This window comes from Taudactylus pleione, unplaced genomic scaffold, assembly GCF_031769625.1.
Source record: "Taudactylus pleione unplaced genomic scaffold, aTauple2 ptg000434l, whole genome shotgun sequence".
In the NCBI taxonomy this organism is placed as follows: domain Eukaryota; kingdom Metazoa; phylum Chordata; class Amphibia; order Anura; family Myobatrachidae; genus Taudactylus; species Taudactylus pleione.
Window position 1 is genome coordinate 6,198,537 of NW_028284836.1, and position 144,179 is coordinate 6,342,715.

The 144,179-nt window shown below is 46.3% G+C and overlaps 1 protein-coding gene and 2 pseudogenes across 5 annotated transcripts; 2 read left to right on the forward strand and 1 right to left on the reverse strand.

Annotated features, from left to right (window-relative positions):
- Positions 1 to 14,745: 14,745 nt before the first annotated feature.
- Positions 14,746 to 64,639, reverse strand: DNAJC27 (DnaJ heat shock protein family (Hsp40) member C27). Of its 5 annotated transcripts, none has more exons than XM_088447578.1 (8): positions 64,522 to 64,639; positions 41,017 to 41,196; positions 33,954 to 34,036; positions 17,705 to 17,774; positions 17,143 to 17,307; positions 16,437 to 16,559; positions 16,182 to 16,342; positions 14,746 to 14,954 (listed from the first exon to the last, which is right to left on the reverse strand). In XM_088447578.1, the coding sequence occupies exons 2-8, from the start codon at positions 41,101 to 41,103 to the stop codon at positions 14,822 to 14,824; spliced, it is 822 nt and encodes a 273-aa protein (XP_088303704.1). In that variant the 5' UTR covers positions 41,104 to 41,196; positions 64,522 to 64,639; the 3' UTR covers positions 14,746 to 14,821. The 5 variants fall into 5 exon arrangements, with proteins under 5 accessions (XP_088303704.1, XP_088303703.1, XP_088303702.1 ...); XM_088447577.1 differs by having other exon boundaries at positions 41,017 to 41,242; XM_088447576.1 differs by having other exon boundaries at positions 64,489 to 64,639.
- Positions 64,640 to 73,348: 8,709 nt separating this feature from the next.
- Positions 73,349 to 73,560, forward strand: LOC148505939 (U2 spliceosomal RNA; annotated as a pseudogene).
- A 945-nt stretch (positions 73,561 to 74,505) lies between these two features.
- Positions 74,506 to 74,624, forward strand: LOC148505940 (5S ribosomal RNA; annotated as a pseudogene).
- The last annotated feature ends 69,555 nt before the right edge of the window (positions 74,625 to 144,179 follow it).

Here is a 144,179-nt window from a genome sequence, read left to right on the forward strand (position 1 = left end):
CTGTAACTGCGCTAGTCTCTGGCATAGCCACCTCCTGTAACTGCACTAGTCTCTGGCATAGCCGCCTCCTGTAACTGCACTAGTCTCTGGCATAGCCGCCTCCTGTAACTGCACTAGTCTCTGGCATAGCCGCCTCCTGTAACTGCGCTAGTCTCTGGCATAGCCGCCTCCTGTAACTGCACTAGTCTCTGGCATAGCTGCCTCCTGTAACTGCACTAGTCTCTGGCATAGCCGCCTCCTGTAACTAACTGCACTAGTCCCTGGCATAGCTGCCTCCTGTAACTGCACTAGTCTCTGGCATAGCTGCCTCCTGTAACTGCACTAGTCTCTGGCATAGCCGCCTCCTGTAACTGCAGTGTTTCCCTGATCGCATCTATCAGCAGAGAAACTCCTGAATCTGACAGGGAGTCATCCTCCCATTTTGTCATGTCCTCCCAGTCATAATTAAATTCCCCTTCTTCCTGTGAAGAAGTAGCTGAAGCCTCTTATCCAGGAATATCTATAGAAGAATGTGACCGCTTTTTAATGGCTGTGGCCCCTGCAGACGGTGCCATTTTATTTAGAGACTTCGCCACCTGAGTGAGACATCGTCCCATATTTTGGGCCCATCTGGGCTCTTCCAAAGGATCAGCCAAAGGAGGAGCTTGAGCACAGGGGATCATATAATTTTCCTGAAAGTGACGTAATTAACCTATGGTGTCCGCCATAGCGCTAGGCATCACCGACTGTTCAGCCGAACTTCCCGATAGTAAAACCCCAGCACAGAGCGGCCCTTGGTCTGTACCTTTTGGCGATTTTTTCTCACATTTTTTATCCATACTGAGAAAGAAAGACAAGTCTACTCCAAACAGATAGCTACCTAAATTCCCATAAAAAAAGTGTAGCCCTGAATGAATAGAAAAGACAGAGGTTAATGAAGACTTCTATTCACCCATATGTTTAAATGCAAAACCCCCCCCAAAAAACTGGCCCTTAAAGACCAAATTCTTGGCCAATAAACCAAATGTAAAATAAAATGTCACACAAACACACCCCTGTATGTTACTGCCTGACTATCAGCGGCAACAGTGCAGTAACGATACTTATAGTATAATATAAGCAGCCTTTATTTAAAACTAAATAACTGGGGGAGTGGCCGGCCGCAGGGTCCTTCTATGCGACTACACGGGCAGCGGCCTCTACTCACTTCTGTCTCCTGCCTGAAAACTACTTGTGGCCCCGCCTGATGACATCACCGCTGTGCGCCTGCACGTGCTGCGGTGTCCTGGAACCAGCAAGACCCCTCTCTCCTTTAAAAGCAGCAGGATTGAAGCAATGTTGTGCTGAACAGCCCATGGAGGTGTGAGACAAGCTGGCTCTACTGGAACTGTGAGTATTTACAAGCCTCGGCCAACCTGTTCAAAAGCAGTGTGCCGGGAAGCAGTATATGGGCAACAAGATTTTTATACTTTGTAATAAATCTTACCTTTTTGCCTGCTGCACCCTCAGATGTGTGTCTGGAATGGAGAGAGACCCAGGGACCTGGTAGTTTAGTGACTCTGTCAGGGGCCATCTTTAGAGGGGATACAGGTTCACACAAACCTCTAAACTATATAGCTCCCACTCTGTTGGTGCTTGTCGCCTGTCTCCAGAAACTAAGCACCCAAATCCAAAACATTAAAATAAAACCTAACTAAAAGCTAGGACCTATCTAGATAGTGCCTTACTCCAAAGGCATTAAAAACAAGACTGAGCTTACGGTGGAAGAGGAGGGGTTATATAGGGGGGTGGGAGACAGTTTTCAATTAGCTAGTGTCCGGCTTAACCACCACTATACATAACCCAGATGTAAGGCATCCCCCAGATGGATGATAAAGGAACAGCCAGCCATCGGATGGGCATCGGAAAACTGCATCCGATGGCTGGCAACTATCGAATTTCTGGTATTCCATAGAAAAAGTACTTGCATCGAATCGGAAACATCGATGGTTGCCAACCATCGTGCTTCCGATGTCCATTCCTAACAAACAAGCGTTACATCGGCGGCAAGCTGAAGAACACTTAAAGCGGATGGTGGACAGCAGAACACCGTGGCTCACTGCTGTCAGGCAAGAACAGGAAACTGGGGAGCAGATTCTGAGTAGGCCATAGACAAGGCCACGTCTGTCTTTGTGCTATTGCCGCTGCAAAGTCCTTCCCTGGTGTAGACCCATGCGTCCGAATATGCCAGGACGAAGACGCCCAATGTCAGCGTCCCTACACACTGGAATACAGCTTAATGCTTCTTTAGATGCACTATCAAAACTTGCACCTGTTCCATGGTAGGTGCAGTTTCTCCATCCTCCTCTGTAAGCGGCTGTGTGCCCCTGTCTGCAGTCGCTTTCCACGACATGCCGCCAACCCCCCATAAGACACAACACCTACGTGCATCTGTTTTGCTACTCTGTTACCTCTCAGTCACTGTCCAGGAAAGCCCCCTTACATTTCTGCTACTGTGCGTCTAAATGTGTACCACGACTCTGTATGTAAAAAATCGTGAGGCACGCACGGATGAAAAAACATCTGTCATTTGCGTTCGGCTCGGAATCCGGCCCTGAGACTACAGAGGGCACAGGGTCACCACCACCGAACAGATGAAGATTGGAAAGACATGGCCCAGTCTGACGAGTCTGCTGTTACATGCAGGCGGCAGGGTCAGAATTCGGCATATGCAACGCAAGTCCATGGGTCTTTCCTGCCTTGTGGCAATGGCTCTGGCTAGTGTTATTGAAAGAATGGTGTGGGGAACGTGTTCTTGGCACAAATTAAGGACCTTAATACAACTGAGCCTACCTGGGTATTGTTCAGCCCTGCCACAAAAGACCAGCTGACATAATGTCAGTCATTCTCTCGTTAACACAGCTGAGAGTGTTGACGAGGACAAGGCTGGAGATCACTCTGTCATGCTGATTGAGTTAAGCTGCCCACACACATAGCAATATTTTACCCGATCTGGCAGATTCCGACGCATTGGAATGACAGATCGTGTAAAATATGGCTAAATCATGAGTCCCCACTCACGATCACGATGCGTGTCCCCGCTGGTCGCACAGTGCATCTTCAGATCTGCCATGCAGTAGGGCAGATCTGACAATCTACGAGGTGATGCACTATGAAAGTCTGACTGCAGGAGAAATCGTTTGAAGATTGGACACCAAATTGTGTGGAGATCGTGTGCAGAGCTGCCGGGGAGAGTTTCAAGGGAAATCGTACACATCGGCTGATCATGTGCAGATCGCCATGTGTGTGGGCACCTAACAGCAGACTGGAAGCTTTAAAAGGAGGGAGGAGCTTGAAATCATTGTTCTTCCTCTGTTAACCATGGTTACCTGCAAGGAAACACGTGCAGTCAACATTGCTTTGCACAAAAAGGGCTTCACAAGCAAGGATATTGCTGCTAGTAAGATTGCACCTAAATCAACCATTTATCGGATCATCAAGAACTTCAAGGAGAGAGGTTCAATAGTTGTGAAGAAGGCCGCATCAGGGCACCCAAGAACATCCAGCAAGCGCCAGGACTGTCTCCTAAAGTTGATACAGCTGCGGGATTGGGGCATCACCAGTACAGAGCTTGCTCAGGAATGGCAGCAGGCAGGTGTGACTGCATCTTCACGCACAGTGAGGCGAAGACTTTTGGAGGATGGCCTGGTGTCAATAAGGGCAGCAAAGAAGCCTCTTCTCTCCAGGAAAAACATCAGGGACAGACTGATTCTGGAAAAGGTACAGGGATTGGACTGCTGAGGACTGGGGTAAAGTTATTTTCTCTGATGAATCCCCTAGATTGTTTGGGGCATCTGGAAAACGGCTTGTCCGGAGAAGGAAAGGTGAGCGCTACAATCAGTCCTGTGTCACGCTAACAGTAAAGCATCCTGAGAGCATTCATGTGTGGGGTTGCTTCTCAGCCAAGGGAGTGGGCTCACTCACAATTTTGCCTAAGAACACAGCCATGAATAAAGACTGGTACCAAAACACCCTCCAAGAGCAACTTCTCCCAACCATCCAAGAACGGATTGGTGAGGAACAATGCCTTTTCCCAGCATGATGGAGCACCTTGCCATAAGGCAAAAGTGATAACTAAGTGGCTTGGGGAACAGAACATTGAAATTATGGCATGGCCAGGAAACTCCTCAGACCTTAATCCCATTGAGAACTTATGGTCAGTCCTCAAGAGGCAGATGGACAAACAAAACCCACAAATTCTGACAAACTCCAAGCATTGATTAGGTAAGAATGGGCGGCCATCAGTCAGTATGTGGCCCAGAAGATGAGTGACAGCATGCCAGGGCGAATTGCAGAGGCCTTGAAAAAGAAAGGTCAACACTGCTACTATTGACTCTTTGCATAAACTTAATGTAATTGTCATTAAAAGCCTCTGACACTTATGAAATGCTGTAATGTTACCTCAGTATACCATAGTAACATCTGACAAATGGGTCTAATATCAATGAAGCAGCAAACTTTGTGCAAACCAATACTTGTGTCATTCTCAAAACTTTTGGCCATGGCTGTAGAGTCGCCCTACTCTCCCCCCTCTACTCTCTGCAGTCCTAATCCACCTTTCAGTCTCTTCCCATCTCACTTATCGTTCTAGCTCTCTACCTCCTTTTTTTTTTTTGTATCCCCCCCCATTCCTACACTTCTATTTCTCCTTCTCTCCTCTATCCCCCCCCCCATCACTGTCGCTCGACAGACAACTGCGACACTGAAAAATAAAACCTATTTACAGGTAAGTTTAGCCCGTCCCTGCATCAGAATTAGGCTACATGTGCTCTGGGAATTAGAGTAATAATCGTCCAGGTCACCAGCGCGCACTGAGGGCGAGCCTGCAGGAACACAGCGCACACTGAGGGCGAGCCTGCAGGAACACAGCGCACACCGAGGGCGAGCCTGCAGGAACACAGCGCACACTGAGGGCGAGCCTGCTAGAACACAGCGCACACTGAGGGCGAGCCTGCAGGAACACACATGGAACACGGTTTTCTTAGGCAAATAAGTAAATTATTTCAAAAGATTTGTGATCAGAAAACCAAAATGTTTTCAATCTCAGCCTCCTGGAATGTAATAATAAGCGTTAGGAATGTCCTCAGAGAATTCTCTCTGTGTTATAAGGATGGAAAGCGACATGAGCCCCCCACATAGGACAAACACGCATCTGGCGTTCATTAGAGCCCGCTGAATCCGCAGGTCTGAGCAAAGAGGCGTAAAACAGTGCACACAGCTCTAACCCGCCGCTTGCATAAACAGAAGATGCAGGATCAGCGAATCAGAGAGGCCTGCAATATTCTCACCGACCTTTCCTTGCATTGCGCTCTATCCAGAATGCCGCCTGATTGTGGCCCCTGTGTGCAAGAGCCCAGATTCTCCTGTGCCTGTAAATAAAGCAAAAATATTTACCGTATGCGTCATACCCGGGGACCCTGCTATGAAGTCATTTGTCTTTACAATGTTATACACACTTTTCCGTATATAAACAATTATGTTCGTAGTGCATGTCGTTGTAATTGTGTGTTAATGATATCGCCCCCCCCCCCCCCCCCCAAACAAGCAGCACTTCACAGGGGGCGACTCAGTTCTCTGTGACGGCTGCGATAATAGTTCCGGATCGGTATTTTGCTATCACTAATCAACGATTTCGCCTTGCACGTGCATCCTATACAGGCTCACAGGAAAACTTGGCAATGTTGGATTACAGAGATACACTGGATGGGGGTGTGTGTGTGTGTGACACCGCCCCCCTGCTTGTTACTAACCCAGCAGCTTGGCTCGTCCCACAGTCGTGTACTTTTTACAGCCCATTTCGGCTTTCCAGTGTATAAGTACAGGAATGTAATCAGTAGAGGGCCCAGCTGATGCAGCACACTATCTGAGAGAGTGGAACTTGGCCCATTGTAATGCAGATGGGGTGTTTGTGCACAGGGCCGGCTCCAGGGGTCGGAACACGAATGGGGTCCTGGACTAATTACCATAGGCCACGCCCATGTTACATTATTTGCTGGCACGCCTCCAAATAACATCAGGCTGGGGGGAGCCTCACTAGCTGGGCTTCCCCCAGCCCTTTCTCGTCACTTAATGGATGCTGCGCGCAGCATCCATTCAGACTCTGGCACCGCTGTGGGGGTCCCCAACCTCCCGATTTGACCACTTGCGTAGACTTCGGCCCACGGGTGGAACAGTGGGCCAGTACTGTCTTGCTGAAATCAGGATGTTGGGGAGGGGTGCGCCCTCTACGGGTGGTGCCCCTGTGTGACCGCACTGGTCGAACATCCCTAGAGCCAGTCCGGTTTGTGCCTCACATACTGCTGTGGACAGAACAGTGTATTGGACATGAATAGGGCCTTATATCAATGAGTCTGACCAGGTTGTGTTACTGTGTGTAATAGGTAATTCCCACTGTGGGAAATAGTCCCCTGCTGTATATACAAGTGTTTGTGCTCATCAGTGAATACTAGCTCTAAAACCTGATATGTTACTTACAGGATGCGTGATATGACATGTGTAATGTGTGGTAAGGATGCAGGGGGAAGACATCCCCGCTCCCACTGGAATGTACATGCAGCCACAGAACTGTGTTGCTGCTAATATTCCCCACAGAAAACCATAGTCAGCTGAATGGCATGTGACATTGGAAATTACTATAAAGGGTTAATAGTGACTGGTTTTATTGCCCTGATGTGCTAAATCCCCTTGTCAATGTGATGGAGTGGTCTTCGTTCCATAAGGGGTTTGGCTCCCAGATGGGTCCTTATACAGGTATAATCTTCATCTTCCTGAAATAAAACATCTTGTAAACAGATCAGAGGTGGATTTATTACTGGGGAAAGATCACTTCTGGGCCTTCGTTTTTTGTGGATGTATTTTTATTATTTTACAAAATTTTCTTTAGATGAACACAGATTGCAAAAGTTCAAAATACATTTATGAAAGTGTAGACCGGATGAATATACATATACTGATGATGTTGCATTCAAATGAATATTCTGCCCGTAACATGGTTTCACTGAATTCACAAACACATTGCTAATAACAAAATTAAATAAAATCCCAAAATTTACAGATGTGAACAAAATATTCTCTGTATAATGCTGTGTAATGTGTGCGCTATATAAATAACATAATAATAATTTACAGATGAGATCATGCAGAGACAGCGATCGCCTGACGCAGCACTATTACAGCCTGGACAAGTGCACAATTATCCTAGTTATTACTGCATTGAACGACTAGCAAACACATGCCTCCATTAACAAGGGAGAGCCGTTGTACCTCTATGCATTTTGGGAGAACCGCAGTGCCAGCATGCTGGGGCAGGCTTGCTAGTAGTTGCAGTCCGTCCATAAAGAACAATATTATCTGTCCTTTTACCATTAACCCCGCACCCAATCCCACCAGGGGTAGTTCTTCCAGAGGGAGAGGGGGGGGGAACATACAATTTTATTTATGGGGTCCCGACTTTGAGGATTGGCAGCCCTGGGCTGACCAGTTTGGGGCTGGTTAATGTTATGGTAGAGGGACCCTGTGCTCTAAGTGTCCCTGTTATGGTGTTATGCCCCCTGGCTGGTTTTATAGGAGAATGGGGGGTACCCTACGCAGATTTATCCCCCTCTTTTTTCCCATACCAGCAGAGTATTCTAAAGTTGATTTTCTTTAGTCACAGTCTGTTTGTAACACGGCCGGATTCAATGACCGGCAATGTTATTGCCGATATTTCGGTGATATTATTACACATGTGATATTTTAAAATCGCTGATTTTGAGAAATGGGGAAAAATGTGCAAAATCCCTATTTTTAGGTAACAATGTGGGGATTTCTTTCAGAACCCTTTGGACAGCCCCACTAATGATACTGTAGCAATTTTTTTTATAATTAAGTTGCGTACTTTGGTGAAAATCGACCACTGAAATTTCGGTCAAATTTTTTTTTTTTTTCCGTGACAAATGCATTTAATGTATTGGGTCTGGTATTTCGGCTGTAAGGATGCGTCAAGTGTTTTAAACATCGAATGTGGCTGGCGCAGGCGATTTTTTTTTTAGCGGTTTTGAATAACTACCAGCACCAGCCACGTGCGATAAATAAAACACCTGACGCATCCTTACAGCCCTCCGAAATACCAGACCCTATACTTTAAACGCATTTTTTCACAAAAAAATAATTTACCAAAATTTCAGCGGTCATTTTTCGCCAAAGTGCGCAGCTTACAATTTTTTTTCCCCCTAAAGTATCATTAGGGGAGCTGTCCAAAGGGTTCTGAAAGAAATCACACATTTTTAACCGCAAAATAGGGTTTTTTCACATTTTTCGCCACTTTTTTGGCAAAAATCGGCCGTTTTTTTTTCACAGTCGTTGGTGAAATAGGTCGATCAGTCGGCCGATTTCGCCAACGACGGCAAAATTGTCCGATTTCGCCTCTAATTCAATTCCCCCCAGTCGGAAAATCACCCAGAAAGCCAAAACAACCTTTAGTAAATGTACCAGTCTGTGTGGGATCACCTGGAATGATACAAGACGACGTGTAATGTTTTATCATATGCACAATTGTCACTTATCAGCAGTTCCTGTATTTATTGTACTTGGTAGCAGAACTCGCCATCGTTCTCCAGCCCACACTGCGCTACGTTGGATTAGCGCATTGGAAGGCTTATGTAGACCTAACTTTCCCTAGGACTCTTCTATAAAGTTTTTAGATCACCAAGGGGTCTATTTACTAAGCCTTGGAGGGAAATTAAGTGAACGGAGATAAAGTACCAACCAACCAGCTCCTGTCATTTTTCAAACACAGCCTGTGACATGGCAGTTAGGAGCCGATTGGCTGGTACTTTATCTCCATACAAGGCTTAGTAAATAGACCCCCAAATCACCAGTGCAGCCAGACACAGGCAGCTCTATGGGGTAGATTTATTTAACCTTCCAAAGAGGACAATTTGAGGTGTCGCCCCAGTTCAACCAATCAGATTCTAGTTATCATTTTACAAAACATACTAGATAGACGACAGCTATAATCTTATTGGTTGCCTTGGAAAACGCTGACAACTGTTCTCTTTAGAAGCTCTGATACATCTCCCCATATAGGTCAGACAAAGCCACTTGCTATTAATGGGTTATTGCAGCCGGTCAGCCATTGCCTCTTCATTAATACAGTAGCGCTGCTTAGGAGAGGTCTAAACATAGATCACATACATTTAAAAGGTAATAACATGAGACATTATACAAATATAAAAGTACAATATGGCCATTGCTTGTCATTTTAAGCATAAATAAACCCTCCTACAATATTGGTATTATAAAACTGCATTGTTTGACTACTGTAATTGGGTTAAAACATGGATACTCCTATCTCCGAGAGTTCCCCAATTTTGCATCATAATGAGCAGTGATAGATGAGCTATAAATAATTGTTTTTACTTAGGAAAATAAAGTCCAACTAAATTATTGCATAGAAACGTTCTTGTCTTCCATTTAAAAATCGGCATTTGCAGCAGCAGATACATACATGTAGAAATGACATTAAACTGCATTTGGTATGATATAGAATTGTTACTCGTGCACGCTATAATTGTAGCATGATTTGGTCTGTGTGTGTGTGTGTAAGGCTGAAGAACAGACATTTCAATATGACACCGGCAAAACCGCCAATCATAAAACAACGACATTGCATTATATAATATTTTATCTTAGAAATACGCAAGACTGGGAGGCTGTCATTCTGCGGCAGCACCAAAAGAGGGCGCCAGTGAGGTCACAGGTTCCCAGGGAATTAATGCATTCACATGGAGCAAACAGACAGCCACCTCTACGCAAAAACAAATTTGTTATTCTGCAATCTTGTTATCTATTAACTACCACTTTTACATATCACAGACACTGGTGCGGTAAATATAGCTACTGCGGGAAAACCAAACTGTGCGCACAATAGTAGTATCACAACAGTATAAAGCAATGCAAAAGGTAGATCAATGGGACATATCTACACACACCAATGCCTTGTTCATTCAGCTTATACTCATGTAGAACCAAATCAAATAATGAGTTACACACTAAAGCCCCCAACCCTAGTATATCATTATGTAGAAAAGATCACCTGAACGTGTATCAGGGGAGCTGCCGCTGTACCTCTGCATAACACTCAGGGACAAGATCTGACTGTATCAGGGGAGCTGCCGCTGTACCTCTGCATAACACTCAGGGACAAGATCTGACTGTATCAGGGGAGCTGCCGCTGTACCTCTGCATAACACTCAGGGACAAGATCTGACTGTGTATCAGGGGAGCTGCCACTGTACCTCTGCATAACACTCAGGGACAAGATCTGACTGTGTATCGGGAGCTGCCGCTGTACCTCTGCATAACACTCAGGGACAAGATCTGACCGTGTATCAAGGGAGCTGCCGCTGTACCTCTGCATAACACTCAGGGACAAGATCTGACCGTGTATCAGGGGAGCTGCCGCTGTACCTCTGCATAACACTCAGGGACAAGATCTGACCGTGTATCAAGGAAGCTGCCGCTGTACCTCTGCATAACACTCAGGGACAAGATCTGACCGTGTATCAGGGGAGCTGCCGCTGTACCTCTGCATAACACTCAGGGACAAGATTTGACCGTGTATCAAGGGAGCTGCCGCTGTACCTCTGCATAACATTCAGGGACAAGATCTGACCGTGTATCAAGGGAGCTGCCGCTGTACCTCTGCATAACACTCAGGGACAAGATCTGACTATCAGGGGAACTGCCGCTGTACCTCTACATAACACTCAGGAACAAGATCTGACTGTGTATCAGGGGAGCTGCCACTGTACCTCTGCATAACACTCAGGGACAAGATCTGACTGTGTATCGGGAGCTGCCGCTGTACCTCTGCATAACACTCAGGGACAAGATCTGACCGTGTATCAAGGGAGCTGCCGCTGTACCTCTGCATAACACTCAGGGACAAGATCTGACCGTGTATCAAGGGAGCTGCCGCTGTACCTCTGCATAACACTCAGGGACAAGATCTGACCGTGTATCAGGGGAGCTGCCGCTGTACCTCTGCATAACACTCAGGGACAAGATCTGACCGTGTATCAAGGGAGCTGCCACTGTACCTCTGCATAACACTCAGGGACAAGATCTGACCGTGTATCAAGGGAGCTGCCACTGTACCTCTGCATAACACTCAGGGACAAGATCTGATTGTGTATCAGGGGAGCTGCCGCTGTACCTCTGCATAGCACTCAGGGACAAGATCTGACTGTATCAGGGGAGCTGCCGCTGTACCTCTGCATAGCACTCAGGGACAAGATCTGACTGTATCAGGGGAGCTGCCGCTGTACCTCTGCATAACACTCAGGGACAAGATCTGATTGTGTATCAGGGGAGCTGCCGCTGTACCTCTGCATAGCACTCAGGGACAAGATCTGACTGTATCAGGGGAGCTGCCGCTGTACCTCTGCATAGCACTCAGGGACAAGATCTGACTGTATCAGGGGAGCTGCCGCTGTACCTCTGCATAACACTCAGGGACAAGATCTGACTGTGTATCAGAGGAGCTGCCGCTGTACCTCTGCATAACACTCAGGGACAAGATCTGACTATGTACAAAGCTGTCCGACAGGGGCGGTCGGCCCTGGGCCCCCACATACAGAGGGCCCCCACACAGGGTCGATGTGACAACAGGTGCCGGCGGCACATGTTTACCGGGAGGAGGGCGCTCTGCAGCTGCATCAGCTTGGGGCAGGGTGGTAGTGTGGATGGCACATAAGTGCTGTCCGCACTACACAGCACAAACACACAGCCGCCGGCAGCTGTGCGTTTGTTTTAGCAGCCGATGAGAGTCACACAGACTCTCATCGGCTGCTGCTCCCACTGCCGAAGCCTCCATCTTCCGGCTCTCGCAGTGGCTGATGGAAGATTTCCCATCATGCAGAGCGGGCCGGCCCGGGAGGACGCCAGACGGAAGAACAGACGACAGAGTGGAAGTTGTTTTTTTTTTTTTGTGTGTCTGGGGGGGTACTACTACTAGGGGCACTGCAGGGGGGGTACTACTTCTAGGGGCACTGCAGGGGGTACTACTACTAGGGGCACTGCAGGGGGTTCTACTACTAGGGGCACTGCAGGGGGTACTACTACTACTAGGGGCACTGCTAGGGGCGTACTACTACTAGGGGCACTGCAGTGGGTACTACTAGGGGCACTGCAGGGGGTACTACTACTACGGGCACTGCAGGGGGCGTACTACTACTAGGGGCACTGCAGGGGGTACTACTACTAGGGGCACTGCAGGGGGTACTACAAGGGGCACTGCAGAGGATACTACTACTACAAGGGGCACTGCAGGGGGTACTACTACTACTAGGGGCACTGCAGGGGGTACTACTACTAGGGGCACTGCAGGTGGTACTACAAGGGGCACTGCTGGGGGCGTACTACTACTGGGAGCACTGCAGGAGGTACTACTACTAGGGGCACTGCAGGAGGTACTACTAGGGGCACTGCTGGGGGCGTACTACTACTGGGAGCACTGCAGGAGGTACTACTACTAGGGGCACTGCAGGGGGTACTACTACTAGGGGCACTGCAGGGGGTACTACTACTAGGGGCACTGCAGGTGGTACTACAAGGGGCACTGCTGGGGGCGTACTACTACTGGGAGCACTGCAGGAGGTACTACTACTACTAGGGGCACTGCAGGGGGTACTACTACTACTAGGGGTACTACTAGGGGCACTGCAGGGGGTACTACTACTACTAGGGGTACTACAAGGGGCACTGCTGGGGGCGTACTACTACTAGGGGCACTGCAGGGGGTACTACTACTACTAGGGGTACTGCAGGGGGTACTACTACTACTAGGGGTACTGCAGGGGGTACTACAAGGGGCACTGCTGGGGGTGTACTACTACTAGGGGTACTGCAGGGGGTACTACTAGGGGCACTGCTGGGAGGACTACTACTGGGGGCACTGCACACTGCTGGGACTACTACTGTGTGCAGTATACAGCATAGTGTGGGGGACACAGCATAGAGGGGGATTACTACTAGGGGTACTCCTGGGGGGGACTAATGTTGAGTGGGGACTGCTACTGGGGGCACGGCTGGGCTGGGCTCGACTATGTGTGGCTTGAAGGGGCCCCCACAAACTTAGTTGCCCTGGGGACCCCACAAACCTTAATCCGGCCCTCCACAGGACTGACGGTATAGGAAACATTTACATGATAGCTGCTCATACCTGCCCCACAGACAGCCCGTGGCCCTCCTGCCCCACAGACAGCCCGTGGCCCTCCTGCCCCACAGACAGCCCGTGGCCCTCCTGCCCCACAGACAGCCCGTGGCCCTCCTGCCCCACAGACAGCCCGTGGCCCTCCTGCCCCACAGACAGCCCGTGGCCCTCCTGCCCCACAGACAGCCCATGGCCTCCTGACAGCTGCCTAGATGCCTGGGAAACCTTAAAGAGCAAAACTACATTTCCCTACTTCAGGCCAAAATTATAAAGGAGATAGAGCTTCTCCAACTTCTTTAATGAGCCGAAGCATTTTATTTATTTATTTATATTTTTATATATATACGCACACACACATTTTGTTGATAGGCTTCAGTCTCCTAGGTAACAGAGTAAAAGTATCACGTTATGTGGGTTTAGCTGCCCTTTAAGTCCATTACTACCGTAGGTGCCTGGGAAGATAGAATCTATAAACTTAATTCGCTACTTTGGCGATAGTCTGACGCAGATTCCTTTCATGAGTAAAGGTGTTAGAAACTCAACATTTTGGATTTAAATTAAGAGCAAAAAATAGAAAGTAACCAAAAGTCCGGGTCAAACTCTAAAACCCCAGCGTTTACAGCACAGGGGCGCAGGGCATTTCCGGAAGCCCAGTCCTCTGAACAGCAGCAGGAAGACCATGGGATCTCTCGCTCGCTCTTCTCATTAAATTAAGAAATATTCAGTTAACAAATAATTTAGGATATATATATATATATTTTTTTTAACAACAAACTTTTGTAATCCCTTTAAAAATCTACCTCTAGCCGTCATCTTTGTGTAAATCCCTAATTAAGCGCACGGACTCGCACACTGAGGGCTAACGGCCGTCTGGCCCTGATGTTGCTGCTCTCTGGATGTGCCCTTCCAATCTTCTACCATCTTACAGGGTTCCACCAACTCTCTTGAATCCGCTGTTATACTTCTACAGCAGAATGTCCTACAATGTACTATCACCATTATAGAATAATACCAGCAACGCACGGAGAGCCAGAGACAGAAACCTGAAGCGTCAGATGCGGAATAACGGTATCCATGGGCAACACAGGACCATTGGCGCAGTCTGGCGCGCTCACGGTAAGTGCGCTAGGTTTAATAAAGATCTATTCCTTCTAAAATCATCACTGCCTCTAAAGTTGTAGCGGAAAAAGGGAAATACAGGTATTAACTAGCCAATAACGTCACTTTTAGTGAAGTAGAAAATTGATTCCGCTTGCTATATGCTATATCGTATCGTATCGCCCCCGTCGCTCACAGACACAGAATGATGGATATGGCAGCGAGGAGTGGCGCAGAGAAGCAACTAAGACCAGTAACGTAACCGCCTGACCTACTGTTTGTGCTTATACCATGAGAACTACAGTAGGTACATACAGGAGCCAGGCCCCCTCTGTGCGTGATCCCCAGTCAGTGGGTGGGGGCGCCTAGGCTGTGTCTGCATGCAGTAAAACAGAGATCTCTTGCCGTGTTCTGTCCACAAGAGGGGTAAAGCCCTGGTTACAATCTTCTAGTGCTGGAAATGTCTGGTTGGATCACCTCGATGGCATCGGAAGACGGAAGCTGCGCCCGCTATTTTATGTTCTTCAGCAGGGCTGTGCGAGCGTTCACCACCGCCTTGAAAGCATCCTCGCTGCCCGGTGCCACACATTTGTCGGGGTGAAGGAGCACCGCCAGCTTGCGATAAGCTTTGTTCACCTCCTCCCTGAGAAGAACAAAAGATTTTTGTATTTTTTTTCTTAATTTTAAAACAGACTGACATCATGTAACGAGGTGACTGCACAAAGCATTTACTGGCAGATTACATCTGAGCACAGCCTTGGCTGAGGGGCTTGGGGCTGGTAGTGATGGCCACTTGGGGGCACTGGGCCCGATTCAGAGCCGCTCGTTCGCTCTGAGCGATGTTCGCACAACTGCACACGCGTATGGGTCGTAATGCGCATGCGCAAACCAGTCATTGCGGTCGGAAATCGTGCGCTCGCAAAACAGCGAGGGGCTGCTAATTTGATTGACAGAATGTACCGGTGCTTGAAAACGGGGGAGTGGAGATCCGAACACAGGCGTGCCAAACGGTCAAAAGGGCGTTTAATGGGAGTGCATAATTAGTAAAGGAGCGTCATCGACCACGTCACTTGGTTGTCTTTTAGCCTGAACTGCTCGCAGTGATAGCCTTTCGATGTACCCGATTAATGTAATAAATAGCGGAGATGACGTGTGATGCGAACGGCAAAGGGGCGTCTTTACAAAATAGAGAGCGGATTTTTCGTTCGGTCGCTCAGACATAGAGGCGTCAAAAAAACGCAAAGAGCGAGCGCTCAATTTAAATAGCCGGCCCCTTTTTTGCAACGACCGTCCGCAAATATCGTCTGGCTCTGAATCAGGCCCACTGTGACCCTTGTGGTAGGGTCTCGTCTGCCGCAAGCCCCAGAGAGCTTCCGGCTCTAACAGAGCCGGTTGCTCTCCCACTGACATCACTGGTGATGTCAGTGGGGCCGACCACAAACGGCAGGCATTCGTTTGGGAACGCCTCCGTTTGTGAAGCCAACCCCCTGCCACGCCTACAAAACGGGGCGAGCTGTCGATCACCATCGACAGCCGCCCCTTTTGTTGTGAGCCCCCGGAGCGAGAGAATTTCTCTCTCGCTCCGGGGCTTGCGCACGCGCAGTGCGGCCACTGCGCATGCGGGGAGCCCAACATCGACCCGCTTGCCAGCACTCAAGCGCTTGCGAGCGGGTCTGAATGAGACCCACAGTGGGAACTGTCAAAAGATGACGCCCCCCCCCCCCTTTATCTATCTGTGTCCAGCGTCCGTGCATCACCACACGCATTGTGCTCTCAGGATTAGATATGAGTGCATGTAACTAGCACACGCTGTGATTACATTACTCGCTGCATCCCCCCCATCAGACTGTACGGGAATAACACTGTGTACCTGGTGGCCCCCGGCTTTACCCCCAGCATGTCCCAGCTGTCCTTGCTGCTGCGAATCCGCCGTATGGTATCTGCCTGCTCTTTGGTGAAGCCGATATTAATGGCCGACATCGGCCTCTTCCCCCCGTTGTCACACAAGTCCACAATGGCGGAGTAAAAGGCCTTAGAGCAAGAGATACATTAATGGACCTCGTTACAAGAAAGCAGATCTTACACGTACGTAGCCGATGGGCTGAGAGGGATTACACAGCCTTACCTGGAACATCTCATTTATTCCTTCACCGCTCTGCGCCGAGGTTTCGAAATACAGAAATCCCCGGCTCTCTGCCCAGAGACGCCCCTCGCTCTCATCCACGCAGCGATGCTTGGTACAGTCAATCTGTAAGAGGACAGAGCACAATGTATGCACTAGGTTCTATGAAGGTAAAGCCAAGCTAATATGACCTGGGCACTGCTAGTTCTCAGACTGACACACACCAGCCAATCCTGCGTCATGACCCAGGAGGTGAAAGGACTGGATTGGCTTGTGGGAAAGCAGCTCTGATTGGCTGTTTGCATATTGACTGCACGTGGGCAGCGAGAAAACTTCATTGTATCGATCTAGTTAATTCATACACCAAGTTACAGTGCATCCGGAAAGTATTCACAGCGCTTCACTTTTTTCCACATGTTGTTATGTTACAGCCTTATTCCAAAATGAAATAAATTAATTTTTGTCCTCAAACTTCTACACACAATACCCCATAATGGGGTTATATATGTAATCCATTTGTTCTACTCCCCTATGAGGTTTTTTTTTTTTAATAAGATTATTCAATGTAAATGTGTAATGAATCTCTATAATTTGCACTGCTTTGTTTTATATATTTTTTTTTTATTGACTTTCCTGGCATTGCAGGAGCGCCCTCACACTAACGCTGCATTTTCCTTTTGTTTAAAGCTTGTCCCCGACCCTCGCGCACCTTGTTTGCGCAGACCACAAAGACCACGTTCTCGATGTTCCCCTGTGAACCCAGTTCCTGTTTCATCTCTGCTAACCAGGCATCGAGACTGTCAAAGGACTCCTTCAGGCCGACGTCGTACACCAGTATGACCCCCTGGGTGTCCTTGTAGAACTCGTTGCGGACCTTCAAAAACGGGACGTAAACCGGATTAGGAGCATAAAAATAGCACAATGGGTTGTTCCACAGGAATCTATAGCTGTTACTGTGGCTCTGGTCACGGTAAAGGGGAGTTGGGGACAGGACAGGACAGAGCGGGGGGGGGGGGGGACAGACAGATAATACTAGTAATGGCAATTAGTATAACAGTATAATCCCTCCACAAAGAACTGAAACTTCCCAAGAGGACACAGTATAAGGATGTCTCCCAGTTTTGATGAACCTCCGTGTGGCTGCATTACAGGGCGATCTGCAGACTAGGTCATTTCATAATGAGGATCTATTAAACATTAGACACTGTATCTGGGTACAGACTGCTCCATTCTCCTCATACATTCATTGAGATAACATGACTTTTCTGTACCTCGTAGAAGAACGCATGGCCCGCCATGTCAAATATATTAACTTTGATTTCTCGCTCTCTTATTTGTACTCTGAAAAGAGAAAAATGAGAAGATCATGGTTACGTTCATCAATGGTAACCGCACGTTTATAGCACCAGTGCTGCCGGTCACACGCTGATTAGTAATCTCCTGCACCCAGCATACGGTATGGCTGCAGTCCTCTGCTGTGTACAGAGGGCCTGATTCAGACCCGCTCGCGAGCGCTGAGCGCTCGCAAGCGGGTCGATGTTGGCCCAGTGCGCACGACGGAGGCGGCTCCGTCGAGCGCATGCGCGAGACCCGGATAGCGCTCTTTGGTGGGGTTGCCGGGGGCATGGCTGGCCAGACGGAGGCGTTCCCATGGGAACACCTACCGTCTGGGGCCGGCCCCACTGACATCACTAGTGGTGGGAGTGATAGAGCCAAAAGCACTCCAGGGCTTGCGGCAACGAGACCCTACCGCAAGGGTCTCGTCGCAAGCCCGATGGTCGCGATCAGGGCCGGTTCTAGACATTGTGGAGCTCAGGGCGAAAGTTCACAGTTGCGCCCCCCCCCCAAAAAAAACAACCACCAACAAACAACTTTTTGTAGATAACGTTCCTCTGCACACGCTGAAAGCACACGCGCTTCCGGAAAGGGGGCATGTCCTTGCGGAACACCCCCAATTCATCAAACTGTGGGCCGTGCCCAGCACTTATGAAGGTGCTAGGCTTCCCCCAAGCTCTCCCCTCGTGGTGAATAATTGCCATGTGCAGTAATGCAGTAGTGCTATCTGCTGCAGCGGCTCCACGGATCTATGGGAGAGATGTCATGATTTCAGGACGTCCCTCCCATAGTGCTCTATGCGGGAGCCGGAGCTCTGGAGTGAGCTTCGGCTGCCTTTGCAGGGAGGGAGCCAGGTGCCCACTGATAACAAACATCAAGGGGCGCCCGGCAATGCGGGGGGGACCGGCGCTGTTATTTTTTTTATTATGGGATTTTTTTTTTCACTTCAGGGGACTCAGTGGCGCCCTCTAGGGGCCGGCGCCCCGGGCGACTGCCCTGTTAGCCCACCCCTAGAACCGCCACTGGTCGCAATGGTCTTGACTATGGCGACCATCTTCCTGGCATCTCGCTATAGCTGTGGGTGGTCACCCACAGCTCTACGAGCTGCCAGGCGGCCGCTCTAAAAATTCAGAAGGACGGCCCTGATTCAGAGCGAGCGCTCTGTCACAGCGTCCGGCTCTGAATCAGGGCCAGAGTACAGTCACTCACGTCAGGGGAGAGCTCACCCATACATCCACTCTATCAGCTATAACTCCTACCAGCAAAAGGTTCAAATCTCAAAACTCCAAGAGAAATGGGCTCATTAGATTCCCAATGATTGCCCTCAGTTACAGCACCTTTTCCTCTGGGTCCCATCAATGCAGCAGGTGATGTATCAAGCAGTGATAAAGTGTGGTGAAGTGAGCCAGGGACTTCTGCCACACATGTAACATATGGCGGAGTGCGGCTTATACAGACACATGACAGGGGACTCCGCCATATGTTACATGTGTGTCAGTGTGGCAGGAGTGATGGAGGACGTGTGGCTTATACAGACACAAGACATGGGACTTCTGCCACACTGACATACATGTAACAAATGGACGTGCGGCTTATACAGACACATGACATGGGACTTCTGCCACAATGACACACATGTAACAAATGGCGGAGTGATGGAGGACGTACGACTTACACAGACACATAACATGGGAATACTGCCACACATGTAACACATAGCAGAGTGATTGAGGACATGCGGCTTATACAGACACATGACATGGGACTTCTGCCACACTGACACACATGTAACATATGGCGGAGTGACCCCGGACGTGTGGCTTATACAGACACATGACACGGGACTTCTGCCACACTGACACACATGTAACATATGGCGGAGTGACGGAGGACGTGTGGCTTATACAGACACATGACATGGGACTTCTGCCACACTGACACACATGTAACACATGGCGGAGTGACGGAGGACGTGTGGCTTATACAGACACATGACATGGGACTTCTGCCGCACATGTAACACATGGCGGAGTGACGGAGGACGTGCAGCTTATACAGACACATGACATGGGACTTCTGCCACACTGACACACATGTAGCACATGGCGGAGTGATGGAGGACGTGCCCCTTATACAGACACATGACATGGGACTTCTGCCACACTGACACACATGTAACATATGGCGGAGTGACGGAGGAAGTGCGGCTTATACAGACACATGACATGGGACTACTGCCACACTTGTAACATATGGCGGAGTGACCCCGGACGTGCGGCTTATACAGACACATGACACGGGACTTCTGCCACACTGACACACATGTAACATGGCGGAGTGATGGAGGACATGCGCCTTATACAGACACATGACACAGGACTTCTGCCACAATGACACACATGTAACAAATGGCGGAGTGGCGGAGGACGTGCGGCTTATACAGACACATGACATGGGACTTCTGCCACACTGACACACATGTAACACATAGCAGAGTGATTGAGGACATGCGGCTTATACAGACATGACATGGGACTTCTGCCACACTGACACACATGTAACATATGGCGGAGTGACGGAGGACGTGTGGCTTATACAGACACATGACACGGGACTTCTGCCACACATGTAACACATGGCGGAGTGACGGAGGACGTGCGGCTTATACAGACATATGACATGGGACTTCGCCATATGTTACATGTGTGTCAGTGTGGCAGAAGTCCCGTGTCATGTGTCTGTATAAGCGGCACGTCCTCCATCACTCCGCCATATGTTACATGTGTGTCAGTGTGGCAGAAGTCCCATGTCATGTGTCTGTATAAGCCGCACGTCCTCCGTCACTCAGCCATATGTTACATGTGTGTCAGTGTGGCAGAAGTCCCTTGTCATGTGTCTGTATAAGCCGCACGTCCTCAATCACTCCGCCATATGTTACATGTGTGGCAGAAGTCCCATGTCATGTGCCTGTATAAGCCACACGTCCGGGGTCACTCCGCCATATGTTACATGTGTGTCATTGTGGCAGAAGTCCCGTGTCATGTGTCTGTATAAGCCGCACGTCCTCCATCACTCCGCCATATGTTACATGTGTGTCAGTGTGGCAGGAGTGATGGAGGACGTGCGGCTTATACAGACACATGACACGGGACTTCTGCCACAATGACACACATGTAACATATGGCGGAGTGACCCCGGACGTGTGGCTTATACAGGCACATGACATGGGACTTCTGCCACACATGTAACACATGGCGGAGTGACGGAGGACGTGCGCCTTATACAGACATATGACATGGAACTTCTGCAACAATGACACACATGTAACACATGGCGGAGTGACCCCGGACGTGCGCCTTATACAGACACATGACAAGGGACTTCTGCCACACTGACACACATGTAACATATGGCGGAGTGACGGAGGACGTGTGGCTTATACAGACACATGACATGGGACTTCTGCCACACTGACACACATGTAACACATGGCGGAGTGACGGAGGACGTGTGGCTTATACAGACACATGACATGGGACTTCTGCCGCACATGTAACACATGGCGGAGTGATGGAGGACGTGCCCCTAATACAGACACATGACATGGGACTTCTGCCACACTGACACACATGTAACATATGGCGGAGTGACGGAGGAAGTGCGGCTTATACAGACACATGACATGGGACTACTGCCACACTTGTAACATATGGCGGAGTGACCCCGGACGTGCGGCTTATACAGACACATGACACGGGACTTCTGCCACACTGACACACATGTAACATGGCGGAGTGATGGAGGACATGCGCCTTATACAGACACATGACACAGGACTTCTGCCACAATGACACACATGTAACAAATGGCGGAGTGACCCCGGACGTGCAGCTTAAACAGACACATGACATGGGACTTCTGCCACAATGACACACATGTAACAAATGGCGGAGTGACCCCGGACGTGCAGCTTAAACAGACACATGACATGGGACTTCTGCCACACTGACACACATGTAACACATGGCGGAGTGATGGAGGACGTGCGCCTTATACAGACACATGACACAGGACTTCTGCCACAATGACACACATGTAACAAATGGCGGAGTGACCCCGGACGTGCGGCTTATACAGACACATGACATGGGACTTCTGCCACACTGACACACATGTAACATATGGCGGAGTGACGGAGGACGTGTGGCTTATACAGACACATGACATGGGACTTCTGCCACACTGATACACATGTAACACATGGCGGAGTGACGGAGGACGTGCGGCTTATACAGACACATGACATGGGACTTCTGCCACACATGTAACATATGGCGGAGTGACGGAGGACGTGCGGCTTATACAGACACATGACACGGGACTTCTGCCACACTGACACACATGTAACATATGGCGGAGTGACCCCGGACGTGTGGCTTATACAGACACATGACATGGGACTTCTGCCACACATGTAACACATGGCGGAGTGACGGAGGACATGCGCCTTATACAGACATATGACATGGGACTTCTGCCACAATGACACACATGTAACATATGGCGGAGTGACCCCGGACGTGTGGCTTATACAGGCACATGACATGGGACTTCTGCCACACATGTAACACATGGCGGAGAGACCCCGGACGTGCGCCTTATACAGACACATGACATGGGACTTCTGCCACACTGACACACATGTAACATATGGCGGAGTGACGGAGGACGTGTGGCTTATACAGACACATGACATGGGACTTCTGCCACACTGACACACATGTAACACATGGCGGAGTGACGGAGGACGTGCAGCTTATACAGACACATGACACGGGACTTCTGCCATACTGACACACATGTAACACATGGCGGAGTGACGGAGGAAGTGCGGCTTATACAGACACATGACATGGGACTTCTGCCACACATGTAACATATGGCGGAGTGACCCCGGACGTGCGGCTTATACAGACACATGACACGGGACTTCTGCCACAATGACACACATGTAACAAATGGCGGAGTGACCCCGGACGTGCGGCTTATACAGACACGACAGGGGACTTCTGCCACACTGATACACATGTAACACATGGCGGAGTGACGGAGGACGTGCGGCTTATACAGACACATGACATGGGACTTCTGCCACACATGTAACACATGGCGGAGTGACGGAGGACGTGCGGCTTATACAGACACATGACATGGGACTTCTGCCACACATGTAACATGGCGGAGTGATGGAGGACGAGCGCCTTATACAGACACATGACACGGGACTTCTGCCACACTGACACACATGTAACATATGGCGGAGTGACCCCGGACGTGCGGCTTATACAGACACATGACATGGGACTTCTGCCACAATGACACACATGTAACACATGGCGGAGTGACGGAGGACGTGCGGCTTATACAGACACATGCCATTGGACTTCTGCCACACTGACACACGTGACACATGGCGGAGTGATGGAGGACGTGCGGCTTATACAGACAAATGACACGGGACTTCTGCCACACTCACACACATGTAACACATGGCGGAGTGATTGAGGACGTGCAGCTTATACAGACACATGACACGGGACTTCTGCCACACTGACACACATGTAACATATGGCGGAGTGACCCCGGACGTGCGGCTTATACAGACACATGACATGGGACTTCTGCCACAATGACACAAATGTAACATGGCGGAGTGACGGAGGAAGTGCGGCATATACAGACACATGACATGGGACTTCTGCCACACATGTAACATATGGCGGAGTGACGGAGGACGTGCGGCTTATACAGACACATGACACGGGACTTCTGCCACACTGACACACATGTAACATATGGCGGAGTGACCCCGGACGTGTGGCTTATACAGACACATGACATGGGACTTCTGCCACACTGACACACATGTAACACATGGCGGAGTGACGGAGGACATGCGCCTTATACAGACATATGACATGGGACTTCTGCCACACTGACACACATGTAACACATGGCGGAGTGACCCCGGACGTGTGGCTTATACAGGCACATGATATGGGACTTCTGCCACACATGTAACACATGGCGGAGTGACCCCGGACGTGCGCCTTATACAGACACATGACATGGGACTTCTGCCACACTGACACACATGTAACATATGGCGGAGTGACGGAGGACGTGTGGCTTATACAGACACATGACATGGGACTTCTGCCACACTGACACACATGTAACACATGGCGGAGTGACGGAGGACGTGCGGCTTATACAGATACATGACAAGGGACTACTGCCACACTGACACACATGTAACATATGGCGGAGTGACCCCGGACGTGCGGCTTATACAGACACATGACACAGGACTTCTGCCACACTCACACACATGTAACAAATGGCGGAGTGACGGAGGACGTGCGGCTTATACAGACACATGACATGGGACTTCTGCCACACTGACACACATGTAACACATGTAACACATGGCGGAGTGATTGAGGACGTGCAGCTTATACAGACACATGACATGGGACTTCGGCCACACTGACACACATGTAACACATGGCGGAGTGATGGAGGACGTGCGGCTTATACAGATACATGACAAGGGACTACTGCCACACTGACACACATGTAACATATGGCGGAGTGACCCCGGACGTGCGGCTTATACAGACACATGACATGGGACTTCTGCCACACATGTAACACATGGCGGAGAGACCCCGGACGTGCGCCTTATACAGACACATGACATGGGACTTCTGCCACACTGACACACATGTAACATGGCAGAGTGATGGAGGACGTGCGCCTTATACAGACACATGACACGGGACTTCTGCCACACATGTAACATATGGCGGAGTGACCCCGAACGTGCGGCTTATACAGACACATGACATGGGACTTCTGCCACACTAACACACATGGCGGAGTGACGGAGGAAGTGCGGCTTATACAGACACATGACATGGGACTTCTGCCACACATGTAACATATGGCGGAGTGACGGAGGACGTGCGGCTTATACAGACACATGACATGGGACTTCTGCCACACTGACACACATGTAACATATGGCGGAGTGACGGAGGACGTGCGGTTTATACAGATACATGACATAGGACTTCTGCCACACTGACACACATGTAACATATGGCGGAGTGATGGAGAACGTGCACCTTATACAGACACATGACACGGGACTTCTGCCACAATGACACACATGTAACATATGGCGGAGTGACGGAGGAAGTGCGGCTTATACAAACAAATGACAAGGGACTACTGCCAGACTGACACACATGTAACATATGGCGGAGTGACCCTGGACGTGCGGCTTACACAGACACATGACATGGGACCTGCCACAATGACACACATGTAACATATGGCGGAGTGACCCCGGACGTGCGGCTTATACAGACATGACATGGGACTTCTGCCACACTGACACACATGGCGGAGTGACGGAGGACGTGCGGCTTATACAGACACATGACATGGGACTTCTGCCACACATGTAACACATGGCGGAGTGACGGAGGACGTGCGGCTTATATAGACACATGACATGGGACTTCTGCCACACTGACACACATGTAACATGGCGGAGTGATGGAGGACGAGCGCCTTATACAGACACATGACACGGGACTTCTGCCACACTGACACACATGTAACATATGGCGGAGTGACCCCGGACGTGCGGCTTATACAGACACATGACATGGGACTTCTGCCACAATGACACACATGTAACAAATGGCGGAGTGACCCCGGACGTGCGGCTTATACAGACACATGACATGGGACTTCTGCCACACTGACACACATGTAACACATGGCGGAGTGACGGAGGACGTGCGGCTTATACAGACACATGCCATTGGACTTCTGCCACACTGACACACGTGACACATGGCGGAGTGATGGAGGACGTGCGGCTTATACAGACAAATGACATGGGACTTCTGCCACACTCACACACATGTAACACATGGCGGAGTGATTGAGGACGTGCAGCTTATACAGACACATGACACGGGACTTCTGCCACACTGACACAAATGTAACATGGCGGAGTGACGGAGGAAGTGCGGCATATACAGACACATGACATGGGACTTCTGCCACACATGTAACATATGGCGGAGTGACGGAGGACGTGCGGCTTATACAGACACATGACACGGGACTTCTGCAACACTGATACACATGTAACATATGGCGGAGTGACCCCGGACGTGCGGCTTATACAGACACATGACATGGGACTTCTGCCACACATGTAACACATGGCGGAGTGACGGAGGACATGCGCCTTATACAGACATATGACATGGGACTTCAGCCACAATGACACACATGTAACATATGGCGGAGTGACCCCGGACGTGCGCCTTATACAGACACATGACATGGGACTTCTGCCACACTGACACACATGTAACACATGGCGGAGTGACGGAGGACGTGCGGCTTATACAGACACATGACACGGGACTTCTGCCACACTGCCACACGTGACACATGGCGGAGTGATGGAGGACGTGCGGCTTATACAGACAAATGACACAGGACTTCTGCCACACTCACACACATGTAACACATGGCGGAGTGATTGAGGACGTGCAGCTTATACAGATACATGACATGGGACTTCTGCCACACTGACACACATGTAACACATGGCGGAGTGATGGAGGACGTGCGGCTCATACAGATACATGACAAGGGACTACTGCCACACTGACACACATGTAACATATGGCGGAGTGACCCCGGACGTGCGGCTTATACAGACACATGACATGGGACTTCTGCCACACTGACACACATGTAACATGGCAGAGTGATGGAGGACGTGCGCCTTATACAGACACATGACACGGGACTTCTGCCACACTGACACACATGTAACATATGGCGGAGTGACCCCGAAGGTGCGGCTTATACAGACACATGACATGGGACTTCTGCCACACTGACACACATGGCGGAGTGACGGAGGAAGTGCCGCTTATACAGACACATGACATGGGACTTCTGCCACATATGTAACATATGGCGGAGTGACGGAGGACGTGCGGCTTATACAGACACATGACATGGGACTTCTGCCACACTGACACACATGTAACATATGGCGGAGTGACGGAGGACGTGCGGTTTATACAGATACATGACATAGGACTTCTGCCACACTGACACACATGTAACATATGGCGGAGTGATGGAGAACGTGCACCTTATACAGACACATGACACGGGACTTCTGCCACAATGACACACATGTAACATATGGCGGAGTGACGGAGGAAGTGCGGCTTATACAAACAAATGACAAGGGACTACTGCCAGACTGACACACATGTAACATATGGCGGAGTGACCCCGGACGTGCGGCTTACACAGACACATGACATGGGACCTGCCACAATGACACACATGTAACAAATGGCGGAGTGACCCCGGACGTGCGGCTTATACAGACACATGACACGGGACTTCTGCCACACTGACACACATGTAACATATGGCAGAGTGACCCCGTACTTGTGGCTTATACAGACACATGACATGGGACTACTGCCACACTGACACACATGTAACATATGGCGGAGTGATGGAGGACGTGCGGCTTATACAGGCACATGACATGGGACTACTGCCACACATGTAACATATGGCAGAGTGACCCCGGACGTGTGGCTTATACAGACACATGACATGGGGCTTCTGCCACACTGACACACATGTAACACATGGCGGAGTGACGGAGGACGTGCGGCTTATACAGACACATGACATGGGGCTTCTGCCTCACTGACACACATGTAACACATGGCGGAGTGACGGAGGACGTGCGGCTTATACAGACACATGACATGGGACTTCTGCCACACTGACACACATGTAACACATGGCGGAGTGATTGAGGACGTGCAGCTTATAAAGACACATGACATGGGACTTCTGCCACACTGACACACATGTAACATGGCGGAGTGATGGAGGACGTGCGCCTTATACAGACACATGACACGGGACTTCTGCCACACTGACACATATGTAACAAATGGCGGAGTGACCCCGGACGTGCGGCTTATACAGACACATGACACGGGACTTCTGCCACACTGACACACATGTAACATATGGCGGAGTGATGGGGAACGTGCGGCTTATACAGACACATGACATGGGACTTCTGCCACACATGTAACACATGGCGGAGTGACGGAGGAAGTGCGGCTTATACAGACACATGACATGGGACTTCTGCCACACTGACACACATGTAACAAATGGCGGAGTGACCCCGGACGTGCGGCTTATACAGACACATGACATGGGACTTCTGCCACACTGACACATATGTAACATATGGCGGAGTGACCCCGGACGTGCGGCTTACACAGACACATGACATGGGACTTCTGCCACAATGACACACATGTAACAAATGGCGGAGTGACCACGGACATGCGGCTTATACAGACACATGACATGGGACTTCTGCCACACTGACACACATGTAACAAATGGCGGAGTGACCCCGGACGTGCGGCTTATACAGACACATGACACGGGACTTCTGCCACACTGACACACATGTAACATATGGCGGAGTGATGGGGAACGTGCGCCTTATACAGACACATGACATGGGACTTCTGCCACACTGACACACATGTAATAAATGGCGGAGTGACCCCGGACGTGCGGCTTATACAGACACATGACATGGGACTTCTGCCACAATGACACACATGTAACAAATGGCGGAGTGACCCCGGACGTGCGGCTTATACAGACACATGACATGGGACTTCTGCCACAATGACACACATGTAACAAATGGCGGAGTGACCCCGGACGTGCGGCTTATACAGACACATGACATGGGACTTCTGCCACACTGACACACATGTAACATGGCGGAGTGACGGAGGAAGTGCGGCTTATACAGACACATGACATGGGACTTCTGCCACACATGTAACATATGGCGGAGTGACGGAGGACGTGCGGCTTATACAGACACATGACACGGGACTTCTGCCACACTGACACACATGTAACATATGGCGGAGTGACCCCGGACGTGTGGCTTATACAGACACATGACATGGGACTTCTGCCACACATGTAACACATGGCGGAGTGACGGAGGACATGCGCCTTATACAGACATATGACATGGGACTTCTGCCACAATGACACACATGTAACATATGGCGGAGTGACCCCGGACGTGTGGCTTATACAGGCACATGACATGGGACTTCTGCCACACATGTAACACATGGCAGAGTGACCCCGGACGTGCGCCTTATACAGACACATGACATGGGACTTCTGCCACACTGACACACATGTAATATATGGCGGAGTGACGGAGGACGTGTGGCTTATACAGACACATGACATGGGACTTCTGCCACACTGACACACATGTAACACATGGCGGAGTGACGGAGGACGTGCGGCTTATACAGACACATGACACGGGACTTCTGCCACACTGACACACGTGACACATGGCGGAGTGATTGAGGACGTGCGGCTTATACAGACAAATGACACGGGACTTCTGCCACACTGACACACATGTAACAAATGGCGGAGTGACGGAGGACGTGCGGCTTATACAGACACATGACATGGGACTTCTGCCACACTGACACACATGTAACACATGGCGGAGTGATTGAGGACGTGCAGCTTATACAGACACATGACATGGGACTTCTGCCACACTGACACACATGTAACACATGGCGGAGTGATGGATGACGTGCGGCTTATACAGATACATGACAGGGGACTACTGCCACACTGACACACATGTAACATATGGCGGAGTGACCCCGGACGTGCGGCTTATACAGACACATGACATGGGACTTCTGCCACACTGAAACACATGTAACATGGCAGAGTGATGGAGGACGTGCGCCTTATACAGACACATGACACGGGACTTCTGCCACACTGACACACATGTAACATATGGCGGAGTGACCCCGGACGTGCGGCTTATACAGACACATGACACGGGACTTCTGCCACACTGACACATATGTAACACATGGCGGAGTGACGGAGGACGTGCGGCTTATACAGACACATGACATGGGACTTCTGCCACACATGTAACATATGGCGGAGTGACGGAGGACGTGCGGCTTATACAGACACATGACATGGGACTTCTGCCACACTGACACACATGTAACATATGGCGGAGTGACGGAGGACGTGCGGTTTATACAGATACATGACATAGGACTTCTGCCACACTGACACACATGTAACATATGGCGGAGTGATGGAGAACGTGCACCTTATACAGACACATGACACGGGACTTCTGCCACAATGACACACATGTAACATATGGCGGAGTGACGGAGGAAGTGCGGCTTATACAAACAAATGACAAGGGACTACTGCCACACTGACACACATGGCGGAGTGACGGAGGAAGTGCGGCTTATACAGACACATGACATGGGACTTCTGCCACACATGTAACACATGGCGGAGTGACGGAGGACGTGCAGCTTATACAGACACATGACATGGGACTTCTGCCACACTGACACACATGTAACATATGGCGGAGTGACCCCGGACGTGCGGCTTATACAGACACATGACACGGGACTTCTGCCACACTGACACATATGGCGGAGTGACCCCGGACGTGCGGCTTATACAGACACATGACATGGGACTTCTGCCACAATGACACACATGTAACAAATGGCGGCGTGACCCCGGACGTGCGGCTTATACACACATATGACATGGTACTTCTGCCACACTGACACACATGTAACATATGGCGGAGTGACCCCGGACGTGCGGCTTATACAGACACATGACACGGGACTTCTGCCACAATGACACACATGTAACAAATGGCGGAGTGACCCCGGACGTGCGGCTTATACAGACACATGACACGGGACTTCTGCCACACTGACACACATGTAACATATGGCGGAGTGATGCGGAACGTGCGGCTTATACAGACACATGACACGGGACTTCTGCCACACTGACACACATGTAACACATGGCGGAGTGATGGAGGAAGTGCGGCTTATACAGACACATGACACGGGACTTCTGCCACACTGACACACATGTAACACATGGCGGAGTGATGGAGGACGTGCGGCTTATACAGACACATGACATGGGACTTCTGCCACACTAACACACATGTAACATATGGAGGAGTGACCCCGGACGTGCGGCTTATACAGACACATGACATGGGACTACTGCTACAATGACACACATGTAACAAATGGCGGAGTGACCCCGGACGTGCGGCTTATACAGACACATGACATGGGACTTCTGACACACTGACACACATGTAACATGGCGGAGTGATGGAGGACGTGCGCCTTATACAGACACATGACACGGGACTTCTGCCACAATGACACACATGTAACATATGGCAGAGTGACCCCGGACGTGTGACTTATACAGACACATGACATGGGGCTTCTGCCACACTGACACACATGTAACACATGGCGGAGTGACGGAGGACGTGCGGCTTATACAGACACATGACATGGGGCTTCTACCACACTGACACACATGTAACACATGGCGGAGTGACGGAGGACGTGCGACTTTTACAGACACATGACATGGGACTTCTGCCACACATGTAACACATGGCGGAGTGATGGAGGACGTGCGCCTTATACAGACACATGACACGGGACTTCTGCCACAATGACACACATGTAACAAATGGCGGAGTGACCCCGGACGTGCGGCTTATACAGACACATGACACGGGACTTCTGCCACAATGACACACATGTAACAAATGGCGGAGTGACCCCGGACGTGCGGCTTATACAGACACATGACATGGGACTTCTGCCACACTGACACAGATGTAACATATGGCGGAGTGATGGGGAACGTGCGGCTTATACAGACACATGACATGGGACTTCTGCCACACTGACACACATGTAACACATGGCGGAGTGACGGAGGAAGTGCGGCTTATACAGACACATGACACGGGACTTCTGCCACACTGACACACATGTAACACATGGCGGAGTGATGGAGGACGTGCGGCTTATACAGACACATGACATGGGACTTCTGCCACACTGACACACATGTAACATATGGAGGAGTGACCCCGGACGTGCGGCTTATACAGACACATGACATGGGACTACTGCCACAATGACACACATGTAACAAATGGCGGAGTGACCCCGGACGTGCGGCTTATACAGACACATGACACGGGACTTCTGCCACACTGACACATATGTAACATATGGCGGAGTGACCCCGGACGTGCGGCTTATACAGACACATGACATGGGACTTCTGCCACACTGACACACATGTAACAAATGGCGGAGTGACCCCGGACGTGCGGCTTATACAGACACATGACATGGGAGTTCTGCCACAATGACACACATGTAACATGGCGGAGTGACGGAGGACGTGCGGCTTATACAGACACATGAGATGGGACTTCTGCCACACATGTAACACATCGCTGAGTGATGGAGGACGTGCGGCTTATACAGACACATGACATGGGACTTCTGCCACACTGACACACATGTAACATATGGCGGAGTGACCCCAGACGTGCGGCTTATACAGACACATGACATGGGACTTCTGCCACAATGACACACATGTAACAAATGGCGGAGTGAACCCGGACGTGCGGCTTATACAGACACATGACACTGGACTTCTGCCACACTGACACACATGTAACATATGGCGGAGTGATGGGGAACGTGCGGCTTATACAGACACGACATGGGACTTCTGCCACACTGACACACATGTAACACATGGCGGAGTGATGGAGGACGTGCGCCTTATACAGACACATGAGATGGGACTTCTGCCACACATGTAACACATGGCGGAGTGACGGAGGAAGTGCGGCTTATACAGACACATGACACTGGACTTCTGCCACACTGACACACATGTAACACATGGCGGAGTGATGGAGGACGTGCGCCTTATACAGACACATGAGATGGGACTTCTGCCACACATGTAACACATGGCGGAGTGACGGAGGAAGTGCGGCTTATACATACACATGACACGGGACTTCTGCCACACTGACACACATGTAACACATGGCGGAGTGATGGAGGACGTGCGGCTTATACAGACACATGACATGGGACTTCTGCCACACTGACACACATGTAACATATGGAGGAGTGACCCCGGACGTGCGGCTTATACAGACACATGACACGGGACTTCTGCCACACTGACACATATGTAACACATGGCGGAGTGACGGAGGACGTGCGGCTTATACAGACACATGACATGGGACTTCTGCCACACATGTAACACATGGCGGAGTGATGGAGGACGTGCGCCTTATACAGACACATGACATGGGACTACTGCCACACTGACACACATGTAACACATGGCAGAGTGACGGAGGACGTGCGGCTTATACAGACACATGACATGGGACTTCTGCCACACTGACACACATTTAACAAATGGCGGAGTGACGGAGGACGTGCGGCTTATACAGACACATGACATGGGACTTCTGCCACACTGACACACATGTAACACATGGCGGAATGACGGAGGACATGCGGCTTATACAGACACATGACATGGGACTTCTGCCACACATGTAACATATGGCGGAGTGACACATGACATGGGACTTCTGCCACAATGACACACATGTAACAAATGGCGGAGTGACCCCGGACGTGCGGCTTATACAGACACATGACATGGGACTTCTGCCACACTGACACACATGTAACATGGCGGAGTTATGGAGGACGTGCGCCTTATACAGACACATGACACGGGACTTCTGTCACACTGACACACATGTAACACATGGCGGAGTGACGGAGGAAGTGCGGTTTATACAGACACATGACACGGGACTTCTGTCACACTGACACACATGTAACACATGGCGGAGTGACGGAGGAAGTGCGGTTTATACAGACACATGACATGGGACTTCTGCCACAATGACACACATGTAACACATGGCGAAGTGACGGAGGACGTGTGGCTTATACAGACACATGACATGGGCCGTGACGTGTAATGAAGACCGGCTTTGTCACTTACTTTGTTACACCGTAATCGATCCCTATGGTGGTCTGATACTTGGGGACGAATCTTTTCTCGCAGTAACGCTTTATGATGCAGCTCTAAAGGGGAGAGAATAAAACACGTGTTAGCGGTGAGGGCGCCGCTGGTGTTTGTGGGCGCTGTGGATTGATTATACGGCGCAGTAACTTATAACTGTACGGTATATTACAAAAACAAAAATCACATTGCGTCACAATTAGTCACATGGCACAAAAGGGATGAAAATGGCGGCTTCCGATTTAGAAGAATCATCACAGAAGATCTTTCATAGAGTCGATAAAGTATCCTCATTAACCACCAAATCAGTCATTGTCCCTCCCCTACCTGCTAATGACACCATATTGTAAGTAACTGGGGACGTCCAGATACTGCTCAGCCGCCTAATCCCAGTCCGCATGGTAATGGTGACGGCAGATGTGTAGACGTGTGCGTAATGCGCTATATGTACCGTCTCCCACTATAGTATATGGTCACATATAGTACAAAAAAGAAATAAGATGGACGGATGGCGTTTACTTCATACAGGAGAGCCGTTATCTACCTGCCTCGCATCACTACTCTGTGCTGCTGTTATTATTTACCTGCTAGGATTGGCTAAATGCTGCCCTAGAACCTCCCACAACAAATTTCCCCAGACTTGAACAGAAAGGCTTTGGTTTCTCTGAAACACTCTGTGCTGCTGTTAACATTATAATGATCCAGTTGGCTACAGTTTGAAGTTTGAAATAAATACTTGCTCTAGCTCATTAAAACTATCATTATGGCTATTCATATAGTGCACGTATTCTAAAGTAAGATCCTATGGGAATTAGAGAGTCATTAAAGGATTGGGGGCCGGGATTAACTTGGGTTAGAGAAACCCTTTAACTGACAACTGGAACCAAAAAGTATAACATGTGAAGAGCACGGAGGTGCCGTTACCCGAGCACGGAGGTGCCGTTACCCGAGCACGGAGGTGCCGTTACCCGAGCACGGAGGTGCCGTTACCCGAGCACGGAGGTGCCGTTACCCGAGCACGGAGGTGCGGTTAGCTGTTCAGTCCTACCCTTCCCAATGATAAAAATAACAAATCACAGAACAGCTACTGAGACGGGTGAAAAAGCCATTATTGTCTTGTTTCTGTAGAGAGTGCTGGTTACCTAGGAGATTACAAGCCAATTGTATTAGGCGTAGAAGATTTGTCTCTGTGGTCCTCTTCCCTTTTCTGCAATAAAGCTTCATATGCCCCCAAACAGATTTTTTTTTCAATGTTCATTTTCAACACAGCCATAGACCTGGCAGCCCGACGGATATATTTCCTCTGCTTATTTCAGGTGTATTTATCTGTATAATAGACAGTTACAATACAGATGCATGAGCAGTAGCTGGTGTACTTGCTATGTACATGAGCCACTCACCCATTCACAGCATGGATGACAATGGGTGGAATGTGTGGGCACAGCATGGATGACAATGGGTGGAATGTGTGGGCACAGCATGGATGACAATGGGTGGAATGTGTGGGCACAGCATGGATGACAATGGGTGGAATGTGTGGGCACAGCATGGATGACAATGGGTGGAATGTGTGGGCACAGCATGGATGACAATGGGTGGAATGTGTGGGCACAGCATGGATGACAATGGGTGGAATCTGTGGGCACAGCATGGATGACAATGGGTGGAATCTGTGGGCACAGCATGGATGACAATGGGTGGAATCTGTGGGCACAGCATGGATGACAATGGGTGGAATCTGTGGGCACAGCATGGATGACAATGGGTGGAATCTGTGGGCACAGCATGGAATCTGTGGGCACAGCATGGATGACAATGGGTGGAATCTGTGGGCACAGCATGGATGACAATGGGTGGAATCTGTGGGCACAGCATGGATGACAATGGGTGGAATCTGTGGGCACAGCATGGATGACAATGGGTGGAATCTGTGGGCACAGCATGGATGACAATGGGTGGAATCTGTGGGCACAGCATGGATGACAATGGGTGGAATCTGTGGGCACAGCATGGATGACAATGGGTGGAATCTGTGGGCACAGCATGGATGACAATGGGTGGAATCTGTGGGCACAGCAAGGATGGCAATGAGTGGAATCTGTAGGCACAGCATGGATGACAATGGGTGGAATCTGTGGGCACAGCAAGGATGACAATGGGTGGAATCTGTGGGCACAGCAAGGATGACAATGGGTGGAATCTGTGGGCACAGCAAGGATGACAATGGGTGGAATCTGTGGGTACAGCATGGATGACAATGGGTGGAATCTGTGGGCACAGCATGGATGACAATGGGTGGAATCTGTGGGCACAGCATGGATGACAATGGGTGGAATCTGTGGGCACAGCATGGATGACAATGGGTGGAATCTGTGGGCACAGTAAGGATGGCAATGGGTGGAATCTGTAGGCACAGCATGGATGACAATAGGTGGAATCTGTGGGCACAGCAAGGATGACAATAGGTGGAATGTGTGGGCACAGCAAGGATGACAATGGGTGGAATGTGTGGGCACAGCAAGGATGACAATGGGTGGAATCTCTGGGCACAGCATGGACGGCAATGGGTGGAACCTCTGGGCACAGTAAGGATGGCAATGGGTGGAATCTCTGGGCACAGTATATATTCCTACACACTTCAAGGGTGTCAATTAAGTATATATCTGCCAATCATTCTCTTCTGGTCTATTTTGCTTTCATGCCCTCTGAGGAAAAGTCACAAGAAACAACTTGAGAATTAATGTTAATGAAAAGGAAGGTAAGCTGTGTTGATTTATTTTTTTGGGTATAACTTTGGCTATTTCAACTGTATTATCTTGTCTGCTGAACCAACCTAGCGCCGACTGTATGGCATTTGTTATATCATTTGTAATTTGTGGAGAATTAGGTGGATCTGGCTCACAAGCCCTGTGCTTCTATGGAACCAGTATGGCATGGCCAGCGGTTCAAATCCCGACAGCGACATCCTGGCAGCAGAGAAAATCCCGATCGTCCAAAGGAAAGTATCTCCTACCCTATTCTACCCCCTGACCCTCCCTTAGGGGTGCTTAACCCTAATCCCCCCCCCCCCCCCCAAGTGCCTAACCCTAACCTCTCCATTCCCCGCCGCCTAAACCTACGTCCCCCGGAGGGGTGCCTAACCCTCCCTTCCCCTAGCCTAACCCTTTACTCCGGGAAGGGTGCCTAACCCTAAGTCCCCCCCGGGAACCCTAAGCCTAACCACAGCCCCCTCCCCCTCCCCCCGTGCGAGGCTGTCCGCGCCTGGCTTACCTTTGATCGGTAAGCTGGGTGACACCCCAGCTAAAACAGCTTAGCGGTAACACTACTTCCTACGTCAACATGGCAATTCCTTATGTAATAATCTACTCTTGAACACATTCCTATAAGTGCATAGCCGATACATTTAGTATACATTTACACAACTGCGCATCGCATTACATGTAGCTTGTTAAAACACATGATTACATATACATTAACCGTATATATGGTGCCTAGTGCCGATAGTTCATATGAAAACGGCACTGCAGCACGAGGTGTTAACCCCCTCAGTGCCATGGACGCCAGCTTGACCATGTGAGCCGGGTCTCTGGCCACAACATTGCTCTGCTTTCCAACTAATTAGCAGATACAATTGATTTAACCAGAGACGCACTTTTATCTGCTACGCTGAATCGCAGTCAGCTGGCATGGGATCGCAGTCGGCTGGCATGGGACCGCAGTCGGCTGGCATGGGACCGCAGTCGGCTGGCATGGGACCGCAGTCGGCTGGCATGGGACCGCAGTCGGCTGGCATGGGATCACTACGGGAATATCACTTGGGTGACGTGCTTTTATCTGCCCCAGCAGGTTCCTTTACCCCCTCTGCCTTGGGCGGACCTGCTATAGAAAACCTTTTGGGGTAACAGTAACACAAGTTCAATAACCTGCGATGACGCTTTCTGGGAGCGGCCGTGATAGCGACTGGGTGCAGGCTGAATATTGATTAGCACCAAATAGACGAGGGATCAATCAATCAGGACAGGCACTAATGACATCTGTGCTCAGACTACCAAATCATTTAATGGTGATTTAATGTCTCAGATAAAACAACAGGAGATTAGGAGATGGCTGCAATTCAATAATTCATATAAAAACAGCTCCGTCTTTAAATAATGCATCTGTAAAACACACAATTGAGACAGCGGTCTGAGCCTAATCTCTGTGGACTGAGCAATTCTTACTGAAATACAAATAGATTAATAATACATACTAATACAGGTCTGTATATTACCCGGCCAGACACTAGACTATAATCACCGAGACTGCACAGGGAGAATCAATCTAGAACAAAATATTCTAAACTCAAATAATAGCTGTTACCCCTCACCGATCTATACCATTGCCACCCATTTCACCTCCAAAAAGTGCACCACCCTCCCCTACTGCCCGACCCGTTCCACTCCCCCACTTTATGGCTTAACGCCTCATTGAGGTCACTAGCTCCTAGTGAATGAATAGGCTGCATTAATATTACGCTGGACCACAAGCAGCATAACAATGCTGAGATTACACAGGCTGCAATATATACGGAGTGTGTGAGACCGTCCGGTGAGATTACACAGGCTGCCCACAGCCGTCCCGGATTACACAGCTGTAATATATACGGAGTGTGTGAGACCGTCCGGTGAGATTACACAGGCTGCCCACAGCCGTCCTGGATTACACAGCTGTAATATATACGGAGTGTGAGAGTGTGTGAGACCGTCCGGTGAGATTACACAGGCTGCCCACGGCCGTCCCGGATTACACAGCTGTAATATATACGGAGTGTGTGAGACCGTCCGGTGAGATTATACAGGCTGCCCACAGCCGTCCTGGATTACACAGCTGCAATATATACGGAGTGTGTGAGACTGTCCGGTGATCTTACACAGGCTGCCCACAGCCGTCCTGGATTACACAGCTGCAATATATACGGAGTGAGTGAGACCGTCCGGTGAGTTACACAGGCTGCCCACGGCCGTCCTGGATTACACAGCTGTAATATATATACGGAGTGTGTGAGACCGTCCGGTGAGATTATACAGGCTGCCCACGGCCGTCCCGGATTACACAGCTGTAATATATACGGAGTGTGTGAGACCGTCCGGTGAGATTACACAGGCTGCCCACAGCCGTCCTGGATTACACAGCTGTAATATATACGGAGTGTGTGAGACCGTCCGGTGATATTACACAGGCTGCCCACCGCCGTCCTGTATTACACAGCTGTAATATATACGGAGTGTGAGAGACCGTCCGCTGAGATTACACAGGCTGCCCACGGCCGTCCCGGATTACACAGCTGTAATATATACGGAGTGTGTGAGACCGTCCGGTGAGATTATACAGGCTGCCCACGGCCGTCCCGGATTACACAGCTGTAATATATACGGAGTGTGTGAGACCGTCCGGTGAGATTACACAGGCTGCCCACGGCCGTCCTGGATTACACAGCTGTAATATATACGGAGTGTGTGAGACCGTCCGGTGAGATTACACAGGCTGCCCACAGCCGTCCTGGATTACACAGCTGTAATATATACGGAGTGTGTGAGACCGTCAGGTGAGATTACACAGGCTGCCCACCGCCGTCCTGTATTACACAGCTGTAATATATATACGGAGTGTGTGAGACCGTCCGGTATGTAGGAATGCTGGGGGAAGGGGCGATATATATACTATATCAGAACAGGTCTGTACAGGTCAGTGTACACAGGAGCAGGATACAGGATTCCCCGGTTCATGTACAGTCTGGGAATGTGGAACAGTTACACCACGTTATGTACATCCTGCTACAACGTAACGTCATACACAAAGATCTACAGTATAAATGCAGTTTGTGATTTTAGTGCCGAATCCACAGATAAATAGAAGACTGAGAACGTCGGCACTTTGTCACATTTATTACTCATATTTGCAATAATTAATAATAGGACCAATGAAAGCCATATGAATTTATGTTGTTTGCATGGACAGCGTGTCCATTGGGGACATTCACAATAGCATCATTGGCATAATGTTGACATTGTGAGTGTCGACAGTCAGCAATGCGTTTTCCCATAGATTTGTGAAGTGTCCTATCCCTAAAATCGGCTGTCGACATTCACAATGTCAGCACCCTGTCAGTGTCGACATTCATACCATGTTGACATGTTTGCATACCTTGGAGGACTACTGCCCTTCTCATCTAAGCTACGTGTACAGAGTGTTTATCCTACCTCTATCTCCTACAATAATTGTCATTACTACACAACCCAATGACCCATATTTATTCTGCACGATCTATCTGCAATCTCAGTCATCCTCTGACCTCCTCAGGAGTCCCGGCTCTCGCACCACCTTGGTCCTCCTATCTATCCGACTGCCCTGGGTTTTAGGGGTAAATTCAATTAAGAGAGATGTACGGGCAACACACTGTTGTGACGTCGCCCTACAAGGCCCGAGCATCTCCCCTACATAGATAAAGTACCAGCCGATCAGCTCCTGTCATGTCACAAGCGGTGTTTGAAAAATTACAGTTAGGAGCTGGTTGGTGGGTACTTTATCTACGTTTACTCTCTCTCCATCCAAGGCTTCGTAAATAGACCCCATAGTCAGCTATCACTTATGTTCTGATGACAAAGCAATCTCTCCCTCAGATCCGGATCAGTCATCTCTAATGGCTTCCATATAATCTCGCCGCTTCAATCAGAACATGGATTACACGTTCCCTCTTCCACATCTGTTCCCCTGACGGTCATCTCATTCTCTGCGTATAACATTCCAGCATCTCCACTTCACCCAAGCTCCTTATATAGAGGTCGTTTTTGACTGTACCCTAATCAGTCACTACTTGCAATTGTCCGCTGACTTCATCTTAACAACATCGCTTGTATCCGTCCTCTCTCACTCAGAATACATGTCGCTGTATGTACTAATCATTTCCTGGGGGAACTACTGCAACCCTCCCTACTGTAGTCTGCCAGCCCGCTAACGTCGGCATCACTATATCAGGGAGTAGCGTTGTATATGCGGCACTTACCTTCCCCACTTCCGCATTCCCCATACTGATCACTTTAATGCGCAGCGCCTTGCGGCTCTCTTTCCTCTTCTGCAGGTTGGTCTCCATGGCCGGGGCTGTGTCTGGAAATAGCGGGCGACGGGAGTTACTGCAGGCTGAAGGTCCGACAATAAATGCATGAGAGCCTGTGTGTACACACACCTGTGCGAGGACAGACGGTAACACACCTGTGTGTTAGGGAGGCAGACTGCAGGATCAAAAGGTACAATCAAAATGAACAAAGCTCCTGTTAAAAATAAACGGTTCAACTTCACAAAAACAAGTGAAAAAAAACAAAAAACGTGACTTAAGGTGCGTACACACGGGACGATTTTCTACCCGAACGAAATCGTCCTGTGTGTCCCTGTCAAGGGGCCTCTCAGTTTTGTTATCGACACTGAATGAAATCAAGAACGATATAGTTCAGTGCCGGACTCCCTCCCTCATCCCCGAACATGTTCAACCTGACAGGAGCTTCGGGCGATGAACGGCAACTACAACCGAGAGCGCATATTGGTAGTTACCGTTTTGGGGCTAAAACTGGACGATTTTTTGGGACGATATAACGATAACAACATCGTTATCATTCAGTCGTCCAAAAAAAAAAAAAAAAAATCGACCCGTGTGTACGCACCTTTAGATATTACTTTACATATTTATCTGTAATATCAGGAGAAAGCAACATGATCAGTATTTGTGGAGTGTGCTACACTGCTGTCAGTTAGGCTCTATAATTATGTATTACGTACAGTATGTATAGAATGTACCTGGTTATAGGAGCATACTGTGCGAGAGACAGGGAAAGGAGACGCTATATGGAATATCAGAGGACAGCGCATTTAGGGGACATGGGAATGAGAGATCACACGCATCTACGGCAGACATTACGGAAACACACAGAACAGACGTCACATAGGTGCCTGTAGGGGGGATAAACGGAGGACCGGAAAGGAGCAAATAGCTGAGCAGAGATGTCAGAGGAGCTTTTATAAGCACTGTATAGATGGAGATATGTACTTACATATATTATAAATACAGCATACTGCAGGGTATATATGCCAGTAACGTAATAATAATTGATAGGGCAAAGGAATGGTGTTCAAATAAAAATACTGTATCTTGCAATGTATGTACGTCACTGCATATCACAGGTATATTAAATATATTGTATATTACAGTGCAAGTATGTTGGTACATCCTGATTACTGTATATTAAAATATATATAAGTTATATTACTGTACATGTATGTCAATACCTTAGATACACTATGTATTATAATAGTCATATGTTGTATTAATTAGATATACTGTATACATCAGATGCACGCAGTACACCACACGGAATCCGTCGCAGAGTAGGGTTGCGGTATATTACCTAGGGTGCATACACACCAGGACGATATCTACCTGATTTGGCCGATTTAGCCTCGGGTGAGGAATTCGGGGCAGGCAGGGAGATCCGAGCTTGGTTCGGATAGCCCCAGATCCCCGAAATTCGGGTGGGTTCGGTTTTCTGAGAAAACTCAGATGGCCCATTTAGAATGGTGTCCAAATCTGCATCTAACAATAAACCAAACAGGACAATGTTTTTATTCTTCTTTGGTGTTTTTAGGTGTAGAACCATGAGAGATCCTGGCTTGTAAACTGTGGCCTAAGGGCCTGATTCAGAGCCGCTCGTAAGCGGCCGCTCGTTCGCTCCGAGCGATGTTTGCCCAACTGCGCATGCATACGGATCGTTATACACATGCGCGAACCAGTCAGTGCGGCCGAAAATCGTTTGTTCGCTAAATAGCGAATGCCTGCTAATATGAGTGACAGGAGGAGGCGTATGTGGGTGGTAACAGGGGAAGGTGCTTGAAAACGGGGAGTGGAGATCAGAATGCAGGCGTGCTTAAAAGTCAAAACGGGCGTTTTATGGGTGTGCATAATTAATACAGCAGCGTCATTGACCACGTCACTGGGTTATTTTATAGTCAGAACTGCTTGCAAATTTGTGGTAAGAAAAACCAACCACAAGAATAGCGAGCAGTTCATACGCTGGTCGATGTACTCGATTAATCTAATAAATAGCGGACATGACGTAGGATGCGAGCAGCCAGGGGGCGTAGTTATCCAAAAAAACGACCGCAGGTTTTGTTCGCTTGTTCAGACCTAGAGGCGTGAACAGACCGCAAAGAGCGAACGGTTCATTTGAATAGCCACCCCTTTTTTCTGAACGAACGACCGCAAATAGCGTCCGGCTCTGAATCAGGCCCTAAATCCTTTTCGAATTCCGCACCTGACCTGTAGAGGGCGAATGCTATGCAAAAATTGTGTTTTTTAATTAATTAAAAATGAACAGTAATTAATTTTGATTAAAAATTTTTTTTTTTATTGCCTCCGACGTGTTTTAGTACGCTCGTATCTAAAATTTCACGATCTTGGCTTGTAAACTGTGGATTTGTATAGAAAGACAGACAGAAGGACAAATGATCACTGTTATATAGTAGATTAACCATCGGGGACGGACGGGAGCAGCAAAATCCGGGCCCCCTGCTGGGGAGAAGCGTAACAAAATGGTACACTAGCGCTGGTGGTGGAGGGGACAGCGCACAGGAGGTGTTATGGGGGTGCAGAGGGAGGGCAGGGTGCAGGCGTGCGGGGTAGTGGCAGCAGCGGGGGACAGAAAAGCTCACTGGCGCTGATAGTCCCAGCTCTGAACTGCTTCTTAAGACCCCTAAACACGGAACGATGTGTTCACGATGCAAAATCGCTGGTACTTGTGGTTCTCCAGGTAGCAACATGTAGGGGAGGCTTGCTGGGAACTGTAGTACCACAGCAAGACAATGTTTTAACTCTTTACTTGCACCACACTTTACATAATCAACCCGACACCCACCGGCCAGGGGTGCCGTGGATATCCCCGGGCCATCAGTCAGGGGTGCCCTGGAGAGGGGGACCCCTTTATTGGGAGGGGGCCCCAGCTCCCCAGGGTTCCCCGGCCTGGGCTGACTAGCGGTCAGGGGTGATGCTTCGGCTGGGGTGCCCGGTGAAAGGGCTCCCCTGGCTGTGGCATCACCCCACCGCTAGAAAGTGTACGGTGCTGGCTCTTGTAAATGCAGGGGGACCCTACGCATTTTTTTCCCCCTGTATTTCCAGAACCGGATCAGAGCCCAGTGCTGGTTGCGCTGAATACGGGGGACCCCTGCATCATTTGTCCCCCGTATTTTGGCAACCAGGACTGGTTCTGAAAAGCCTGGTGCTGGCTGTGCTTCATACGGGGGAAGCCCTACGTCATTTGTCCCCTGCATTTAGCATAACCAGTACTGGCTTACCAAAGCCCGATGCTGGTTGTTTTTCTTTGGGGAGGGGGCACCCAATTTTTTTTTTTTTTTTTCAAACAAGTTTTCTTTTCTTTTTTTAAAAACAGACGCACAAACGGGTCTCACTGACACCACCCCTGCTTCTGTGTTTGTTTATTTATACACAGATGCAGGTTTCACGGATCTTTCAGATCCGAGCCTGTATCTGTCTGCAGCTACCTCCCCCGGGTCCTGCCGCCTGCACCATCGCCGCCAGCACTGCCGCCATTAACGCCCGCTACCATCCCCGGGTCCCGGCCACAGCTAACGTCCGCTACCCCCCTCCCCCGGGTCTCGGCCGCAGCTAACGACCGCTTTCTACCCCCGAGTCCACCGCCCGCACTAGCCAGCCATCTTGGTGCACCGAGGTGAAGCCACAGTGAGTACACCTGCTGGAGGCTCCTACTGAGGCTGCGCAAGGAATTCAATCTTCCTATCTCTATAAAGGAGCAATTGTGAGGTAATAGTTTAACTGTAACTTTCTCAATTACCTGAACCCCAAAAGGCCCTACTCTGGAACAATAGCTAATAAAACAAACCCCTACCCTGACTTATGCCTTCCCAAAAAAACCCCATAGAGAACAGCAGAAATGTGGTCCTAATTGCGAGTGTCAGAAAAAACTGACAGTTGGAACTTTAGATTACGCCCAAATCCCCATTTTTGTTTTTGCCCTGAAATTTGGGATTCACCACCAAGCGACAGTTCTACCTGATCGTGCCAAATTTCAGCCAGGTACGTCCAATAGCTTTTGAGGTGTAGCCCCTTAAACACCCTGCCCCCCCACCCTCCAGAATCCTCTATGGAGATTTCTGTTTTTTTCAATTCAGCCTTAATATAAGGGCTCAACTATGCCCTTATAATACCAGGTGTAGGAGATATAACCTGTATATGACATTACATATACACTGTATAGTATACTAGCTGCATTATATATAGATACCAGGTGTAGGATATACAACCTGTATATGACATTACATATACGCTGTATAGTACACTAGCTGTACTATATATAGATACCAGGTGTAGAAGATATAACCTGTATATGACATTAGATAACGCTGTATAGTATACTAGCTGCACTATATTAAGATACCAGGTGTATGAGATATAACCTGTATATGACATTACATTAGATATACGCTCTATAGTATACTAGCTGCACTATATATAGATACCAGATGTAGGAGATATAACCTATATATGACATTACATATACACTGTATAGTATACTAGCTGTACTATATATAGATACCAGGTGTAGGAGATATAACCTGTATATGACATTAGATAACGCTGTATAGTATACTAGCTGTACTATATATAGATACCAGATGTAGGAGATATAACCTATATATGACATTACATTAGATATACGCTGTATAGTATACTAGCTGCACTATATATAGATACCAGGTGTAGGTTATAGATAACGCTGTATAGTATACTAGCTGCACTATATATAGATACCAGGTGTAGGTTATAGATAACGCTGTATAGTATACTAGCTGCACTATATATAGATACCAGGTGTAGGAGATATAACCTATATATGACATTACATATACACTGTATAGTATACTAGCTGTACTATATATAGATACCAGGTGTAGGAGATATAACCTATATATGACATTACATTAGATAACGCTGTATAGTATACTAGCTGCACTATATAAAGATACCAGGTGTAGGAGATATAACCTATATATGACATTACATATACATTGTATAGTATACTAGCTGCACTATATATAGATACCAGGTGTAGGAGATATAACCTATATATGACATTACATATACACTGTATAGTATACTAGCTGTACTATATATAGATACCAGGTGTAGGAGATATAACCTGTATATGACATTCGATAACGCTGTATAGTATACTAGCTGCACTATATATAGATACCAGGTGTAGGAGATATAACCTATATATGACATTACATATACACTGTATAGTATACTAGCTGTACTATATATAGATACCAGGTGTAGGAGATATAACCTGTATATGACATTAGATAACGCTGTATAGTATACTAGCTGCACTATATATAGATACCAGGTGTAGGTTATAGATAACGCTGTATAGTATACTAGCTGCACTATATATAGATACCAGATGTAGGAGATATAACCTATATATGACATTACATATATACTGTATAGTATACTAGCTGTACTATATATAGATACCAGGTGTAGGAGATATAACCTATATATGACATTACATATACACTGTATAGTATACTAGCTGCACTATATATAGATACCAGGTGTAGGTTATAGATAACGCTGTATAGTATACTAGCTGCACTATATATAGATACCTGGTGTAGGAGATATAACCTATATATGACATTACATATATACTGTATAGTATACTAGCTGTACTATATATAGATACCAGGTGTAGGAGATATAACCTATATATGACATTACATATACACTGTATAGTATACTAGCTGTACTATATATAGATACCAGGTGTAGGAGATATAACCTATATATGACATTACATATACACTGTATAGTATACTAGCTGTACTATATATAGATACCAGGTGTAGGAGATATAACCTGTATATGACATTAGATAACGCTGTATAGTATACTAGCTGCACTATATATAGATACCAGGTGTAGGAGATATAACCTATATATGACATTACATATACACTGTATAGTATACTAGCTGTACTATATATAGATACCAGGTGTAGGAGATATAACCTGTATATGACATTAGATAACGCTGTATAGTATACTAGCTGCACTATATATAGATACCAGGTGTAGGTTATAGATAACGCTGTATAGTATACTAGCTGCACTATATATAGATACCAGATGTAGGAGATATAACCTATATATGACATTACATATATACTGTATAGTATACTAGCTGTACTATATATAGATACCAGGTGTAGGAGATATAACCTATATATGACATTACATATACACTGTATAGTATACTAGCTGCACTATATATAGATACCAGGTGTAGGTTATAGATAACGCTGTATAGTATACTAGCTGCACTATATATAGATACCTGGTGTAGGAGATATAACCTATATATGACATTACATATATACTGTATAGTATACTAGCTGTACTATATATAGATATCAGGTGTAGGAGATATAACCTATATATGACATTACATATACATTGTATAGTATACTAGCTGCACTATATATAGATACCAGGTGTAGGAGATATAACCTATATATGACATTACATATACACTGTATAGTATACTAGCCTTACTATATATAGATACCAGGTGTAGGAGATATAACCTGTATATGACATTAGATAACGCTGTATAGTATACTAGCTGTACTATATATAGATACCAGGTGTAGGAGATATAACCTGTATATGACATTAGATAACGCTGTATAGTATACTAGCTGCACTATATATAGATACCAGGTGTAGGAGATATAACCTGTATATGACATTAGATAACGCTGTCTAGTATACTAGCTGCACTATATATAGATACCAGGTGTAGGAGATATAACCTGTATATGACATTACATTATATATATACGCTCTATAGTATACTTGCTGCACTATATATAGATACCAGGTGTAGGAGATATAACCTGTATATGACATTAGATAACGCTGTATAGTATACTAGCTGCACTATATATAGATACCAGGTGTAGGAGATATAACCTGTATATGACATTAGATAACGCTGTATAGTATACTAGCTGCACTATATATAGATACCAGGTGTAGGTTATAGATAACGCTGTATAGTATACTAGCTGCACTATATATAGATACCAGGTGTAGGTTATAGATAACGCTGTATAGTATACTAGCTGCACTATATAAAGATACCAGGTGTAGGAGATATAACCTATATATGACATTACATATACACTGTATAGTATACTAGCTGCACTATATATAGATACCAGGTGTAGGAGATATAACCTGTATATGACATTACATATACATTGTATAGTATACTAGCTGCACTATATATAGATACCAGATGTAGGAGATACAACCTAAATATATGACATTACATATACACTGTATAGTATACTAGCTGCACTATAAATAGATACCAGGTGTAGGAGATATAACCTATATATGACATTACATATATACTGTATAGTATACTAGCTGTACTATATATAGATATCAGGTGTAGGAGATATAACCTATATATGACATTACATATACACTGTATAGTATACTAGCTGTACTATATATAGATACCAGGTGAAGGAGATATAACATATATATGACATTACATATACACTGTATAGTATACTAGCCTTACTATATATAGATACCAGGTGTAGGAGATATAACCTGTATATGACATTAGATAACGCTGTATAGTATACTAGCTGCACTATATATAGATACCAGGTGTAGGAGATATAACCTGTATATGACATTAGATAACGCTGTATAGTATACTAGCTGCACTATATATAGATACCAGGTGTAGGAGATATAACCTGTATATGACATTAGATAACGCTGTATAGTATACTAGCTGCACTATATATAGATACCAGGTGTAGGTTATAGATAACGCTGTATAGTATACTAGCTGCACTATATATAGATACCAGGTGGAGGAGATATAACCTATATATGACATTACATATACACTGTATAGTATACTAGCTGTACTATATATAGATACCAGGTGTAGGAGATATAACCTATATATATGACATTACATATACACTGTATAGTATACTAGCTGCACTATATATAGATACCAGGTGTAGGAGATATAACCTGTATATGACATTAGATAACGCTGTATAGTATACTAGCTGCACTATATATAGATACCAGGTGTAGGTTATAGATAACGCTGTATAGTATACTAGCTGCACTATATATAGATACCAGGTGGAGGAGATATAACCTATATATGACATTACATATACACTGTATAGTATACTAGCTGTACTATATATAGATACCAGGTGTAGGAGATATAACCTGTATATGACATTAGATAACGCTGTATAGTATACTAGCTGTACTATATATAGATACCAGGTGTAGGAGATATAACCTATATATGACATTACATATACATTGTATAGTATACTAGCTGCACTATATATAGATACCAGGTGTAGGAGATATAACCTATATATGACATTACATATACACTGTATAGTATACTAGCCTTACTATATATAGATACCAGGTGTAGGAGATATAACCTGTATATGACATTAGATAACGCTGTCTAGTATACTAGCTGCACTATATATAGATACCAGGTGTAGGAGATATAACCTGTATATGACATTAGATAACGCTGTATAGTATACTAGCTGCACTATATATAGATACCAGGTGTAGGAGATATAACCTGTATATGACATTAGATAACGCTGTATAGTATACTAGCTGCACTATATATAGATACCAGGTGTAGGTTATAGATAACGCTGTATAGTATACTAGCTGCACTATATATAGATACCAGGTGGAGGAGATATAACCTATATATGACATTACATATACACTGTATAGTATACTAGCTGTACTATATATAGATACCAGGTGTAGGAGATATAACCTATATATATGACATTACATATACACTGTATAGTATACTAGCTGCACTATATATAGATACCAGGTTTAGGAGATATAACCTGTATATGACATTAGATAACGCTGTATAGTATACTAGCCTTACTATATATAGATACCAGGTGTAGGAGATATAACCTGTATATGACATTAGATAACGCTGTCTAGTATACTAGCTGCACTATATATAGATACCAGGTGTAGGAGATATAACCTGTATATGACATTACATTATATATATACGCTCTATAGTATACTAGCTGCACTATATATAGATACCAGGTGTAGGAGATATAACCTGTATATGACATTAGAGAACGCTGTATAGTATACTAGCTGCACTATATATAGATACCAGGTGTAGGAGATATAACCTGTATGAGACATTAGATAACGCTGTATAGTATACTAGCTGCACTATATATAGATACCAGGTGTAGGTTATAGATAACGCTGTATAGTATACTAGCTGCACTATATATAGATACCAGGTGGAGGAGATATAACCTATATATGACATTACATATACACTGTATAGTATACTAGCTGTACTATATATAGATACCAGGTGTAGGAGATATAACCTATATATATGACATTACATATACACTGTATAGTATACTAGCTGCACTATATATAGATACCAGGTGTAGGAGATATAACCTGTATATGACATTAGATAACGCTGTATAGTATACTAGCCTTACTATATATAGATACCAGGTGTAGGAGATATAACCTGTATATGACATTAGATAACGCTGTCTAGTATACTAGCTGCAATATATATATATAGATACCAGGTGTAGGAGATATAACCTGTATATGACATTACATTATATATATACGCTCTATAGTATACTAGCTGCACTATATATAGATACCAGGTGTAGGAGATATAACCTGTATATGACATTAGAGAACGCTGTATAGTATACTAGCTGCACTATATATAGATACCAGGTGTAGGAGATATAACCTGTATGAGACATTAGATAACGCTGTATAGTATACTAGCTGCACTATATATAGATACCAGGTGTAGGTTATAGATAATGCTGTATAGTATACTAGCTGCACTATATATAGATACCAGGTGTAGGTTATAGATAACGCTGTATAGTATACTAGCTGTACTATATATAGATACCAGGTGTAGGAGATATAACCTATATATGACATTAGATAACGCTGTATAATATACTAGCTGCACTATATATATATATAACCAGGTGTAGGAGATATAACCTGTATATGACATTAGATAACGCTGTATAGTATACTGGCTGTACTATATATAGATACCAGGTGTAGGAGATATAACCTGTATATGACATTAGATAACGCTGTATAGTACACAAGCTGTAGCTGCACTATATATAGATACCAGGTGTAGGAGATATAACCTGTATATGACATTACATTATATATATACGCTCTATAGTATACTAGCTGCACTATATATAGATACCAGGTGTAGGAGATATAACCTGTATATGACATTAGAGAACGCTGTATAGTATACTAGCTGCACTATATATAGATACCAGGTGTAGGAGATATAACCTGTATGAGACATTAGATAACGCTGTATAGTATACTAGCTGCACTATATATAGATACCAGGTGTAGGAGATATAACCTGTATGAGACATTAGATAACGCTGTATAGTATACTAGCTGCACTATATATAGATACCAGGTGTAGGTTATAGATAATGCTGTATAGTATACTAGCTGCACTATATATAGATACCAGGTGTAGGTTATAGATAATGCTATATAGTATACTAGCTGCACTATATATAGATACCAGGTGTAGGTTATAGATAACGCTGTATAGTATACTAGCTGCACTATATATAGATACCAGGTGTAGGTTATAGATAATGCTGTATAGTATACTAGCTGCACTATATATAGATACCAGGTGTAGGTTATAGATAACGCTGTATAGTATACTAGCTGCACTATATATAGATACCAGGTGTAGGAGATATAACCTATATATGACATTACATATACACTGTATAGTATACTAGCTGTACTATATATAGATACCAGGTGTAGGAGATATAACCTATATATGACATTACATTAGATAACGCTGTATAGTATACTAGCTGCACTATATAAAGATACCAGGTGTAGGAGATATAACCTATATATGACATTACATATACATTGTATAGTATACTAGCTGTACTATATATAGATACCAGGTGTAGGAGATATAACCTATATATGACATTACATATACACTGTATAGTATACTAGCTGTACTATATATAGATACCAGGTGTAGGAGATATAACCTATATATGACATTAGATAACGCTGTATAGTATACTAGCTGCACTATATATATATATAACCAGGTGTAGGAGATATAACCTGTATATGACATTAGATAACGCTGTATAGTATACTAGCTGTACTATATATAGATACCAGGTGTAGGAGATATAACCTGTATATGACATTAGATAACGCTGTATAGTACACCAGCTGTAGCTGCACTATATATAGATACCAGGTGTAGGAGATATAACCTGTATATGACATTACATTATATATATACGCTCTATAGTATACTAGCTGCACTATATATAGATACCAGGTGTAGGAGATATAACCTGTATATGACATTAGAGAACGCTGTATAGTATACTAGCTGCACTATATATAGATACCAGGTGTAGGAGATATAACCTGTATGATACATTAGATAACGCTGTATAGTATACTAGCTGCACTATATATAGATACCAGGTGTAGGTTATAGATAACGCTGTATAGTATACTAGCTGCACTATATATAGATACCAGGTGTAGGTTATAGATAACGCTGTATAGTATACTAGCTGCACTATATATAGATACCAGGTGTAGGAGATATAACCTATATATGACATTACATTAGATAACGCTGTATAGTATACTAGCTGCACTATATAAAGATACCAGGTGTAGGAGATATAACCTATATATGACATTACATATACACTGTATAGTATACTAGCTGCACTATATATATATATAACCAGGTGTAGGAGATATAACCTGTATATGACATTAGATAACGCTGTATAGTATACTAGCTGTACTATATATAGATACCAGGTGTAGGAGATATAACCTGTATATGACATTAGATAACGCTGTATAGTACACCAGCTGTAGCTGCACTATATATAGATACCAGGTGTAGGAGATATAACCTGTATATGACATTACATTATATATATACGCTCTATAGTATACTAGCTGCACTATATATAGATACCAGGTGTAGGAGATATAACCTGTATATGACATTAGAGAACGCTGTATAGTATACTAGCTGCACTATATATAGATACCAGGTGTAGGAGATATAACCTATATATGACATTACATATACACTGTATAGTATACTAGCTGTACTATATATAGATACCAGGTGTAGGAGATATAACCTATATATGACATTAGATAACGCTGTATAGTATACTAGCTGTACTATATATAGATACCAGGTGTAGGAGATATAACCTGTATATGACATTAGATAACGCTGTATAGTACACCAGCTGTAGCTGCACTATATATAGATACCAGGTGTAGGAGATATAACCTGTATATGACATTACATTATATATATACGCTCTATAGTATACTAGCTGCACTATATATAGATACCAGGTGTAGGAGATATAACCTGTATATGACATTAGAGAACGCTGTATAGTATACTAGCTGCACTATATATAGATACCAGGTGTAGGAGATATAACCTGTATGAGACATTAGATAACGCTGTATAGTATACTAGCTGCACTATATATAGATACCAGGTGTAGGTTATAGATAACGCTGTATAGTATACTAGCTGCACTATATATAGATACCAGGTGTAGGTTATAGATAACGCTGTATAGTATACTAGCTGTACTATATATAGATACCAGGTGTAGGAGATATAACCTATATATGACATTACATATACATTGTATAGTATACTAGCTGCACTATATATAGATACCAGGTGTAGGAGATATAACCTATATATGACATTACATATACATTGTATAGTATACTAGCTGCACTATATATAGATACCAGGTGTAGGAGATATAACCTGTATATGACATTAGATAACGCTGTATAGTATACTAGCTGCACTATATATAGATACCAGGTGTAGGTTATAGATAACGCTGTATAGTATACTAGCTGCACTATATATAGATACCAGGTGTAGGTTATAGATAACGCTGTATAGTATACTAGCTGCACTATATATAGATACCAGGTGTAGGAGATATAACCTATATATGACATTACATATACACTGTATAGTATACTAGCTGTACTATATATAGATACCAGGTGTAGGAGATATAACCTGTATATGACATTAGATAACGCTGTATAGTATACTAGCTGCACTATATATAGATACCAGGTGTAGGTTATAGATAACGCTGTATAGTATACTAGCTGCACTATATATAGATACCAGGTGTAGGTTATAGATAACGCTGTATAGTATACTAGCTGCACTATATATAGATACCAGGTGTAGGTTATAGATAACGCTGTATAGTATACTAGCTGTACTATATATAGATACCAGGTGTAGGAGATATAACCTATATATGACATTACATATACATTGTATAGTATACTAGCTGCACTATATATAGATACCAGGTGTAGGAGATATAACCTATATATGACATTACATATACATTGTATAGTATACTAGCTGCACTATATATAGATACCAGGTGTAGGAGATATAACCTATATATGACATTACATATACACTGTATAGTATACTAGCTGCACTATATATAGATACCAGGTGTAGGAGATATAACCTGTATATGACATTAGATAACGCTGTATAGTATACTAGCTGCACTATATATAGATACCAGGTGTAGGTTATAGATAACGCTGTATAGTATACTAGCTGCACTATATATAGATACCAGGTGTAGGTTATAGATAACACTGTATAGTATACTAGCTGTACTATATATAGATACCAGGTGTAGGAGATATAACCTATATATGACATTACATATACACTGTATAGTATACTAGCTGTACTATATATAGATACCAGGTGTAGGAGATATAACCTGTATATGACATTAGATAACGCTCTATAGTATACTAGCTGCACTATATATAGATACCAGGTGTAGGAGATATAACCTGTATATGACATTAGAGAACGCTGTATAGTATACTAGCTGCACTATATATAGATACCAGGTGTAGGAGATATAACCTGTATGAGACATTAGATAACGCTGTATAGTATACTAGCTGCACTATATATAGATACCAGGTGTAGGTTATAGATAACGCTGTATAGTATACTAGCTGCACTATATATAGATACCAGGTGTAGGAGATATAACCTATATATGACATTACATTAGATAACGCTGTATAGTATACTAGCTGCACTATATAAAGATACCAGGTGTAGGAGATATAACCTATATATGACATTACATATACATTGTATAGTATACTAGCTGTACTATATATAGATACCAGGTGTAGGAGATATAACCTATATATGACATTACATATACACTGTATAGTATACTAGCTGTACTATATATAGATACCAGGTGTAGGAGATATAACCTATATATGACATTAGATAACGCTGTATAGTATACTAGCTGCACTATATATATATATATATATATATATATATATATAACCAGGTGTAGGAGATATAACCTGTATATGACATTAGATAACGCTGTATAGTATACTAGCTGTACTATATATAGATACCAGGTGTAGGAGATATAACCTATATATGACATTACATATACATTGTATAGTATACTAGCTGCACTATATATAGATACCAGGTGTAGGAGATATAACCTGTATATGACATTAGATAACGCTGTATAGTATACTAGCTGCACTATATATAGATACCAGGTGTAGGTTATAGATAACGCTGTATAGTATACTAGCTGCACTATATATAGATACCAGGTGTAGGTTATAGATAACGCTGTATAGTATACTAGCTGCACTATATATAGATACCAGGTGTAGGAGATATAACCTATATATGACATTACATATACACTGTATAGTATACTAGCTGTACTATATATAGATACCAGGTGTAGGAGATATAACCTGTATATGACATTAGATAACGCTGTATAGTATACTAGCTGCACTATATATAGATACCAGGTGTAGGTTATAGATAACGCTGTATAGTATACTAGCTGCACTATATATAGATACCAGGTGTAGGTTATAGATAACGCTGTATAGTATACTAGCTGCACTATATATAGATACCAGGTGTAGGTTATAGATAACGCTGTATAGTATACTAGCTGTACTATATATAGATACCAGGTGTAGGAGATATAACCTATATATGACATTACATATACATTGTATAGTATACTAGCTGCACTATATATAGATACCAGGTGTAGGAGATATAACCTATATATGACATTACATATACATTGTATAGTATACTAGCTGCACTATATATAGATACCAGGTGTAGGAGATATAACCTATATATGACATTACATATACACTGTATAGTATACTAGCTGCACTATATATAGATACCAGGTGTAGGAGATATAACCTGTATATGACATTAGATAACGCTGTATAGTATACTAGCTGCACTATATATAGATACCAGGTGTAGGTTATAGATAACGCTGTATAGTATACTAGCTGCACTATATATAGATACCAGGTGTAGGTTATAGATAACACTGTATAGTATACTAGCTGTACTATATATAGATACCAGGTGTAGGAGATATAACCTATATATGACATTACATATACACTGTATAGTATACTAGCTGTACTATATATAGATACCAGGTGTAGGAGATATAACCTGTATATGACATTAGATAACGCTCTATAGTATACTAGCTGCACTATATATAGATACCAGGTGTAGGAGATATAACCTGTATATGACATTAGAGAACGCTGTATAGTATACTAGCTGCACTATATATAGATACCAGGTGTAGGAGATATAACCTGTATGAGACATTAGATAACGCTGTATAGTATACTAGCTGCACTATATATAGATACCAGGTGTAGGTTATAGATAACGCTGTATAGTATACTAGCTGCACTATATATAGATACCAGGTGTAGGAGATATAACCTATATATGACATTACATTAGATAACGCTGTATAGTATACTAGCTGCACTATATAAAGATACCAGGTGTAGGAGATATAACCTATATATGACATTACATATACATTGTATAGTATACTAGCTGTACTATATATAGATACCAGGTGTAGGAGATATAACCTATATATGACATTACATATACACTGTATAGTATACTAGCTGTACTATATATAGATACCAGGTGTAGGAGATATAACCTATATATGACATTAGATAACGCTGTATAGTATACTAGCTGCACTATATATATATATATATATATATATATATATATATATAACCAGGTGTAGGAGATATAACCTGTATATGACATTAGATAACGCTGTATAGTATACTAGCTGTACTATATATAGATACCAGGTGTAGGAGATATAACCTATATATGACATTACATATACATTGTATAGTATACTAGCTGCACTATATATAGATACCAGGTGTAGGAGATATAACCTATATATGACATTACATATACATTGTATAGTATACTAGCTGCACTATATATAGATACCAGGTGTAGGAGATATAACCTATATATGACATTACATATACACTGTATAGTATACTAGCTGCACTATATATAGATACCAGGTGTAGGTTATAGATAACGCTGTATAGTATACTAGCTGCACTATATATAGATACCAGGTGTAGGTTATAGATAACGCTGTATAGTATACTAGCTGTACTATATATAGATACCAGGTGTAGGAGATATAACCTATATATGACATTACATATACACTGTATAGTATACTAGCTGTACTATATATAGATACCAGGTGTAGGAGATATAACCTGTATATGACATTAGATAACGCTCTATAGTATACTAGCTGCACTATATATAGATACCAGGTGTAGGAGATATAACCTGTATATGACATTAGAGAACGCTGTATAGTATACTAGCTGCACTATATATAGATACCAGGTGTAGGAGATATAACCTGTATGAGACATTAGATAACGCTGTATAGTATACTAGCTGCACTATATATAGATACCAGGTGTAGGTTATAGATAACGCTGTATAGTATACTAGCTGCACTATATATAGATACCAGGTGTAGGAGATATAACCTATATATGACATTACATATACATTGTATAGTATACTAGCTGCACTATATATAGATACCAGGTGTAGGAGATATAACCTATATATGACATTACATATACATTGTATAGTATACTAGCTGCACTATATATAGATACCAGGTGTAGGAGATATAACCTATATATGACATTACATATACACTGTATAGTATACTAGCTGCACTATATATAGATACCAGGTGTAGGAGATATAACCTGTATATGACATTAGATAACGCTGTATAGTATACTAGCTGCACTATATATAGATACCAGGTGTAGGTTATAGATAACGCTGTATAGTATACTAGCTGCACTATATATAGATACCAGGTGTAGGTTATAGATAACGCTGTATAGTATACTAGCTGTACTATATATAGATACCAGGTGTAGGAGATATAACCTATATATGACATTACATATACACTGTATAGTATACTAGCTGTACTATATATAGATACCAGGTGTAGGAGATATAACCTGTATATGACATTAGATAACGCTGTATAGTATACTAGCTGCACTATATATAGATACCAGGTGTAGGTTATAGATAACGCTGTATAGTATACTAGCTGCACTATATATAGATACCAGGTGTAGGTTATAGATAACGCTGTATAGTATACTAGCTGCACTATATATAGATACCAGGTGTAGGTTATAGATAACGCTGTATAGTATACTAGCTGTACTATATATAGATACCAGGTGTAGGAGATATAACCTATATATGACATTACATATACACTGTATAGTATACTAGCTGTAATATATATAGATACCAGGTGTAGGAGATATAACCTATATATGACATTAGATAACGCTGTATAGTATACTAGCTGCACTATATATAGATACCAGGTGTAGGAGATATAACCTGTATATGACATTAGAGAACGCTGTATAGTATACTAGCTGCACTATATATAGATACCAGGTGTAGGAGATATAACCTGTATGAGACATTAGATAACGCTGTATAGTATACTAGCTGCACTATATATAGATACCAGGTGTAGGTTATAGATAACGCTGTATAGTATACTAGCTGCACTATATATAGATACCAGGTGTAGGAGATATAACCTATATATGACATTACATTAGATAACGCTGTATAGTATACTAGCTGCACTATATAAAGATACCAGGTGTAGGAGATATAACCTATATATGACATTACATATACATTGTATAGTATACTAGCTGTACTATATATAGATACCAGGTGTAGGAGATATAACCTATATATGACATTACATATACACTGTATAGTATACTAGCTGTACTATATATAGATACCAGGTGTAGGAGATATAACCTATATATGACATTAGATAACGCTGTATAGTATACTAGCTGCACTATATATATATATATATATATATATATATAACCAGGTGTAGGAGATATAACCTGTATATGACATTAGATAACGCTGTATAGTATACTAGCTGTACTATATATAGATACCAGGTGTAGGAGATATAACCTGTATATGACATTAGATAACGCTGTATAGTACACCAGCTGTAGCTGCACTATATATAGATACCAGGTGTAGGAGATATAACCTGTATATGACATTACATTATATATATACGCTCTATAGTATACTAGCTGCACTATATATAGATACCAGGTGTAGGAGATATAACCTGTATATGACATTAGAGAACGCTGTATAGTATACTAGCTGCACTATATATAGATACCAGGTGTAGGAGATATAACCTGTATGAGACATTAGATAACGCTGTATAGTATACTAGCTGCACTATATATAGATACCAGGTGTAGGTTATAGATAACGCTGTATAGTATACTAGCTGCACTATATATAGATACCAGGTGTAGGTTATAGATAACACTGTATAGTATACTAGCTGCACTATATATAGATACCAGGTGTAGGAGATATAACCTATATATGACATTACATATACACTGTATAGTATACTAGCTGTACTATATATAGATACCAGGTGTAGGAGATATAACCTATATATGACATTACATTAGATAACGCTGTATAGTATACTAGCTGCACTATATATAGATACCAGGTGTAGGTTATAGATAACGCTGTATAGTATACTAGCTGCACTATATATAGATACCAGGTGTAGGTTATAGATAACGCTGTATAGTATACTAGCTGCACTATATATAGATACCAGGTGTAGGAGATATAACCTGTATATGACATTAGATAACGCTGTATAGTATACTAGCTGTACTATATATAGATACCAGGTGTAGGAGATATAACCTGTATATGACATTACATTATATATATACGCTCTATAGTATACTAGCTGCACTATATATAGATACCAGGTGTAGGAGATATAACCTGTATATGACATTAGAGAACGCTGTATAGTATACTAGCTGCACTATATATAGATACCAGGTGTAGGAGATATAACCTGTATGAGACATTAGATAACGCTGTATAGTATACTAGCTGCACTATATATAGATACCAGGTGTAGGTTATAGATAACGCTGTATAGTATACTAGCTGCACTATATATAGATACCAGGTGTAGGTTATAGATAACACTGTATAGTATACTAGCTGCACTATATATAGATACCAGGTGTAGGAGATATAACCTATATATGAAATTACATATACACTGTATAGTATACTAGCTGTACTATATATAGATACCAGGTGTAGGAGATATAACCTATATATGACATTACATTAGATAACGCTGTATAGTATACTAGCTGCACTATATATAGATACCAGGTGTAGGTTATAGATAACGCTGTATAGTATACTAGCTGCACTATATATAGATACCAGGTGTAGGAGATATAACCTGTATATGACATTAGATAACGCTGTATAGTATACTAGCTGTACTATATATAGATACCAGGTGTAGGAGATATAACCTATATATGACATTACATATACACTGTATAGTATACTAGCTGTACTATATATAGATACCAGGTGTAGGAGATATAACCTATATATGACATTAGATAACGCTGTATAGTATACTAGCTGCACTATATATAGATACCAGGTGTAGGAGATATAACCTGTATGAGACATTAGATAACGCTGTATAGTATACTAGCTGCACTATATATAGATACCAGGTGTAGGTTATAGATAACGCTGTATAGTATACTAGCTGCACTATATATAGATACCAGGTGTAGGTTATAGATAACACTGTATAGTATACTAGCTGTACTATATATAGATACCAGGTGTAGGAGATATAACCTATATATGACATTACATTAGATAACGCTGTATAGTATACTAGCTGCACTATATATAGATACCAGGTGTAGGTTATAGATAACGCTGTATAGTATACTAGCTGCACTATATATAGATACCAGGTGTAGGTTATAGATAACGCTGTATAGTATACTAGCTGCACTATATATAGATACCAGGTGTAGGTTATAGATAACGCTGTATAGTATACTAGCTGCACTATATATAGATACCAGGTGTAGGTTATAGATAACGCTGTATAGTATACTAGCTGCACTATATATAGATACCAGGTGTAGGTTATAGATAACGCTGTATAGTATACTAGCTGTACTATATATAGATACCAGGTGTAGGAGATATAACCTATATATGACATTACATATACATTGTATAGTATACTAGCTGCACTATATATAGATACCAGGTGTAGGAGATATAACCTGTATATGACATTAGATAACGCTGTATAGTATACTAGCTGCACTATATATAGATACCAGGTGTAGGTTATAGATAACGCTGTATAGTATACTAGCTGTACTATATATAGATACCAGGTGTAGGAGATATAACCTATATATGACATTACATATACACTGTATAGTATACTAGCTGCACTATATATAGATACCAGGTGTAGGAGATATAACCTGTATATGACATTACATATACACTGTATAGTATACTAGCTGCACTATATATAGATACCAGGTGTAGGAGATATAACCTATATATGAAATTACATATACACTGTATAGTATACTAGCTGTACTATATATAGATACCAGGTGTAGGAGATATAACCTATATATGACATTACATTAGATAACGCTGTATAGTATACTAGCTGCACTATATATAGATACCAGGTGTAGGTTATAGATAACGCTGTATAGTATACTAGCTGCACTATATATAGATACCAGGTGTAGGAGATATAACCTGTATGACATTAGATAACGCTGTATAGTATACTAGCTGTACTATATATAGATACCAGGTGTAGGAGATATAACCTATATATGACATTACATATACACTGTATAGTATACTAGCTGTACTATATATAGATACCAGGTGTAGGAGATATAACCTATATATGACATTACATATACATTGTATAGTATACTAGCTGCACTATATATAGATACCAGGTGTAGGAGATATAACCTGTATATGACATTAGATAACGCTGTATAGTATACTAGCTGCACTATATATAGATACCAGGTGTAGGTTATAGATAACGCTGTATAGTATACTAGCTGTACTATATATAGATACCAGGTGTAGGAGATATAACCTATATATGACATTACATATACACTGTATAGTATACTAGCTGCACTATATATAGATACCAGGTGTAGGAGATATAACCTGTATATGACATTACATATACACTGTATAGTATACTAGCTGCACTATATATAGATACCAGGTGTAGGAGATATAACCTATATATGAAATTACATATACACTGTATAGTATACTAGCTGTACTATATATAGATACCAGGTGTAGGAGATATAACCTATATATGACATTACATTAGATAACGCTGTATAGTATACTAGCTGCACTATATATAGATACCAGGTGTAGGTTATAGATAACGCTGTATAGTATACTAGCTGCACTATATATAGATACCAGGTGTAGGAGATATAACCTGTATGAGACATTAGATAACGCTGTATAGTATACTAGCTGCACTATATATAGATACCAGGTGTAGGTTATAGATAACGCTGTATAGTATACTAGCTGCACTATATATAGATACCAGGTGTAGGTTATAGATAACACTGTATAGTATACTAGCTGTACTATATATAGATACCAGGTGTAGGAGATATAACCTATATATGACATTACATTAGATAACGCTGTATAGTATACTAGCTGCACTATATATAGATACCAGGTGTAGGTTATAGATAACGCTGTATAGTATACTAGCTGCACTATATATAGATACCAGGTGTAGGTTATAGATAACGCTGTATAGTATACTAGCTGCACTATATATAGATACCAGGTGTAGGAGATATAACCTATATATGACATTACATATACACTGTATAGTATACTAGCTGCACTATATATAGATACCAGGTGTAGGAGATATAACCTGTATATGACATTACATATACACTGTATAGTATACTAGCTGCACTATATATAGATACCAGGTGTAGGAGATATAACCTATATATGAAATTACATATACACTGTATAGTATACTAGCTGTACTATATATAGATACCAGGTGTAGGAGATATAACCTATATATGACATTACATTAGATAACGCTGTATAGTATACTAGCTGCACTATATATAGATACCAGGTGTAGGTTATAGATAACGCTGTATAGTATACTAGCTGCACTATATATAGATACCAGGTGTAGGAGATATAACCTGTATGAGACATTAGATAACGCTGTATAGTATACTAGCTGCACTATATATAGATACCAGGTGTAGGTTATAGATAACGCTGTATAGTATACTAGCTGCACTATATATAGATACCAGGTGTAGGTTATAGATAACACTGTATAGTATACTAGCTGTACTATATATAGATACCAGGTGTAGGAGATATAACCTATATATGACATTACATTAGATAACGCTGTATAGTATACTAGCTGCACTATATATAGATACCAGGTGTAGGTTATAGATAACGCTGTATAGTATACTAGCTGCACTATATATAGATACCAGGTGTAGGTTATAGATAACGCTGTATAGTATACTAGCTGCACTATATATAGATACCAGGTGTAGGAGATATAACCTATATATGACATTACATATACATTGTATAGTATACTAGCTGCACTATATATAGATACCAGGTGTGTGATATATATCTCTGTATACCAGGGACGGTGAAGCCATACCGGCCGCTCTCACCTCTCCGGTCTCACAGCCGCCGGCTCCCGGTTAGGGGACGGTCACCCCCCCGCACACACAGCGGCAGCGCCGTGACCGAGTAGGCGGAGACACGTGACGTCACAGCCCAGCATCAAACACCCTGGTAACGGCGAGGAGGAGTCTCACCTTCCCAGCCACGCCCATATCCCCGTCCCTGGCTCCGCCCCCTGCAGTATACTGGAACTACAATACCCGACATGCTCCAGGGATTTGGATTGACGTCACATGGTAACCTAGCAACCCGCCATGTGCCTCTCTTTCTCTCTCTGTCAGTGCAGGACGCCATGCTTGGCACTGGCAGGTGGAGGCCACATACATAGACATAGTAAATGTGAGGTCTGAGAGGGTCTCACCTAGTGCATGCATGGGCCTGCGTGTGGCTCTCTAGCTGTTGTGAAACTACATTTCCCAGCATGCCCTGCACAGTTTATGCATTCTCTAATAGCAGAACTGTTGTATGGCATGCTGGGACTTGTAGTTTCACAACAGCTGGACAGCCATAGGTTGGGTTGGGCCAGGCCTGCCCTAAGGGTTGCTGCTATTTCTTATGTGGCTAAAGGACCTCTGTGACGTATCCACCACGTGACCGCTGCAGGAGGCTGGACCGCTCCTGCGTTACCATCCACTAGGGCATAGAATGGGAATAAATATTTGTGGCGAGCGCAGCGAGCCACTGTGCCCGAAGCGCGGCGAGCGTAGCGAGCCCGCGAGGGGACATTTTCGGTCCCCCGTTAGCATCCCCGCCCCTCCCCCTTTTAGGCCGGGTCACGTGGGTGTGACGTCACAGGTCCATCAGCGCTCTATAGTCTAGACCTAACCCGGCCCTAAGGGATGATCTGCGGACAGTATCAATGTCAACTGTACTCCCCAAATGGGCGTGGTTTCGTAGAAAGAATGACTGGCCTCTATGGGCGGAATTCAATTGTTTCCGGCACCCATCGCGCCCGACGGAGCCATTCAATTGTTGCTCCTGTCGGGCGCGATCAGCTGCCAGCGCTCCATTTCAGCTCGCAGTCCCAGATAGGTGCGAGCTGAAATCAGCGAAAAGTAACCCGTTTGGGCACCCAAACGGCACTTTTCGCGATCGCTCGGGTCTGGTTTAGCCGATTTACACAGCTAAACCCTACCACTTTGGGCGCGATCAGCACGAAAAGCTGCAACAATTGAATAGCGGCCCGCGATCTCCCGTCACTTTAGACGGGAGTTCCGGGCCGCGAAAACAATTTAATTCCGCCCTATATGTCCCGATTTTCACAGCTCTCTGCAGTCCCTGATTTTACAGTACACCCCAAATCTTCCTGTCTAGCTTTACTTTCACATGGGTGTTCTGCTGGCTGTGATGTAGATGTGTGACACAATCATCTCAACCTGTATAAGTGCTTAGGCCGCCACACATGCTGCGCCGCACTCCCCACGCCTCTTACCCCATATACAGCAGGTATGGGGCAGAGTAGGGTGCGTTGCATCCCTGCTGGCGTAACACCACTTGGCCGCAGGTAGGAGTCGTTTGGTCTGATTTGCTTCAGTGCACAAATTTGTACTGGTCTGACCAATGTGCTCTTACGTTCCCAAATTCACAAGAAATTATCACAATTCATATTATTTTGGCACTATATAAGTAGAGGACAATAATCATATCTGAGTGGGTTTGAAGGATTTGATAACATAAGTGTTCATGAACTTAGAAATGCGTTTTCTGCGGAAGTCACAGTGGAGGATGCAAAGTGCATCTCTTATTATTAGTATGGGGACTTCCCCTGATCTCCGGGACTTCTGTGGTGGGGGGGTAATGTAAGGGGATGTAGTTAGTATGCCAGTGGACGAGATGCCGGATGTCGGAAATCCCGACCCGGGACTAAAGATAGGCATCGAAATCCTGGCGTCTATCTAAATCCCGACGTCGGAATCTTGACAGTCGCCATCCCAGTCAAAGGTACACCTGGGCACCTTAGTTTTTATCCCCGGGGGGCAGGGGAGTAAGTTTAGGCACCACAGTGGGGTTAGGCTTTTGGGGGAGGAGGTTAGGATTAGGCACCATTGGGGCGGGGGTTAGGCACTAAGGGGGGACAGTAAGGTTTAGGCACCAAGGGCGGAGGGTTAGGTTTAGGCACTAATGGGAAGGGTTAGGATACGGGGTGGGGAGGGTTAGGGTGCAAAAAGCAGTGGCGTAACTAGGGTATTTGGACCCCAGGGCAAATGTAAAAATGGAGCCCCCCCTCTCTATGTGCACGCGCCAAAGGCCACTTAAAAATGGGGCGTGTCAACATGACACACCCCTTTATCGTCACTCTGAACATTCCTTTCCATATGCACCTTAACCCCAGTAGTATCCCTTATACAGTACCCCAGTATGCAATGTCCCCAGTAGTGGTCCCTCTTATGCAGGTCCATAGTAGTGCCCCTTATACAGTACCCCCAGTAATGGTCCCCCTTTTGCAGCCCCCAATTAGTTCCCCTTATACAGTACCCCCAGTAGGCAATGCCCCCAGTAGTGGTCCCTCTTATGCAGCCCCTCATTAGTTCCCCTTATTCAGTACCCCAGTAGTGGTCTCCCTTATGCAGTGCCCCCCCCATGAAGTGCCCCCAGTAGTGGTCCCCCTTATGCAGTGCTCCTTTATATAGTGTCCCCAGAAGTACCCCCCCCCTTATGCAGTGCCCCCAGTAGTGGTCCCCCTTATGCAGGCCCCCAGCAGTGATCCCCCCTATCCAGTGCCCCCTGTAGTTTTCCTCCCTATTTAGTGCCCCCAGTAGTAGTCCCCTAGTAGTAAGCCCCTTATATAGTGCCCCCAGTAGTAGTTCCCCCCCTCCCGATGTAGTGCCCCCAATAGTAATCCCCCCCTAGTTGTAGTCCCCAGTAGTGCCCCACCCCCAGTAGTGGTCTCCCCAGTAGTGGTCCCCCCCCGTAATGGCGCCCCCAGTACTGCTCCCCCTGTAATGGTGCCCACCCCTGATGTGCAGACACACAACACAAGTAGAAAAAAAAAATACACTTACCTGAATCCACGCTCCGGTTCCAGCCACCGCTCCCGGTGCCGCACATCAGTCCTCCAGGGCTGGCGCTCTCTGCATTATGGGAGAGACGTCATGACATCATGACGTCTCTCCCATTACCCACTGCAGGAGCCGGAAGGGAGCCGGCTCTTGCAGTGGGAGCTCAGCAGTCAATGAGAGTCTGTCTGACTCTCATTGGCTGCTGGTTAACACACACATCGCTGCCGCACTGGCGGCAATGTGTGTATTACTGCACAGCCTGAGCCCGCCTCCCACCCTCCTCCTGGTGCTTTTGGGTAAGCGCTCAGGGGGAGGGAAGGTCTCGGCTGTACAGCAAAGGACCGGCGCTGGGCGCAGGGAAGCCTAGCACCGGTCCTTTGTAAATGTGTAGCGCTGACCGCACACACTGCGGTCGGCGCTACACTGCCTAACTAGGGCGGGTCGGGACCAGAGATGGATGATCAGATTGTGGGCGGGGCTTCAGACTAGGGATGTCCAGGAATGATGATGTTCGTCAATGTAAGATGACGTTTTGCCTCTTTCTGAGTTCCGTTTTTTTGGAGGGAAAAATCCGAACTCAACGTGCAAACTCGAACCTATCCGAGCCTGCACATCCCTACTTCAGACCGGAGGGGCGGGGCTTCTGACGGCCCCGCGGTCCGCGCCGTTTCAGCTGTTCGGTTGGGGCTAGGCCTAGGGAGAGTGAAAGGAAGGACAATACTTCAGGGGATGAATGAGCTGGGCTGTTGTGATGGTATTTACAGGAAATAAATATATTTCCTGTCAACACTGCACTGCAATGGATCCTATCCCTATGGGCCTATTTTCATGGGTGGCCTGGAGCTGAAGCTCCATCCGCCCCATTGTTAATCCGGCCCTGCTGGGCGGTAAATGACAGAGGTGCTATGCGCCCCTGTCATTATTGGCGCTGCTATCTATAACAGCGCTGAGCGGCAGGGCCATGTACGAACGCTCGCGAGTGGGTCTGAATCAGGCCCTGTGTTAATATCAATTTCTGGAAGGTTATTTTAAAAGTTATATTAGTCATATTTTAAAACCATAATCTAATCCACAGAAAACAAAGTAAAAACATAAATACATCCACCAAATAGGTCCACAATAAAAATGTGCAGAGATAAAAGCTTAAAAAATCTAGAAAAAAACATTTTATCTCGAACTCTCCATTCAGGCCACTGTCTTTCATTTATACAGGAGTAGATCCATCTCATCTCTGTTTGGGATAACTGTATATCAGTATGCTTGCATGGCCGGGAGTGTAACATTTGTTGTACAGTATGCCCCGGGATGCTGTAATAAAAGCATTATAATTATAATATAATATAATTATAATAAAAGCATTCTTTCGAGTTGTGTTTCTGTGCAGAAACTGTGGCCCTTATTCAGCGTTTACTGCTGAACGCGGATTCCCGATGCCTTACGTGCAGCTTAGAAATTGCCTTCCTTGCTGAATCAGGCCCTGTATGCGTTTCTAGGCCTTTTCTAATGTTATACACATGTTCGACTAAGCGAATGTTGAGGTTTCTGCTGGTCTTGCCTACATAGATAAAGCCACACTGGCACTCTAAAGCATACAGGACCTCATTCAGAGCCGGTCGCACAGAGCGTGCGGTCGGTCTGAATGAGGGGAGGACCTCTTGAATTTTCAAGACGTCCTCCTTTGCGGTGGTAAGGCTGTGGGTTAACACCCACAGCCTTACGACCGCCTAAGGTGATGGTCGCGATGGTCAAGACCATCGCGACCATCGGGGCTTACGACGAGACCCTAGGGTAGGGTCTCCCTTGTCGTAAGCCCCGGAGAGCTTTTGGCTCTGTCTGAGCCAGAAGCTCTCCACTGACATCACTAGTGATGTCAGTGGGGCCGCCCCCAAACGGTAGACGTTCCCATGGGAACGCCCCCGTTTGGGCTGCCACCCCCCCGGTCCGCCTTCCAAACGGGGCGAGCTGTCAATCAACATCGACAGCTCGCCCCCTTTGGATCGAGACCCGCTACGACTGGCGCTGTCGGTCGTAGCGGGTCTCACGCATGCGCACGACGGCACCGGCGCCGTCGTGCGCATGCTCTGTGTGGGGACCATCGACCCGGTCCGAGCGCATCGGCGCTAACGACCAGGTCTGAATGACCCCCACAGTAAATATTTTTTTTTGAATTACAGGTCATAAAATCTTTAATCTGATCTATATCATTTCAATTCACTTTAAATTCAAATAATTTGCCGCTGCCTGTTACAGATCTACACATTAGACATGAGGCCTGTTTCAGCAAGGAACGCAAGTGTGCGCATCCACGCACTCGGCCGCTGCGAATATATGCTAATCAGTGTATACGCAGCATAAGATGCAGGCACCCACAATGCCGCCCACTTCTCTTTACTCAAAGCCTGAGTAGTCCGCAAGACAGTGGAAACATCAGTAACATCGAGAACCATCGGAACCATGCGCACAATAGAGGTTGACCTGATCTCGTGCAGGATTTTGGCCACTTCCTGCGTGCATCGAGTCGTCTGGCTGCCTATGCCGCCGCAATGCCTTAATTATGCACGCCCCTATAACGGCGTCCCAACGCACAGGCACGCCTGCGTTCGCCCGACCATCCCTGTCACCACCCACAAACGGCACTTCCTGTCAATCAATAACGGAAGGGTCTGCGTACACACTGCGTGTAGTCTGCGTACCCTTACCCGATCGCACTGGCTAGTTTGTGCACACGCAGTGCAATGCATACGCATGTGCAGTGCGAAAACCTCGGCCGAATGCATGCGTTTTCTCACTTGCGTTTCATGCTGAATCAGGCCCTTAGTCCACATCTGTGGAACCCCTCCGAGCGTACACTCGTCCTTTCTTCTTCCTCCACTAGGGGGCACAGGGATCACTCTGGGTATAGCCTGGAGAGGGAGAATCTAGGCACCAAACAGTTACTAATTTTCCTCCCAGCAGCCACCTGGCTCCCTCTCTACTATACCCCGCCCCCAGCCACAGGCCAGCCAATTTTAAGTTTGGTGCTGAGCAAGGAGTAAGGGCACCATTTTGTGGGGCTGCTTTTTAGTGGCCCCCTGTTGATTTTCTTTTCTTTTTTATTCTACACAAAGAGCGTACAGTGCAGGGCATCCTATAGGACGGCGTCACTGCCACTCCAGCTATCTCAGCGCCGGTGGCGGTAGCACCGGCAACTGGGTCGGTGACTTCCGTCGCGGGTCTCCAGGAAGGTCAGCTCACTACCGCTCCCAGAGCCTGCAGTGCATCTGAACGCCGACGGGGCAGATAAGAGCTCGCGGCCGGAGACCACTGGTGGTGCTGGTACTGGGTGTCCCCATTCCATACACTAGACCACCAGGGCGCTGGCTAACAGGACTCTGCTGGCAGCGGTGTGGGCCATGTCCCTGGGGTCCACACCAGAGGGGGAAGTCGGGCTTTGCCTGTTCGCCCATCCCCCGCACCTGGGCGCGCGCGCTCATAGGAGACAGCCTGTGTGATTGCGATACCACTCTCACAAAGCTCTCCCCTCCTATAGAGAAATGCTGGGCATCCATTTTACAAAATGCACGCTTCAGCACATCCCCGTAGAGTAGTTGGGCTCCTGTCTCCATGTATACCTCACTATAGATATTCTGGTATACATTCAACTCCTTCCTGCTCTATTAGGACTGGTTTGTTGAGCACTATAATTGCCAACTGGGTCAGTGCCTTGAATGTTGGGTGTGCAGCTTTTCTGAGGTACTTTATATTTATGTCCTAATAATTTCTGGATGTATATGTATCAGTATATAGCTATATATATGCATATATATGTATATGTTTATATCTAAGTACCCCTTCAGTAAAGCTAGGATGTGTGCTCACTTCGGCAGCACATATACTAAATTTGGAGCGATACACAGATGACACGCAAACTCCTGAAGCATTCCATAAACCACTGTACTTGTCACACATCGCTCCAGAGACACCAGAATCAGACCCCGTCACTTACCTTTGCGGGCGCTGACCCGCGGTGTCCTCCGGCTCCCGCGCTATGCACTGCTTCCTCTCTCAGGGCGGGTCCCGCTGTTGTCCTCTGATGGGTCCCGTTGCTGTTCTACCTCCACGCCGCCTCCTGCTGACTGCTTGGTCCCCACTGCTCACATCCAGGAAGCGCTGTCCTCCAGTCCATGGGCGCGGCCATCTTGGATTCGCCGATGTGACTCCGCTACCACCAATGGGGAGCCTTCTCCTTCTCTCTCAGCCTACCAGCTCACAGCGTCCACTATAAAAGGATCCCCACTGCTGACACAAGTTGCCAGTGCAACAAGTCCATTAGTCCAACTAAGTGAGCCTCCCCACTGCGCTCTGTAGGTGTTGTCGCCGCTCCAAGTAGCTTCCACGCTACCAGCTTCTCTACACGGCTATCCAGCTGCTCCAAGTAGTTCCCACGCTACCAGCTTCTCTACACGGCTATCCAGCTGCTCCAAGTAGTTCCCACGCTACCAGCTTCTCCACACGGCTATCCAGCCGCTCCAAGTAGTTCCACGCTACCAGCTTCTCTACACGGCTATCCAGCCACACCAAGTAGTTCCCACGCTACCAGCTTCTCTACACGGCTATCCTGCCGCTCCAAGTAGCTTCCACACTACCAGCTTCTCTACACGGCTATCCAGCTGCTCCAAGTAGTTCCCACGCTACCAGCTTCTCCACACGGCTATCCAGCCGCTCCAAGTAGTTCCACGCTAGCAGCTTCTCTACACGGCTATCCAGCCACACCAAGTAGTTCCCACGCTACCAGCTTCTCTACACGGCTATCCAGCCGCTCCAAGTAGCTCCCACGCTACCAGCTTCTCTACACGGCTATCCAGCCACTCCAAGTAGTTCCCACGTTACCAGCTCCTCTACACGACTATCCAGCCGCTCCAAGTAGCTCCCACGCTACCAGCTTCTCTACACGGCTAACCAGCCGCTCCAAGTAGCGTCCAGGCTACCACTTTCTCCCCATGGCTATCCAGCCGCTCCAAGCAACTACCACGCTATCATCGTCCCGATACGGCTCCTTAGCCGAACCAAGCTCCTTCCGCATTACCCAAATCCTATAGTAACAGTGATGGGACTGTTAATGTCTCAGTCATAGAGAAATTACTTAACGCCCCTGTTTGACCTTAATTTTTGTCTCCGTAACCCCACTTATTTAGCTTTATCATTCATGGCACAGCCTTGTAATATACACATCACTGTTTTTATCAGGGTGTCTACCTCTACCATTGTGGGGGAATACTTTAACTGCTTTTAAATGGCTTCCAGGGTTGAAGCACCCAGAGAGGTGGGTGCTCCTGTGTTACGTAGCTGTTGAACCTTTGTCTAGAGCTGCGTGCTAATGTACTTTCTCTATGGACTCTACAGCATGTTCTGAAACCGCGATGGCAGAGGAATCCCTATCACAGGCCTCGGTGCCCAATGTTTCAAGGCTACGCTGCATGAGGGTTCCTTCAACCATGGATACCAGACAAGGAAGCCATCTCAGACTTCCATTTACAGGTAATGTGGATGTTTACTTACCAGTTTACAGCTCCCGGGCCAGTTAAGAGTATTCCATGGTCCGTCGGGCTAATGCGCGGGTCTACTTCCTACAAGAAGGATCACACCTACAGTAGAGTCAGGTAGATGCAGCACTCCTTCAATTATTCAGTACCCGAGTGGCTGATGCTAGCCAGCAGAGGCATGGCTCAGCACAGGCCTGACAGCGCTGGGTTCTGTCTGATTGTGATTTCTCGGTACAGGCTGGAGTCTCCAGGTCCTTAGAGGTAGACACCCTGATAAGGACGGAGGCTTCTGAATTATTTCTGTACCTTTAAACATAACAGCCCTCTGGTCTAGAGCCCAGGTACTTAAAACCGACATTTGTTTTTATCAGTTTAATATCTGATACTCCCCCTATCTGGGGGCCATATATTTAGTGGTTTATAACATGGAGATGGAAGAAGAGCTTGCTCTGTCCACTCGACACATTAACCTGGTATTGCAGTAGTAACTCCTAGCGGAGGCTTCTGGATATCTAAGCACATTGCTTTAGTGTATCTGCTACCAGCAATGGATCAGTCACCGTGGCTTGTTAGATCTGCTATCCTAGACAGCTGTATAGTTTTCCCAGAATTATCTAGTCCAGGGCGTGTTCCTTGCTTTGCTAGGGCCGCTACGTCTAGGGGCCATTGGACAGATGCCCGATAGGCTCTCAGTTCAGAGACAATGTATTGTCCCTTGTGTGGCAGTCGGGCTACTAGCTAGTTAATTAGGAGGTCATTGACATAGTCATATTAAGCTCTTAAGTGTGGACAGTCCTCTGGCCACGTTCCTGGTGCGCTGCCATGGACTCTTAACTACTTAGAGGCTCTGCTGTATTTAGAGATGGTCCTTGTGGTTTGGGGTTGGACAGTCTCTAGGTAGTGCCCATATACATTGTCTGCCTTCTGCACCAGGTGTCTTCCTTCTAGATTAAGGAGTTCCTCCTCTATGGACCCTGACGTAGATGACCTTAGTCCATCATTTAGCTGGCAGGTCTGTTGCCACAGGTTGTGGTGGATTTCCACTTGAGGAACCCTAGCGTGGTGTCAGGACAAGTGGTCTATGGCGCAGTCTCCTCTGGAGATGTGGGTTCAGATCCCACTTCTGTCACATGGGTAGTGTACCCATTTTGGGACCATTGCAGCCCAGGTTCGAGTCGCATATGGAACTCATATAGGCCTTAATGAGTTTCCCAAGCTCTCCCAGGGGCAGCACTCTGGGAGACTGTTGGCTCCCCACTAACCTTCACAGCTATTGTTCAGGTCCTTGCCTCTGAAGGTGCAAGTTATTTTACCAGTCTTTTACTGGTCAGATACCAGACTACATGTTCTAGCCCATCCTCATTCTCTGGGCTCTAGCAGGGACTCCAGAATTCTCAGCTCTATCATATAGGAGGCCTATTTACATATTGCCATCTGAATCAGTCAGTCAATCAATGGCCATTCCACCCTGAACACACCCGATCTCATCTGATCTCGTAAGCTAAGCAGGGTCAGGTTTGGTTAGTACTTGAATTGGAAACAGCCTGGGAATACCAGGTGCTGTAGCTTCCTCGAGTATGCTGTGCAGTACACTCACTTCCAGTTCCGTTATCTCCGTTACGGTAGGTCCTGAGTCCCTCCTGCTTTTCATGATGATCAGTCCAGTCATGGCAGGTCCTCTTGACCTGCTTATCAGGGCTCAGTCACTGGATATCCATCTATCTCAAGGTAGATCTTTGGTGGTCCCTTGGATGAATAATTATTTGGAAGCCTTTTACCTTGGTGGAGAGCTTTGCTGCATTCCAATGGACAGCAGGTATTCCTCCCTGCCGTTAGGCTACCTGTCTTCCAGTTACCCAGAACAGGGGTTCTTTTCAGCACCAATGCACACCTTCGTGGGTGGAGGGCAGTAACCGGTCATTAGTCCTTTAGCATCGGTGGACAGCTCAGGGGAGTCTGTTACTGATTTTCAGCCTGCTGTTCTGGTTGGTTTTCAGAGCTCTCTGGTTCTACCCAGGTGCGTTTCTAGAGAGGAGGGGGCCCGTCTGCAGTCTCCGACATGGGCCCCCTCCTCTCCGTTGTTCTTACCAGGTGGTTCATTTGACTCTTCGGTAGGCTCCATTAGGAGTCCTTGATTCCTTGATTGTGGTTGGTTTACGAGACAGTGGTCTTACTTCTTGCCATTACTTAGCATGGTGGGAGTCGGTTTGAGCACCTTTTGTTGTCTCCCCCCACTCTGATCTTATACTTAGATCAGACCGTTCTGTGGTCCCGCTTGGGTTCCTCCCTAGAGTTGTGTCTCGGTTCCTCTCCTCCCTGGGGTTGTTGGTTCCAGACTCCTCACCGGAGGACGTATCTAGGAATGTAGGCTTCCGGTCATTTTTCCGTGAACAGACAAGGAGCTCAGATTCTCTGTGGTCCTGTTCAATTTTCAGAAACGGGGCTGGCTGGTTTCTGAACAGATTATCCTGGTGAATGCACTTGGCTACCCGCCACGCTCTGTGGCAGATCTCTTGCCCCTACTGTGGTAACTGCTCATTCCACCCGGTCAGTGAGACCTTCTTGAGCGGCTTATAACATGGCGTTTCAACTTGTACGGCTGCCACGTGGTTATCTGCCCACACTCTTTTATTCGTTACTATGCAGTTATCACCTTCGCATCTTCAGACGCTGCCTTCTGGCACAAAGGGGATTCCCAGTGCAGCCTAACAGCATCCCCTCCCATCGGGGGACAGCTTTAGGACGTCTCTAAGGTGGCTTCTGAGTGTGTGCCGCTTTTCCTTCACCCTCTTCTTCTCCTCGCTCCTACCATTGGCTTGCTAACTTAAACTGGCTGGCCTGTGGCTGGGGGCAGGGTATAGTGGAGAGGGAGCAAGGTGGCTGCTGGGAAGAAAATTAGTAACTGTTTGGTGCCCAGATTCTCCAACGTGTACCCAAACAAGGTAAGTCCGTGGCACCCGTCCTGTTAGCCGTGGGGAGGGGGGTTTAGGTTTAGGGCAGTTATTGGGGTTAGCGTTAGGTGGGGGGGGTTAGGGTTAGGCACCCCCGAGAGAGGCTAGGGTTAGGCACCCCCGGGAGGGTTAGGTTTAGGGAGCGGTAAGGGGGAGGGGTTAGGATTAGGCACCCCCCGGGGGGAGGTTAGGGTTAGGAACTAGGGGAGAGGTTAGGGTTAGGTACCACTAATGGAGGGTTTGGGGGGGGGGGACAGGGGAGGTTAGCATACTTAAGAAAAATGTTGGTGTTGCGCTTATAAATGACCAATTCAAATATTAAATTAATGAATAACTGGGCATGGTAGAAAATAGAGTCAAGACACCAAATATATGATTAAGAAATCTCTCTTTATATATTATTTAGCATTTGCACCAATATTACAATCACAAATATTTTACAAATACTTCTCTAAAAGAAGTCTATACAGACTCGTCTAAGTAATATGTCGAAAAAAACAACAGCAGTTGCTATATTCCTATTATATACTGTATATAAAAAACGATCCCTACTGGGAATCACATAAACTCTTAAAATATATGAAAAACATCCAAAGACACCGTGATCTCACCGGACCATAATAATAATAATCCATCATCTCCGACCTCCAGGTCTTTGCTCAGAGTAAATGTATATTTGAAGTCCTCTGTGTGAAGCGAGGTGAAGCTTCTGGTATAACCACCTCTAGGACTTACAGCAATGTAGCGCTAGTTGGTCTTTACGGGATTAATCGAATGGGCTGCTGAAGTGGTTGCTCCCAATTTGGAACCGGTGACACACAGAGTTGCATCCCCAACAGGTCTGGAGGAACCGTTGTAGCAGATTAGGAATGTTGATTGTGTTAGTTAGTGCGCAGGCAGGGGCGTTTCTAGAGAGGAGGGGGCCCGTGTGCAGTCTCCGACACGGGCCCCCTCCTCTCTGTCCGACTGCCGGAGGCGCACTGAGCTGTGCACGGCCAGCGCCGGAGTTATAGACTCTGGGCACTAGAGTGTGCCCTGAGTCTATAGAGAATGCGCAGGTCACCGGGAAAATGGCCGCGGTGGCCATTTTCCCTGTACTGGGCATGCGCAAACGACGGGAAAATGGTAGTGGCGGCCATTTTCCAGTCATTACAGCGCCGGACCTCCGTGCTGAGGTGGGACTCCGGAGAGGTAAGTAATACTATGGGTGCAGGGAGTGCAGTGTGGGACCCCCCTGGTCCCAGGGGCCCGTGTGCCCCACGCACCCTGCACCCATTATAGATACGCCCCTGTGTGCAGGGTATTTAAGGACAGTAGTTGTAATGATCACCGCGCTCCTGACGAGGGATACAATCCAAAATGCGTTTAGCTGGTGACAGCTGTTGTCGGAAGGAGCTCTGGAAGCTGACCGCAGGACTGCGCCGGAGGCTGTGTGTGTGAGTGTCCGGGACTCAGGAATCACCACCCCTTGTTACCATCTGGCATCTGAGCGGTACAGAAGGATGGTTCTACAGGCTCACCATCTAAATTGGTTACATGCTGTATTAATTTATGGAAAATGTGAGTGCAATGTATAAATAAAGGTGCATACACACGTAACAATTTTTTTAACGATTTACCTATAACAATGTCGTTATCGTTCAATCGTTTAAAAAAATCGTTCAGTTTATAACGATGAACAATTATCGTTCATGCGCGGTCCCGTTTGTAGTTCATTCTGACTGACCAACTGAACGATTTTCATTAAGGGAAGTTACAAAACTCGTTTGTAGTTCAAAAAATCGTTCTATTACACTTTAAAAAATCTGACAGAAAATCGTTCAGAAACCTTGGCCATGATTATGCTAAAAACCTCTATTGATTGCAAAATGTTATTGCATTTATATGTTATCAGTAATTTGGAGTTGTGCACCTGATATTTGTCTGTTTCTGTGACTTTAAAAAATCTGACAGAAAATCGTTTAGAAAATCGTTGGTAACAAAATCGTTACGTGTGTATGCATCTTACGATTTAGTAAATGAATGATTTTAGCAAACGATTTTCATTCATTACTATAATCGTTCATTTACTAAATGTAATGAATGATTTTTTTGAACTACAAACGATTTTTGCATACGGTATTCCATTACTGAAAATCGTTGAGTTGGTCAGTCTGACTGAACTACAAACAACAAACGTGAATGCGCATGAACGATAATCGTTCATCGTTTTAACTCAGAAAGTGAACGTTTTTTTCAACGATTGAACTATATCGTTATCGATAGTCGTTAAAAAATCGTTACGTGTGTATGCACCTTAAGTCATAAGTGTTTTATTTTAAAAAGCTGCACAATAATTTTATCCTTTCTATTTTGGGTTCCATACTATGGAGGATTGAGACCTTTTGTATGAACTGAAAAGAAAACGTATAGAGGATACGGATTGCATGTACTTACATTTAAGTTAAGCTGCATACACACGTGACTATTTTCTGTCCAATCACCCAACTAGTTGATTGGTTGGAATGAAAATCTGGTAAGGTATGAGAGCAAATGACAATTAGCAATTTGCTCCCAAACGCCGGAAAAGGGGCAAAAACTGTTGTTTGAACAAATTGTTTAGATCAAACATTTAACAAACTTGTCTGACGGCCAATTTCATCTGTTTTCTGGCATTTAGGAGCAAATTGCTGATCATCAGTTACTCCCATACATTACCAGATTTTCATTCCAACCAATCAACAAGTTGGATGGTTGGACAGATAATCTTTACGCGTGTATGCAGCTTTACTGGTGTTTGGACTCCGCACCATATGGTTTATAGTTCTACCTTTTGTAATATGCATTGTATTTAATTAGGCGCCAGTAGGGCAACTATTTCTGATTTAACATTTATCCAGCTTGAAAAAGTCCCAGGATTGGGACGAAACGTGTTGCGGTTCCTACCTGCCTAAAGTATGCTGTCTTGTACCCGCTCCTGCAAGCATCACCAGCATTAGCAGTCCCTGAATCCGGTGCGAGGAGAATATCCAAGTCGCGGCCGTGCTTAATCCTACATCCGGAACTCCTCTCAGCTCCCTCTTGGCCCTGGTTTCTGGCAGGTAACCTTTCTGTGCAGCCGGACAGAGAGCCATGGTACTGCATCTTTGAAGCCGTGTGATCTGGAATATATCCTGACCTGTCGGTACTGTTACAGCACAGCCGGTGAGAGAATCACGCCATCCCCACCTTGCTGCTCTAAAACCTTGAGACCGCTCAGTACTTTACCTTTTTCCATCAACGTGTGTCCGACGGGATAACACGTTCACTATTTCACAAAGTTACTAAACTGTTGTGCTACACAAGCCTCAGAGTGTTTATCGTTGTGGCTTTCTTACGGATACATTGTTTGCAGGTTAAGCGGTGACAATATTACAAGATTTATTCATTAACTAGCAAGTGTGTCAAAACGCTTTTTTTCTCTTCATTTGGAACTTTTCAATACAGGAACTTTCATCTTGTGATTTCAACCCAGCACAATCAGTATCATCATTCCACACCAGCTAGTCATTAAATTATTCATTCATTTATGCTTGGTTTTTGTTTATATTACTGAATATGTAATTTTATTGTTGATATATGTTTGATTGATTCCTCTTGATGTACCATCCCCATTTTTTACCAATTTTTTGAGAATTTAATAAATTCATCTATTTAATATCCATTTCTATTGTATACCAGCGCGGTGTGTGTACATTTATTTTCTGTTGTAATATTTGTGAGTGTGGTGAAAACTCTATTTGTTGCGCATTAGTAAGGTCAACGCTTGCTTTTTTTTTTAGGCCTATAGCAACCTATAATATTCTACTTATTTAACTAGCACCTTCTAGAAGATAATAGCTACAGTCTGATTGGTTGCTATGGGCAACATCTCCACTTCTAAAAACCCGCACTTTAGTAAATATACTCGTGTGTATGGAAATGTAAAAAGCAGAATCAGACTATTATCACTCTGTGAGTCAGTGCGGCGTGTATGTATCTTGTATAGTGTGTTTTTTGTTTTGTTTTTGAAGTGTAGCATTTTGGTGTTTTTGGTTGTTTTTTTACGTTACATTGTATAATTAGAGGTACATGAGTAAGGACATTTATTTGATACATTCCCACAATTTGACATCAAACACAAGTGTGTCTAGCTACTGTCCTTTAAATGTGTAGCAGGTGCTTGGCATAATAACACTCTGGTATTAGCGGAGAATTGAGTTATATTGAAGAACTCGTGAAAATTGGAGGTACAGTTAAACTATTAGGGGTATATTTACTAAAGTGAGAGTTTTTAGAAGTGGAGATGTTGCCCATAGCAACCAATCAGATTCTACTTAACATTTAACTAGCACCTTCTAGAAAATAATTCTGATTGATTGCTACGGGCAAGATCTCCAATTCTAAAACCTCTCAATTACCCCCTAGTTTTAGAACCGTAGTACACCACTTTGACCAGCAGATGGCACTATCGGTCTGTGTGTCAAACATGAGCACAACAGCCAGACGTCTTAAAGTAAGTGGTAAAGGTCTTTACTTTTAAGTAAGGCATGCTAAAAAAAAATAGCTTAAGTTAAGCAGCTATATTCAAAGCAAATTAGCTATCCTAAGCAGGGGTGTAGCTAGGGGTCCAAGTGCCCCTGGCAAAGTAATGGACTGGCGCCCCTCATAATTCCTGAATAATTACACTCTGTACTTATGACGTCTCCCCAGCCGGCCCCCATGTTTCATCAGCCAGCACCTTTGTCTGTTTCATCAGGCAACACCCATTCTGTCTCCCCAGCCATCCACCTTCTGTCTCCCCAGCCAGCCCGCTTCTGTATCCACAGCCATCCCCCTTCTGTCTCCCCAGCAACCTCCCTTCGGTCTCCCCAGCCATCCCCCTTCTGTCTCCCCAACAAACCCCTTCTGTCTCCCCAGCCATCCCCCTTCTGTCTCCCCAGCAAACCCCTTCTATCTCCCCAGCCATCCGCCTTCTGTCTCCCCAGCAACCCCCCTTCTATCTCCCCAGAGACCCCCTTCTGTCTCCCCAGCCAGCCCCCTTCTGTCTCCCCAGCCAGCCACCTTTTCCTGTTTCATCAGGCAACACCCATTCTGTCTCCCCAGTCATCCTCCTTCTGTCTCCTCAGCCAGCCTCCTTCTATGACCCCAGGCATCATCCTTCTGTCTCCCCAGCCATCGTCCTTCTGTTTCCCCAGCCATCGTCCTTCTGTCTCCCCAGCAACCCCCCTTCTTTCTCCTCAGCCATCCCTTTTCTGTCACCCCAGCCATCCACCTTCTGTCTCCCCAGCAACTCCCCTTCTGTCTCCCCAGCCATCCACCTTCTGTCTCCCCAGCAACTCCCGTTCTGTCTCCCCAGCCATCCCCCTTCTGTCTCCCCAGCCATCCACATTCTGTCTCCCTAGCAATCCCCCTTCTATCTCCCCAGACATCCCCATCTGTCTCCCCAGCCAGCCCCTTCTGTCTCCCCAGCCATTCCCTTCTGTCTTCCCAGCCAGCACTCTTCTGTCTCCCCAGCAACTCCCCTTCTGTCTCCCCAGTCATCCTCCTTCTGTCTCTCCAGCAAACCCCTTCTATCTCCCCAGCCATCCACCTTCTGTCTCCCCAGCCAGCCCCTTCTGTCTCCCCAGCCAGCCCCTTCTGTCTCCCCAGCCATCCCCTTCTGTCTTCCCAGCCAGCCCCTTCTGTCTCCCCAGCCATCCACCTTCTGTCTCCCCAGCAACTCCCGTTCTGTCTCCCCAGCCATCCCCCTTCTGTCTCCCCAGCCATCCACATTCTGTCTCCCTAGCAATCCCCCTTCTATCTCCCCAGACATCCCCATCTGTCTCCCCAGCCAGCCCCTTCTGTCTCCCCAGCCATTCCCTTCTGTCTTCCCAGCCAGCACTCTTCTGTCTCCCCAGCAACTCCCCTTCTGTCTCCCCAGTCATCCTCCTTCTGTCTCTCCAGCAAACCCCTTCTATCTCCCCAGCCATCCACCTTCTGTCTCCCCAGCCAGCCCCTTCTGTCTCCCCAGCCAGCCCCTTCTAGCTCCCCAGCCATCCACCTTCTGTCTCCCCAGCCAGCCCCTTCTGTCTCCCAAGCCAGTCTCCCTTCTGTCTTTAAAGCCCCTGGCCACCCGTGTCCAGCCTCCACAGTCCACACACATACTTACCATATCTTCTGGCTGTGATGCGGCGCGCGCGAAGTCATGATGTCACGCGCGCCTTGTGTAAAAATTATTATTTTTTTATTCATTAACTGTGTCTACTCTACCAGGCAACTGCCAGCAAGTGGCAGCGGCCACCCGGCCCTAGACATCTATCCCAGATAAGAGGCAGGGGCATACCTGGCAGTCCCGTACTGTTTCTACCCCCTGGCCGTAGATGGCACTGCGGGTTGAAGGTGCCACAACTGACCAATGGGTAGATATGCTTCTAATCCTAAGTAACATCCCTTGCTTAAATTTTAAGTAAAACTTAAATGTTACAATGCCAAGTAAGGCCGGCCATATCTGCCCACTCCTGGAATTTCTGGGAGACTCCTGGATTTAGGGTAGTTCTCCCGGCTCCCAGGAGAATGGGCAGCTCTCCGTCACCCCACCACTTCTATGATGGAATTCGCTATGAATTGCATTTTCACCAAACACCCAATGTGCGGCTTAGCCCCAGAAACACAACATTGATGTTCATAAATTTTCATTGATTTTAAAATCATTCAAAACATACATGCCTACCCTCCCCGTTTTCGTGGGAGGCTCCTGATTTTTCGGGTAACCCCCAGCACCCACGGAAGGGTAGGCATCTCTCCCGCATTCTGCCCACTTCCCACCCCCCCCTCCCCTCAAGTGTTCCAGGGAGGAGGCGGCTCCATATGGGAATAATGTTAAGTTAAAATAAAGATTAGAGGCAGCCCCCTGTAGTGGTGCCCATATGCAGTGCCCCCCTGTGCCCCAGGAGAGGCCCTTATGCAGGCCTCCAGTAGTGCCCCCATTAGTGATCCCCCCTATGCAGTGCCCCTTATACAGTGCCCCCAGTAGTGGTCCCCCCTGTGCAGTGCCCCTTGTTGCCAGAGTAGTAAGCCCTTATATAGTGCCCCCAGTAGTGATACCCCCTATGCAGTGCCCCTTATATAGTGCCCCCCATGCAGTGCCCCCAATAGTGTTAACCCTTATGCAGTGCCTTTAAATAGTGGCCCCAGTTGTAGTTCCCCCCCTATGCAGTACCCCCAGTATTGCCCTTTTTATAGAGCCCCCAGCAGTGCCCCCAGTGGTAGTCCCCTCTATGCAGTGCCCCTACTAGTAGTCCCGTCCCCTTGTAGTGCCCCTAGTAGTAGTCCCCCCTTGTAGTGCCCCCAGTAGTAGTAGTCCGCCCCTTGTAGTGCCCCCAGTAGTAGTCCCCCCAGTTGTAGTGTCCCCAGTAGTAGTCCCCCCAGTTGTAGTCCTCCCCCTTGAAGTGCCCCCAGTAGTAGTCCCCAGTAGTGGTCTCCCCCTTGCAGTTCTGCCAGAAGTGGTCCCCCCCTTGTAGTAACCCCAGTAGTGGACTCCTCCCTTGTAGTGCCCCCAGTAGTGCCCCCCCCAGTAGACACACGTAATAAAAAAAAAAAAAAAACTTACCTGAATCCCCGCTCCCGCCGCCACCAGCCTCTCCTCTGTCTGTCCTCCCAGGCCGTCCCGCTCTGCATTATGGGAGAGACGTCATGACTGTGTAGCGCTGACCGAACTCCGTCTGGTCAGCGCTACACGCGCAGTGCAGGCAGCTGTGTCACAGAGCCAGCATGGCGCTGTGGCCCGGGGGGCACATGGCACCCTGCCCCCCAGCCCAGCCCGCCTCTGGTCCCGCCCCCTATTTAAATGTGTCACAAAGGGGCGGTGCTTAATTATGTGACCCATCAGACCCCGCCCCGTCACTGCCCACTTGCTTCTCCTCCTGAGGCTTCTCCCGGGGAGGAGAGGCAAAAGGTAGACAAGTATGAATCAAAATCAAATCAAATTGACCTTTAGTAAATATGCCCCTTAGACTCCCCCCCGGACACTTCTATCTTTAATTTCAGATATCCCTTAAAGCGAATCCACATGGCAGCTAGAATGAGTGTACAACAAAGAAATAATTCAGAGCTCAAAATTCTTCTACCTCAATCACAGCATAAGAAGCAGCCAACCAATATGTCCATTTATAATGAACGCGCATCGACCAAGAGACCCCTTTGAACTTTAGATCTTGCCCAAGTTATGAAGGACTTTGCCCGCCTCAATCAAACATTTGACACCGTTAGGTTATAGAGCAGGTAACCTCTCAGCCGGTAATGTCAGTGGGGAAACAGGGCAAAAATAGGGTTAGTCAATTCAGGGCCGCAACTGTGGGGGGGGGCTACGTGCACCGGGGGCGCTGCTGCACCCGCCACCAGTTTCCTCGAGCCTGGTGCTGCAGGGAGGCTCGAAGCCGGACGCCCGCTGAGATGTTATTACCAGCGGGCGCCCGGCTCCTTCCCTGCAGCGCCGCTCTAGCCGGAGGCTGGTGTTCTCTCCTGAACTCCAGTTTCCGGCTCTCCCCACAGGCACTATGGGAGAGACGTCATGACACCTCTGCCATAGTTCTGAGGAGCAGCCGGGCGGACAGGACATCTGTGGACGTAGGAGCAGGGTTTAAGGCAATTATTGTTGGTTTTTTTGTGTAAGCTGCACTACAGGGGCATTACTATGGGGACATTACTATATGGGCACTACTACAGGGGCATTAACATATGGGCACTACTAAAGGGGCATTACTACAGGGGCATTACCATATGGGCACTACTACAGGGCATTACTATGGGGGCATTACCATAAGGGGACTACTACAGGGGCATTACTATGGGGTCATTACTACAGGGGCACTACTACAGGGGCACTACCTCAGGGGGCATTACTATGGGGACATTACTATATGGGCACTACTACAGGGGCATTACCACATATGGGCACTACTAAAGGGGCATTACTACAGGGGCATTACCACATTACCATATGGGCACTACTACAGGGCATTACTATGGGGGCATTACCATAAGGGGACTACTACAGGGGCATTACTATGGGGTCATTACTATAGGGGCACTACTACATGGGCATTACCATAAGGGGACTACTACAGGGGCATTACTATGGGGTCATTACTACAGGGGCATTACCTCAGGGGGCATTACTATAGGTGCACTGCTGAAGGGGCATTACTATAGGGGCACTGCTGCAGGGGACATTACATTGGGGGAATTACCAGGGGGGGCGCCAAATGACTGTCCTGCCCCGGGTGACAAAACTCCTAGTTTCCATCCCTTTAGCTATAGCCAATACATTTGCCTGTTATTATCAGCCAGTTAACAACTTGAAATCATCCCCCAACCTACTAATCCTGCTATAACCAGTTTTATGTCCAGTCTGAATTTACTGCAAGACCCTTTCCTTGGACAGTCCATTAATAATATCAGCCGGATGGTGGAAGAGGCATTAAGAGCCTGACTCAGAGCCGGACGCTATTTGCGCTCACTCGTTCAGAAAAAGGGGCCGGCTATTTAAATTGAGCGCTCGCTCTTTGCGGTCTGTTGACGCCTCTATGTCTGAGCGAGCGAACGAAACATGCGCTCGCTATTTTGTAAAGACGCCCCCTGGCCGCTCGCATCCTACGTCATCTCCGCTATTTATTAGATTAATCGAGTACATCGAAAGGCGTCTGAACTGCTTGCAGTGCTTGTGGTTGTATATTTTCCTACCGCAATCATGCGAACAGTTCAGGCTAAGAGACAACCAAGTGACGTGGTCGATGATGCTGCTTTGTTAATTATGCACACCCTTAAAACGCCGGTTTTGACCTTTTGGCACGCCTGCGTTCGGATCACCACTCCCCGTTTTCAAGCACCTTCCCCTGTTACCACCCACAAACGCCTCATCCTGTCACTCAAATTAGCAGGCACTCGCTATTTTGCGAGCGCTCGATTTCTGACTGCAATGACTGGCTGGCGCATGCGCATTACGACCCATACGCATGCGCAGATGTGCAAACATCGCTCGGAGCGAACGAGCGGCCGCTTATGAGCGGCTCTGAATCAGGCCCTAAATCTCCTGCTGTCAATAAAGCTCCAGGAGCAGATTTATCATTAAAAAAAAAACTTCTAACAGGACCTTATTGTGATTCTCTGTGTACAATGAGGCCGCTGAGCTGGGCTCCTTCCCAAGAGAAATGCTAGCAGCCCAAATCATTACTATCCCCAAACCTGGCAATGACCTTCCCCACTGCCATCATTACCATACAATAGCTCTATTGATTACTGACTTTATGCTCTATGCCAAATGAATAGCCAGCAGACAATGCCAGGGTCGGCTTTGTGACTGGGAGACCAGCACCAGATAACACAAGTTCAGTTTCTCTTCTTCCCACCGTAACACCTCACAATACTTCTTACTTCTGTCGCTTCATGCCGGAAAAACCTTAAACAGACTTCATTGATTTTACATGTTGGATGTGGGGACAGCGGCTTAGTAATGTATTATATTCTGTAAGAGGTCAGCTAGTGCTAGTAGTGCTCCTGGTTACAGTAGTTATTCTTTGCTCTTTGATTGCGCTTCTCAGTCTCATGTTACCTTATTACCTATGCTCTAGACCAAACTCGGTCCTCAGGACCCCACACAGGTCACGTTTTGCAGGTTACCCAGCAGGAGCACAGGTTTACTCATTAAGGCCCCCATACATCAGAGATTGATTGGAGCAATCGTGCAATTTGCAATCGATTGTGTTTAAAAATATTTCCTTTTTTCAATCGATTGTGGCAATTCTGCAATCTGCAATCGATTGAAAAAGGGAAAGATTTTTATACACAATCGATTGCAAATTGCACGATTGCTGCAATCAATCTCTGATGTATGGGGGCCTTAACTCACTGACATTTTAAAACATCCACAGGTGGAGCTAATTATTTCACTTGTGATTCTGTGAGGACACCTGGAAAACATGCACTGTTTGGGGTCCTGAGGACCGAGTTTGAGAACCTGTGCTCTAGACATAATATGTAATTAGTAAAGTTAAACATTACAGACACCACTGTCTGGAAGTGTCACTATTTTATTTGTTTTCACTGTAGACTGAGATCTGAGACCCTTTGTACTTTTCCCACCCGCGGATGTGGAGAAATCACCTTCCTCACCGTCCCGATGTCCCCTCACTGTCATGAGTAACATAGGCCAGTGGATCCCACACTGGGTGCCAGGGCACATGCAAGGGGTGCCATAGGTTGTTGGTCCAAGTCCAAATAAAATTAATAATGGTCAATGCGATAGGCAAAACCAGGGCGGGTGGCTGCCAACCGCCACATAAGTGAACCTAAAGGTGACAGGTCAGGACAATTTACTTCATTCATACTTACCTACTTTCCCGAAAGGTGTGTGAGTCACCCAATTCTTTGGGTAGTCCCATGCACCCCCTGGAAGAGTGGCCAGATATCCCGTATCCCGCCCAGGATGGGGAGATAATTGCTGGGAATCGATGGTCCGTAGGGAGGAGGCTAAAAAGCAGTGTATAGCATCACTTTAGTTCCACCCCCTCCCCACATAACTGCAATTTGCAGCATTTTGCCGGGCCTAATGACGTGAGAAATCCAGCCCCACCCCTAAAGTGGTCATCTGCGTCTACTCTCCTGGCTTCTCTAGGAGAGGAGGACACAATAGCAGGCAAGTACGACTTCATTTAATAGTTTTCCTGAATTTCTCAAAAAGAATCTTTGGGCCTAGAGTTGGCATAGAAAATGCTGATACTCTAGGGCGCCGTGATTCCATAAAGTTTGAGAACCGCTGCCTTAGGGCATAAATGGAAGAAAATGGAAGCGTTTCCGTATGAAAGGGGTGACACGAAAGAGGAAAGACGTTGTAGATTGATGTGACGTCTGCTGTGCAGACCCAACGCATTTCTCCGCTCCCCTGCATATCCAGCTGAACTTGTGGCTTGAGGAGACCTCTCCCCGTTAAGTAGAGGAGATATGGACCCCATCATAGGCAAATGCAAGGAGGGTTTCCGGCTGCCTGGAAACCCCCTCCCCAGCCCACATCATGACCACAATAGAAATAGTAATATAATAGAATATTACTAATGATGCATGTTCTTCTCAGTATCACAAATGAAACAAATAGCGCCACCTGTGGATCTTTAACATGTGTCTAATGTACATCAACTAGGAGATCTAGAGAACATGCACTGTTAGGGGTGCACTGCTATAGACCATTTATAGGGTTACTTATTAATACCATATAATAATTCAATAACCAGTGCATAATGAGACCAATATATACATATATGTCCAGGGCAGTGCTAGGTTCTTCTGCTGCTCCCCCATACTCTGGAATGGCACCCACATCTGGAACAAAAACACTCAGCTCTGGCAGGATGGCCCTACTGCCGCATTTAATGGCTTAGTGTGATCACTGAACCTGTATATGCTGGAATTATGACACTCAAAAGTTCAAAACACTTTGTATGATGCACATTAAAGCAGGATAAGTGCTAATTATTCCCTCTTCGTGGACTGGCCACACTCGTAAAGTCAAGCATTTGGAAACCCCCCTTGAGAAATTCTGCGTTTGCCACTGCCCATGGTATCCCTGGTAACAGCAGCAATATTTGAAAAGAAAAAATAATTAGCTTTTTAAATTATTGCGGCTTTACATCTGCGGTCAAAATTGGCGAGAATTGCACCTGTTCCTGCAACTTGCTATTACATATTACATATTGGTCAATATCAAATAATATCGTGCCATGAAAATAATCCCAAATTAGCATGAAACACTCTTGATCTGTACAGTCCACACGTACACGCACATGCAGTCCACACGTACACGCACTCACACGGACACTCACACATTCACACGCACACACACTCACACATGCACTCTCACACACACACACACACACACTCACACACACTCACATGCACACTCACACGCAGGACGCTACCTGTAAGATGTAGCATGTTATGACACAGAAAGCATCGATGGCGTTGTGTGAACTGTAAAGAACGGATCTGTATCAGTACTTCCTATGGAGGAGATGTACCAAGCCTTCTAAAGGGTGGAGAAGTTACCCATAGCAACCAATCAGCTTCTTTATCAAGGCATTCTAAAAAGTGATAGGAAGAAGCTGATTAGTTCCTATGGGTAACGTCTCCACGTGTCCACTTCTCCAGTCTTTAAAAGATTTGATAGATACTGTACATCTTCCTCCAATTCACTCCGATTTGCTAAAAATATATTTACTATTGTTCTACCACCAGAGGGCAGTACAGGCTCAGTAACGGCATTCTAGGGCATGCTAAGTGATTTATTCTATTTCCTAATGTTGAATGGGTTGCATACAAAATGTCGACAGTCATCATGTTGGCATGAGAATGTCGACCTGGTCATAATGTTGATGTTGACATTCATCGTGTAGATCAGTGGTGTCAAACTTGGGCCTTCCAGCTGCAGTGGAACTATACATCCCAGCATGCACTGCAACAGTTTTGCTCTTAGGGCATGCTAAAACTGGGGCAGGGCATGCTGGCATGTGTAGTTCCACTGCAGCTGGATGGCCCGAGTATGACACCACTGATATAGACAGTGATGAAATGTCGACATGTTAGAATGTTGACACTTCGCCCCAGTGGTCCAGCAGTAACTTACCTTGCTCCCAATGGATGCAGCGTGTTAGGTCCCTGGGATTTTGTGAACTCGGCAACAAAAGTAACCGGGTGCAACTAGTATCAATATTAATGCAGTGATTAAATTACATGTGATATATAAAAGCTGCTCCCCAGTAGATAAATCTGCTAATTATCTATCAATATACACAAAAACAATAATGCTGCCCACCCACTACTAGATGCGGGGACGACGGCACGATTACGATGCCGTCATCTCCCGCGGGGTGAACTGCATGCAAGTGTATGCAGATCAATCATCCCCGAACATGGCAACCTGACGGCGGTCGTCAGGTTGACCGTCATGTTCGGCCGATGAATGATGTTAAAAATGACCAGCGGGCACGCGCATCGCTGGTCGTTTTTAACATTTTACTGCCTGATTTGTGGGCGATTACCAAGCAATGGAGCTATAACGACCGTCGTTATCGTTCAGTCGCTAGGTTTAATCGCCTAGTGGATTGCCAGCTTAAGTGAAACAATCAGCAATGTAAAGCGGGATCAGGAAGCAGAGGGTAGGCTTGGTGGGTATTAGGGGAATGGATGAAGCTAGCGGGCCTGATGTGGGAGATGACTGAGTACCAGGTTTGGCAATGTATAGCCTGGTAAGTAGTGAGGGAGAAGCTGCAGGAGCCGCACACAGTCCCGGATAGATGCTGAGGCTGGTAAAGAGACACCGTGTTGGGTGGATGTTGGCACTTGCAGGAGAGGAAACTCCACTCAATATAGAAATAGGGATGATGATAGGTTGAATATACCACACTGAGTCTTAATAGATGAGTGCGCATCAAGGAATGGATCCTGGTATTTGCGGACTGAAGTGCACTGTGCAGAATTTCTGCTGTTACTTGTGGCCTGAAGTGCACTGCATAGAATGGATGCTGGTACTTCCAGACTGACATGCACTGTGTAGAATGGATGCTGGTACTTGCAGACTGACATGCACTGTGTAGAATGAACGTTGGTACTTGCAGACTGCAGTGCACTGTGTAGAAGGGAGGCTGGTATTTGCAGAGTGAAGAGCACTACGTAGAATGGATGTTGGTACCTGCAGACTAGTGGTGCACTGCGTAGAATGGATGCTGGTACTTGCAGACTGAAGTGCACTGCGTAGAATGGATGCTGGTACTTGCAGACTGAAGTGCACTACGTAGAATGGATGCCAGTACCTGCAGACTGCAGTGCACTGCGTATAATAGATGCTGGTAATTTCAGACTGAAGTGCACTATGTAGAATGGATGCTGGTACTTGCAGACTGAAATGCACAGCGTAGAATGGATGCTGGTACTTGCAGACTGCAGTGCACTGCATAGAATGTATGCTGGTACTTCCAGACTGAAGTGCACCGTGTAGAATGGATATTTGTACTTGCAAGCTGAAGTGTACTGTGTAGAATGGATGCTGGTACTTGCAAGCTGATATACACTGCGTAGAATGGATATTGGTACTTGCAAGCTGAAGTGCACTGCATAGAATGGATATTGGTACTTGCAAGCTGAAGTGCACTGCGTAGAATGGATGCTGGTACTTGCAAGCTGTAGTGCACTACGTAGAATGGATATTGGTACTTGCAAGCTGAAGTGCACTACGTAGAATGGATGCTGGTACTTGCACACTGCAGTGCACTGCATAGAATGGATGCTGGTACTTCCAGACTGAAGTGCACTGTGTCGAATGGATACTGGTACCTGCAGACTGAAGTGCACTACGCAGAATGGTTGTTGGTACTTGCAGACTGAAGTGCACTGCGTAGAATGGATATTGGTACTTGTAGACTGAAGTGCACTGTGTAGAATGGTTGCTGGTACTTGCAAGCTGAAGTGCACTACGCAGAATGGTTGCTGGTACTTGCAGACTGAAGTGCACTGCATAGAATGGATGTTGGTACTTGCAGACTGAAGTGCACTGTGTAGAATGGATGCTGGTACTTACAGACTGAAGTGCACTACGCAGAATGGTTGTTGGTACTTGCAGACTGAAGTGCACTGCGTAGAATGGATGCTGGTACTTGCAGACTGAAGTGCACTACGTAGGATGGTTGTTGGTATTTGCAGACTGAAGTGCACTACGTAGAGTGGATGTTGGTACTTGCAGACTGAAGTGCACTACATAGAATGGATGCTGGTACTTGCAGACTGAAGTGCACTATGTAGAATGGTTGTTGGTATTTGCAGACTGAAGTGCACTACGTAGAATGGTTGTTGGTATTTGCAGACTGAAGTGCACTATGTAGAATGGATGCTGGTACTTGCAGACTGAAGTGCACTACGTAGAATGGTTGTTGGTATTTGCAGACTGAAGTGCACTACGTAGAATGGTTGTTGGTATTTGCAGACTGAAGTGCACTATGTAGAATGGATGTTGGTACTTGCAGACTGAAGTGCACTACGTAGAATGGATGCTGGTACTTGCAGACTGAAGTGCACTACGTAGAATGGTTGTTGGTATTTGCAGACTGATGGGCACTACGTAGAATGGTTGTTGGTACTTGCAGACTGAAGTGCACTACGTAGAATGGTTGTTGGTATTTGCAGACTGAAGGGCACTACGTAGAATGGTTATTGGTACTTGCAGACTGAAGTGCACTGTGTAGAACGGATGCTGGTACTTGCAGACTGACATGCACTGTGTAGAATGAACGTTGGTACTTGCAGACTGACATGCACTGTGTAGAATGAACGTTGGTACTTGCAGACTGCAGTGCACTGTGTAGAAGGGAGGCTGGTATTTGCAGAGTGAAGAGCACTACATAGAATGGATGTTGGTACCTGCAGACTAGTGGTGCACTGCGTAGAATGGATGCTGGTACTTGCAGACTGAAGTGCACTGCGTAGAATGGATGCTGGTACTTGCAGACTGAAGTGCACTACGTAGAATGGATGCCAGTACCTGCAGACTGCAGTGCACTGCGTATAATAGATGCTGGTAATTTCAGACTGAAGTGCACTATGTAGAATGGATGCTGGTACTTGCAGACTGAAATGCACAGCGTAGAATGGATGCTGGTACTTGCAGACTGCAGTGCACTGCATAGAATGTATGCTGGTACTTCCAGACTGAAGTGCACCGTGTAGAATGGATATTTGTACTTGCAAGCTGAAGTGCACTGTGTAGAATGGATGCTGGTACTTGCAAGCTGATATACACTGCGTAGAATGGATATTGGTACTTGCAAGCTGAAGTGCACTGCATAGAATGGATATTGGTACTTTCAAGCTGAAGTGCACTGCGTAGAATGGATGCTGGTACTTGCAAGCTGTAGTGCACTACGTAGAATGGATATTGGTACTTGCAAGCTGAAGTGCACTATGTAGAATGGATGCTGGTACTTGCACACTGCAGTGCACTGCATAGAATGGATGCTGGTACTTCCAGACTGAAGTGCACTGTGTAGAATGGATACTGGTACCTGCAGACTGAAGTGCACTATGCAGAATGGTTGTTGGTACTTGCAGACTGAAGTGCACTGCGTAGAATGGATATTGGTACTTGTAGACTGAAGTGCACTGTGTAGAATGGTTGCTGGTACTTGCAAGCTGAAGTGCACTACGCAGAATGGTTGCTGGTACTTGCAGACTGAAGTGCACTGCATAGAATGGATGTTGGTACTTGCAGACTGAAGTGCACTGTGTAGAATGGATGCTGGTACTTACAGACTGAAGTGCACTACGCAGAATGGTTGTTGGTACTTGCAGACTGAAGTGCACTGCATAGAATGTATGCTGGTACTTCCAGACTGAAGTGCACCGTGTAGAATGGATATTTGTACTTGCAAGCTGAAGTGCACTGTGTAGAATGGATGCTGGTACTTGCAAGCTGATATACACTGCGTAGAATGGATATTGGTACTTGCAAGCTGAAGTGCACTGCATAAAATGGATATTGGTACTTGCAAGCTGAAGTGCACTGCGTAGAATGGATGCTGGTACTTGCAAGCTGTAGTGCACTACGTAGAATGGATATTGGTACTTGCAAGCTGAAGTGCACTACGTAGAATGGATGCTGGTACTTGCAGACTGAAGTGCACTGTGTAGAATGGATGCTGGTACTTACAGACTGAAGTGCACTACGCAGAATGGTTGTTGGTACTTGCAGACTGAAGTGCACTGCGTAGAATGGATGCTGGTACTTGCAGACTGAAGTGCACTACGTAGGATGGTTGTTGGTATTTGCAGACTGAAGTGCACTACGTAGAGTGGATGTTGGTACTTGCAGACTGAAGTGCACTACATAGAATGGATGCTGGTACTTGCAGACTGAAGTGCACTACGTAGAATGGTTGTTGGTATTTGCAGACTGAAGTGCACTACGTAGAATGGTTGTTGGTATTTGCAGACTGAAGTGCACTATGTAGAATGGATGCTGGTACTTGCAGACTGAAGTGCACTACGTAGAATGGTTGTTGGTATTTGCAGACTGAAGTGCACTACGTAGAATGGTTGTTGGTATTTGCAGACTGAAGTGCACTATGTAGAATGGATGTTGGTACTTGCAGACTGAAGTGCACTACGTAGAATGGATGCTGGTACTTGCAGACTGAAGTGCACTACGTAGAATGGTTGTTGGTATTTGCAGACTGATGGGCACTACGTAGAATGGTTGTTGGTACTTGCAGACTGAAGTGCACTACGTAGAATGGTTGTTGGTATTTGCAGACTGAAGGGCACTACGTAGAATGGTTGTTGGTACTTGCAGACTGAAGTGCACTGTGTAGAATGGATGCTGGTACTTGCAGACTGACATGCACTGTGTAGAATGAACGTTGGTACTTGCAGACTGACATGCACTGTGTAGAATGAACGTTGGTACTTGCAGACTGCAGTGCACTGTGTAGAAGGGAGGCTGGTATTTGCAGAGTGAAGAGCACTACATAGAATGGATGTTGGTACCTGCAGACTAGTGGTGCACTGCGTAGAATGGATGCTGGTACTTGCAGACTGAAGTGCACTGCGTAGAATGGATGCTGGTACTTGCAGACTGAAGTGCACTACGTAGAATGGATGCCAGTACCTGCAGACTGCAGTGCACTGCGTATAATAGATGCTGGTAATTTCAGACTGAAGTGCACTATGTAGAATGGATGCTGGTACTTGCAGACTGAAATGCACAGCGTAGAATGGATGCTGGTACTTGCAGACTGCAGTGCACTGCATAGAATGTATGCTGGTACTTCCAGACTGAAGTGCACCGTGTAGAATGGATATTTGTACTTGCAAGCTGAAGTGCACTGTGTAGAATGGATGCTGGTACTTGCAAGCTGATATACACTGCGTAGAATGGATATTGGTACTTGCAAGCTGAAGTGCACTGCATAGAATGGATATTGGTACTTGCAAGCTGAAGTGCACTGCGTAGAATGGATGCTGGTACTTGCAAGCTGTAGTGCACTACGTAGAATGGATATTGGTACTTGCAAGCTGAAGTGCACTATGTAGAATGGATGCTGGTACTTGCACACTGCAGTGCACTGCATAGAATGGATGCTGGTACTTCCAGACTGAAGTGCACTGTGTAGAATGGATACTGGTACCTGCAGACTGCAGTGCACTGCATAGAATGTATGCTGGTACTTCCAGACTGAAGTGCACCGTGTAGAATGGATATTTGTACTTGCAAGCTGAAGTGCACTGTGTAGAATGGATGCTGGTACTTGCAAGCTGATATACACTGCGTAGAATGGATATTGGTACTTGCAAGCTGAAGTGCACTGCATAGAATGGATATTGGTACTTGCAAGCTGAAGTGCACTGTGTAGAATGGTTGCTGGTACTTGCAAGCTGAAGTGCACTACGCAGAATGGTTGCTGGTACTTGCAGACTGAAGTGCACTGCATAGAATGGATGTTGGTACTTGCAGACTGAAGTGCACTGTGTAGAATGGATGCTGGTACTTACAGACTGAAGTGCACTACGCAGAATGGTTGTTGGTACTTGCAGACTGAAGTGCACTGCGTAGAATGGATGCTGGTACTTGCAGACTGAAGTGCACTACGTAGGATGGTTGTTGGTATTTGCAGACTGAAGTGCACTACGTAGAGTGGATGTTGGTACTTGCAGACTGAAGTGCACTACATAGAATGGATGCTGGTACTTGCAGACTGAAGTGCACTACGTAGAATGGTTGTTGGTATTTGCAGACTGAAGTGCACTACGTAGAATGGTTGTTGGTATTTGCAGACTGAAGTGCACTATGTAGAATGGATGCTGGTACTTGCAGACTGAAGTGCACTACGTAGAATGGTTGTTGGTATTTGCAGACTGAAGTGCACTACGTAGAATGGTTGTTGGTATTTGCAGACTGAAGTGCACTATGTAGAATGGATGTTGGTACTTGCAGACTGAAGTGCACTACGTAGAATGGATGCTGGTACTTGCAGACTGAAGTGCACTACGTAGAATGGTTGTTGGTATTTGCAGACTGATGGGCACTACGTAGAATGGTTGTTGGTACTTGCAGACTGAAGTGCACTACGTAGAATGGTTGTTGGTATTTGCAGACTGAAGGGCACTACGTAGAATGGTTGTTGGTACTTGCAGACTGAAGTGCACTGTGTAGAATGGATGCTGGTACTTGCAGACTGACATGCACTGTGTAGAATGAACGTTGGTACTTGCAGACTGACATGCACTGTGTAGAATGAACGTTGGTACTTGCAGACTGCAGTGCACTGTGTAGAAGGGAGGCTGGTATTTGCAGAGTGAAGAGCACTACATAGAATGGATGTTGGTACCTGCAGACTAGTGGTGCACTGCGTAGAATGGATGCTGGTACTTGCAGACTGAAGTGCACTGCGTAGAATGGATGCTGGTACTTGCAGACTGAAGTGCACTACGTAGAATGGATGCCAGTACCTGCAGACTGCAGTGCACTGCGTATAATAGATGCTGGTAATTTCAGACTGAAGTGCACTATGTAGAATGGATGCTGGTACTTGCAGACTGAAATGCACAGCGTAGAATGGATGCTGGTACTTGCAGACTGCAGTGCACTGCATAGAATGTATGCTGGTACTTCCAGACTGAAGTGCACCGTGTAGAATGGATATTTGTACTTGCAAGCTGAAGTGCACTGTGTAGAATGGATGCTGGTACTTGCAAGCTGATATACACTGCGTAGAATGGATATTGGTACTTGCAAGCTGAAGTGCACTGCATAGAATGGATATTGGTACTTGCAAGCTGAAGTGCACTGCGTAGAATGGATGCTGGTACTTGCAAGCTGTAGTGCACTACGTAGAATGGATATTGGTACTTGCAAGCTGAAGTGCACTATGTAGAATGGATGCTGGTACTTGCACACTGCAGTGCACTGCATAGAATGGATGCTGGTACTTCCAGACTGAAGTGCACTGTGTAGAATGGATACTGGTACCTGCAGACTGAAGTGCACTACGCAGAATGGTTGTTGGTACTTGCAGACTGAAGTGCACTGCGTAGAATGGATATTGGTACTTGTAGACTGAAGTGCACTGTGTAGAATGGTTGCTGGTACTTGCAAGCTGAAGTGCACTACGCAGAATGGTTGCTGGTACTTGCAGACTGAAGTGCACTGCATAGAATGGATGTTGGTACTTGCAGACTGAAGTGCACTGTGTAGAATGGATGCTGGTACTTACAGACTGAAGTGCACTACGCAGAATGGTTGTTGGTACTTGCAGACTGAAGTGCACTGCGTAGAATGGATGCTGGTACTTGCAGACTGAAGTGCACTACGTAGGATGGTTGTTGGTATTTGCAGACTGAAGTGCACTACGTAGAATGGATGTTGGTACTTGCAGACTGAAGTGCACTACACAGAATGGATGCTGGTACTTGCAGACTGAAGTGCACTGCATAGAATGGATGTTGGTACTTGCAGACTGAAGTGCACTGTGTAGAATGGATGCTGGTACTTACAGACTGAAGTGCACTACGCAGAATGGTTGTTGGTACTTGCAGACTGAAGTGCACTGCGTAGAATGGATGCTGGTACTTGCAGACTGAAGTGCACTACGTAGGATGGTTGTTGGTATTTGCAGACTGAAGTGCACTACGTAGAATGGATGTTGGTACTTGCAGACTGAAGTGCACTACATAGAATGGATGCTGGTACTTGCAGACTGAAGTGCACTATGTAGAATGGTTGTTGGTATTTGCAGACTGAAGTGCACTACGTAGAATGGTTGTTGGTATTTGCAGACTGAAGTGCACTATGTAGAATGGATGCTGGTACTTGCAGACTGAAGTGCACTACGTAGAATGGTTGTTGGTATTTGCAGACTGAAGTGCACTACGTAGAATGGTTGTTGGTATTTACAGACTGAAGTGCACTATGTAGAATGGATGTTGGTACTTGCAGACTGAAGTGCACTACGTAGAATGGATGCTGGTACTTGCAGACTGAAGTGCACTACGTAGAATGGTTGTTGGTATTTGCAGACTGAAGAGCACTACGTAGAATGGTTGTTGGTACTTGCAGACTGAAGTGCACTATGTAGAATGGATGCTGGTACTTGCAGACTGAAGTGCACTATGTAGAATGGATGCTGGTACTTGCAGACTGAAGTGCACTACGTAGAATGGATGCTGGTACTTGCAGACTGAAGTGCACTACGTAGAATGGTTGTTGGTACTTGCAGACTGAAGTGCAATACATAGAATGGATGTTGGTACTTGCAGACTGAAGTGCACTACGTAGAATGGATGCTGGTACTTGCAGACTGAAGTGCACTACGTAGAATGGTTGTTGGTATTTGCAGACTGAAGTGCACTATGTAGAATGGATGCTGGTACTTGCAGACTGAAGTGCACTGCAGATGTGAGAGATGATCAACTGCATCTACCGGATCCTCTGGAGTTTGTGAAAGTACAGTATTTCTCAACCATACCTAATTCCTAAGCCTCCCTCTAGTGCCTAACCCTAACCTTCCCACCTGCAGTCTAATGGTAATCTCCCTCCGCAGCCTAACCCTCCAGCTCGCAGCCTAACCCACCGGCAGCATAATGGTAACCTCCCCCTGCAGCCTAGCCCTAACCCTCCCGCTCACAGCCTAGCCTTAACCCTCCCCCCGCAGCCTAGCCCTAACCCTCCTGCTCACAGCCTAGCCCTAACCCTGCCCCCGCAGCCTAACCTTAACCCTCCCCCCAAAGCCTAGCCCTAACCCTCCCGCTCACAGCCTAGCCCTAACCCTACCCCCGCAGCCTAGCCCTAACCCTCCCGCTCACAGCCTAGCCCTAACCCTCCCCCCAAAGCCTAGCCCTAACCGTTCAGCTCACAGCCTAGCCCTAACCCTCCCCCCGCAGCCTAGCCCTAACCATCCCGCTCGCAGCCTAACCCTAACCCTCCCCCCAAAGCCTAGCCCTAACCCTCCCGCTCACAGCCTAGCCCTAACCCTCCCCCCGCAGCCTAACCCTAACCCTCCTGCTCACAGCCTAGCCCTAACCCTCCCCCCGCAGCCTAGCCCTAACCCTCCCGCTCACAGCCTAGCCCTAACCCTCCCCCCAAAGCCTAGCCCTAACCATCCCGCTCGCAGCCTAACCCTAACCCTCCCCCCGCAGCCTAGCCCTAACCATCCCGCTCGCAGCCTAACCCTAACCCTCCCCCCAAAGCCTAGCCCTAACCCTCCCGCTCACAGCCTAGCCCTAACCCTCCCCCCGCAGCCTAACCCTAACCCTCCTGCTCACAGCCTAGCCCTAACCCTCCCCCCGCAGCCTAGCCCTAACCCTCCTGCTCACAGCCTAGCCCTAACCCTCCCCCCAAAGCCTAGCCCTAACCCATCCGCAGCATAATGGTAACCTCCCCCCGCAGCCTAGCCCTAACCCTCCCCACGCAGCCTAACCCTAACCCCCCCTACAGCCTAGCCCTAACCCTCCCCCCTCGCAGCCTAAACTTAATGCCATGGGTGTGTTGTACCAAATGCTCCTTGTGATTCGGAGTCACGCGTACGTACGGGGAAAGGAAGCTTTATTCTGACGGGTCTCCTGCACCACTAGTGATGACGGTTGTGTCGGCCGGCATAACATCAATGGGTGGCGCCGTTTCCCCCTGCACACGCAGGAACCACCACATTGGTTAAATGGATACTCTCATTAGCATAAAGTAGTAAATACCTGCGACAACAGCCCTTTGCACGCGACTCCTTCAGTTTTTAACTCTGCGTATGGTTATTATTATTATTATGGTTACTATTATTATTATTATTATTATGGTTATTATTATTATGGTTATTATTATTACTGTTATTATTATTATTATTATTATTATTATTATTATTATTATTATTATTATTGTTACTATTATTATTGTTGTCATTATTATTATTATTATTATTATGGTTATTATTATTATTATTATTATTATTATTATGGTTACTATTATTATTGTTATTATTATTATTATGGTTATTATTATTATTATTGTTATTATTATTATTATTATTATTATTATTATTATGGTTATTATTATTATTATTATGGTTATTAATTCAAAAGATGAAAGAAACACAAATAAAAGTGTTTTCTCGCGTTATAACATATTACATGCTACATATTACTGAAGCCCTAACGTCAGACTATTGATTATTGAAAAATATCCATTATTCTCCCTGATATAAGTTTTCTCCAGATCTCCGGTTCACTGAAGCATCCGCCGGCAGAAATACTCATTACATCCCCTTAATGTGAATTTGTGACAATTTGTATGGAGTTATAGTCATGTAGTGTTTGCTAGGCTGGCTGATAATTGTAGCATTAATTAGAGAGGAAAGTTAATCAGTGCAATGTGTTACGTACTGCTCAGTGGGTCCCATATTACTGTGCCGCTCATTTAATAAATGATGCCAGCCAAAGGAATACCGTGCGCAGACAATTGGGATGTGCTATAGTATCTGCAGGGAGAATTCCTATTGTAAGATAGCCCGCAATCATTTCACTGTTTTTAATGTTAGAATAGTAAGATGACGCTGAGGAAGGCAATCTCGCGTTACAGATCTTAGAAGGGTTATTTACTAAATATCTCCAAAAATGCAGAAGAATGTGAATATGGGTGTGAATAGTTTTGTAATGTTGATTTTTCTCTTTTCTGTTACAGGATGAAATATAAATGAGGACAAGTGTAGCTGGAGTATCTTATCATTGAGGATCTAACCAGTTTCTGGGGGTGACAACCGTTTTCTACTACAGAATTGAGGGCCTGATTCAGACCCGGTCACAAGCGCTGAGCGCTCGCAACCGGGTCGATGGTGGCCCACAGCGCATGTGCACGACGGAGCCGACTCCGTCGTGCGCATGCGCGAGACCCGGCTAGCGACGGGCAATCCGTCGCTCCGGGTCTCGCACCAAAGGGGGCGAGCTGTCGATGGTGAGTGACAGCTCACCCCCTCTGGTGGGCGGGCCGGGGGGGAGTGGCTGCCCAAACTGAGGCGTTCCCATGTTAACGAGTGATGTCAGTGGAGAGATTCCGGCTCTGTTAGAGCCGAAATCTCTCTTGGGCTTGCGGCCACGAGACCCTACCACAAGGGTCTCGTCGCAAGCCCAATGGTCACGATGGTCTTGACCATCATGACCATCAACCTGGCCGCTCGCTATAGCTGTGGGTGGTCACCCACAGCTATGTGAGCGGCCAGGAGGCCACACAAAAAAAACCAAAACACCCTGATTGAGAGAGAGCGCTCTGTCAGAGCGTCCGTCTCTGAATCAGGCCCTGAGCTCTTACTTGGTATTTTGAGTGTAAAAATGAGGCCACATCAAGATACACTTAGGCCTCGATCCAACTAGGTGCGAATTGCAAGTAGTGAGTTTGTTTCTTTAAACTCGCAGACTTCGCAGCGAAGCGCGCTCCCGAGAATTCTCCAATCCAATTAAAATTGTCAATTCGCTCTACCCGCAGCGGAGCGGTGGGAATTACCTGCAAATTGAGATTTGCGAGAAAAGCATGAAAATGTGGGGAGACCATCCTGGAACCCCTAAAATGGATAATTTCATTCGCAGGACCGTATAGGAGGCTGTTTGTGGGCATTAGGAAGTTACTGTAAGTTTTGAAATGATGTGAAATGGCTGATTTGTGCTTTTTTATTTTAAATGCAAGACAATTATAAAAAGACAAACTTTTTTCGTTTAATCTCAAACGAATGAAATGAAAAATGCAAAAAAAAAGTAGGAAAAAAGTGTGATTTTGGGGTACTTTGAGAGCACCTTGAAAAATTAAAAAAAAAATGATAAAACCAAATCTTTTTCAACTAAAAAATTATTGTAATTATATTTGGGGTGCCTAAATGTTGATTCTGGGGTAACTTGGGGACATTTTTTTATTTACCCCAAAAAATTACATGTAATTATTGGACTAAGGCCCTGATTCAGACCCACTCGCGAGCAGCTGTCCGCTCGCAAGTGGGTCGATGTTCTGCACTGAGCATGCGCACGACGGAGGGAGCTCCGTCGTGCGCATTCGCCAGACGCGACGAGCGAAGGAAAGTCCTTCGCTCGTTGTGTCTGATCAAAGGGGGCGTGCTGTCGATGTTGATTGACAGCACGCCCCCTTTGGTGGGCGTGCCGGGGGCGTGCCTCCCTGACGGGGGCGTTCCCAAGGGAACGCCTACCGTCAGAAGCCGGCCCACTGACATCACTAGTGATGTCAGTGGGAGTGATTTTGGCTCTGATAGAGCCAAAATCACTCCGGGGCTTGCGGTTGAAAACCTCAACCGCAGGCTCCGGCTCACGACCATCGCGGCCATCAAACTGCACGCTCGTATAGGCTGTGGGTGGTGACCCACAGCTATACGAGCGTCCAGGAGGACGCTCCATTTTTATGGAGGGCGGCCCTCATTCAGAGCGTGCGCTCTGCTCAGAGCGTACGGCTCTGAATGAGGGCCTAAATAAGCTAATTAGAAACTTCCAGTTGCCTAATTGGTTATTAGGGGGGTGTCCAAGGGGATCACACAGTGGACCTCATTCAGAGTCGGTCTAAGCGGCCGCACGGTCGTACGCCACCAATGTTCGCTATACTGCGCATGCGTAAAGTTCGCAATGCGCGTGCGCAAACTAGCCGTTAACAATCAGAAATTTCTCTCTCCTTGAGCACAGCCAGGTTGGTAGTTTGAGTGACAGAATGAGGCGTTTGTGGGTGGCAACAGGGGAAGGTGCTTGAAAACGGGGGAGTGGAGATCCGAACGCAGGCGTGCCTAATTATGCGAACGGCGTTTTATGGGAGTGCATGCGGTTTATGGGAGTGCATAATTAACAAAGTAGCGTCACGGCACATGTGACATGGGAGGTTTTTACACTGACATGATCGTAGAGCTTAAGAGAGGGTATGGTCAACCTTAAGCTCTACGACCAGTTCCGATGGTTCCTGATGGTCTCGATTAATCCTTATATGCCCGGAGATGACGTGTAATGCGTACGAGAAGGGGGCGTGTTTTTTTTAATTCCGGCCGCTTCCTCCCCTTGGTCGGCCAGCTACCGATCTGAACTTAGGGACGCAACTTGCGAGGGAATCATTTGCATATCCGGCCCCTTTTCCCGTACGACCGTGCGGCCGCTTCGACCGCCTCTGAATGAGGTCCAGTGTCCCCACATTTTAACCTTAAAATAAAGATTTTCCTTTCCATCTCTCACCCTCAGGGAGATGAGTGGAAAGTTGCGAATTCAGTCTGACTGATCAGTGCGAGTTGCTAATTGGCTTGCAAAATGTGAAAAGTGAAAATCGCAACTCGCACCTCGCATCTTGAAATTCGCACCTAATAGGATTCAACCCTTAAAGTGCATGTAGCACAACTCCAAATAATGCCCTCATGGGGCCTATTCATTATCCAGCACCGATTGGCCACTGAGAATTAAGGGGTCTTATTTACTAAGCAGTGTTAGGAGACAGAGTGAAAAGTGATAAGGTACCAGCCAATCAGCTCCTAACTGTCATTTTTCAAACACAGCCTGGGAGCTGATTGGCTGGCACCTTATCACTTTTCACTCTGTCTCCTAACACTGCTTAGTAAATAGACCCCTAGGTATCCAACTCGCAGCGAGTTGTGACATTGGGTACCATTAGGTCCCAAGGCAATTGAGTATTGGTTCTATTGTGAGAAAGCTGCTCAGAAAAATCGCCTCTCACGTGCCGGGCAGTGAAATGGTGCATGCGTGTACTGCCCGGACCTCCTTCCCAGGTTCTGGGAGCTACCGCCATCTGCAGCAAACAAACTCCGAAAACCTTCCATTCTCAAAGTTTATTGACTATGGAGTTGTCACTTCGGGCTACTAATGATGAAAGGTCCCATTACTTAAAAACATGTGCACAGCACAGTTGGTGTACTGGTCAGCACTACTGCCACACAGCACTGAGGTCTTGGATTCAATTCCCACTGAGGCCCTAAATGTGTGGAGTTTGCATCTTCTCCCCCTCGTATTTGCGTGATTATCCTCCAGCTGTGCCAGTTTCCTCCCACACTCCAAAAACGTACGGGTAGGTTGATTGGCTTCTAACAAACAAATTAACCACGATGTATATTTATGTGTGCGTACAGTACATGTGGTAGGGACAATAGATTGTAAGCTCTACTGTGCAGGGACTGACATGAATAACTCAGGGGTCTATTTACTAAGCTGGGTTAGGAGATAAAGTGAATGGTGATAAGGTACCAGCAATCAGCTCCTAACTGCCATGTCACAGGCTGTGTTTGAAAAATGAGTTAGGAGCTGATTGGCTGGTACTTTACCTCCGTTCACTTCATCTCCTAACACTGCTTAGTAAATAGACCCCTAAATATTCTCTGTAAAGCGCTGCGGAATATGTGTGTGCTATGTAAATAACTGTTAGTTAATAAATAAAATGTGTAACGGACCCATCCAGCTTGGGGAACAAACCCCTTAGAGTGATTGTTGTGCTGCCAGTAATACAATGCCTTCTCCAGGAACGTCCCCGGCTCCTTTCTCATTACCCGCTCCAATAAAACTGTCTCACGTTAATAATTCCTGTTCCAAACCTCACAGGATGTCATCATAACTTACACTACAAATCCGATAAGGAAACCATATATTACACACATTACCGGGGAGGAAATCCTAGGGGTTAAGTGATATAGTTACCTCTCCCCTGCCCGCATCGTGCTGGGGTCGGCATAACTAATAAACAATCGGAGGCAGTATACATACATTTGGTTGTGTTTCCTGCACTCAGATTCTGCAGCACTAAATAATTCAGTTTATTTTGCACAATTCTCTGGCTGATTATTGCATTATTTATTCTCCTTCTCCATGGGCAGATTTCCAGCATAGTTATTCTGATTCGGCTATACTTTAATCACCGTGATAAATAGAATCTACAGCGTTCATGAAGCTGGAAAACTGGGCCTGATTCTGACCCGCTCGCGAGCGCTGAGTGCTCGCAAGCGGGTCGATGGTGCCCTAGTGCGCATGCGCACGATGGTGGGAGCTCCGTCGTGCGCATGCGTGAGACCCAAATAGCGACAGCCAAGCCGTTGCTATGGGTCTCGCACCAAAGGGGGCATGCTGGGGTGCTGGAGAGACAGAAGGGGGCTGGCTGGAGTGACACTGGTGGCTGGTTAGACATAAGGCGGCTGGCTGGAGCTGGAGAGACACTGGGTGGCTGGAGAGACAGAAGGGGGCTGGCTGGAGCTGGAAAGACACTCGGGGGTTGGGGAGACAAGGTGGCTGGCTGGAACTGCGAAGTCACTGGGAGGCTGGAGAAAAACTGGGGGGGGGGGCTGGAGAGACTGAAGGGTGCTGACTCATGCAGGGGAGATGTTGGGGGGGTTGGAGAGACAGAAGTGAGTCGACTGCAACTGGAGAGATGCTTGGTGCAGGAAAAACACAGGAGGGCTGGCTGGTGTTGGAGAGACACTGGGGGCTGGAGAGACAGAAGGGGGCTTACAGCAGCTGGAGCAGTAATGGGGGGCTGGAGAGTCACTGCAGGGCTGGAGCTGTGGTACTGAGGTGTTTCTAATGACGCTCCTGCTTGTGAATATAGGGCCTGATTCAGACCCACTCGCGAGCGGCTGTCCGCTCGCAAGTGGGTCGATGTTATGGACTGAGCATGCGCACGACGGAGGGAGCTCCGTCGTGCGCATGCGCCAGACGCGACGAGCGAAGGAAAGTCCTTCGCTCGTTGTGTCCGATCAAAGGGGGCGTGCTGTCAATGTTGATTGACAGCACGCCCCCTTTGGTGGGCGTGCCAGGGGCGTGCCTCCCTGACGGAGGCGTTCCCACGCGAACGCCTCCCGTCAAAAGCCGGCCCACTGACATCACTAGTGATGTCAGTGGGAGTGATTTTGGCTCTGATAGAGCCAAAATCACTCCGGAGCTTGCGGTTGAAAACCTCAACCGCAGGCTCCGGCTCGCAAATTCGATGGTCGCGATGGTCTCGACCATCGCGACCATCACAATACACGCTCGTATAGCCTGTGGGTGGTGACCCACAGCTATACGAGCGTCCAGGAGGACGCTCCATGAAAATGGAGCCCGGCCCTCATTCAGAGCGTGCGCTCTGCTCAGAGCGTACGGCTCTGAATGAGGGCCTTAGACGATATATACAAGGAAAAGGAGTATACAGAGCGTTAGTGGGGCTTATTAATAGGTGGTTCAGCATCTGTATTTTTCTTATTAAGAAATGCAGTTTCATACTGTATGACCAATGACCAGCGCCAATAGTATGTAAAGCTCAGCCAATTATTATCCTGCTTATCATACCATGTGTAACACACTGCTGCTGGTACGTATCACATGTAAGATATGTTAGCCCAGGTCTGTTAATGTTCTGGAAATATACCGTACGGGTTACTTCTGCTTTGTTAAGGGAGGGAATCATTTTCTGTATAATTACTGATTTTTAATCAGATTTCCCAATATATCAGTGTATTGGTAATATAGCCTGTCTTCACTTGTTTCCCCTCCGTTATCAATACTACAACACATTGAAAGTGTCCAGCTCGTAGGGCAATACTGGCACTGAACGCTGTCTCTGCGTCCTCTGCCGCTGCTGGATGACGGCTCTCTCTCCTGTCTTGTAGCTAATATGACAGCAACCTCTAATGAATTCATGCGAATTACCACAGTATGAATCTGCCGCTCACAATGACTGTCACCATCAGCTGCGCTGTTACATAACCTCAGCAGAGACCCAAATGCGCACGGCTTTCCATAGCGAATCCTAAAGGACAAGGCTGAAAAATTGTATTTTTTTTTTTTTTTTAAAGATGACTATAATTTATATATGAGGTGATAATGAACGGGCCCGTCTCCTCATGTGTAACGAGCCCATAAGTGATCATGAATGGGCCCTTCACATTATTAAGCGATGATTAATAAGATCTTTAGTGTGATATTTGTCTATGGGATTTTACAGGGGCAGCTTCGGGTCTTTGGTAACTGATGCAAAGTACTACGCCATTCGGCGCACCGTATCTTGCGTGAAGTCACACTGCGCATGTACAGATCGATGCACCCATGCAGATTTGTGTGACGCCGTCACTTACGGTACGCCTTGCCTGCGCCTCGATGGACGAACAGGATGGGGGCATTCTAACGTAATCCAAGTACAGTAAGGGGGTTTTCACGTAGTTGCAAACAGATGCAGGCAGCCATGTTATTTGCTGGGGATCGGGGGCAAGTGGCAGGGGCGCAGAGAGCTGGGCCGAGGGGTTGGGGGCGTGGCCTAATTTCGTCGATGTGGCCATGCCCTCTTAGTATAAAACGTTTTCTTTAAAGAAAAAAACAAAACAAAACCTATTTTTGCAGCATGCGCGCTTGGCTCAAAGCTGGGGGAGGGCTCGATCAGTGTAATCTCTTCCCCCCCCCCCCATAGGCATAGGAGACTGCTACGAGCTTTCTCCCACTCTAGCCCAGCACACAGCAGCGTGTGCTGGGCTACTGTGAAGTAAGAGGGAGGGGGGCAGCATCGGGTGCCTCCAGCAAGCACAGGCCTGGGTAAATAGTACCCACTCCGCCCCTCTCTCTGCACCCCTGGCAGTGGCGTATCTATAATGGGTGCAGTGTCTGCCACCACTGGGCATGCACAGAAATCTGTTCAGCCCCTTATACTGCATGTTGTGGCTGTCAGCTGGGCTGTGGGGAGGAGAGTTTATGGGCAACTGGAACCCCCCCTGTGTTTGCCTATGCTATGGGGGAACAGGTTATGTCAGAGCATGGCTCTTCTGCACACTGGGCCTGATTCACTAAGGGCCGCTATTGCGATCGCAGCTGTGATTACGCACGCAGCTCTGCTGTGAAAATATGCTAATGAATGCTATCGCACATCCGGGCATAGAGACCCCCACTACCTCTATCTCACATCCGTAATACCTCGCAGTCCTGTGTATACACTGGGAACATCAAGTATCATCGGAGCCTCACGCACAATTACAGCAGCCCTGACCTTACTCATAAATTGCTATCCTCGTCGCACGCAGAGAGTACACAAGCTGCGTACGCCGTCACAGCGGCTAATTTATACACGCCCATGCAATGGCGTTCAAACGGACAGGCACGCCTGTGTTTCTCCGACCACTCCTACGACACGACCCCCAAACGCTGACCTCCAGTCACTCACTCTGCGATGGTTCTCTTTCTACCTGAGTGACCGCAGAGCGATCGCAATGCAAACTCGCGCACTGATGTATACACATGCGCAGTACGCACCGTCGACCGATCTGCCTTCGCTGTTGCAGTTGCCATCCACGATGAATCAGGACTACTGTTCCTGGTCACAGTCCAGAGAGCAGCCGTATGTACTACCGACAGGCCATACAGCCATCCCTTGGAATAATGGTACATTAATATTCCTCCCACCAATAAAACTACCCTCCATGTCCCGAACATGTCAGCAGAATGAAATAACAGCATATATATTCATTATTTCTAATTAAGTATATGAAGGTGTGTAATGATAATATTAATCCTACTGCAGACAGAAAAGGGAGATCTCCAAATTAAATGCTTTACCAATCGTGTGCAGCTGCTGGAAGTCATGTCACAGTTACAGAGCTGATTAGCATTTTCATGTGAGAACAAATTGCATTTCACGGTGATGCTGTTCCTGCGAGTGGTGCGATTAGGCTGTCAGACGCCACTATCACCGCTGACAACGTTCCCGATACGTACTACTGCTTGTTTTCAATGGAGGGTGTAAGGAATAATGCTTATACATGATTGTATAACGTGATCATCTGCATTTTGTGGTGGCTGACAGGCTGCCAGATACTGTGCTACTATTAGGGAAATCTGCAGTGCCAATAATTAGGGGGCACCTACAATTCTAAATGATGTCATAGCCAAGCACCAGTCCCCTACTGCATACATGCCTACCCTCCCGGTTTTCGCGGGAGGCTCCCGATTTTTCGGGTAACCCCCCGCACCCCCGGAAGGGTAGGCATTTCTCCCGCATTCTGCCCACTTCCTAGTGAAGTGGGCAGAATGAGGAGAATACCCGCGGCGATCGCGGGTCTCCGTGAAGGGGGCGAGGCTTAAGATGTGATTCTGCATGAATCACAGCATTTGGCCCCGCCCCCTATGTAAATTTTACCCAATCGCGGCAGTTTTTCCGCGAGGGGGCGGGGCTTAATGACGCAAATCGTTAGGCCCTGCCCCCATCGGCCCCTTTCTGCTTCTCTTACCCGGGCTTCTCCCGGGAAGAGATTTTTAAAAGTAGGTAAGTATGCCCTACTGGGGAGCAGCAATGCCCTGCCACCCTAATAGAGCAAAGGGCTGCTGTCAGGCTTCTGCCTGGGACCGGCTGTTACTTACCGCAGCGTCGGCTTCCCCTCACTAGCGAGAGCAGTGAGACATCAGGTGCAGCGGTAGGTCATAGATGCCAACTCTCCCTCATTGTCAGGGAGACTCCCTGAAATAGCAGCAATCTCCCTGTCTCCCTGAAGAGTCCAGCAATCTCCCTGATTCCACCTTACGCCCATTATGAAGCTGTTATATAAAAGAAAAAACAGATATATACATTCAAATGGGATCATTAGTGTAATTTCCCTGCATTGGGTATAGGGCACAATGATCCCTATGACTACATGCATTTTCTGAGAAGTATCAGTGTGTTCTCATCAACAAATAGATCTTACTGACAGCTTTGGGGCTCATTTACATGTGGATGTGTTATGACACGCCCCTCAGATGTAGCAGTACACGCCCATCACATCTATGACACGCCCCTCAGATGTAGCAGTACACGCCCACTTTACCACCGCGCTCATAGGTGTTACTTTCACAATCACCCTGAAATGCTTTTTCAAAAGTAGGCAAGTATGCGGTCAGGGGCGTTTCTAGAGAGGAGGGGGCCTGTGTGCAGTCTCTGACTCGGCCCCCCTCCTCTCCGCACGGCAGTGCACTGAGCTGTGCACGGCCAGCGCCGGAGTTATAGACTCTGGGCACTAGAGTGTGCCCGGAGTCTATAGTGTATGCACAGGTCATCAAGAAAATGGCCGCGGCAACCATTTTCCCTGTACTGCGCATTGCAAACGACGGGAAAATGGCCGCCGCGGCCATTTTCCAGCGCCGGACGCCCGCGCCGACGTGGGACTCCAGAAAGGTAAGTAATATTATGGGTGCAGGGTGTGCAGTGCGGGGCCAGGGGCCCATGTTCCCCACACACCCTGCACCCGGTAGGTGACTTTCAGAGTATTCTCCCCGAGGTCCAGATAACTGTCACACAATCCTCCCAATCGGAGTTCTTGTGGCGATGGTCATGGGCGCGGCCATCTTGGCTGAATCACCTGAAGGATCCTTATCCAGTGGTAGCTGTGTCAGTTCTCAGCTGACTTGCTCATCCAATGGACAGCTGCATGGGGGTATAAACAGGTGAACAGGAAATTGCCTGATCAACTTTGTTATTCCCAGATGGTTGCTGTTTGTGTCTCCCAGGCTTCACATGCAATCTTCCAGAGACTCTTCCCAGTGGTATTTCCAGAATATGCTCTGTACATCTCATATGTACTGAGCCTAGTGATTATTTACAAAGTGCCATATCCTTGTCTTTGGGGCCTATTCATCAACACTAAAATAATGTATTTAAGGACATTTTCCTTAATTACCGTTATTTAATATTCGTGAAGAGACTTAACACAGGAGATATCACTGATACCTCCTTGCTAAGTCACCCTGCGTTAATTTCCACACTCCCCATACATTAGTACGGGGATATGGAAATTATGGTATTCATCAAATTCCGAAAATTATGTATTTACGTATTTTGGTGGAGTTACTATTCGCCACTGTGAGCTGGCGTATAGTGGGTAACACCCCCGGCGTCTTCCTGCGGTGCTCTGGCCAGTCCTCTGGCTCTGGTGGATGCTCTGACACTATGTTCTCCCAGCAGAACACAATAAAGTTTGGAAATTGTATTTATTTATTTATTTGATTTATTTATTTTCTAAACTGTACTGTGGTTTGCTGGGAGAACAGTGTCTGAGCAGACATCGGAGGCGGCTGCAGCGGGCAGGTAAGTGCGGGACGGGGGAGGGGAGGTTGGGGACACGCACACAAATTTACCACAGCTGTAAAAGCCCATACACAGCACTGATTACAGCTGCAGTAAGGTAGAGTAGAGAGGGAAAACTATTTATTTCCTGAAAAGCTGTCATCGCAAAAATGACATAGATACTGATGGAGAGGAGGAATGATGGATTCCTTCGGTAATTAGGTAGAACTCCATGCCAGTTCTGTACCTAATTACCTCTAGAGAATTTTAAGTTATGATGAATAGGTCCCTTTGTCTGTGTACAACTCCAAGTGCCACCTACATGTGCATGTCCTTACTGTACTGATGTTACATGTGCATATCCTTACTGTACTGATGTTACATGTCCTTACTGTACTGATGTTACATGTGCATGTCCTTACTGTACTGATGTTACATGTGCATATCCTTACTGTACTGATGTTACATGTGCATGTCCTTACTGTACTGATGTTACATGTCCTTACTGTACTGATGTTACATGTGCATGTCCTTACTGTACTGATGTTACATGTGCATATCCTTACTGTACTGATGTTACATGTGCATGTCCTTACTGTACTGATGTTACATGCCCTTACTGTACTGATGTTACATGTGCATGTCCTTACTGTACTGATGTTACATGTCCTTACTGTACTGATGTTACATGTGCATGCCCTTACTGTACTGATGTTACATGTCCTTACTGTACTGATGTTACATGGGCATGTCCTTACTGTATTGATGTTACATGTGCATGCCCTTACTGTACTGATGTTACATGTCCTTACTGTACTGATGTTACATGTGCATGCCCTTACTGTACTGATGTTACATGTCCTTACTGTACTGATGTTACATGGGCATGTCCTTACTGTATTGATGTTACATGTGCATGCCCTTACTGTACTGATATTACATGTCCTTACTGTACTGATGTTACAAGTCCTTACTGTACTGATGTTACATGTGCATGCCCTTACTGTACTGATGTTACATGTCCTTACTGTACTGATGTTACATGTCCTTACTGTACTGATGTTACATGTGCATGTCCTTAATGTACTGATGTTACATGTGCATGTCCTTACTGTACTGATAAATGTTCATGTCCTTACTGTACTGATGTTACATGTGCATGTCCTTACTGTACTGATGTTACATGTCCTTACTGTACTGTTGTTACATGTGCATATCCTTACTGTACTGATGTTACATGTCCTTACTGTACTGATGTTACATGTGCATGCCCTTACTGTACTGATATTACATGTCCTTACTGTACTGATGTTACATGTCCTTACTGTACTGATGTTACATGTGCATGTCCTTACTGTACTGATGTTACATGCGCATGTCCTTACTGTACTGATGTTACATGTCCTTACTGTACTGATGTTACATGTGCATGCCCTTACTGTACTGATGTTACATGTGCATGTCCTTACTGTACTGATGTTACATGTCCTTACTGTACTGATGTTACATGCCCTTACTGTACTGATGTTACATGTGCATGTCCTTACTGTACTGATGTTACATGTGCATGTCCTTACTGTACTGATGTTACATGTCCTTACTGTACTGATGTTACATGTCCTTAATGTACTGATGTTACATGTGCATGTCCTTACTGTACTGATAAATGTTCATGTCCTTACTGTACTGATGTTACATGTGCATGTCCTTACTGTACTGATGTTACATGTCCTTACTGTACTGTTGTTACATGTGCATATCCTTACTGTACTGATGTTACATGTCCTTACTGTACTGATGTTACATGTGCATGCCCTTACTGTACTGATATTACATGTCCTTACTGTACTGATGTTACATGTCCTTACTGTACTGATGTTACATGCGCATGTCCTTACTGTACTGATGTTACATGTGCGTGTCCTTACTGTACTGATATTACATGTCCTTACTGTACTGATGTTACATGTCCTTACTGTACTGATGTTACATGTGCATGTCCTTACTGTACTGATATTACATGTCCTTACTGTACTGATGTTACATGTCCTTACTGTACTGATGTTACATGCGCATGTCCTTACTGTACTGATGTTACATGTCCTTACTGTACTGATGTTACATGTCCTTACTGTACTGATGCTACATGCGCATGTCCTTACTGTACTGATGTTACATGTCCTTACTGTACTGATGTTACATGTGCATGTCCTCCTTACTGTACTGATGTTACATGTCCTTACTGTACTGATGTTACATGTCCTTACTGTACTGATGTTACATGTGCATGTCCTTACTGTACTGATGTTACATGTCCTTACTGTACTGATGTTACATGTGCGTGTCCTTACTGTACTGATGTTACATGTCCTTACTGTACTGATGTTACATGTCCTTAATGTACTGATGTTACATGTGCATGTCCTTACTGTACTGATAAATGTGCATGTCCTTACTGTACTGATGTTACATGTCCTTACTGTACTGATGTTACATGTGCATGTCCTTACTGTACTAATGTTACATGTCCTTACTGTACTGATGTTACATGTGCATGTCCTTACTGTACTGATATTACATGTCCTTACTGTACTGATGTTACATGTCCTTACTGTACTGATGTTACATGTGCATGTCCTTACTGTACTGATGTTACATGTCCTTACTGTACTGATGTTACATGTGCATGTCTTTACTGTACTGATACATGTCCTTACTGTACTGATGTTACATGTGCATGTCCTTACTGTACTGATGTTACATGTGCGTTTCCTTACTGTACTGATGTTACATGTCCTTACTGTACTGATGTTACATGTCCTTAATGTACTGATGTTACATGTGCATGTCCTTACTGTACTGATGTTACATGTGCATATCCTTACTGTACTGATGTTACATGTCCTTACTGTACTGATGTTACATGTGCATGCCCTTACTGTACTGATATTACATGTCCTTACTGTACTGATGTTACATGTCCTTACTGTACTGATGTTACATGTGCATGTCCTTACTGTACTGATGTTACATGCGCATGTCCTTTCTGTACTGATGTTACATGTGCGTGTCCTTACTGTACTGATATTACATGTCCTTACTGTACTGATGTTACATGTCCTTACTGTACTGATGTTACATGTGCATGTCCTTACTGTACTGATGTTACATGTCCTTACTGTACTGATGTTACATGCGCATGTCCTTACTGTACTGATGTTACATGTCCTTACTGTACTGATGTTACATGTCCTTACTGTACTGATGTTACATGCGCATGTCCTTCCTGTACTGATGTTACATGTCCTTACTGTACTGATGTTACATGTGCATGTCCTCCTTACTGTACTGATGTTACATGTCCTTACTGTACTGATGTTACATGTCCTTACTGTACTGATGTTATATGTGCATGTCCTTACTGTACTGATGTTACATGTCCTTACTGTACTGATGTTACATGTGCATGTCCTTACTGTACTGATGTTACATGTGCGTGTCCTTACTGTACTGATGTTACATGTCCTTAATGTACTGATGTTACATGTGCATGTCCTTACTGTACTGATAAATGTGCATGTCCTTACTGTACTAATGTTACATGTCCTTACTGTACTGATGTTACATGTGCATGTCCTTACTGTACTGATATTACATGTCCTTACTGTACTGATGTTACATGTCCTTACTGTACTGATGTTACATGTGCATGTCCTTACTGTACTGATGTTACATGTCCTTACTGTACTGATGTTACATGTGCATGTCTTTACTGTACTGATGTTACATGTCCTTACTGTACTGATGTTACATGTGCATGTCCTTACTGTACTGATGTTACATGTGCGTTTCCTTACTGTACTGATGTTACATGTCCTTACTGTACTGATGTTACATGTCCTTAATGTACTGATGTTACATGTGCATGTCCTTACTGTACTGATAAATGTGCATGTCCTTACTGTACTGATGTTACATGTCCATACTGTACTGATGTTACATGTCCTTACTGTACTGATGTTACATGCGCATGTCCTTACTGTACTGATGTTACATGCGCATGTCTTTACTGTACTGATGTTACATGTCCTTACTGTACTGATGTTACATGTGCATGTCCTTACTGTACTGATGTTACATGCGCATGTCCTTCCTGTACTGATGTTACATGTCCTTACTGTACTGATGTTACATGCGCATGTCCTTCCTGTACTGATGTTACATGTGCGTGTCCTTACTGTACTGATATTACATGTCCTTACTGTACTGATGTTACATGTCCTTACTGTACTGATGTTACATGTGCATGTCCTTACTGTACTGATGTTACATGTCCTTACTGTACTGATGTTACATGCGCATGTCCTTACTGTACTGATGTTACATGTGCATGTCCTCCTTACTGTACTGATGTTACATGTCCTTGCTGTACTGATGTTACATGGGCATGTCCATACTGTACTGATGTTACATGTGCGTGTCCTTACTGTACTGATGTTACATGTCCTTACTGTACTGATGTTACATGCGCATGCCCTTACTGTATTGATGTTACATGGGCATGCCCTTACTGTACTGATGTTACATGGGCATGTCCTTACTGTACTGATGTTACATGCCCTTACTGTACTGATGTTACATGCGCATGCCCTTACTGTATTGATGTTACATGGGCATGCCCTTACTGTACTGATGTTACATGGGCATGCCCTTACTGTACTGATGTTACATGTCCTTACTGTACTGATGTTACATGCGCATGCCCTTACTGTATTGATGTTACATGGGCATGCCCTTACTGTACTGATGTTACATGGGCATGCCCTTACTGTACTGATACATGGGCATGTCCTTACTGTACTGATGTTACATGTCTTTAATGTACTGATGTTACATGCGCATGCCCTTACTGTACTGATGTTACATGGGCATGCCCTTACTGTACTGATGTTACATGCGCATGCCCTTACTGTACTGATGTTACATGGCCTTACTGTACTGATGTTACATGGGCATGCCCTTACTGTACTGATGTTACATGGGCATGTCCTTACTGTACTGATGTTACATGCGCGTGTCCTTACTGTACTGATGTTGCATGCCCTTACTGTACTGATGTTACATGCGCATGCCCTTACTGTACTGATGTTACATGGGCATGTCCTTACTGTACTGATGTTACATGGGCATGTCCTTACTGTACTGATGTTACATGCCCTTACTGTACTGATGTTACATGCGCATGCCCTTACTGTACTGATGTTACCTGGGCATGCCCTTACTGTACTGATGTTACAAGGGCATGTCCTTACTGTACTGATGTTACATGTGCGTGTCCTTACTGTACTGATGTTGCATGTCCTTACTGTACTGATGTTACATGTGCATGCCCTTACTGTACTGATGTTACATGCCCTTACTGTACTGATGTTACATGCGCATGCCCTTATTGTACTGATGTTACATGGGCATGCCCTTACTGTACTAATGTTACATGGGCATGTCCTTACTGTACTGATGTTACATGTCCTTACTGTACTGATGTTACATGGGCATGCCCTTACTGTACTGATGTTACATGTGCATGTCCTTACTGTACTGATGTTACATGCCCTTACTGTACTGATGTTACATGCGCATGCCCTTACTGTATTGATGTTACATGGGCATGTCCTTACTGTACTGATGTTACATGCCCTTACTGTACTGATGTTACATGCGCATGCCCTTACTGTACTGATACATGCGCATGCCCTTACTGTACTGATGTTACATGGGCATGCCCTTACTGTACTGATGTTACATGGGCATGTCCTTACTGTACTGATGTTACATGCCCTTACTGTACTGATGTTACATGCGCATGCCCTTACTGTACTGATGTTACATGGGCATGCCCTTACTGTACTGATGTTATATGGGCATGTCCTTACTGTACTGATGTTACATGCGCGTGTCCTTACTGTACTGATGTTGCATGTCCTTACTGTACTGATGTTACATGTGCATGCCCTTACTGTACTGATGTTACATGCGCATGCCCTTACTGTACTGATGTTACATGGGCATGCTTTTCAGAGCAGCTGTCCCCGCACCGGAGCAATGATAAATTGCTCCGGTGATAAGTCATACATGCCTACCCTCCCGGTTTTCGGGTAACCCCCCGCACCCCCGGAAGGGTAGGCATTTCTCCCGCATTCTGCCCACTTCACTAGGAATTAGGAGAATACCCGCGGCAATCGCGGGTCTCCGTGAAGGGGGCGGGGCTTAAGCTGTGATTCTGCATGAATCACAGCATTTGGCCCCGCCCCCTATGTAAATTGTGCCCAATCGCGGCAATTTTACCACGAGGGGGCGGGGCTTAATGGCGTGAATCGTCAAGCCCCGCCCCCGTCAGCCCCCTGCTGCATCTCTTACCCGGGCTTCTCCCGGGAAGAGAATGTTAAAGGTAGGCAACCCTGTGATAAGTATCCCCCGTGGCGAGGTGGATACTGTAAGTACCATATGGCTCCCGGTGATGAATAGGCCTCAATCCTGCAAAAAATTGTACTGAGCATTTCTTACCGCTCAGTTACTAACAACGGATGTGGGTGCAGCCCCTGATATGGGAGACGTTCAGAATCCTGGCAGCGGGGATTCTAGCATTCAGAATACAGATGCCGGAATCCTGACACTTATCAGAATACTGGGATCCTGCCCGCCGGGTTCCTGAAGGTAAGTAGCGAGGTTAGGGAGGAGGGTTAGGCACTGGGGGAGGATTAGGGTTAGGCACTAAGGGGGGGAGCTTAGGTTTAGGCACTAGGGGGAGCTTAGGTTTAGGCACTAGGGGGAGCTTAGGTTTAGGCACTAGGGGGAGCTTAGGTTTAGGCACTAGGGGGAGCTTAGGTTTAGGCACCGGGTTGGGAGGATTACAGGCTGGGTTACTTATCTAGAGCTATCAGCATTTTAACCAGTGGCGTAAGTTCATCCCAGACGCAAGTCATAATTTGGCGCCCCCTCTCGTCACAGCCTCTGACACTGTAATGTAGCATTTCGCAGTAGGTACACCCGCAGTTGCACACAGAGAACATAGGCATGCCACAGTTCATTTTAATCAGCAGAAGCTTCTTGTGCATCCTATTCACATCGCTGTATGAATAAGACATTTCTACTTCAGGGTCCATAGGGGGTCCACAGGGGTGACCTTAGGGTATAGATTGGGAACCAAATCCGGGCACCACACAGTTAAAGCTTTTAGCTCCCAGGATGCACTGGGTCCACTCTCCCTATAACCCCACCCCCAAGCCAGAGGCACCTCAGTTTAAATTGGTGCCCGGCCGGAGATGGGTCACCGTTAGCGCAGGGGGAGCTGATTAGCAGCCCCTAAGCTTTCTTTTATTTTTTAGGGACAAAGGCCCTGATTCAGACCCACTCGCAAGCGGCTGTCCACTCGCAAGTGGGTCGATGTTGTGCACTGCGCGTGCGCACGACGGCGGGAGCTCCGTTGTGCGCATGCGCCAGACGCGACGAGCAAAGGAAAGTCGCTCGTTGTGTCTGATCAAAGGGGGCGTGCTGTCGATGTTGATTGACAGCACGCCCCCTTTGGTGGGCGTGCCGGGGGGGCGTGCCTCCCTGATGGGGGCGTTCCCAAGGGAACGCCTACCGTCAGAAGCCGGCCCACTGACATCACTAGTGATGTCAGTGGGAGTGATTTTGGCTCTGATAGAGCCAAAATCACTCCGGGCCTTGCGGTTGAAAACCTCAACCGCAGGCTCCGGCTCGCAGTTTCGATGGTCGCGATGGTCAAGACCATCGCGGCCATCAAACTGCACGCTCGTATAGGCTGTGGGTGGTGACCCACAGCTATACGAGCGTCCAGGGGGACGCTCCATAGTTATGGAGGACTGCCCTCATTCAGAGCGTGTTCTCTGCTCAGAGCGTACGGCTCTGAATGAGGGCCAAAGTTTTTTCTAAGGACTTTGGACTCCTCAGAGCGGCAGCGCCGGACTGTCCATAGGACGTCTAAGCTGCCGCTCCATCACCCCGCTGGTGCTGAGACGCCAGTACAGATCTGGGGATCTCAGCGGGACCCCAGAGTCTGTACTAGCCGCACTCTGTGGGTGCCCAGGATTGCTGCCGGATCCACGGGGAGCAGGTAAGGTCGTGGATCACGGCTTGCGGTGATCCGCGCATTTCAAATGCAGTCCGATGCCTCCGGTTTCTGGGGACAGACCAGAGGCACCGGCAGTGGCGACGGGCCCCCCATACCCCGTGCATCCACTAGATCACCAGGGACTTAACGATCGGCGCAGGGAGCCGGCGTCCCGGGGGTTAATAGCCGGCCAGGGGAGCTGCCTTCCCTGTTACAGCGGCTCCTCAGCTCAGCGCGCCTTTCAGTGTCAAAAGTCTGGCCACGCTGCTTCTGAGGTCTCCAGCGGCCATCTTCTCTGTGGTGCAGCAGCAGATCTCCGGAGATGGCGTTTGGCTCAGTCCCCCTGCGTACCTCACCACTAGGTCAGTGTACACAGCGCTGTAGCCTTCCCAGACACTGAATCTGGGCAGTTGAATGCAGTGACATTTTGCAGTATATTGTATGTCATGCGTATGTATGTATGTATGTATGTATGTGTATGTATGTATATATGTGTGTGTGTGTGTATATATAATAATATTTCTGCATTGTATGTGACTTAAGCTAGTGCTGACTGTACTTTATTCTCTCATCTGTCAGTGTATATCTATCCCTTTTCTTTATCTGCCCTAATACAGCTAAAGTACTTAGGGTGATTCTGAGACCTCACATATATATATTTGTTAATATTCGTGAGGTTTGTCACATACTGTTGCGTGCTGCACGTTGCCATATTTTAGATGGAACGGTGTGTTGCATACGCTGAAAATGGGTCCCTGCAGCTAATTTTGGCATCAGTCAGGATCAGTATAGCGCTGCTTGATATTTCCGCCAAGAGGGTTGGTCAGATATGTCTGACCAGGAGATAGACCGTGATACTGCACCCATTTTTACTATCCTGCAAGTCATGTGCTGCAGGTGTTAGTGCGGAGGATTTGACTCATAAAGGGTTCTGTATGCGGCGCCATCTGGTGCCGGCCCCCTTTCACGACCCCCTTGGGCGGTTTGTTTTCTCAGGATCCTCTCAATTGCGGATCACGGGGTGGCCCCCATTGTTGTACCTCACTTGGGGGTTACTTCACCATAATGCCCTTTTCATCTCAGGGTATCTCGCAGTTTCTTGCACTCTTCCCCTGTGACACAGACTACCGCTCCCTGCAGAGGTTTTTCACAGTATATGAATTCCCCCTGGTGCCACAATAGTCTGTCATCCCCCTTGCATGGATTACTACAACAGCCACCCTGGGTGGATGTCGTTTTTCTACGAAACGCAAAGTGGCGTGGTAGACGCCTTGTGGTTACTTTCCAGTTGGCTCTGCCGTGCACTGGATACTGTTTTGGGCTCTTTCCCTCTTACACGGGGGGAAGCCTATTTCAGGTATTATTATCCCTGCTTTAGGGCTGGTAGCAGGTCCATTCTGGTTAGAGTGAATGTTGACCTGCACCTGTATCATACACCCTCAGTCTAACATGCCTTCGGGTTCCCTGTTGCTGACTAGCGGGTGGATCGCATGGCGGGACTCTGGCATTTGCCAGATAGGAGGTTTTACAACAGCGTTTGGCCTCCTGTCCCAAATTCCCTGAGGGTCATCATGAGCCCCTCTTGGGGGGGATGGGCATGTTGCTCGTCTGATTACAGACCTTACTACGCCTCCCATTCCTACGTGGTCAGATTTTTCGGATCCGTACGTGGTAACTCGCTTTCAGGGGTTGTTACCCATCCTACCATGGCTATAGTATGGTTGGTTAATACTATTGCATTCTTGGCTGATGCATTTGTAAGGTTTTTTTCCCCTCCAACACATCTGGGGTTCAAATGTCTTTGGTCGCTCACGTAATATATGCAGTTGTCATAGATGGAAATACCTATATTGGATACCAGTCTCCTAACTTTCAGAGTTCCGGCTGCGACTGTATCCTCCGTAATACCCTGCGCTCTGGGAATGCAGAGGTGCAGATACCATCTATAGGGAAGGTCTTGTTTGGTCCTGACAAGATTGTAGTAACATTGGCAGTATTACTAACGACAAGTTTGCCGCCTTCAGCTAAGCCCACTACAAGGCCTCAGACTAAGGGCCTGATTCAGACCCGGACGCAAGTGGCCGTTCGTACGTTAGGCGAACGTAAAGAAATATTTAAATTCAGGCACACGCTCGTATTTTCGTTCGCATCAAAACATCCTCCCCAAACTCAGGCGACCCCTCCTCTAACTAACGAGCGTGCCAAATAGCGAGCGTACATCCCCAAAGTGGTTTGAAGGGAACGCACGCACTAGTACTACCCGGAAGTTGGCCTGAGACATTTCGATTAACTGCTCGTTTATTCTGCCTACCTCCCTCAATTGTAACATGCCAATCAATATATCAATTAGCTTAATTGTTTTTTTTTTTACACAATGCAATAAACTTTATTTATGTCCGTGTTTGTGTTTACCCGCAGAATACGTACGGCTTAAACATTCGCTTTTATTTGTCAAAATACATGTTAACCCCTATAAAATAATTGGTATATTTGTTTTTAGCCCCGCATATTTCATGGAGTTCATTTTTTAATGTAAATTAGCTTACGCATGTCACTGCATTAAGCCTATCATAAGTCTCCTCAGATTTCTGGCCCTGTCGAACACATGACTCATACACTAACCAATAGAATTGCTCCTGTTAATATCCTAAATGCATTAGCCAATCAGAAAATTTTTGAGCACTTTATCAAAAATGATTTTTTGCCAAAACTCCATTGCCATCATGAGAGCCTCCGCATTCACCAGGCGCGAGCTGCTGGTGCTTACGGAGGTGATGGATCGGCGGATAACCAGCCAGCCTCCACCCATCACCAACCGGGAGAAGCGATCCGCATATGCGGAGGTTCGGGCCCGCCTGCGCTCCTTCGGCTCACGCCGCCATATCGGGCAGCTGGAGCGCAGGTGGTCGGACCTGCAACGGCAGACGCCCCGCTTGCTGGCATGCTTTCGCATGCAGATTGCTGCGAGTAAGTTTAATGGATTGTGGTTTTCATGTTTGTCTTTGTGGCCCTAACTGCATGGCCATGTTTTCCGTGTCTTTCATCTTTAATCATTCTCCTCATATCTGCATGGCCATGTTTTCCGTGTCTTTCATCTTTAATCATTCTCCTCATATCTGCATGGCCATGTTTTCCGTGTCTTTCATCTTTAATCATTCTCCTCATATCTGCATGGCCATGTTTTCCCTGTCTTTCATCTTTATTCATTCTCATATCTGCATGGCCATGTTTTCCCTGTCTTTCATCTTTATTCATTCTCCTCATATCTGCATGGCCATGTTTTCCCTGTCTTTCATCTTTAATCATTCTCCTCATATCTGCATGGCCATGTTTTCCGTGTCTTTCATCTTTAATCATTCTCCTCATATCTGCATGGCCATGTTTTCCGTGTCTTTCATCTTTATTCATTCTCCTCATATCTGCATGGCCATGTTTTCAGTGTCTTTCATCTTTAATCATTCTCCTCATATCTGCATGGCCATGTTTTCCCTGTCTTTCATCTTTATTCATTCTCCTCATATCTGCATGGCCATGTTTTCCGTGTCTTTCATCTTTATTCATTCTATTTTTTTTTTTGGATTTGGGGGTGCATTTGAATTTGATTTACCATGTTTTAGGGGCCCAGCAAAGACTACGCCATCAGCGTCCCGCCAGACGGCGAGCACGGCCACTCTCCCCCACCCCCAGCCAACACTCCAGCTCCACTCCTTCCCCTATTCCCCCCTCCTCCCCAGCCTTCCTACACCCTCAGCCAGATTTTTCTGGTCTCCTTCCCCTCCGTCCCAATTCCCCCTCTCCTCCAACCACCCCTCTTCGAATGACCCCCTCCCCGGAGTCGGTCATTACACCGCCCCATCTTTGGGGAATGGACCCACCTCCGAGGAGGAGGACGATGGAGGGCCTTCTGTAGCTGGCGTTGGGTCTTCCGGTATGTTTTTTTTTTGCTGTATTTTTTTGACACAAACTGTTTGTTTGTTGATTTTAATTTTATGTTGTTTGTTTAACACAAAAATAAGTGGTTTTGGTCATTTTCCGTAACCTGTTACTGCTGTTTTCAACATACACATAGCACACCTGTCTGAATTTGGACATAGGCCTTGTATTTTTGCCCTACACCATTTTAGTGTGATGATTTTTAATGCATATTTTTTTTTTTTTTTTATTGTTTTTTTATGTGGTTTCACTATTGTTGTATTAATCCCCAATTTTTTCTCACCCACAGAGGAACAGAGGCTTCGGGCAAATTTAGCCGGATGTGTGGCCCAGATGCACAGCCAAATCATCGGGGTGCTGGTATGTCGGTCCTCCTTAGGGAGTCGTTTTTTTTTTTGTTCAACATTCTGTAATTAAATTGTTTTGTTTGAAGTTACGTTCTGGCTCATTCGTTTGGTCCCAACCACATATTGTTTACCCTGACATAAGTATAGTGTTCCTGCAAGGATTTCACTTTTGGGCCAATAAGAGTGTGTGTTGTATTTTTGGGTCAAACAGCCACAAGAAACACCTAACAGTACAAATCTGATTTCCCTTTTTTGGTGTAGTCACAATTAGATATTTAAACATTTTCCAGGTTCCTAGTTGGTGTGCAAGCAGCTTAGGGCAATATTACAAAGCAAAAGGATTGTACAGGCTTCCTTTTGGTGTTGGTTTGGACCCAGAATAAAGGAATCATTTTTGCACAAATGGCGTCAGTACTGGATTACCCCTTAGTCAAATGTTACATGTGTGAACCTGGTTACACTTGGTGGTAACGTTACCAAAAAGGGACAACATTTCACACTCAAAAAATTTATTACCAACATAACAGAAAATGCAAAGTGGTCACTCACCAACAAAACACACAGTGATAATCTCAAATACAACACATACCAAAAAACAAACACCCAATAAAAACAATCAAGAACTGGTTGACGAAGGACCATGCCAACATGATTCCACATATATGGCGTGGCAAGAAGTGTTCCCGAATATAGCCTCAAAATATCCACATACAGGTTTTGTAAGGGTAGCAGGAAGTAGTCATCGTTGGAGTGCCAAAGATTATGTCAAAAAACAGAAGAGGGAGAAACAAATTAGCAAAAAATTAGATGCTCTCAAACAAACCCAACCACATTAGGTATCAACACTGGTTTTTTTCAAATAATTACCTAAAAAATCTGGCCACCACATCATCGCGTATGGCTCCCCCACATACTGACCTCCGACCAACCTCGGGGGAGCCATCCTCAGGTAAGACATCCTCTGGCTGCATTGGGACACCACTCCTTATGGCGATGTTGTGAAAGATCCCACACAGGAACACAATTTTCTAAACCATATCCGGCAAATACATGAGTTCGCCACCAGAGCATTGGAGGCATCTGAATCGGCCTTTTAAAAGGCCGATACAGCGCTCCACCACTTGCCTGGTGGCAGTAAGTGCGGAATTATACTCACTTTGTGGCCCTGGTGTGGGAGCCAAATGAGTGAGCAGCCAGGGCGTGCAAGGGTAGCCACTGTCTCCTGTGAAAATGAAAAGACAACATCAGGCTCACTCTGTATGAAGCTTAACATTGTTATGTACTAAAGGTCTCCACTTACCCAGAAGCCACGCATCACCAGCTTGTAGGTTGGTTAATTTGTGCCATATCCCTGATTGCCGGATGACGAAGGAGTCATGTGCACTTCCTGGTAATTTTGCATTCAGGGACAGGATCTGGAGGGAGGCATCACATACCACCATTACATTGAGGGAGTGATAGTGTTTACGGTTTCTAAATATTGCCTCCAGCCGTGCTGGAGGCTGTAGTGGTATGTGAGTACCATCCACAACCCCTATGATGTGTGGGAAGCCAGCTATTTGGTAAAAATTGGCCTTGGCCACACTAAGGGCACCCATATCCAAAGGCATTTGAATAAAATGATGGAGGTGCTTGAAAAGTGCCTCCATCACTGCCCTCAGGATCCGGGAAAAGGAGGATTGTGAGATGCCCGCCACTATTCCCACCGTTGTTTGGAACGATCCTGAGGCACAGAAATGTAACACCGCCATTAATTGCGTAAGTGGTGGAATTGCTGTAGGACTGTCAATTTGCCACTCAAGATCACTCTCTATTAATGAGAGAGTGTCTATGATGATTTTTGGAAGAAGATGGTATCGTCTTAAAACCTCATCATCTGGCATTCCAAAAAGGGTGACACGTGTTCGAAATATCTGGGGCCTTGCACGCCTACGATGCCTACGCCTGGGATGAGATTGAGGTTGGTCGGCTTCCGGGAGCAGGGCCAGAACAATCCGACCCAAATCAACCTGAAATGACAACATTGGAAGGTCAGCCTTTTTTCAACACCCAATAAAAATACATGTAACTTTGCTTTCAAATACCATCCAGTGATGCTTACATGCCGGGGTATTGTCATGATATGTTGTAACTGCAAATAATAACATCAAAAATATACATAATTTTATGCTGGCCATGTCATTATCACAAATTTAAGCAACACAAAACATAAAAGGGGACACACACACATTTGGCCCAAGAGCAAAATGATGTTACACACACTACGCCAAATAGAGGCCAAATGTAATCAACCAATGCTCCAGGCGACAAAAAACATTATTAAGGGATGAATACACATTTAAAAATGCGCTAATTAGATCGCAAATACAGGGCACAATAGCAAGTAGTAAAAATGCGCTAATTAGATGGCAAATACAGGGCACAATAGCAAGTAGTAAAAATGCGCTAATTAGATCGCAAATACAGGGCACAATAGCAAGTAGTAAAAATGCGCTAATTAGATCGCAAATACAGGGCACAATAGCAAGTAGTAAAAATGCGCTAAGTAGTTCGCAAATACAGGGCACAATAACGGCGGTCAAAAAAAAAAAAAAAAAAACAGAGTTCGATTTGGCAAAAAACAACGTCACATGTGGAAAGCCAACCAAAGTTGCGTACAGACAAACAAGAACATTCCCTAAACAATTTAACACATGAACTTACCAAGAGCTAATATCTAAGAAACCGGACAAAAATGTCTTTGGGGCAGAGCCAAAAAAAACTTAAGAGAGATGAATTGAGGGGAAAAAAAAAATTAGAAAAATCAACACCACAATGAGAGACAAATTGCCCCGAAGTTATACTTCCCCAAACTTACCAAAACTGGAAAATATCCAAAAAACCAAAAGTGTAAAAAAAGGAACTGAAAACCAAGAAAAACCGCTAACACCAAAAATAAAAAAATAAACGCAATCTCCAAAACCAGCCAACAATCAACTCCAACCAACGTAACCTCCAACATTCAATAAACGCCACCTCGAGTCGAAACGCCACAACAATAGTGTTTATTTTCCCGCCCAAATTAAGGACGGATCAGAGGAACGCACAATCAATGATGCGGCCGCAAAATAAGGACGCATGTATAAATACGTCACAAGACAAAAACACAATTCTGGTGTATTTCGAGTTGGAACAACACACATGGATACAGACCAGGAAAACAATGGACAACAGTCCCGCGGTAAGTATTTCATGCATTTTGACTCAATGATGAATTCTAAACATATTATTGTGCAAGTTGGGAAGTTGAGATTTCATCAAATTACCCCAAATAGGTGAGGAGGATGACATGGAAGAGGCTGCTGGGCCCAGTAATCCGGGCAAAGCTGCCAAAAAGAAAAGGCAGCCACAATTCACAAGAAAGGAGATGGAGGTTTTGATTCAGAAGTGTGTGGACATCCTGCCACAGGCAGACAGGAATATGAGTGCAAGCCAGAAGTGGAGAATGTGGGAAGAGGTAGCCGTGGAGGTCAATAGGGTGGGGGATTATGTCCGTCTAGCCCGGGATGTCAAACGGCGGTAAGTAAACACTTGACCACCCTAAAACCAACAACCCAATCAAATAAAAAATAATGGTTCCAATTTAACCCACAGATGGCAAGACTTCAAATATCGGCTGAAACAAAAAATGGCACACAGGGCTAGGCATGCAAGGGGGACAGGTGGAGGTCCCACCCCTGTGTCATTGGAGTTTACAGATTTAGAAGAGCTGGCACAGGGGTGTGTGCAGCCTGTGGAGGTGTTTGGCGTGTCCAACATGGATACGGACATGCCAGATTTTGCGGCTCCTCATGTTGTCCCAGGTAAATGTTGTGAAGTCACCAACTGTGAAATGTTATTGTGCCAATATGTAGATTCTAATGTGAGTCTTTTCTCATTTTTCCAACAGAGACACAGGCGGATGAGTCTGCTCCAGAGGGGAGCCTTGGCCGCAGAATTTCTGCTGGCTCTGCAGGGGAGGAACCAGTACATCCGGCTGAGGACCCTGCAGAAGCCAGTTCAGGGCAATCCCCCTCGCAGGCAGTGTCCCTCCTCACAGAACTCAATTTTAAATCGGATTTCCATACGGAGATTCTGCAGAGGATGGACGCCAGTCTGGTACGGGTGGCTGAGGCCCTGGAGCAAAATGCTGCGGCCAACGTGACCATTGGTCAGGCCCTGGCGGAAAATACCAGGGCCAACATCCGCATCGCCACTGACCTGGAGCAGCTCGTTCGCCAGCACATGGTGGAGCCGACCTCCCTTCCTGCCGGAACATCAGGATCCTCCACCTCTGGCACAACATCAGCCAATCCTCCAAATGTGCCTAGCCCTGTGCCTAGTCCAGAGGCCACAACATCTGCCTCTGGACAGGCCAGCCCGATGACATCCCGGACCCGGTCTGGTGCCCTCCCTCCCCCAGCCAAACGGGCGAAAAAACGGTGACACCATTGGCTACTTTTCCCACACTCCTTCTGTGCTTGCCTCATATTCCTTTCTGGCCAAAACTTCCCTCTCCTTTCTTGTGAATTGTTTTTAATTTTTACATTTACGTTTATTCCAAAATTATTGTTTGCACAATTAATAAATATTGTGGAACACTGCCCAAAATGTTGTAGTTCAATATGTTTTTTTTTAATGGGTGGATACAAATAAATTTTGCAGAAATGTACGACTTTGTATTCTGACATTCTTTACAAAATGGGTTACTTTTAATCCGGGCCCACAAGCCAACAACGTTCAAAAACACAAATTACACATTGTAAAAAAAGTGCTCGTTAAGGAACATTTTAAACATTACCTAAGGAGTAAAAAACACCTTGAAAACACAAAATGAGGGACCAAACCGAAACATGATGACATTATTGTTACAATAGTCCAAAAACGAACACATTGCGGCCAAAATACACCACCACAAATGTACGCTAATTGATTGTGTAATCCTGACATTAACAGCTAGGATTTCCACCTGCGTTCGGTTTTGTGCTATCCCAAAAAACTGCTTTCCAAACACATACCAAGCCGGTTTTCAATCCAACACTAATTGAGTTTCTGACAAGCCGTGATTAATCGATGCTACATCGTGGAATGCCGGGACGGAGGAGAAGGCCATCGCCACTGTGGTCGAGTTATCCAGCCCCTAAGCTGTGCGAGCATTTTGAAGGGAAAGAGGATCATCCAGTGACGTATGAGTTGGTACGAACACATTTGACGTTCGCATTTGTTAATGTATGTACGCCCCAAAAACGCCTCGCCACACCTGCGTTTTTCCATCTCCACCCCCGTCAACGCCCAAAAACGGCCTGTTCTGTCAATCACATTTGACATGTCACTTCCTGTACGGTATTTGACGAACGAGACAAAAAAAACTCGCAATCAGCCGTACGCACATGCGTAGTGTAACACTGGCGCATGCGCGGTTAGTCAACATCGGAACGCAACGAGCGTACTGCCTCTAACGAACGGCTCTGAATCAGGGCCTAAGTCTGTTAAGTCTTTTTGTCCTCAGGGTCAGCCTAAAGGTCTGTTTCTTCCTAGACTGTCGGCCTCTACAAGGGCAGCCATATCCAGTACCAAGCAGGCCTGGACTGCCAGCCGATCCTGCTTCTGAACCCACGGATATATCTTCAGCCTGACGGGACAGGCCTACAACTGGGAGATACCGATTTTCTCAGTTCGCCCGGTACTAGTGTCAAGTTGCCGCGGCTACGTGGTTAGGAGGGTACGCCCTCTCATTGCTCAGGTGGCCTCTTTACAAATCCAGAAAGCTATACAGTCATTGCGGTAAGCAGAGCTAATTAGGCCATCCCCACTATCTCAGCGAGGGACTGGTTGTTCTGCTTTCTTTCTGGTTTCCCCGAACCAGTTCCTAAAGCTACCTGGACTCAGGAGGAAATCCCTATGCTCCATCATACGATGTTTGGAGCCTGGGGACTTTATGGTGTCACTGGATATACAGGAACATGCCTACGGGTACTTATAGAGGGCCTGATTCAGAGCCGAACGCTCTGACCAGAGCACTCGCTCTGAATCAGGGCCCTCCTCCCTAAAAATGGTGCGGCCTCCTGGTCGCTCGTATAGCTGTGGGTGATCACCCACAGCTATAGTGAGCGGCCATGATGATGGTCGCGATGGTCTTTGACCATCGCGACCATTGGGCTTGCGACGAGACCATGCGGTAGGGTCTCGTTGCCGCAAGCCCAGGAGTGATTTTGGCTCTATCAGAGCCAAAATCATTCCCACTGACATCATTACTGATGTCAGTGGGGCCGGGCTCAGACGGTAGGCGTTCCCATGGGAACGCCTCCGTCTGGCAGCCACGCCCACCAAAGGGGGTGTGCTGTCAGTCACCATCGACAGCACGCCCCCTTTGGTGCGAGACCCTGAGCGACGTATTCCTCGTCGCTCGCCGGGTCTCGTGCATGCGCGCGACGGACCTCCCTCCATCGTGCGCATGCGCATTTGGCAAACATCGACACGCTTGCGAGCATCCTTTGCTCGCTAGCGGGTCCTAATGACCCCCAGAGACCTTTCATCATGGGCTGAGGTTTGCTGTATCATAGCAACCCTTACAATTTTTCGGACTCTGCCTTTTGGGACTGTCCTCAGCCCAACAGGGGTTTACCAGTGTTTTGGATTTTCTGACAGTTCTCCTGTTCAGTATATCCCAATGCTCCTGTACCTGGACAGCCTCCTGCTCTTAGCGGGATCACCGGAGTACTTTACAGCCAGGTCAGGATGACCGTGGCTTCTTCAGGGTGCAGACGTTTAATTAACATGTAAAAAGTCCTCCCTGCATCCCTCTCTGGGTATTCTTCATCTAGGAGCCCTGCTGGATTCTCAGAATCTGAGAATTCTTCTGGCGTAAGACGGAATCTCCACTCTTCCATTAGGAGTACATGGATGTCTACGCAGTTGACATATGTCTTTACACTCTGGAATGCGTGGTCAAATATTCAGTGTCTGCCTTTGGAAGGGTGGAATGTGCTCAGTTCCATTCCAGGCCTTTCCATAATTAGCTCATCTCCAGATGGAACGAGTTTTTTCTGTCGGATCACTGTTCAAACGATTATGCTCTCTCTGGAGGCAAGTCGGTCCCTGTCCGGGTGGCTATGGCCATCTCGTCCAGGGTATTCTTTGCTATGGACAGTGTCTGGTTCGCATCCATTTCAGTGCAGTTGGACGTCTGTCAATTCCACCCTGCCAATTAACTTGTTGGAACTTTAGGCTGTCTTGGGCCTTCACTCTGGCATAACTCTTGTTTCACGGTGAACCTGAAAAGGTTCAGTCCGACACGGGTCATGACAGTGACCTTTTTAGCAACACTATTCGTTGGGTGGCAATGACAGGTATGTCACACATTCAGACATAGTCCGAGGGTCTCCTCCCGACCATCCCGGCAGCGTTAATTTCAGGAGCTCTCCATTGGGAAGTGGGATTCCTCAGCTGTCACGACGTGCATCTCGGGGACTAGTCTCTTTCCCAAGAGAGGTTTCATCTCTTGGTGAGCAGGGGGGGGGGCCCTGAGGTGACCCTCATGGCCTTCTAACTTTATCACACTATGGTGTTACAGTCCAGCTCTGGGAATTCTGAAGCAACCTTCAGTCACTCTTTGACGGTGAAGTGGTCCTTCCACTTTGTGTACCTGTGTTCTCCGGTCTCCCTTCTTCCTCGAGGTCTTTGGAAGTGTTTCAATCGAGACGGAGATGCTTTCCTGCTGGTGGCTCCTGATTGCCCCAGATGTCAGGGGTACTTGGATTTTTGGAGTCTCTACATCGATACTCCTTTCCTGATGCTTCACTGCCCGGGCCTGTTGTCTCAGGGTCCTTGCTTTTGCCTTGGATCTGGGTCGTTTGTCTTTGACTGCATCCCTACAGTGGTCTTACGTCTTCCCTGGCTTTGTCATCGTTGGAATGATTAGAGCACATAGATCAGATTTTGCTGGGACCTACCACAACCTGTGGCAGCCATAATTCTTATGGTATTGTACCTGTCGATACAATCCTCCGGTGTCCAGGATTTCCAGATATTCTGGCATTCCTTCTGGCTGGCTTGAGATTCACCCTGGGCCTGGCCTTCCTGACAGTGCGGATCTCTACACTGTCAGTATGGTTAAGATATGGAATTGCTCCACTCTGGTACAGGGTTCATCCTTTGGAGTGTTTTCTGGATTATGCCTCCATTTGTCCTCCCTAGGGGCTCCTTGGGCGTTAGTAGTGGTTCTTCATTCCCTCAGGGGACAGTCAATGGACCCGCTGGTTGTGATAGCCATTACATGGTCTATTGCTTAGGCTCTCTCTTTCTCTCAGGGTGTTTATATCAACCAGGAGAGCGTCTGAATTGGGAGCGTTCTCATGTGGCTCCCTCTTCTGGAGGGCATCATGTCAGGGTGTGAGTTGCTCTCGCCCTGTGTTTCTTCTTAAAGTGGTTTTTAGGTTCCATATTATTCTGGAACTTATGGTACGGCCATTCAGTCCCAGTCCTCTCGGCTGGTGTGGCCTCATTGACTGACTGTGGTCCGGCCTCTTTGGATTTCTGTGATCCGTTCAAGTTCCTTAGGGAAGTCAGACTCCTTATTTGTGGTCTGAGATTTCTGGTTTTCACAGGAAAGAATGGTTGGCCTATAACCAAATGTTGGCTAGATGGCCTCTTATGTCTTCCTCAGGGGCCTACCCATGGGTAGGCCTTTCTGTTGTTGATGCTTGTTTTTTCTCGGGCCATGTAACCCTTGTGGGCGGCTTGCTATGGTGCCTCGGCTGTTTTGCCTTACTAGGTGGCCACGTGGTCTTCTGTCCATACCTTTTTAAGGTTCTAGGCATTGGTTTCCTTTGCCTCTCAGGATGCTTCCTTTTTGGCGACGGATTCTCCTATCAGCACAGGAGCGTCCCCACCCTTGGTTGAACTGCTTTGGGACATCCCCAAGGTCAACCCTGTGGACCCCCTATGGACCCTGAAGTAGAAAACAAGAGATATGGTAAGAACTTACCTTTGTCATCTCTGATTATACGAAGTCCATGGAGTCCACAGGGCGCCCGCCCTGATGCACCTGGCTTCATATGGGCTGTGTTACTGGTTGCCAGTTTCCCATCTCCTTCTCTGTGAGTATGGTTATTGAGTGTTCCAGTTTTCTCTCTCTTTCTCTCTCCTCCTCCGGCCTTTGGCTACTTACAAACTGAGGTGCCTCTGGCTTGGAGGTGGGGTTATAGGGAGAGTGGACCCAGTGCATCCTGGGGCTAAAAGCTTTAACTGCGTGGTGCCTGGATTTGGTTCTCAACCTATACCCCAAGGTCAACCCTGTGGACCCTATGGACTTCATAGAAACAGAGATAACAAAGGTAATTTCTTACCATATCTCTTGTTATTTGAAGGGAAAAATTTGCACAAAAAGATACTCGGCGCTACCGAGTCACTCTGCGCGCACACGTTAGGTGTCACACGGAGGATAGATGTATGTGGACACATCTGTATGCTTTAATCACAGATTAGTGACCTGTATGGTGCAATTAGCATGAGTGTGATACCCAGGTAAACGATGTCAGAGTAATATCAAACAGTAATGTTCTCACAACCTGGTACTTGAATTTCTCCACCCGGCATAGGTTCTAAGGTGCGGTTCAGAGAGGTAAGGAAGGTGGGACTACACGAAACAGATGCTGGTTTATTTGATGAAGATGTCTGTAAGAATCAGCAACTGTATACTCTATTTTGTTACTATGCAGATTTCAACATTATTCAATTACACGCTGTTAGTTTCAGAACAAAATATATACATACATCCTTTCATCAAAGATCAGTAGTGCAAATCAGATTCAGGAGTAAGCAAATATCTTCTCATTCCAGAATAAGGCACTTTAGTAAATCACAGCAGCAATCACTTTTCAGACATTAGAAAATTGTACATAAAAGAGCTCAATAATACTGAATATGTGAAGCAAATAACCTCAGTTGAATATTTCCTACAAACATCACAACAAATTAATGATTACAGTATATCCTTTATAGTATAAGTGTATTTATAACCAACCTTGTATAGCTCAAAGAAACACTTATCAAGAAGCTGAATGTTCCCATAAATTGAGTCCTGTAGTAATAAAATGTCTCTTGAATCTTCACTGATCAGTATACAGAAACAAAGGAAGTTGAGGATCAATTAATAAGCATTTATAATGAAAGTGAATTGCACTTTCCAGAACACTATGGATTCCAGTAGATATATATTGATTATTCTTATATTTGGTCAGTCACTACTGTAGTATTACAAATAGAACTAGGGGCCTCATTCAGACCCACTCGCGAGCGGCTGTCCACTCGCAAGTGGGTTGATGGTGTGCACTGCGCACGCGCACGATGGAGGGAGGTCCGTCGTGCGCATGCGCGAGACGCGACGAGCGAAGGACTTTCCTTCACTCGTTGTGTCTGATCAAAGGGGGCGTGCTGTTGATGTTGATTGACAGCACGCCCCCTTTGGTGGGCGTGGCGGGGGCGTGCCTGCTAGACGGAGGCATTCCCAAGGGAACGCCTACCGTCAGAAGCCGGCCCCACTGACATCACTAGTGATGTCAGTGGGAGTGATTTTGGCTCTGATAGAGCCAAAATCACTCCGGGCCTTGCGGTTGAGAAACTCAACCGCAGGCTTCGGCTCGCAGTGGCGATGGTCGCGATGGTCTTTCATCCTGCACGCTCGTATATGCTGTGGGTGGTGACCCACAGCTATACGAGCGTCCAGGAGGACGCTCCATATTTATGGAGGTGGGCCCTGATTCAGAGCAAGCGCTCTGGTCAGAGCGTCCGGCTCTGAATCAGGGCCTAGATACTTTGCTGTAATATTTAATCAGAGTCACTATTGCAGTAATGGAATATTAGCCTGTAAGGTTGCTTGGTAATTATCAGGCTGTAATGTAAGGTCACTGCTGCTTCTCCCAGCCCAAGCAACAGGGGGGTTCACAAGCAGAGGGGTGATTGACTTGCCCGAGTCCACAGACTGTCGCTGTATGGCTCCTGTTTGCAGCTTCATGGGATGGGCAGATGCCGGTCTTCCCAGCAGTTGCTGGACCACTGCTACCCAGCGGGTCTCAGGGCTGCTTCGGCCACTTCCGCAGGTCTCCCACCGCAGGGATAGTGCTGCTGTGCTGTTCCGGGTGCAAGCGGCTGACGCTCTGTCTCCAGAGTCCTTGGTTCGGCTGTGTACATGTCACTCACTGCTGATGTGGAAAGTACAGGCTTCACGCTGAGCACACATCGGCCAATGCTTTACATAAACTCTCCTTCCCAGCACTCCTCACTGATACACTCCATGCTGGTTCTGCGCACACCGGCCAATGCTTTACATAAACTCTCCTTCCCAGCACTCCTCGCTGATACACTCCATGCTGGTTCTGCACACACCGGCCAATGCTTTACATAAACTCTCCTTCCCAGCACTCCTCGCTGATACACTCCATGCTGGTTCTGCACACACCGGCCAATGCTTTACATAAACTCTCCTTCCCAGCACTCCTCGCTGATACACTCCATGCTGGTTCTGCGCACACCGGCCAATGCTTTACATAAACTCTCCTTCCCAGCACTCCTCGCTGATACACTCCATGCTGGTTCTGCACACACCGGCCAATGCTTTACATAAACTCTCCTTCCCAGCACTCCTCGCTGATACACTCCATGCTGGTTCTGCACACACCGGCCAATGCTTTACATAAACTCTCCTTCCCAGCACTCCTCGCTGATACACTCCATGCTGGTTCTGCACACACCGGCCAATGCTTTACATAAACTCTCCTTCCCAGCACTCCTCGCTGATACACTCCATGCTGGATCTGTGCTCACCTCCCAGCCTATGCAGCAGCTGTATATATCGCTTCTGCAGATCCAGGGTAACATTCTAAATCTGGGCTTCCTGCCCTTAGGCCACCCAATCAGCTGCAGGCAACATGCAAGGCAACTGGCAACATTGTATTGCCTGGAAGCCACATTAACCCTTGGTATTCCTGAGAAAGTAAAAAAGGCTGCGTTATCCCCTTTTCAGTTTTGGGATTATTCCTGGGGGGGGGGGTTACATGAGGCCTAAAGTCCTCCTGATGAAGGCGAAAGTCATCTGATGTGGGGTGGGGAGCCCTCCTGATACCCCTGATGAAGGGAAAACCACCTGATGTGGTGGCTTTGAAGAGTTTAAGTCAAAATACTGTAAGACTGCCACTGTGGTGGGACTACAAATCACAAAATGCCCAGTCTACTGCCGACTGCATCACATGCCGGGAAGTTGCTCCACCAAAGATCTGCCCCCCAGACTCAGTCGCTGGTGCCCCGCCTCCCATGAACTCTTACCCGCAGCTCCGTTTGATGCATCCTTGTTGACAACCAGCCGTGTTTGGTGGCTTCTCAGGTGTCAGGAAGAGGTGCCATGGATTGGGCAGCCGTGACAGTACACTCCGGGTACATAGTTATAGCCCTAAGTGGGGTGAATATATTGTGAGCAATAGAGGAGGTGCCCCTTCAGTGCTGGAGCCCGGCGGCAGACGCCTTAATTGTCTCCCATATTTCTGCCCCTGCCTGGTCGGGATTCTGCCCGCCAGGATCCTGAGTGTCGGCATACCATACCCATCCTTTTGATATATGCGAGGCCAAAAAATAGTCACATCTGATGGAAATATAAAATATGAATTTCTGTTTGTAAATGTCCTTTAACTACTGTAGTATGGCTTTACATGTTTTATATGTGCACAAATATCAGCGCAAAGACCCAGAACCCAATACTGTATGTCTGTGATATTAATCTCACAAGGAACCTGATATTAGTTTGCTAAACTTGTAAATAAACGAGTAATTAGTAAATCCGCATTTCTGTAGGGATAACAGACTTCTCTTATGGAAATGGCCTGGAAGCAGCACATGAACAGCTGAGCGGTGTTTTTCTGCTAGGCAATGTGATTTCCTCGGTACACGCCTGTGGCTGTTCTTGGCGTGTTATTAATATGATTAGCGTTGCATAGTTCTCCATTGAGCGGTCGCCCATCTGGTGCATCCGTCCATAAGGTACTAAACTTATTTGCAGGTTAAACAGCAGCATTTTCTCAATTACAGCATATTACAGTGATTGTTATTACGCCGCCTGTTGCCCTCTGTAGCGCGGCAGCTCCCCGCCGGGAATTGTGGATGCAACGTTTATCATGATTAAAGGGACATTATAATTTAAGTTATTTTGAAAACAACATATGCGGATGGTACATGGATCTGTCTTTGTGCTCTTCTATGTGTTCGAGAAGCTTTGTGCAAACGTGCTCTATTACAAATGGTGAACATTCATTTATTTATCAACATTTTTATGTTATGACACAAGACGCCCCCTACGGCATTAGCATATTACTGCGCAGCCGCTGTGCAATAGCGTTTAACTCTAAATCAGGCCCATAGTGCACATATACTGGTTAACTTTGTTTTTACAATGAAATTTATAACTGAGCTACGTATTGCGATCATTTCGCTTCTCCTTTGAGACCCGCAGTGCTACTGCGCTTGTGCCGTCTGTTGAGTACGCATTTGCGGCAGCTATTGATGGGGAGGGTTACTACGGAACAGTCTCCCGGTATTTTCCATAGGCTAGAGCCGGCTACTGCCATCTGTAGAGGAGCCAAGCATTCCGGAGCTTCATAAATCCCGCAACCTAGCAGCCCCTATAGACACCTATGGCAGCTGCTTCTACTGTGGGAAAGGGATATCTGCCAAATATTCCTCCATGTTGTATTTGGAAGATACTTAATATTTGCCCTGAAAACAGGTGTTTTTTGGGGATAGCCTACAAATATTATTTGATAACTAGGCCCCTCAGAGAGCAACAAGCAGCACTGGGTGAGCGAGACGAGGACCTTATAGTCCTCCTTATTGTTGACCCCAGTTACTAACCCTACTTGATTGTGTAATTTTACTTATAATGCCCAGCGAATAAGCATGAATAGTAAGAAATTAAGAATTGCATGTAATATGATGCCAAAAATTTGGATTTTACTGTGCAGTAGTCAATTTAGAAAAATTGGGAACATTGCCAGGTATTTGGTTTCCTCGGTCCCCGTAGAACTGGGAGAACCCAAACCTGTCCTACTTGGGACACCAACCAATAATACAGTCCCCATACAGAGATGGGTGCATTTATGTAGTCCGAACGTACACGAAAAAAAGATGGCCACAAAATTGCAGACCTGCATGTATGATTTGAGGCACATGTATCTCAGGATACGTCCAATGTTACAAACAGAAAGTGTTTTTAAGGGGTAATAAAAAGTCCTACATATCGCCAGTGTAAAAGGCCTTTTTATTTTTAATAAATTGGCCGCCTAATCTCAGTCCAGTACCCAATTCTATAATACCTGGCAGGGTTGGCGTGTACTGTTCTGGGGGTACTGCCAGTCTTACATGGTGATGCCTGGACCACAGGGGCACCCAGGCACTGACCATCGGTTCTCCCTCTGCTGGTTTCTTTGGATCGTTGCCTACAGTGGCTGGGCCTTGTGGTGCTACAGAGCTGTCGTTCTCCCTCTGCTGGTGACATTGACTATAGTGGCTGGTCCTTGTGGTGCTGCAGAGCTGTCTCTCTCTCGTTGCCCTTCTCATTTCCATGGTCCAGGCAGAAGAACAAGAAAAAAACAGCTGGTCCGTGTGGGTTTTCCCATCAGTCCACGTGGCTGGGACTGATGGGGAAAGTCCCACGTGGCTGGGACTGAGGGAGAAAGTAGATTTTCTAGCAGCCACGTGCGGGGACTCTCCAGAGATATACTTGCCAATAACCTCCCTATGCCATAGGTACGTAAGTAGCGCTAGGGGTTACATTATAATAAATACAAGGCTATATTATTAACATTACAGAGATTTCAGACCTGCTCCATAGTAGGAAGCAGCACAGCCACGGGCGGTGATCCCCAGACCAGCCATCTGTACCCACAGTCTGCTGAGTGCCAATCAGCCTGTATCAGAAGATTTTTATACATACTGAATAAATAACAGCTGTGCTGGGAACTGTGTACTACACATAGCTGGCAGACTGCAGTGACTGTACTGTGTAACTTTGAAAGGAGCTGTAAGAACCTTGCTGTGGGCAGTGCCACGTCCGCTGGGCACCAGGCTATGTCATGTACAGCAGAGGCAGCTGTCTCTGAGTGACAGGGTTGGTTACGGAGCATCACATCATGTCTCGCTCCAGGTCTGTCCCTTGCTCAGTGCTCTCTCCTCGCTGAATGGAACTTGCACATTGCCAGCAATACACATCCAGTACACAGCAGCTCAGTCACACGGACATGAGATCTATGTGCCCGTGTGACAGGTTATTGGGTGACTTCGCTGGTGCTGTGTCCTCAGAGATGATAGAAAATAAATGACTGTCGCGGATTGCTGCTGTTTTCTGATCCATGAGAACTCAGACACATGGGGGTTACATCTTGGATTGTTGAGGCAAAGAAATGAAATGTAATATTTGACTTCAGCTCCCATTATAACTGTATTATTACTCCTGTCCTACCCCCCCCCCCGGACGCAGCCATTAGTACATGATCAAAGGGTGAATTGTGAACGTCCCCAGGAAGAGGGCTCATTACTGCATCGTCTTATGCAACGTACACAGGAGCGCTTAGCGCGTGAATTCAAACTGCTCATGCTCCAGAAATAGATGCACCCATGTGCTGGCAATGTAAAGTTATAGCGCTTTTCAGTTGCATCGACACTTATGACTGAAGAGGCGGAGCTGGGTGTTAGGGGGTTGTCCTCACACGGCCAAGGTTCAGTGAGGGCGTGTCCATGCAGACATAAGGGAGATGCAGCTGTTTGGAGTAGTGTCTTTTGCCCCTGGTATAGGGTAGGTGCCAGAGGTGTAGCCAGAACGTTGTTGGCCCCATAGCAAAATTTTGAAGGGGCCCCTGTCCCAATGCTTCTACAGGGACATCTCTCCACAGCAGTTGTTAGTTTTTTGCCTCATAGTAGTGCCCTAGAGCCATAGTAGTGCCCTAGAGCCATAGTAGTGCCCTAGAACCATAGTAGTGCCCTAGAACCATTGTAGTGCCCTAGAACCATAGTAGTGCCCTAGAACCATAGTAGTGTCCTAGAGCCATAGTAGTGCCCTAGAACCATAGTAGTGCCCTAGAACCATTGTAGTGCCCTAGAACCATAGTAGTGCCCTAGAGCCATAGTAGTGCCCTAGAACCATAGTAGTGCCCTAGAGCCATAGTAGTGCCCTAGAGCCATAGTAGTGCCCTAGAGCCATAGTAGTGCCCTAGAACCATAGTAGTGCCCTTTTTCATTTTATGAACCATAATAGGTAATCGCGCCCTAGTTCAATTACGTCACATTGTGTGGCTGTCAGTACACATTATGCCACACAGTACCCTCAATTTACATTATGACATACAGTGCCCTCCAGTTCATAGTATGCCTATGCCATATTACAGTGCCCTCTAGTTCATATTATGCCACATAAGTGCCCTCCAGTTCATATTGTGCCATATTGCAGTGCCCTCTAGTTCATATTGTGCCACACTCAAGTGCCCTCCAGTTCTTATTGTGCCACATTACAGTGCCCTCTAGTTCATATTGTGCCACATTACAGTGCCCTCCAGTTCATATTGTGCCACATTACGGTGCCCTCCAGTTCATATTGTGCCACATTAAAGTGCCCTCCAGTTCATATTGTGCCACATTACAGTGCCCTCCAGTTCATATTGTGCCACATTACAGTGCCCTCCAGTTCATATTGTGCCACATTAAAGTGCCCTCCAGTTCATATTGTGCCACATTACGGTGCCCTCCAGTTCATATTGTGCCACATTACAGTGCCCTCCAGTTCATATTGTACCACATTACAGTGCCCTCCAGTTCATATTGTGCCACATTACAGTGCCCTCCAGTTCATATTGTGCCACATTACAGTGCCCTCCAGTTCATATTGTGCCACATTAAAGTGCCCTCCAGTTCATATTGTGCCACATTACAGTGACCTTCAGTTTATATTATGCCACATTAAAGTGCCCTCCAGTTAATATTGTGCCACATTAGTGTCTTCCAGTTCATAGTATGAAACACTACAGTGTCTCTAATTCATATTGTGCCACATTACAGTACCCCAGTTCATATTAATTAACATTGTAGCCCCCCCCAGTTCATATTATACCACATTACAATGAGCAGGTCAGATTATGCCATATAACATTGCCCTATAGTTCAGATTATATGGTACAATTCAGTTACATCCAAGTCTGTTTTGCGGATGTATGTTGCTAATTATTGCCCTGCGCATGTTCCGTGGCTAAGTAATTACAAGTGACTCAAATCTCACTGAGTGTGTGTAACTGGATGGTAACGTAGCACATGTGTTCTGTGAGTGTGTGTAACTGGACGGTAACGTAGCACATGTGTTCTGTGAGTGTGCATATCTGGACGGTAAAATAGCACACGTGTTCTGTGAGTGTGTATCTGGACGGTAACGTAGCACGTGTTCTGTGAGTGTGTATCTGGACGGTAACATAGCACAGGTGTTCTGTGAGTGTGTATCTGGATGGTAACATAGCACACGTGTTCTGTGAGTGTGTATCTGGACGGTAACGTAGCACACGTGTTCTGTGAGTGTGTATCTGGACGGTAACATAGCACAGGTGTTCTGTGAGTGTGTATCTGGACGGTAACGTAGCACACGTGTTCTGTGAGTGTGTATCTGGACGGTAACGTAGCACACGTGTTCTGTGAGTGTGCATATCTGGATGGTAACGTAGCACATGTGTTCTGTGAGTGTGCATATCTGGACGGTAACGTAGCACATGTGTTCTGTGAGTGTGCGTATCTGGACGGTAACATAGCACAGGTGTTCTGTGAGTGTGTATCTGGACGGTAACGTAGCACACGTGTTCTGTGAGTGTGTATCTGGACGGTAACGTAGCACAGGTGTTCTGTGAGTGTGCATATCTGGACGGTAACGTAGCACATGTGTTCTGTGAGTGTGCATATCTGGACGGTAACGTAGCACATGTGTTCTGTGAGTGTGCGTATCTGGACGGTAACATAGCACAGGTGTTCTGTGAGTGTGCGTATCTGGACGGTAATGTAGCACGTGTTCTGTGAGTGTGTATCTGGACGGTAACGTAGCACGTGTTCTGTGAGTGTGTATCTGGACGGTAACGTAGCACACGTGTTCTGTGAGTGTGTATCTGGACGGTAACGTAGCACACGTGTTCTGTGAGTGTGCATATCTGGACGGTAACGTAGCACAGGTGTTCTGTGAGTGTGTATCTGGACGGTAACGTAGCACACGTGTTCTGTGAGTGTGCATATCTGGACGGTAACGTAGCACGGGTGTTCTGTGAGTGTGTATCTGGACGGTAACGTAGCACACGTGTTCTGTGAGTGTGTATCTGGACGGTAACGTAGCACACGTGTTCTGTGAGTGTGTATCTGGACGGTAACGTAGCACGTGTTCTGTGAGTGTGTATCTGGACGGTAACGTAGCACACGTGTTCTGTGAGTGTGTATCTGGACGGTAACGTAGCACAGGTGTTCTGTGAGTGTGTATCTGGACGGTAACGTAGCACACGTGTTCTGTGAGTGTGTATCTGGACGGTAACGTAGCACACGTGTTCTGTGAGTGTGTATCTGGACGGTAACGTAGCACAGGTGTTCTGTGAGTGTGTATCTGGACGGTAACGTAGCACACGTGTTCTGTGAGTGTGTATCTGGACGGTAACGTAGCACACGTGTTCTGTGAGTGTGTATCTGGACGGTAACGTAGCACAGGTGTTCTGTGAGTGTGCAGACGGAATTGCCGGCTAGTCAGAGTTGACCATATGCAGAGATCCAGCTGATTTTAGACGGATCTAATGCATCAAGGCGAGGGCAGGTGCAAATATGTGCTGATAATAATGATGACTACATTCACAAGCTGATGGGTAGGGGCGGTGCGGCCACATAGATTTGGACAACCAGGAGCAGGCAGCCGGTGGAGGTCCCGGGTGGGGAGTCATGGAGCAACCACAATTACGCAATTCAGTGCAAATGGCATCGTCAAGCTGCCAATACTGCTAGACCACAAAGGGCAGCCTTGGGAGATTTGTCGGGCTCTCCTGGACACCCGGAATAGTAGGCAAGTCTCCCAAAGGCGCCCATTGTGGCCCTCGACATTCCAGGAGAGTAGGTAAGCATTGGGTCAAAATTGCAGGCGACTCTAAATAATCCCCTTTTACCTTAAATTTGTTCAGTCAGTTAATAAATAAATACATCAACTTCACGGGGCTGAAGCTGAGCAGACCACACAGTTGTGCCCCAAATTGCAGGCCACATAACCCCACACTCCTTATCACCCCGCTCCAGATCAATATCGCCTCCACACTACATCAACCCTAATAATCTCATTCTCGCCTCTTAACTCTGTCCCTCTCTCCTGTTCCCTCTGGAAAGCCAGTTTTGTCTATAATAAACTGGTTCCCGTTCATGAGCACGTCATCTGCAATGCCTTGATTCTCCTTGCCATCACCAAACCCTGGATATACCCCTCTGACACCACTGCTCCTGCCTGGAGGTTTCCAGGGTGGTGGTCTTGGGGTCCTGCTATCCTTGGGTCACTCCTACCAAGTCTTACCTTCTGAACCCTCCATGTCATTCTTTCCATTCGACACTAATGACATTTGCCTCTTCCAACCTCGTTGAGTAGCTGCCCTTTTCTTGTCTCCCTGGCCTTCGTTCAAAATTCCTCCATCACTTGGCTTCCTGGCTCTTACTCTTCATATGGGCTCTCAAGACCCATTTCTTCCTCAATGCTTTCCAGCGCTCATCCTAACCCCCTACTCCATGCTCCTTCCTCACTATCTAGCCCGTCTGTGTCACCCCTGTTTGTCTGACCCTCCCCTTAGAATGTAAGCTCTCGCGAGCAGGGCCCTCTTCCTTCACTTGCTTCTTCTTGCCTAATGGTGCGTACACACTGGGCGATAAAGTGGACGACTGAACGATAACGATATCGTTATCGTTCAGTCATCCACTTTATCGTCCATTTTTAACCCCAAAAAGATGAACGATGACGACGACGCGCGTTCCCGCGGGTCGTTCGTCATCATCGCTCATCGGGCTGACATGCAGGCCAACCTGACGATCTCGTCAGGTTGCTGCATGTCAGGGAATGGGGGAGAGAGCCCGGCGCTGAACGATATCGTTAATGATATCGTTCAGAGGCTGTGCTCAATGTCATGAACGACATTGAGCACAGCCTGCCGGGGACAACACTACACGATATCGCTCAGGGAGCATATCGTGTAGTGTGTACCCACCATTACTTATACTTTCATTTACAATGGCACCTAAAACTGCTTACTTGACACCCTGCTGCTTATTTAGGTGTTATGCAGCATTGTCTATAAATCATGTACTTGTCCTGCATTGTCTGTACTGTTAATAACTGGTGTCTTGTGTGCTCATTTGTTTCTGTACTGTGTAAGGCGCTGCGGAACCTTTGTGGCGCCATATAAATAATAATAAATACTGTAAATACACTCACTAAGGGGTCTAGTCAGTAATGATTTTTTTACATAAAAAAATGCGGAAATCATAATTTCCGCATTTTTTATGTAAATCCCCTATTCGGCAATGGTTTAATGGAGAAGATGACGCAATTATCTTCTCCATTAATTCCCATCTCGCACTGTAGGGATCAGCCATTGA

Bases quoted from the DNA above. Each gene is read 5' to 3' on its own strand.
- DNAJC27 (XM_088447576.1), bottom strand. The intron at 17,308-17,704 runs GTACAGAAAAGT...CCGTTTTTGAAG, and splicing joins GCCATGCGTTCTTCTACGAG to GTCCGCAACGAGTTCTACAA. The intron at 16,560-17,142 runs GTGCGCGAGGGT...GTCCTCTTACAG, and splicing joins TTGTGGTCTGCGCAAACAAG to ATTGACTGTACCAAGCATCG.